At 45.1% G+C, this 139,147-nt stretch overlaps 9 protein-coding genes across 21 annotated transcripts in view; 4 read left to right on the plus strand and 5 right to left on the minus strand.

Annotated features, from left to right (window-relative positions):
- The first annotated feature begins 11,110 nt into the window (after nt 1–11,110).
- NCF4 (neutrophil cytosolic factor 4) lies at nt 11,111–21,733 on the plus strand. Its single transcript, XM_062602628.1, has 10 exons — nt 11,111–11,345; nt 13,234–13,318; nt 14,518–14,671; nt 14,999–15,069; nt 15,921–16,048; nt 17,021–17,078; nt 18,760–18,858; nt 19,617–19,747; nt 19,841–19,906; nt 20,706–21,733. Exons 1-10 carry the CDS (start codon nt 11,314–11,316, stop codon nt 20,932–20,934), a joined length of 1,053 nt encoding a protein of 350 aa, XP_062458612.1. The 5' UTR covers nt 11,111–11,313; the 3' UTR covers nt 20,935–21,733.
- A 2,122-nt stretch (nt 21,734–23,855) lies between these two features.
- CSF2RB (colony stimulating factor 2 receptor subunit beta) lies at nt 23,856–36,192 on the plus strand. 2 transcript variants are annotated; one of them, XM_062602662.1, is made up of 14 exons: nt 23,856–24,103; nt 24,907–25,069; nt 25,973–26,099; nt 28,051–28,235; nt 28,542–28,690; nt 29,490–29,661; nt 29,758–29,890; nt 29,992–30,152; nt 30,763–30,908; nt 31,012–31,186; nt 31,750–31,840; nt 32,101–32,170; nt 33,469–33,572; nt 33,856–36,192. In XM_062602662.1, the coding sequence occupies exons 2-14, from the start codon at nt 25,000–25,002 to the stop codon at nt 35,048–35,050; spliced, it is 2,778 nt and encodes a 925-aa protein (XP_062458646.1). In that variant the 5' UTR covers nt 23,856–24,103; nt 24,907–24,999; the 3' UTR covers nt 35,051–36,192. The 2 variants fall into 2 exon arrangements, with proteins under 2 accessions (XP_062458646.1, XP_062458647.1); XM_062602663.1 differs by having other exon boundaries at nt 23,941–24,103; nt 24,974–25,069.
- A 21,493-nt stretch (nt 36,193–57,685) lies between these two features.
- Nucleotides 57,686–63,509, minus strand: CIMIP4 (ciliary microtubule inner protein 4). The gene is made up of 6 exons (XM_062602714.1): nt 63,331–63,509; nt 61,129–61,204; nt 59,916–60,490; nt 59,263–59,410; nt 58,056–58,166; nt 57,686–57,846 (listed from the first exon to the last, which is right to left on the minus strand). Exons 1-6 carry the CDS (start codon nt 63,337–63,339, stop codon nt 57,773–57,775), a joined length of 993 nt encoding a protein of 330 aa, XP_062458698.1. The 5' UTR covers nt 63,340–63,509; the 3' UTR covers nt 57,686–57,772.
- A 478-nt stretch (nt 63,510–63,987) lies between these two features.
- On the minus strand, nt 63,988–72,617 carry TST (thiosulfate sulfurtransferase). Its single transcript, XM_062602718.1, has 2 exons — nt 71,954–72,617; nt 63,988–64,474 (listed from the first exon to the last, which is right to left on the minus strand). Exons 1-2 carry the CDS (start codon nt 72,537–72,539, stop codon nt 64,176–64,178), a joined length of 885 nt encoding a protein of 294 aa, XP_062458702.1. The 5' UTR covers nt 72,540–72,617; the 3' UTR covers nt 63,988–64,175.
- LOC134155473 (3-mercaptopyruvate sulfurtransferase-like) lies at nt 71,241–76,236 on the plus strand. 3 transcript variants are annotated; one of them, XM_062602715.1, is made up of 4 exons: nt 71,241–71,327; nt 71,672–71,809; nt 73,417–74,069; nt 74,660–76,236. In XM_062602715.1, exons 2-4 carry the CDS (start codon nt 71,796–71,798, stop codon nt 74,956–74,958), a joined length of 966 nt encoding a protein of 321 aa, XP_062458699.1. In that variant the 5' UTR covers nt 71,241–71,327; nt 71,672–71,795; the 3' UTR covers nt 74,959–76,236. The 3 variants fall into 3 exon arrangements, with proteins under 3 accessions (XP_062458699.1, XP_062458700.1, XP_062458701.1); XM_062602716.1 differs by lacking the exons at nt 71,241–71,327; nt 71,672–71,809 and adding an exon at nt 72,634–72,755; XM_062602717.1 differs by lacking the exons at nt 71,241–71,327; nt 71,672–71,809 and adding an exon at nt 72,787–72,912.
- Nucleotides 76,237–83,348: 7,112 nt separating this feature from the next.
- Nucleotides 83,349–90,052, plus strand: KCTD17 (potassium channel tetramerization domain containing 17). Of its 3 annotated transcripts, none has more exons than XR_009961562.1 (8): nt 83,349–83,578; nt 84,213–84,321; nt 85,542–85,633; nt 86,573–86,668; nt 87,011–87,136; nt 87,842–87,985; nt 88,367–88,439; nt 89,343–90,052. XR_009961562.1 is itself a non-coding variant. In XM_062602673.1 (8 exons), the coding sequence occupies exons 1-8, from the start codon at nt 83,366–83,368 to the stop codon at nt 89,362–89,364; spliced, it is 810 nt and encodes a 269-aa protein (XP_062458657.1). In that variant the 5' UTR covers nt 83,349–83,365; the 3' UTR covers nt 89,365–90,052. The 3 variants fall into 3 exon arrangements, 2 of the variants coding, with proteins under 2 accessions (XP_062458657.1, XP_062458658.1); XM_062602673.1 differs by having other exon boundaries at nt 87,842–87,920; XM_062602674.1 differs by lacking the exon at nt 88,367–88,439.
- Nucleotides 90,053–90,446: 394 nt separating this feature from the next.
- TMPRSS6 (transmembrane serine protease 6) lies at nt 90,447–109,516 on the minus strand. Of its 6 annotated transcripts, none has more exons than XM_062602664.1 (18): nt 108,840–109,516; nt 107,076–107,232; nt 106,758–106,900; nt 106,496–106,563; nt 105,137–105,321; nt 102,366–102,407; nt 101,195–101,399; nt 100,715–100,851; nt 100,055–100,167; nt 99,589–99,698; nt 98,442–98,587; nt 97,488–97,586; nt 95,391–95,504; nt 95,015–95,131; nt 94,115–94,283; nt 92,737–93,008; nt 91,994–92,130; nt 90,447–91,495 (listed from the first exon to the last, which is right to left on the minus strand). In XM_062602664.1, the coding sequence occupies exons 2-18, from the start codon at nt 107,230–107,232 to the stop codon at nt 91,337–91,339; spliced, it is 2,373 nt and encodes a 790-aa protein (XP_062458648.1). In that variant the 5' UTR covers nt 108,840–109,516; the 3' UTR covers nt 90,447–91,336. The 6 variants fall into 6 exon arrangements, with proteins under 6 accessions (XP_062458648.1, XP_062458649.1, XP_062458653.1 ...); XM_062602665.1 differs by lacking the exon at nt 108,840–109,516 and adding an exon at nt 108,739–108,819; XM_062602667.1 differs by lacking the exon at nt 91,994–92,130 and having other exon boundaries at nt 91,363–91,495.
- A 1,586-nt stretch (nt 109,517–111,102) lies between these two features.
- Nucleotides 111,103–125,345, minus strand: IL2RB (interleukin 2 receptor subunit beta). Of its 2 annotated transcripts, none has more exons than XM_062602672.1 (10): nt 125,306–125,345; nt 123,858–123,955; nt 123,153–123,279; nt 122,029–122,134; nt 121,017–121,125; nt 119,954–120,102; nt 119,387–119,558; nt 117,117–117,213; nt 115,398–115,482; nt 111,103–114,074 (listed from the first exon to the last, which is right to left on the minus strand). In XM_062602672.1, the coding sequence occupies exons 2-10, from the start codon at nt 123,937–123,939 to the stop codon at nt 113,247–113,249; spliced, it is 1,755 nt and encodes a 584-aa protein (XP_062458656.1). In that variant the 5' UTR covers nt 123,940–123,955; nt 125,306–125,345; the 3' UTR covers nt 111,103–113,246. The 2 variants fall into 2 exon arrangements, with proteins under 2 accessions (XP_062458656.1, XP_062458655.1); XM_062602671.1 differs by lacking the exon at nt 125,306–125,345 and adding an exon at nt 125,024–125,298.
- An 11,002-nt stretch (nt 125,346–136,347) lies between these two features.
- The window catches only part of C1QTNF6 (C1q and TNF related 6), a 9,188-nt gene continuing 6,388 nt past the window's right edge, over nt 136,348–139,147 (minus strand). For both annotated transcript variants that reach the window (XM_062602624.1, XM_062602625.1), the window contains one exon: nt 136,348–139,147. This exon is cut by the window's right edge and continues 727 nt beyond it. The gene's annotated coding sequence lies outside the window, so the exon portion shown is untranslated.

Consider the following 139,147-nt stretch of genomic DNA (forward strand, 5'->3'; position numbering starts at 1 on the left):
ATGACTGGTGGGCTGGTAAGCATTATGTCAGTGACTTTTCTGTAACTGAGAGAAAAATTACACTGAATTTCCAAATTATATCTCTGAAATACCTATTGGACTTATGCAGTTCTGTGGTGAAAGTGATATCTTCTGTGATTCTTGTCCTCTGAACCAGGTATTTGTAAAACTCTGCAGCCTTTCTGCTTGCTCACTAGTTAACAGTCTTAAGAGTCCCATTTCAAGTTGTGTGAATTTTCCTTTTTTTCACTGTGTCAGCCAAGCTAAGCTAAGCTTATTACCATTTTATTTCTTACATTAAGACTCTTGGTGTCTTATGGCCGCAACACTAATACGAATAAAGAGACTGAGGATTATGGAACCAAGCTATTAAGGCAAAAGAAAACCTGCAGAACTATATTTATGGCAAATAAAATTAGTGCAGGTATAGTGCTTTGTGCAGTGCGTAAGTTTAGTTTCTTCAGTCATTTTCATGGTAGCCATATTCTCCTCTTCCCCCCACTTCAAGCACTGAATACTTGATGTGTCAGGCAACATCTGAGGAAGGCTGCTCTTAAGGTACTTCAGGCATCAAACTCACTTGTTTATTTTACAAGAGTCATTAATGCAAACCAGGCTTTCCCAGGGATTACCAGGCCAGTTCATGGGTTTGTCATTCCAAAGCTTCCACACATACTTAACAGACCATTTGACAGAGAGAGCTGAAAAAGCAGGAGCAGGCCCAAAGCCAAGTTATTTGCTGCTCTGCCTTGAAGAATTCTTTTCCAACTCAGAGTCAGAGATTTAGAACTAGAAGAATAAAGGGTGAGATAGGATCAAAAAACACACATGGAGAAGAAAGCGGTTTGAAATGGAAGATGGGTTTGGAGAGGGGTGTATGTGAAAATGGTGAGGGAAAATCTGTTGTTCAAAAGAAAAGAATTTGCAGATGTATGAGGTGGGTAATATAAGCAAGGCACAGAGGTGTGTTGATGGCTTCTTACTTGCGATCCAGTCCAAGAATATATCAATATATTTTGAGTTATTAAAGGTATTGTTTTTAGAAGTCTTGTTTTTAGGAGAACTTGTGTTTCCTCCCATTCCTTTTTTTTTTCCTTTTTATACAGGAAATGTAATTTTGTAGCACTATACTGTAGACTGTCTGAAATTTTCACAGTTGCCAAATGCATGTGAGGTTTTAATTTAGGTCAGATTGTCTTGGGTAAGGTGACCAGTAACTGATGGAGACTTTGATTGGCTGAAGATAGCATCTGGTATCTGAACATAGAATAAATAAGGTTACAAGTGGTCACTGGATGTCATCTATGCAATGCTTTGCTCAAAGCTGGGCTGATATAAAAGGGAGATCAAGCTTATATAGTCAAAGTTTGTAACTCTCCCTCAATGGAGATCCCATAGCCTTTCTGGGCCCTTGTTCCAGTGCCACGTTGAATTATTTTTCTTACGTCCAATGACATTTTTCCCTTTTTGCAACTTGTGATTGTCATTTCACTGTCCACCTAGGAGAAGAGTCTAGCTATGTCTCCTCTTTAATTCCACATTTTTTATCCCACGCCATAGATACTAGGGTACGTAAAAGGAGAAATAAAGGAGATAGATAAACAGTGACAGAAGAGGAAGAAGCAAGGCTGGCCAGCAGTATTGCAAGTATCATGGATCTACAAATATAGTTGTGCTTGGCAGCCATGCTGTCTGGCAGTGGAAAAAAAGGCTCTGCTCTATTAGCTTATATAAAAGAGAGGTCTTTATTCTTACCAGTCTTTTGCTTGTTCTCTCAACATAGGCACATATTTCGTGATGAGTGGAGCTGCAAAGAAAGTTCTCTGGATGCCAAAACTCATGATGTTCTGTTGCACCTGAACAGCAGTAGAAGGCCCAGTTCTCCTCAAATTCTCAAGAGAGGTTTTATTTAGTCCCAGTTAGGTCTGTGGGCTATAATAGCACTTGCTGTACAACAAGGCCTGACATATACATATCCGTTGTGGGTTCTTTTTAAGACCAAGTCTGTATTTAACACTGCTGGTCAACATAATTCTAAGAGAAGAAGCATTGGTGAGGATGATGCTGTACCATCCAAAGAAGTCTTTAGGCAGTGCGGTTTATTTTGTTCTGGCATAAACTGTTTGCAGTAGGAGGAGTTATTGGTATAATTCTATTATCAAAGCTTCTTTTTTACTTTTTACTTTTTAACCTGCAGTTCCCTCACTATTGGTTGATACAGTCAAGAGAAAGAAAAATTGGAGCTGGGAGAAGACAGTGGTATGAGGTTCTCCTTCTGGCATTGTAAATATCAGGGTAGAAGTAAGTAGTATCAAAAATGGGTCTAATTCAGTACTTTCTCCCTTGTGGAAAGTGATGATTCCACTAAAAGGCTTTAGCAAGAATTGGTCCAGTTAACTGGAAACAAAGAGGGGTGTCCCACCACAAAGGCTTTCTAGTCGTTTAATGGGGATACCTCCAGTTGAATACCCTTTTGATTAAATCAGATCAGGTTTTGAAGGTTACTTGTCCATCCTCATGTTAGTGGAATATATTATATATAATATATATGCTGGCAAATCCACTTGATCTCTCTGTTGACAAACAGGATGGAGAGCTGGAGGTAGATCCCTGGTAGATCTGAGAGGCAAGATTCAGCCAAACATCTTGGATGGGTTTGGAAGCTTGTTTCTTGTTTCTTGTTTGGCTCATTTCCTCCTCCCTTCCCCCATTTCTCTGCAGCAGAAGCAGTGTTGAAGGGTGTGTTCTCTGTCTGGCAGGCTGTTGGAGGAGTCTCTGGCCTCAAATTACACAGCATGAGAACTCTGTGCATAAAATTAGCATCAGAGTTCTGTGTATTAGACGCCAGGGAAAAATGTCACATTCAGCAGAACTCATAGGCGAGAGGTGGAACAGAAAGAACTGGAACGGGACATCCATCCCCCTCTACCTTTTACTGTTTTTCAGCAGACATATCATAACCCTCTGTTTTGAAGCAAAGATTTTTTAGGTAGTAAAGAGATGTTATCATATATCTTAGTAATGGGGATCTTCCTTCTCTTTCCCCCTCCCTTCACCTGCTCTTTTTCCTTTATTCTGGAGATTTCTTATGTTTTGCCTTTTCACAAGGAAATCAGTTTTCACTCATGAAGAATTGCTATTGACATAGAGTTTTCTGCCCTTTCCACCTCCCAGTGGTCTGATTCCTGGTGAGAAACCCATTGTAATGGCACTCCATTTAGATCGTGCATCAGCTTATACATGTTGTTTATAGTGAAATCTGGAAAACTAAATAAAGTCCTGGCAAGCAGGGCAAAGGCAGTAAAGCAGAGAGAAGCATCTATTCAAGGACCGGATTCTTCAGGTACTCTCTCACTAGCAGCTCGCTCATTCAGAAAAACTATTTCAGAAAAGGACATGGTGTGAGGGTGTGTTTCAGCTCCTTGCATCATAAAAGCAGTAAAATCCTTGCCACAATGGTTTTAGAATGCCCTGGAGCATATGCGTCAGAGAGGTTGCATTAGCATCTGTATGTGGAGGTGGATTGCCAAGAGACATTAATGTACACTTGCCTGAATTGTTTGGGGATGTACATGTACACACATACTTCACTGTGTTGTCAGTGCTTTCATGAGTCAGAGTTATCAGGCAATGCTCTTTTTATGTATTCCTCTCCATATATTCTCCATATTGATGTCTGTCCTGTGAGCTGGGCTGGGAAATCAATCCGTGGCTTAAAAAATAAAAAGGTATTTACAGCTGTATTAGTTAGCTGATGTATTTTGCAGCACAGCCTCAGATGTGGCATCCTGTGGGGTAGGAAAGAACAAGAGCATGTGAGGACAGGGAACTTCCTAAACTGATGCTATCATAATTTCTTGAAATCACAACTTCAAAGGGCCCCATTACCTTTGTTTGGCTCAGATTATTAAAGCAATCCTCAAGCAGGATAATGTATTCCCAGGTGGGACAGCGCCCTAGGGCAGAAAGCTATTCCTCATTTTGTTTCCTTCTTCTAGTAGGGCAGGCCCATTTGCTACTGGTGTTAATGTAAGTGATGGTTTAGCAACTGCTTTCTTTTCTAAGGGTTTGGGAATAAGTTCTGCTCTGGGCATCAGAGCACTGCTGGCACATTTTTGAAGAGCTACATTTCTGTGTTGTTTTCACCTTGCGCAGTAGGTGATTTTGAGTGCAAGTGGGTTGTTAAGGATAATGGTTGTTGGAGTTTCTCACTTTTCACCTGACCTTCATGAAGAATAATATCTCTATGAATCATTTCCCTCCTCACTCTCCCCCCATGAGAAAAGTGTTACTGTCAGCACCATTTTATGGGAGGCAAAGCTGAGACATAAGGAATCACATAGGAAGCCAGCGGCTGAACTGAATGCAGATAATAGTGAGGTCTCTTATTTAGACCAGGCTTCACGTAACAAGGCAGCCTTCTGCCTGCTGAGGTATGGGAGACACAAAACTCCACACTTCCACACTTGGAATGGAGGGACTGGCAGCTGGCTTGGGATCAGGTTGCTCTTTGGTATGGTAATTGGGGGGCTCATTCCACAAGTTCATCTTTCAAGGAATAAAGGCTGAAGTAATGAATGGCCTCTATGTGAGGCAGCAGGTGAGACAAGCTGTAAGTATAAGCTGTGAGGAATACTTTGAAAATTACAGGATCTTGATAGTTATTGTATTTGTCAGTTGCCTGCCTATCCTAATCTCTAGGCCTCTTGCCCCCCAGTCTTATTAGGGAATATTGTCCCAGTTTATAAACCATGAGCAAATGAGCCGTAAACTCTGTATAAGGAACAGGCTGGGTATGTCTGACCAGAAAATTGCATTGCTTTGGCTATATCAGTGTAGCTTAAGTAGTACAACTCCCCTAGGGTAAAGACAATTAGACCAGTGTAAAAGTGCATATCCAAATATAGCTGAGTCCCAAATGGGAAGGTACCTTTGTACCAGTAATAACTAGGTCCACACTAAGGCACAGATTTATTTCCTTAACTTTAGGAACCTTAAGTGACAAAATTGCGAATATAGTTACTTTATAATTTATGGATATTCCAAGGAGACAGATAAAACCTTCAGAGCTGGAGTTGGCCCACTTGAGGTGTGTTTTACTGGCCAGTGGTGCCTTTCTTTCTTCATTGTCTGTTCAGAGAACTTCCACTTAACTAAAGGCATTTATCTAAAGTTTCTAAATTAAGTAAAAGGAATTTGGTCCCAGGGTTTCATCAAATAGATGGGGAAATCAAACTATTAGGAACAGTGTAGGATGGTTTGAATATATCTATGCAGATTCTAGCAAATTCCAACCCTATTCTGAGATTTAGGAAAGTTCTGCAATTTTTTTTTTTTTTTTTGAGTAATTTTTACAGGTCTTTCAAACTTGTGAAACAGATGAAGTGGGATTTTGTCTTGTATAGCAGTAACTCCGACAGATTTTTGTCTCTCAAGATGGTTAGAAGACTAAAGCACAAAGAGTCTCCTGCTACAAAGGGTGACTGCTGCTATGCACTTAAAACTATGTTTTAAGCTTCTGGAGGCATGGTTGTACACATAGGTCTCCCAGGAGTTCTTAGATGGAGCTATCCTACTTCTTTATCTGCAATGGCCTGTTACCAGATTTTGACATACAGGTCCACCTCCAGCCCACATCTGTCATACATAGTAGCAGTGGCAAGTTCTGCCTTATTTCTTCCCTGTTTGCCTCTTTTATTCTGGAACTTATATGCTATCTGGATGAAGAAATGTTCTGTTGCTGTTTCTGAGCTTCCATTTTTCTCACTTAGTCTTGGGCATCAATATCCATCCGAGCTCTGCAAGAACAAAAAGTCCCATTGCACATCAAGGAGAAGTTACTGTTCTGGTAAGACTTCCTCTAACTCTTCCAATCTGAAGTGATCTTTCTATATCAGAGAGAAATCCTGTCTCTTTTTAAAAGATTTTTAAAGGAAGCAGGTTTATTGTAAAGGAAGAATTGTTTTCCACAGAGAAGATCATAATACTGCTTGTGATACTGCTCTGCAGAAGAAAAGCTAGTGAGATCTGGCTATGGCATCACGAACTAACAAAACACAGAGTGATACTGTTGAATGTCATTTAAAAAAGTTGCTGTTCCTATAACATTTAGTTCTGTAAAGATGTTTCATTTTGAGTAGCAACTTAGTCTGGAAATGACACCATCAGTTTCACTGTCAGGAACGGTGTTAGATGCTGACCTTTAAATTTCTTTAGTTCACGACAGATTGTTTAGTTGTGTTTACATCAGCAGAGCATGATCATAGTCCTCTTCTGCAAATGCCTACTAGTTAATTTTCACCCTAAACACCCACTCACAAAAACCGTGTCCAGGTTGAAATCCAAGGAAAAGTCCCATGTTGTATTTGTCTATACTCTGTGCTTTTTTCCCTCCCAGCACAATGTGTGACAAGGAGAGTATCCATGCATTCAGCCAATATGGATTGAGCCATTATCCTGAGCCTTTCTTTGGGAGAAAAGGGATAGGTCTGTTTTCAGCTGTACAGAAAGCATATACTGAAGAAAGAGGATCTCTTTGCCTACCACTGGACCAACTGTCTTCTAAGGATTTTGTAGCACTAAGGATTTTGTAGCACTACCTGCAAAAGCGCACCAGAGATTACCGGGCAGACATGAGTAGCTTATTTTAGGTAACTTTTGTCAAAAAAATTCACAGAACTGTAATTTATTATTCATGTGCTATTCTAATAATGATAATGAGTTTAAACATGGCTGTATTTGAACATAAATATTGTAAAAGTGTCTTAAAGCATTTTGGAAAGTTGATGGTAACCATAGAAGCAAAATCTGTACAAGTATATAATATGAATGGAAAACGGAATATAGCCCCATATCACTTTTCCAAAATCAGTATTATCAGTTGCAGCTCAGTCTCAAGAAATCACAAAAGGCACTCAACTGCTAATGATGTATGTGCTACAGAAACCAGTATTCCATATATCCTTTGAAAAAAACAGGTTGAATGAAAGTATCTTGCAAGTGAACTCTGCTGTGTTTCTATTTGACGTTCAGTTTCCTTGTAGTCATTGTTAAAATGATTTTCCTTTACACATTAACTTGTGATGAGACCAGAAGCCTTTTAAGAATATTATTCTTGTTCACTTTTTCCTGTCACTAAACAAATCTGTTCTATGGCTGGTAATTGAACATAACTATGCAGCACTTTTCTAACATCAGGTGCATTAGAGAGAAGCCATTATTCTAGAGCCTGCACAGCCAAAACAATACAGCAGCTGCTGCCCTAGTAAACATGGTATGTAGTTCTGTCATCAGAATTGATTCAGCTGAGAATTTTTGCTGTGTTCCTTTGATTTAACTTCTATTAGTGGTTCATTTTCCCTTTGTGATTTGGGACTACATTCCCATTTTCTCATTAAAATTCCATGGTTGCTCTGGCTGTTTGGTTATAGCTGATTTCCAAGGTGCTATGCAGAAAATACTTGCACAAGTATTTTCTAACAGCATGCGCATTAGACAGAAGGCCACAATTTCACAGCTCACAGGCATACATGGCCAAAACAATATAGCATGCGGTGAACTGCAAAAAGGTACGTAATGGTGTCAACATATGGTCATGATTCAATCATCTGATGATTTTCTAAGTAGTCTCCTTTAATTAATTTCTTAGTATTTCTTGCACCTGGATGCACTGCTTTCTCTTGCTCATTGAAAAGAATTGGTGCATAGTGCCATAATGACCATGCCGCCCATGGTGTACGGATGGGTTTTCTCATAACTGAGGACTGACCTTGTCAGCTGATGAAATGGGATACTTTCCTAATGCAGTCATATCTCTTGACATGGGTACTGTCATTATCATATCAATTCTGTAATGGACATTTATTTCATCTGTCTATAATAAAGTAGTTATTTGAGCAGAGAGAGAATATGGGTTTGACTAGGCTCAGGCCATTTTCTCAGCCCAAATAGAAGAACATGGCAAAGCAGTGTTTTAAATCTTAGTCTCTTGCAGCCTTGGTGAGCCCTCTCACCCGTCAGTTATCCACTATTCTGAGGTACGAATCTGTGGTTTTGTCAGGAAGGAAGGTCTTGGTTTTGATTTAGTTCAGAGCAAGAAAATATTGCAGAATCAGAAACTTCCTTAGAATCATAGAATCACAGGTTGGAAGGGACCCCAAGGGTCATCTGTCCCGACCTTTTGAGGCAAAGCATGACTTAAACGAAATGCCCCAGCACCCTGTCTAGCCAAAATTTAAATTTTCTAGAACTGCCTAAGCCTTAGCAGGGTTAGCATTATTCTGGCACATTAGTATTATTACTGGCAATAATCTCTAGTACAGAGTAGTGGAATTGAGGAGTTGCTTTCAGTTTGTTTAACTTGGTTTACAGCAAAACAGTCGCATAGACAATTTGTCTGTGAGGTTGTTTGTCAACTTGTTCTTGAAAAGGCATATTTCCAGATAAACAATGAGCAAATGTTTTTGCATCGTGTCATATCCTCTCTCTCTTAAAAGATGTACCTGCACGGTATCTAGGTTATCCTCCAGGAGATTTGAAAAGATTACAATATCCTTTTTATGATTTTCTTGTCAAAACTATGATATGCATCAAATATAAACAGTTACCTTAAAAGCACCCCTCTGGCCTTTCTCTTTTACTTCTATTAAAGTTTGCCCAGTTCTTGTGCTCTCCACAATCGTATTTGTGTGTGTCAGGAGGGCCCCTCTGAATTTTCATGAGTTCATATATATTGATCTTGTGATTAAGAGTTCTGGTCAAGGTGATCTGCTCCTTTACTTTCTGAATGTTAGAAGAAAGTGAGAGGATTGCAATTGGAAAACTTGTTTATTGTCTCTCAATGCAAAGGAAAGAATAATGAGCCTGTTTTTAGGTTACATGAGGACTGCACATTTAGTAGGCCTAATCAAGAATGTGGAATGCACAGCAGTGTGTGAAGGTCTGGGGAAATACTTACATCCAACACCGCCACTTACAACTACTCTGTCAAATCTGTGTGGGCAGCATAGAGTAGCAGATCACTCAGAAAATAAAGTTCAGAATTTTGTAGCTTCTCCTTTTCCCTTCTGATCAAAAGACACTATATCCCCTCTCAAATTCTATGATGGTGCCTTCTGTTATCCACAGGAAAGAGATGGGCGAAGAGTTTACTTCATTAAAATGCAGTGAAATGCAGCCTACCCTTGAGACTGATGATTACAGTGGTAAATAGAGTTTTATTTTGAAGGATGCTGGTTGACTTTTGCTCCATTCAGATGGGAATTTTTGTGCTAAACAGCAGAAGGTGGTGAAAGAACCAAATATGTATTGAACAGGAAAATGAAAGAGAACTGAAGACTGAAATGGAGAAGCAAATATACTACACATGACAGCTTTTGACTAAGGCAGATAGGCTGTGCTGCAGCCTATCTGCAGTGTAAGGAAATCACAGAATCACAAAAATCACAGAATCCCTGCAAGAGCAGGTAACCTAGAGTACACCACACAGGAACTTGTCTAGGCGGGCCTTGAATATCTCCAACGTAGGGGACTCCACAACCCCCCTGGGCAACCTGTTCCAGTGCTCTGTCACTCTTACAGTAAAGAAATTTTTCCTGACGTTCACATGGAACCTCCTATGCTCCAGTTTACACCCATTGCCCCTTGTCCTATCACTGGACATCACTGAAAAAAACCTAGCTCCATCATCCTGACACTCACCCTTTACATATTTGTAAACATTGATGAGGTCACCCCTCAGTCTCCTCTTCTCCAAGCTAAAGAGTCCCAGCTCCCTCAGCCTCTCCTCATAAGAGAGATGTTCCATTCCCTTAATCATCTTTGTGGCTCTGCGCTGGACTCTTTCAAGCAATTCCCTGTCCTTCTTGAACTGTGGGACCCAGAACTAGACACAATATTCCAGATGTGGTCTCACCAAGGCAGAGTAGAGGGGGAGGAGAGCCTCTCTTGACCTACTAACTACACCCTTTCTAATGCACCCTAGGATGCCATCGGCCTTCTTGGCCACAAGGGCACATTGCTGGCTCATGGTCATCCTCCTATCCACCAGGACCCCCAGGTCCCTTTCCCCTTCACTGCTGTCCAGCAGGTCAGCCCCCAACCTGTACTGGTACATGGGGTTGTTCTTCCCCAGATGCAAGACTCTACACTTGCCCTTGTTGAACTTCATCAAGTTTCTCCCCACCCAACTCTCCAGCCTGTCCAGGTCTCGCTGAATGGCAACACAGCCCTCTGGTGTGTCAGCCACTCCTCCCAGTTTAGTATCATCAGCAAACTTGCTGAGGGTGCATTCAGTTCCCTCATCCAGGTCGTTGATGAAAATATTAAACAGCACTGGTCCCAGCACCCACCCCTGATGGGTTCATTGTCACTTTCTTCCTTTTATTTTCTTCTTGAAAGACTGTGAGCTGATGTTATACAAATACTGTATCACTACCCTTTGTGTACAAGGCAGGGCAGTCAGGATTGTCTTTGGGAGAGCCATTATGCTCTTTTTGTAGCTGGCAAATGTGGATTGTTTCGAGCACATGAAGCTGAAAAGGTGACTCTCTTTCAAGGACTCATGTCTTACTTGCATTGGTCCATCCTTCAAAGCTCATTTCCTAGTCTCCTGTGCCTGATACTCCGGTACCTATGAGTTTGACAAGGCTGCATTTCCTGACCATGCTTTCTGTTCCCACTTTAAAATTTATTCTTTAGTTCCACCTCCTGGCTCTTGGTCCATGGAAAAGAGGATTCTCAGGAATCACATAGCCTTAAGAAAGGATCATAGAACTGTAGACTCAACTAGGTTGGAAGAGACCTTTAAGATCATCAAGTCCAACCTTTATCCCAGGACTGCCAAGTCCATCACTAAACCAGAAGTATTCATCCCAGTTTAGAAGCATTAATGTAGAGGTGAATATGGGTACATTTTAGCTGGGGCAAAACAGAATTGGTTGAGCCCACTCATTGGCTTTCCACAGAGGAAAACGTGTTGGTGAAGAAGTGGACAATGGAATATGTGGCTCATAGTTTCTGCTTTTTGTTGGGCTTTTGGTTTCTCAACCGTGGCAGTTTTGATACATGACAGACATCACAGAACAGTCTTTCTTTATAACTGTTTTTTCTCTTCTACTTCCTCAATCTCGTAGGGGTGGGGAAGTACGTAAGAAATCGTCTGACACTGAAACTTTAATAAAATATCTCTGAGGACTTGCAGTGGCCTGATTCACACAGGGAGAATTTCTTTGACTATTCATCCTATTCAGCCAAGAACTGCCGAGGAAGTGGAGGAACAGGGCTTAGCCATCTGGATTTAAGAAGCTGAAAACCATGTCTCTTCCCCGACAGCTGCGAGAAAAGAGGTAGTATGTCTCTCCTTCCTTCCACCTCCCCACAAACCTCCGTGTAACTGCTACGATCTGTTCATTTAATTTGGATGCAAGCTTCTTCGACAATTCTGAAAGACTTCTTGATATCATAGCTTCCATGCTACTACACTGCTCAGTGTAGAGTAGACATTTCCTTAAGGTGGAATCAACTTTGTTTCTATGGGGAATATTCATCATGTAGGATAGTAGAGTAGTGGGTCATTGTCCTCTTTACAGCTGTAAACAGTTTCCCTTTTACTGGGGTTTGTGATATGAGTGTTTGTGATATGACTAATTATATCTCTTGATCTCCATAACCACATCCGTCTTCACAGTAAGTAGTAGTATTTATGGTGCTGTGGGTGGTGCCAATTCATGTCATTTTCCTTGTACAGCAAACTACTGCAAGACTTTGCGTCATTACTTCAGCCTTCCAGACGGGCTACATAGTGTGGAATCCCCTGCTTGGGATAGTCTCCTAGCAGAATAAACTGAGCCAACCATTGTGTTTTTTGTATTATCAGAATATTTAACATGTCAGCTTGGCATTTTTTAGATGATCCTTTTAAAAGTTTCTCTTTCTCTCTACTGCATTTATTATCCTTCTGTCCTTGTTCTTAATCCTTTTTACTTATGTGTTAATACAAATACCACTCTAAAAACATTGAATAGTAAGATTGAAACAGAAGTGAATTTGTCTTCTATTTGTTAAAAGTATTGTACCATGGGGAAGGTCCCAGAAGAAAAAGCATCTGCCAAGCCATGCTGTTTTATTGTGTGGACAGCATGGACAAGAAACATGAAAGTGTGGTCATATGGCTGCTCTTTAGGTATTCTTGCAGGGATATGTTTCAAATCCTGCTTCAAATCCAGTACTTTCTAGAATTTGCAAAGCTTATTCTAACCTATCATGTGTTCTTTCAAGCATTTTTGATATTTTCAAACAAGTATCTTTGTGCTTGTTTCATGTTATCTGCTGTGACTGGGAATTCTCCATGTAAATATTTGCTAGGCTACCCATTCTTTTTTTCAAAGCCTCTTTAAGAGTCTGCTTTACTGTGATGTTTGCAGGAAAACTTGACATTTTGATAGCTGGTGCAGGCAACACTGGTTATGATATAGAACAATACTATGTCTTTGTTTCTTTGCTTTTTTTCTGTTTGTGCTTATCCTTCCTTTGTTTCTTACGTGTATAAGGCAAACTGTATGCATCCTTCACACCAAGTGTAAGGTTTTTAGGATTTAGCTTTGTGCTGTCAGTTTCTACAGCACCTAGTGCAACAAGCTCTTTTCTCAGAACTGTTTTATATTTGCTGCAGGAATAATAACAGCATAAATCATGGACATAATGATCTCCATAGAATAAGAGATACTGCTGCAGAGTTATTATTCCAAGTCTACTAGATGCTGAAGGAATGATTAAGAATGCATCTACGGTTGATCACATTTCTCAGGAAAATCTTACCAGCTCTAATGTTTCTTTTGTAGTCCTGCTACTCCAGCAAGCCTAGGAACAATAGGGATGCTTTTCAGGCTAGGTGAATCTTCACAGCAACCACTGGCCAGGTTGGATGGGGCTTGGAGCAACCTGGTCTAGTGGAAATTGTCCCTGCCCATGACAGGGGATTGGAATTGGATGATCTTTAAGGTCCATTCCAACCCAAACCATTCTGTGATTCTGTGACTTATGCTGAAAGTATAGAAACTTGACATCTCAAGATCAGACCTCCAGAGGAAGAGAATGACACTACAGGTTTCTATCTTTTGGGTTTGACACTAGACAATGTGATGATGCTTAGCTATCTTTGCTCTGTATGGCATAGAGACCTCCAGAGGCTAATGTCAGAATGAGTAACCTAAATATTTTGCTCTTGCTTCACAGTGATTTTGACCAGCTTCCAGATGATGTGCCTGTTTCAGCTAACATTGCAGATATTGAAGAGAAGAAAGGTTTTTCTAATTATTATGTAAGAAGGAAGATTTATTCTGTCTCTGTATGTCCTCATCTGTGTCTGGTTTGGCTGTGGGAAGCAAAATGTAATTAATCTGGTGTAGTTGCTTTTTGGCCTGAATAGTTATGTGTGGAGAACTTCTTAGTGCTTCTTTTCTCTGGTATGGAGGTTAGTCTATTACAGATTTAGTCTAAAAATTTATCATCTGGGTGAAATGAGACTGGGGTATCCTCTAACTTGCTTGTTTTCGACATTCTTCCCTAATTTATGATTCATTTCCTGTTAGAGTTCTGTATCTTTTGTGAAGATAGAGGGAAAGGAATCTAAAGACTGTAGAAGGGAAAAGGTTTGTTTTCATTATCCTATGGTACTGGTAAGTTAGGACGCTTCCATCTCTGCAGAAAGTGGCATATTAGTAAGTAATGAAAAAGCACACAGGGGGAGAATCGTAGGGAAAAGCACTCAGAGATTTTCTGAAGAGGGGTTTTTGAGAAGACCAGGTCAGTCTGACCTCTGCAGGGTATGCTGCTTTTGCTGGAGATATTTCTCATAAAACCTTCCCACTGCAGTATGCATGTTTTATTCTGGAATGTAGTGGTGCTTGGTTTCTCTGTCTTTATGTTTTCTGAAGGATCTGTCTGCAATGTGACTCAGAGGTCAGTATATGGAAATCATGGGCTTCTTTAGAGCAAAGCAATTTTGGCAAGAGATAAGAAGATAGTGGTTGGAGGAGGTCAGGCCGTATTTTCTGAAATTGTGTGCTTTGAAGTCAAGATGAAGTATGAATGCCTTCTTCCCTGAAAATCAATTCACTTACATGTCTGTCTATTGAGTTAGGTGCCCAAAGCTTCCTGATGTAAAATATCTGTATTTAACTCCCTAATGTGTTTTGTTTGTCACTGTGGGAAGGTGTGTAAGCATAAAGCATCATCTTGTCATTTCAGGTTTCCTTTTAAGATTATGTAACAGAAAGCAGTCACAGGGACGTGATGCATGGGAATGCTCACATACACCACACTGGTGCTAACTTGTTATTTTCTAATACTTAAGTCTGCAGATACTCAACTAATCGCTTGCTTTGAACTCTGTCCCTGAGACAATATTTCCACTACTGGAGCACTGATCTTCTGTTCCTATTGTATGCCTCACTTTAATTTGCTAAATATTTGTAAGTAAGTACGAACATTAGCCTGAATCCCCCTTCTCTGTTTCAGCTGTTTGTCATTGAAGTAAAGGTTAAAGGTGGTGGCAGATACCTGATTTTCCGACGCTATCGTCAGTTCTATGCTCTTCACACCAAACTAGAGGAGAAGTATGGAGCAGAAAGCAAAAATAGCCCTTTTACCTGCACACTCCCCATACTGCCAGGTAAGCTGTCAGCACCAAATCTGTGCATGATTAGCAGCTTTATCAGCCCAGGCTGTTCTAAAGAGGAGCATGTTGTAGAGAAGTAGTTGTGACAAGGAACAAGTTCCCAGCTGTGGATGCTGGAGAAGTCAAGCTCTATTTGCAGTCCCTCTAATTGCAGTAAAATTCATTTAGAAACCTAAAATCCTCTAGAAAATACACATTTTCCTGGAGATCGTACTTTCTCCTGGTTGCTTCATCTCTCTGACAGCCTCAGACAACTGGTTTTGGTTTGCTTGTTTTTTTTTTTTTTTATTCAATAACTGTCACAGGTTTTATATTTTCCAGGAAAAATTTATGTTGGGGCCAAAAAGGAAATTGCTGAGAATAGGATTCCTATCCTAAATGCCTACATGAAGGTAAGACTTCATCTTAAGGCAGAGATTATACTGCGTGCTGCAGACACTTATCCCCTGAAATCAGATAAGGGACAGTTTTGTATCTTAGGTATCTGCTAGGTATCTGCTTCTCTCTGTATTGCTTTTCCTGAAGACACAGCATCCATACAGAAGGAAAACTTGCAGTCCTATTCCCCAGATTGTTCAGATTGCAGGATCTGCTGGAGTATGCAGTTTAAAGGTTCACTCCTTGCCTTCATATATAGGTACACATCCCTGTAACACTCCCCTCTGCCCAAACAAAAGACAAGACTCACCCAAACCAAAAAAAACAAACCAAAACCCAAGGATGTATGAGGAAATGGCAAATCCCCATGTACTGTATGAATGTGCAGTTGTTATGTGCACCTAAGGGACTTGGAGAGTGGCTTGGGCTGCTGGGTGTACCTGCTCTACAGTGAAGACACAGCCAGTAACATTATGGAGAGAAATTCTTTGTGTTCAGGTTGACTGAAGACCTGACTTTAAATCAGTAAAAGTCTTCAGCACTGGCCAAGACTTTCAGTACTTGCCTTCTTTCCACAGTCATTCATGTTCTGAAGGAAACATAAGAGCAATTTACTCCTTCTGCAGTAAATCAGGCACAAAGAGAGTGAAGCAATAGATTGGCCAACTCCAGGAGTAAACAGGAGAAACTGTCAGCAGTTCAGCCACATCCTGCTGCGTGAGAAGGGAGAGGAGGGAGATTTCTGGCAGTAATTAATATCCTTCATGATCCTGTAGGTCAGAAAAGCATATTTGTCACATGTAAGTGAATAGAGAATTGGTCTCCCCCACTGTTGCATTCTGCTTCCTACTTGCTCTTGGCACAGAACCTACTCTGCCTACCAGTTTGGGTGTTGATGGATGAAGAGGTACGGCTGTTCTTCTACCACTCAACCTTTGATAGTGAACAGGTGCCTCACAGACTGAGGAGGCTTCGCCCACGGACACGCCGAGTGTAAGTGATTGACATGTTTTTTCAGCATTGCTTGACGTAAGAGATGCTGCCCAGTTTTGAGGGGGGACGAGAGAGATGAGGGTCACCACTGTGTTTCCCATGAAGTTCTAATATGGGGATCTTTGTGCTGGAATGAACACAGGGTATTTCTTGTTTTCAGTAGCCTGAAATGTTTAAAGTGGATGAGGTACTTTGCAGGAAAGGAAAATTCCAAAATGAGCAAATAGCTTGTTTGTAAAAAAAATGCTGCTCAGCTCTATCTGTTGCTAATTCTTTAGTGGTAATACCTATTATAATGTACAGAATATACAGGCCAAGCTTACGGACATAGGCTTGCACCACTGAAGTCGATGTGAATTTTGACACTGAGTTCAGCGAGATCTGGTTTAGACACTAAATGAAACTGAATGTTTAATTTTTCCTGTCCTTTGTCTAAACAGGGGCCTGTCCTACATAGCAGCATTGACACCCCTTTGGAGAACTGCTAAGTAGACATCATTACCCTTCAGTCAAATTAATTTTCCTTTCAACATAGCAAAATTGACCAGCTTCCTTTACACTGCAAAACCTGCATGACTGTATGCATTCCTGGATGTCTGCATGATCATAGAGATTGAACTGAATGCCATAAATGCTAAAAACAGGGATGCCTATAAGGCAGAATAGGGGGGCTGAGCAGTGCTGTAGAAGAGAGGTACAGGATACTGACTGTATTGGAAATTCCATCTGTTCTCAGCAGCAGACATCATTAGATTGCTGCTGCTCTGCACTAAAACTGAGAGAACTAGGGCAGTGTTGTTGCATCCATATTTACTTCAGCGCTGTACACAGATTCTCGTGCAGTTTCTCCAGTGATCTAAGGCTTGCCTGCCTCTTAAATAATGAAAATGCAGACACTGCACTACTGACCATGGAGTATTTTTGATGACTAGAAAGACATATTTACCTCCCTGTTGTCTCCTTTCTTTGCAGTAAAAGCATTTCACCTCAAGCGCCTATTTTTGATCGCATGGCAGCTCCACGGGCTGAGGTGAGTGCTCTGCACAATCATCTGCCATTGGATAGGAGATTAAACTCTGTTTTACTTTGGTATCTTATCGATCAAGTTCCCTTTTCTAATTAAAGCCTGGGGAAAGAATGGAAAGTGAAAGCGACACAGGAAAGCGATTGATTTTAACAACAGGGGATGAAACAAAGCATGGAAAGAAGTGTTCTGTTCCTTCTTACCTGAGTAATAAGAAGGCCCATAGTGAAGTTAGAATGACAAGAGGTTCAAAATTGAGAGATATATATACACCTTACTGCCAAGTGGTTCACATGGAAATACTGATACCTATAAATTAAATGTAAAACAAGCATAAGCTTCAGTCTCATTGACTTCAGATTGTGTTTAAAAGCTTTGCAGGTGAAGCATCTTAGTATTTTCTGTAACAGAAGTGTTCTACTGAAAAGTGCCTACACCCTTGTCTTTGGCTGCATATTATCTTGGTATTAAGCATGTGGAACTGCTTTGTAACCAGTACTTGTCTGAGCATATTCTTGCTTCTTGGAACCTGTGCCTTTGCCAAATAAGATTAAAAAAAACTCCATGCAAGTGGTCTGAGAGTTGTTGGGTTTGGTCTTTTTTGTCATACACTGAGTATGGCAGGTCTCGGATCAGTCATATCTCTTAGGTTTTATCTGTTAATTTGTTAATATTGAATACGCCTACCAAAACTCTTCAATAGATGGAAAAAGGCTTTTGAAAGCGCTATTAAGTTGACATATGAACTCCTGGCACAACAGTAGCCATTGTCTTTTTTTATTAGAATCTTTGCATTAACAAGCCCAAAAGAACCATCTCAACACAAACAAAAGAACACCTTGTCATTTTTGCTCCTTTAAGAGCATTTAAATGGCTACTGTGTTCTCTAAGGACAATGGGGGAGATACGCATTGTTCATGACTTGGCATTATTCAAGAACAGCTTCTTAGGCTGGTAGCACATGTTTACCTCCTTTTTCTAATTTTTTCCCTAAAGGTGGCATCTAAGTGCTATGTTGAGTACAAGGCAGTTTCCCAGCCTCCCCTGAATGTCTCAGTTCAGCATACAGACCTGAAAGCTGGATGTAAAACCGACTCTTAGTTACTCTTAAATTAGGACACAACACCACAACACTTCTGCATTTTTGTTTGTGATATTTGGCAGCAAATCTGAAAGCTGTAAAACTGCAACCAGAAATAATATATATGTTTCTAATTCTCAGGATTTCAAGTTTTCAAGTTCTCAGTTGTCTTCAGCACTGTTGACTTGCTCTTTTGTCAGTTGTCTTCACCTATGTTGACTTGTTCCTTTGTCAGTTGTCTTCAGCTATGTTGATTTAAGTGCTCTTAAGTGTTTTCAACTTCTTTATATTTATTTCTCTGGTGCTCAGTGTCCTGCCACTTTAAGAATAGGAGCCTGTAGCTCTCTCAGAGCCATGTTTATCCTAGTGCTTTCATTACTTCTTCAAAGCATTTTTGTGTGTGCTGAGTAGAAGAAATTGTGAGAACTCCAGGCTACAGTCATATTACAGTCATATATATATGACATTGCCTCAGAAATTCACCTGTGATGACAAAGTGCATACTATCATGCTGCTTTATGGTCTCACCTCAAGAACAGAACAGAAAGAATGATTCATTTTTGTAATTCTGTGAATTAATAATTCTAGCATTATTACTTTCCATAGGCACTGTTTGATTTTTCTGGAACCAGTAGACTGGAGCTCAGCTTCAAGAAGGGAGACTTGATCTACCTGCTCAGCAGAGTAAACAAAGACTGGTTGGAGGTAAGACTGGAGTAGCAGCACTGAATTATCAGCATACCTCAAAATATATGAGTAGAAAGGGCTTGGCTAGTCCTTGGGTCCTGCCTCCTCCTTTCAAGGAAAAACTGTACTATAATCAGGTCTTACTGTTAAGAATGAATCCTTGACTTCAAATTTGAAATTGTTTCCTTCCTTGGTTGTATTTAGCTTACAAATTTTCTGCCCTTTAGGCTTCAGTTTTTATTTGCATTTGCTTCTGCTGGAATGTTTTTAAATTCTTTGGAAGTGATTAGAACACAAAAAGGCCACAGAAAGGAGATGGAAACTCCGTTTCAGTGATTAATTGGTTTCTTGCCTGAGGGTGAGTTGCAGTATACTTCGTGCTTCATACCACAGTGCACATCAGTCTGATTATAGAGAACTTGGGCAATGCAACAGTCTTCTGAAAAAGGATGATGATAACATACTGTGTGTTTGCTGATATGATATCTCTGCTTGCTTGAATACCACAGCCTTCCTTGGTAACCATCTGACTTCAATTTTTTACACACTGTTTCACTCCCCCGCCTTCTATTTGACTAAACAATTGTAGAATCTTTCTGTAGGGATGCCATCAGGTCACTTCCATAGCCTTTTTTTGTTTGTTTGTTTTTTTTCTTGATTATAGTAGGAAAAACATCTTCCTGTTGGTTCCATGGAAATTAATTGGATTCCAGAATTTATTGTATGTGGCCAAAATGGCATGGTTTTCTTTGTTCTAACACTACCTCTCATTCCAGGGAACAGCTGGTGATGCCACTGGGATTTTCCCCCGTGCTTTTGTGAAGATCATAAAAGATTTACCACAGCAGGAAGACACAGTTAATAAAGTTCGCTGCTATTACCATGATGAGACTATGAGCACTATCAGGTAATAAGAAGATAGTTTTCCAGTTTACTGCTGAAGAAATTACATCAATTCTCTTTTCATGATATGTAATGAGTAGATTTGGTCTTGTTACAGGGATATCTCAGTGGAAGAAGATCTGAGCAGTATTCCATCATTCAGAGATCTCATGGAGTTGGTGAGGTACAATGCAAGAAATTAGTTGTATATTTAATACCATTTAAACATTTGTCAAGTTCCTTCCAGTCCTACATTTCCCACATGCTGCTGACTCATCACCGTGTTTTGGTTGGGAAATACTTTTTAAGTGTCCTAAAGAAGTTGTACTTCGACCTGGCCCAAGGCTATCTGTGCAGACACTAGTCTGCCTTGGGGTTGTAAGTATTCACGGAACGCCACACACTTCTAACTCAATTATGCTGGGTAGAAGTTTCCATTTCTCGTTCTAATATCAGAGCCATACCCCCATACAAGAAACCTTCATCTAATATACTTCTTCAGGATGTAGGAAACCACCTCCAACACCTGATGAACTAGTGTTAAACTAGGTCAATCTAGTGTTGAACATCAAAACATTAGAACATCAAATACTAGTAATGGAATACCCGCACTAAATTCTTCCATTCCATAACCTGGTCTCCCCTCAAAAAAAAACCCAACCATAAGCAGGCAAAAGTGGTTAGCAACTGTAGTCAACTCTTATGTATAGGAATTTTATCAAACTTGCAGATTAACTGCACCATGCATCTGGTGTTACTGGAAATGACTCTCGGTTCTGTCAGATTTCTTAGTTTAAACACTGCACAGCATGAATGAGGCTGTATGAATGATTTCTAGTACTAGCTGTACCAAGAATGCCAAGACACCCAAGGCTTTGTGTGGCTTTCAGCAGAATGAATTAGGTTGCAAGTATATTGTCTATTATGTAGATTTCTCAGGCATTCCTTGATTTCTGGGGATCAATCCATTCCTTTTCTACCAGGCAGGAGTTTGACCAAGATGACATTGTTTTGAATTACCGGGACCTTGATGGTGATCTGATTCGGTTGCTCTCCGATCAGGATATTGAACTCATGGTGTCTCAGAGTAGGAGCAGGCCATCTGAGAAGCATTTCTTCCCTTGGAAGTTGCACATCACTCACAAAGATGACTTGGGTGTTTACAACACTAGTCCAGAAATAGGTGCTACTCAAATAGTAAGAGAAACGTAAGTGCTGTATAGAGATGTTCCAGCAGGTAGCTGTACAGACCTTCTGTAATCCCTCTCTGCAGACAGTTTCCTTTAACAAGCCTTTGAAGTGATCTTGAAAAGAGCAATTTTTAGTACTATATTATCTTTCAATGTAAAATCTATACTTAGTTAGCTTCTTCAGCTTTTTACGACTCTTCTGTAACAGAGACATCTACATAAAGACCAGAGAAAGTGAGGAACAGAAACATGAAATCACTGGCCATATTCAAAAGGCACGTGAGTGTTAGGCTGCAATAGAGGTTTAGTGTCCTGAGCCCCAAGATCTGCTCTAATCTCTATTCTCGCTCATAGAGCTAATGAATTGTCCAGAATGTCTTCATAACCTTTTTTCTAGCCTGCCATAACTTTCACTTCACTTGCTGGTATGAAGGTTTGTGTGCCAGTGCTTGGGAATGGGTAATTATTCCCGTCACGTGGAAGCCTGACGGGGCATTCAGGGTTAGTTCTGGATGCATCAAGAAAACTTCTTAATATTTCAGTGAAGAAATTGCAGCCCACCTTTGCTTTCTTCTTTCCATTGACCAGTATTCTGAATTCTGTGAAGCAAACCTAGCACACCTGTGGTGTTCCTCTTAGATCGTTTGGTAATTGTACAGACTACTTATTTCTGCATTCTGAGGAAATCTGTGTGATGCCTGTTCAAATAACAAGTTATTCTCTCCTATCTTCTACTTTCTGACACCTCATTGCCAAATAGAACCAACAAGAAATTACTCTATTAGATTCTTCAACAAATAAAGTTACCTATGAGATTATTTTAGCAGTTGCTATTAAAAAGGTTTTTTTTTTTTTTTTGGGGGGGGGATGAAATAATTTACTACTTTTTCCTTGAAAATGAGATAATTCTGAAGAAGAGTTTGAAAGTTGCTAATTCATCTTTCTTTAAGGAGGAGTTCATTATTGAAACTATATATATACATATGTTTCTTTAATAGTCATGCAATCAAAATATTTTGTTCTTGAACAAATTTACTACTGCTTGTAAGAATTCCAAGTTATGCATGCTTTACATAAATTGTTTGATATACAAAACACTGTATTTTAAAACCAACGTGCAGTAGTGGTGTTGAAAAGATGCCACCTAATATAAATGTAATCAGTAAAAGATTAGTTAAAAGAGTTTTTGAACACCATGCTTTGGATTTGACTGTTAGTTTATGTGGCATTAAACTACAATTCCTCATTAAAAAAAATCTTTGTCCTCCACCTGCTGCTCAAATTTGTACAGACGGAAGCAAAGATTAACAAGTATCTGAGGGTACTGAGAAACAGGTAACTAATGATGCATGGGTACTGCATGCATCAACCTGCCCCTCCCAGAACTGGCAAAATAATGTTTTCTCTTCTTAGATGTTACCTGTAATGCTACCAGGCAACATCTTCAACAACAACAAAAGTATTTAAGGTGACTTACACATTAAACTTGTCTTTTCTTCCTGATGTATACACATAAACTTATTTATAGATATAAGCTTCAATAGTCTATTATTTGTAGCCCTGCATTTATGCATGTAAGTGTATTGGAAATAAAGGAAAGAGTTTATATTTAAAGATAAGCGTATAATTTGTTATACTGGGTACCATAAATCATTTCTTACTTGACACTTCATTAAGTGCATAGTTCTAGCAGCATAACAGTCCTGTACTGGCTTCTGTAAGAAAATGCACTCTCCAAAGAGCTGTAAGATGCACTATAGGCCACATCTGCTTTCCAGGTAGAAAAGTTCTACCTGAAGAATCCATGCATGTTATATTTCAGAGTCAGACAACACATGTTCAGAAGAGACACAGGTTAATGTCTTCTTTCCAATGATGGAAAGTTTTATTTGATGTTGATGTTGCCACTTGAAAGGCATTGTAGCAGTGCTGTTTTGAAGGAGATGAAGCCATATGCAATGATAATGTTAGTCCTGTTACATCTTGTGATACAGAAGAGACTGACGCGTTGTGAGTTTGTAACCTAATTGGCATGCATGGCCTGCAAAGCTGCTGGTGTGCAGGATTACCAGGATTCAACAGAGCCAGTAACATCTGAAGTCTTCCACTGACAGCTAGATCCTGTGATGTAACCTGCAACTCAGCAAGTCTGTTTGAAGATGGAGGAGCTGTTTGAGCAAGGAAGGAAAGGAAGGGAAAATGTCTGGTGGGAAGCAAAGAAACCTTTTTTCTAAGGGTGAGGGGAGATCATACATAGACTTACTGGCTTGTGAAAATCAGAGCAGAAGAATTCCTTTCTGCCTTTATACTGCAATGCAAAATAAATTCTGCCTATATCTTGTGAAGTCGCATATTCTCCTCCTTGTCTGCAGTTTTTATATGCATACCTCCTGATAGTCCCAATGACATGGAATTTCCTCAGCTACTCTCATAAAGCTGGATTTGAAACTGTGTGGCTGCCTTGGACGTTGGACAACTTCAGATCAACTCTTCTCACCAGTTTTCTTTTTCTTCGTCTATATACTATAATACTTATCATTTATTATTAATTGCTGTTAAAATAAGTAAAACAGACTTTAAAAATATTATTCAAATTAAAGGTTTACAGAGGAAAAGGTAGGTCTCCCCACACACACTGTATATGTACAGGTAAACACAAAGTTCAGAATTATCCCTGCCTTGAAGATTGTCTGTAGAGTAAAGCAAGAGCAGCACCAGAGCAAAAAGCAGAGAAATTTTTCTTAATCTTTCTCACTTCTGCTTCAGTCAATCCTCTTTTTTATCTGAAACTACATAGTCCCATGATGTGGTAGCTGTTAACATGCAGATGGGCAATGACAAGCTTCCTTCCCCTCCCTTCCCAGTTAAACAGCTCCATCTAAGTGAGTGCTTTGGGGACTATAAAATAGGAAGTGCGACTTCCTATTTCACGGGCAATTACACAGGCTTTCCTTGAAAGGGTGTGGTCTGCTTCTTTAAAAGTGACATTTGAGGTGCACAGAAGAGGTAACAGCTATTTTGGAGACCTCCTTGCCAAGAAAAGCCTGTGGTTGGTGTATACCTTCTGCCTCCAGTTGTGGTTTTCCTGGTCTCTGCATCAGAGGATTCTGATGCTGTAAGGAGAGGCTGGACAGGGAGAGTCACTCACCAGGTTGAGGAATCACCTTCCTCACAGAGAGCTCTGGATCCAGGTAAGGGAACTGCTTCGTCCCTGGGGAAAGCAAAATGACAGAGTCTGTTGTCATACAACGGCTTTTGAGTCATTACAGGGTTTCTTAGCTGTAATGAGTATTCAAGGCTCAGCCAGCTGTTCTGGTGTAAGGAAGAGGCATTCAGGAGTCTGAAGGTCAATAGGAATTTAAAAGGAGATTTTCTGATGTTCCCCTAAAGTTAAAAGAGTTTTGGCTCTGTAGCATACTTGAGTAGGGTGGTCTGTTTTAAGAGAGCAGTGAGAGATGACCAAAAGGACTTGAAGTTCCAATATCAAACAGTGTAGTCCATGGTCTTTGAACCACTCAGTCTACCCTGGTGCTATTTCTCCAAACTGCAACTTGTTTGGGGAGCAACTGAAAAATAAGCATGTTGAAGAGAAATCTGAAAGTGAATGAATATGGAAACTCAACCCTTATACTTCCCAAGAGCTATGTGGCTGGGAATCAGACTATTAAGGAAAGGTAAAAAAACAGAACACCATTTCTGTTCACTGGGAAGGCTTTAGGCATGAAGAGCAGGAGGATGAGTCAATTTCAAGGCTGAGTTCTCTTCAGGATTGTTTCTAGTTGCTACTCAGCTAAAAGAATCCCTGTATTTCCTTGAAAATGTGCATGTACTTCTTCATTCTTTGCTCATATTGCAAGCTCACGCCATAAGAAAAGATGGATTTTGTCCTACAATAAATACTTGGTAGCAGTTACTTCTAAATGTCACTCCAACATGAAGCCTAAAAAAGTTCCCTAATTTAGTTTTACTTCTGTTTATGTGAAATGAAAACAAGAAGCTCCACAGTAAGCAGAGCAAGAGAGTAACCAGCGGGCAATGAAAACAATTATGTTCTGAATTAGGATCAAGCTTGTACGCAAAGGACAGTATGAACATGAAAGAGATTTTCATCCTTCTCCTGAATCTGTATTTGGCCTTCAGTGTCCAAGACACTAGAGGTGAGTTTAAAATTTATCTTTTCTTTTATCCACACATTATTGCCTTTCTTTTTGTATTTGTCTCCTTCTTTCAGCTTATGCGTTCCCTCATTTTCTGCTTGCTTTTCTGCTTCCTTCTACCACCATCTTCTATGCTGTAGATCTTGATCAAAACCAGGGGGTAGCAGGTGCATGTGCAGACAAGTCACCACAACGTGTATTGGTGGTATGGATATGTGGAATACTGGACAAATAGATGAGATGAACAAGCTGACTGGTAATGAGTAAATAGGAAGGAAGAATAGACCCTGTTAGAGAAAACATAGGAAAATGAAGGGCTGTATGATTCAGATGCCGGTGTACAGGAGTGGAGACAAGTGGACAGACACAAGACAAGGGCTGGGATGCAGGTGGGTACCAACAGCAGCACCCAGATGACTTTATTTTCTTCTTGTGGAATTTCTGACAGAGACCATATGCATACTCATTGCTTGTGTTTCTACGTTTAATGTTGTTCCTCTTCTGACACAATGAGAGATACTTCTCCTTTTCTCTTCTTCTCTTTCTCCTTTTCTCTTTTTTCGTTCTTTCATTATTTCGTTTTCTTTTGCTCTTTTTCTTTCGTTCTTTTTCTTTCTCTCGTTTTTTTTTCTTGTTCTTCTTTCTCCCTCCCCTCCTCTTCCCTCCCCTCCCTTCTCATTCCTTTCCCTTACTTCCCTTTTTTGCCTGTAAAAAGCCCCTCAACCAAGCTGATAGTAGTTCTCAAGAAAAATTATTTGCGAGATCAGACTAATGTGTGCATGTTGACATCTCTGTCATCCAGAGGTCATACCCCAATAGCGCAGCACAGATACCAAATTCAGAGAAAATGTCACTATTTACATTTGAAATCACTGTATCTTTTTTTCCTGAATCCTTTCTCAGAGACCATCCCTATGAAGAGCCTAAGCTGCTACAATGACTACAACTCACAGGTGACCTGTACCTGGATGGAGCATTCAGAGGCTCATGCCCTTGTTGGTATGATGCTTTACCAAAGGGATATTATAATGTAAGTACCTGGAAAGTACTGTGCTGGATAAAAGTCCAAAGGGAAATTGGCTACAACTTGGAATCCTGGGGACCAGCAGTCAGGTTTTCAGAAAGTATGGCCACCTCTCTCTCACTGGATTAAAGTAACAGTTATGCCTTCTTATGAGTCCTCTTCTAGGAAGGGAGGAATGAATAGGGTGTGCTAGTGAAGTTATTCTAATAACCTTTACTGTTACTTTCCCATAATTTTGTTGAGGGATCATATATATGAAGTAAGGTGGGGCAGATAGGTTATTATTAGTGGAGTGGAGAAGATGGTGTCAGAACAAGTATAAGCCTGAGTGTTGTTTATAAACCTAAAAGGGAGGAGACATTCCCCCTGTTGTTTTTCCCATTTAGGAACATCACTGAGAGTATGGTTTTGATCACTTCTGAGAAACATGTATAGGCTCTGTGTCTGTGAGATAGACAAGACTGGTAAGATCATCTGTGGTATCGCTTTTCCTCCCAGAGATACTGGTACGTTTATGACAGTATCTCTCTGTCACATCTGTTTCCTTATAAAAAGGGAAATGCATCACCAGACTATCAGTTGTGAGGATAAGAAAGGACAGAGAGGGAGGAATAGTCATGGCAGAAAGGAAGACAAAGAAGGAAAGCTGAGAGGAAAATGTGTTAGAGTCTGGGGATACAGGAAGGAAAGGAAAGAGAAAGAACTCTTGATTTTATTGTAAAGAAGAGAGAATTAATAGAGCTGAAAGCATCTGAGATCTTTGGAACAGGGCCTTGAAGCTCACACTTCTATGAAAAGATGATATAAAATTACTTGGACTCTTGGAAGATTTTCTGGAATATCATTACATGATGGGAGTGTGTGGCTCATGCAGGAAACATGACTGAAGTGAATTAATCAGACAAGCAGGTATTAAGAGTGGACAGTCACACAGCTGAAATCAAAATGGCCAATGGTTAAACAAGGACAGCTCACAGATGAAGAATAGTTGACTAAATTCCAAACCATAAGGTGCTGCTGATGAATAGATAGAAATACATTCAGGACTTCACGACCCATGGGCTGACTCTTATTTAAGGGTATGCACTTGTAGGGTCAGTCCCACCCATACTTCAGGAATATATCCCTGGTTTCCTTGCTAATACCCAAGTTTTAAAAATAGCAATAGCACTGAATAACGTTTGCTGACATATAGCTGGCTAGGAGACTCTATCCTATCCTGGAAGACAATATTTGGCTTTAGATATGCACAACTTAATGTTTCTCATCTGAACTGGAACAATCTAATACGCTGGGCATGAAGCCACCAGCACAAACAAGATTCCAGAGGGCACAAAAGAAGCCACACATCTCTCCAGCAGCTCTGGAGCAAGCACACAAAGCTTATCCTCTCCTGTCTATTTTAAAATATTGCTTCTAATTTTCATGATACTCCTTGGCCTGGAGAAAGGCTATCTAAAAGAATGATTAACATTCTGGCTGGGATCCTTAATGAATAAGTAAGGTCCCTTGGCAGAGCAGAACTGCTGAGGATAGAGAAGCACATTCTGGCTGGAGAAAGTTTTCTAAGTGCCTTTCTGGGACTGCAAAATGAACATCTTCAAGAAGATAAGGATCATCAGAGACTTCACTGTGTTTCACTCCCGATAAAAGGTGCATTTCCATGACATTATTTTTCATTTCCTCGCACAAAACCTATGAGATTATGTGGAGTTAGGCTAAACAAATAACAAAAATAGACTGGTACCAGAAGATAACATTCTGCTGCACAACCTTGAAATGGGATGGCATTTGACAAAAATGCTGGTGTTAAGCAAAACAGGACTAATAGATACAGTGAAAAGAGGATATGAGTAAATTATAACAGAATGGAATGGAATTGGTTTCTAGCACTTAATTTAGCATTAACTATAGGTCTCTGAATCAGATCTTTATAGATCACTTTTTCTATACACAGGAACAACAAGGAAATGTTCTGCAAACACCAGAGAGAAAATGACTTAAATGAAGTGCCAGACTCCTATGTGCACTGGGTTTGTTGTAATGCTACAGATGATTTTGGAATAGGAGTGAATTATACTTACAGCTTCAAACCTAGAAAGATGCTTCAAGCAGAACTTACTCTTGATCTTTTCCAAAATGGTAAGCATTAAAGACCAGATTCTCATTTTTCCAATGAACATCAGGGATCATTGCGTTTCAGTCAGAAAGTGAATTCCACTTCCATTGTGAAAACTGCCAAAGAGTTCCACGTTGAGAGGATGGGGTGGGGAAGGGAGAGGGCAAGATTAGGGGAAAATCTGGAGCTGGAGGGGAGACTCAAGCAGGAAGTACTTGGTGTGGCAGGGATAAAACATTCTGGAAATAGAGAAGCTTACCTAGGTGTTTTCTTCTCCTCTTCATGTCCTTGTCCTCACTATCTCCTCTCATGGGTTGTACCTTCACCAGTTCAGACCCTCCCACCTCAAAACCTCTCGGTCAACTTGATGACATCAGGAGACTTCTTGCTGACCTGGAAAGCCGCTGATGGAAGCCAAGGGCTGGGCAACACACTGGAGTATGAAGTCACCTACAAGAGGGACTGGGAGCCCTGGGAGGTAAGAGCAGAGGAGCCGGGCTGTCCTGCTTTGGGCAGTAAGGAAGCTATGGTAGAAGCTGTGCAAATGAACAGCCTTTCCATTCTCAGGCTCTATGAGGAGATGCCACAAAGGTAGTTTCAGGTCAGGCAGAAGGGGCTGTCTTTCTGTTTGCAAGAGACTTACCCAGTGAAACACCATTTGTCCTGAGCTGAGTGCAAAGATCTGTTCTTCACTGACAAAAATGCACTGCACTTGGGGTTTGATTTGAAATTGATTTTGCCCTGAATCCCTCCCAAATGGAATTAAATCACAGTCTAATAGAAGCTTGTGGGTTCATGTGAGAAAATGGCAAAATGCATTTGAAGCTGCTTCCCTTTTCAGAAGGATATGTTTTGGGCTTCAGTTTTTAAGAGTCCTTATTCTTTGCCCTATTGTTTCCCCTCATGTGCTTATGTTTCTGTTCTGTACCTGTCAGTGTGACCTTTTGTTTTTAAGTGAAGTATCTTGGTCAGATTGCCATAGAATTCTGCACAGATCAGTTGTCAGTTATGAACTTGTGTAGCTAGTGCAGAATATGGTTTGGACTCTGCATGATCAGGGTACTGCCTGTGCCATGCTGACAGCATGCACGCTGAAGCCTCTCTAGTATGAGAGCAGGGAGCACTGCATGGCAGCATGTGCATGGACCATCATCTGAGGCACTACTTGGAGGTGCAGCGTGGCAGTTTCTCTCTTTCCCTGTCTTCCCTCCACTCTTCCATTCCCCAACTCTCCAATATCCTCCCTCTCCACTCTCCAACCTTTCCCCCTACAACAGAAAGCTGCCTCGCTCTTGCTCTCCAACACCACACGGTGCCATCTCAGCCACAAGGACCTTGTCCCAGGGAGCAGCTACGCTGCCCGTGTGCGAGCCAGACCAGGGCGAGACAGTGGCTTCTCTGGGAAGTACAGCGAGTGGAGCATGAAGGTGTCATGGGAGACCCCTGAAGGTAACATGGGATGGAGTGGGGCTATGCAGGGGTGGAAGCATTGGTTGAGAAGCCAGACCTTCCCTGTCCCTTACCTTGCTCTCATCTTCTCTGAAGGTGACCTTCAGCCCAGGAACCTTCGCTGCCTCTTCAATGGTGCAGATACTCTGACCTGCAGCTGGGAAGTGAAGAAAGTGATCACTACCTCTGTCCTCTTTGGCTTGTTCTTTAGGGCCACTCCGACATCAGAGTATGTGCTTGGCCCATGGCAGCATGTCTGTGCCTCTCCCATGAACTTTCTGCTCTATCCCATTCCCCCAGTCTCAGCACAACCTCTTTTTCTCCCCTCAGAGAAGAGGAATGCTCTCCTGTGCATGAGAAGGCTTTGCCTCATGTTCCATATGTGGTCCAAAGCTGTGAGATCCCTGTTAGCAACTACAGCAGTCAGAGCCAGTACCATGTGTCTGTCCAGGTCAAGACGGAGGAGAAAGTGTTTGAAGCCTACAAGAGCAGTGAGTTGCTGTATTGTTTCTTACATTTGCTGGCTGTTTCTTGGAGACGTGCCTGTCTGAGTGAGTGTGGCTGAGAACACTGGTCATGGGGAGAAGCAGGTGGGAAGAGGAAAAGACTGGGACTGATGAAAGGAACTGGACTCTGGAGGCACTGGATGGGGTAGGACTCCTCTGCTGAATAAGGTTTGTTAGGTGGATCATCTCTGCCTGGGTGTATCTGGAGGTACTTGGTGCTCTTTTCATAGACTTAAAGCTGGGGATGCTCCTGCAGTGGGAGAAAATATCAGGCAGTAGCTCTCAGAGAGCTGGAAATCTCTGTAAATGTGGTGGACCAGCACAGATGTTTCAAATATTGCTTTGCTGCTTTTCTGTACACAGGGAGTGCTGTCAGCATTAATGGATATGGATTTTCTGCTATTTAGTGGCCTATTGGTTTATGTATTTGACTAGAAAATGAAGATGCAGGGAATTAAGAAGTGTTAAAAGGCTGAGACCTCCTACACTGCATGAAACAAAATTGTTTTCAGTCTCTGGAAATTGCTCACAGTGGTGAAAGGAAGTGCTGGACCGATACGTTGGTAAATACCCTGATACATTCTGTGTGTTCCAGTTAAGGTGCTGCCACCTGCAAATGTATCAGTTACAGCGACAGAGAACAAAGAGTATGAACTGAGCTGGATAAAACACACTTTGAGATACAACTTCATAAAACAGAGATACCAAGTTGAGTACTGGGAAAACAACCAACATAAAAAGGTAAGTCTTAGAAAGTGCAGGAGGCCTGGATTTCTCCTTACTGGACAAATGGGAAAGACGGTTTCTCTCACCTTCACCATTTGTGCTTCTTTTTTCTTCCCAGACTCTCCAGAAGTTAAATATCAACAATGATGAACCTCCCTTCATCTTCACCCTGCAGATGTTGTCATCTTCTACAGAATATAGGGGGAGAATGCGTGCAAGGGTGAATACACCTCTGGATTACGAGGGGCCTTGGAGTGAATGGAGTGAGGAGTTCACCTGGAAGACTGAGAATGGTACTTTTCATGCAGGCTGCTTCAATAAGGTTTTGTGGGCTGTAAATGGCTGAAATATCTCTATAGAAAACTACATTATCTCAGCGGTGGTTAAAGTTAGGTCCAGACATGAGCTATCTGGGGCTGCTTAACAAAGTGGCTGTTCTGTCTGCATCCTTGCAGTACAGCAGCAGTGTAAATGAAGGAGCTGAGTAGGAATGACCTTTTAAGCTTCTTTGCTACTTCTCTCATACAAGGTGAGTACAGTTTTCCAAACAGAGAATCAAGCAAAGATCCTGACCAAAAGATCATCCTTGTTTTCTGATTCGAGCAGCCCATTCTGCTATCAGTGACTGAAGAGCCCAAGACTGCAAGAAGACGGAATATAAGCCATCAAGTCTTTTATACAGTAGAGTGACTATAAGATTGCATAAAGCACACAGTAGAGCCTACTGGAGATGAAATCTTTACTTATTTTTGCTGTTTGTGGACTTGGAGGCAGAATGCCCACACCAGAGTGAAAACCTGTAATGGTAAGCCGCCACTTTGAAGGTGGATACTTATTTCTCTTTTCTCTGTTTCAGTTTTGCCACCAGTGGTTCTCCCAGTGATGCTCCCAGCTCTCATCATCACTTTGCTAACAGCTGCTTATTGCAGCTATAAGTGTTTCCTCAGGTAAGCTTGTGTTGTGAGGTTTAGCAGTGTGCTGCCCATGTGGGTGGCATAAAGGCTGAGGTACTTCTTGTCCCCCATGAGAGAGAGGTCTATTTGGAGATGTGCCTTGGTGTGCAATGGGCAGCCTTGTGCATGTCTGTGCAAGGGTGAGAGCTGGGTGCTGGCAGTGTCTTGCTGTGCAGAGCAGCTTGGTGTTTGGGGTGCAATCTATTATGGTTGAATGTTGAGAAGCAAATCCGGAAAACTTTGTTTTGTTGCAGGAAGAAGAAAATGTGGGAGGAGAAGATTCCAAACCCCAGCAAGAGTCTCCTGATCCAGAGCTACCTGGGGGTAAGAAGGACCTGTACCTTGAAGGGTTCATTATTTCTGTATTTCAGGAGTTCAGATATTCTTAGGAACTCTTACTGTGTCCACAATGAACAGGTATTTTCTTTAGTCTATGCCTTATTATTAGAGAAGTTCTGGTCATATTCAACATAAGTCAAGCACAACACAAAGTCTACTGCTAGACGAAGAAGTCTAGCTTCAAGGCAGCAGGAACCATCAGACTCATAAAGACCTTCGGTAGATGATCAAGAGGGGTCCTGCCGTAACATCCACTAGGTCCTTCAGAACTCTAGGATGAATCCCATCAAACCCATGGACTTATGAACATTCAGCTGATACAGTCAGTCCCTTAGAGTTTCAGTGTCCACAAGCAGAAAGTCACTGCTCCCACACTCATGGTCCTCTGACTCAGAGAACTAGACAGCCAAAGGTCTATCAGTATTATTAAAGACTGAGGCAAAATAATCCATTGAATGCCTCTGCTTTTTCATCATCCCTATTAGTCAGGTAACCATCATCAACAGGTATTGGTCTAATGTTTTCTTTAGATCTCCTTTTGCTAGTAACGTACTTAAAAAAGCCCTTCTTGTGTCTGATACAACACTGGCCAGCTTCAGCTCTTGGAGCTTTGGCCTTCCATGCTTTCTTCCTGCACATATGAACAACAGCTCTGTAATTTTCCTGTGAAGTTTGACCTTGCTTCCACAGATCATACAATTTCTTTTTCCTCTTGGTCTCCAGAAGGAATTCCCTGTTCAGACAAGGTGGTTGTCTGGCCCACTTGCTTGACTTATGAGGCACTACCACTGTGCTTTTAAAAGGTGGATTCTAAAACTGGCTCTCACTTGTGGACTCACAAGCCCTCAAAAGTAGATTCCTAGGGAAGACTTTAAAGTAGCTCCCCAAATAGCTTACATTTTGCTGTCTTGAAATCCGGGTAGCAACTGTGCTGTCCTTTTTCTTATTACTCTGAAGATTTTAAACTCGATCATTCATGATCACTGTGGCCAAGAGAGCCACCTACCATCACACCTCCTACTAGTCCTTCTCTGTTCACACATAACAAGACTGGGAGGGCATCTTTCCTTTTTGACTCACTGAGGACTTGTAGTTTTGTCACTGGTAAGGCAATATAGGTTTGAAGTAAGCGTCTTCTGGAAAACAGAACAGACCTTCTAGTGGAGCTGTATCCTTGTTGCCAGATGCTATAGGCTCTCCTTTTTGTTTTCCTTGTCCATGGTTCTTGATTCTACTGCCAGTGAGACACTGCTCTTTTGCCATGTCTGCTTTTTCATTTTCAGAAAGTGCATTTAGGACACAGGCCAACAAGCAGCCAGCTGGACTTCAACAAATGCAGTCTTTCAGAGAAGATGGAGCAGGCTAGCTTCCTTCAAGTTGTGGACAGGTAAGTGAACAGCACATTGCAGTGACACTGTGGCTGAGAGTCTCGAAGAGCTCCCTAAGTCATGGCAGGATATAATCAAATGTTCTGTCACTAGAAACTCTATTCAAGTTGATTTTGGGCAGGGGATACAATTTTTTGCTATGTGGATTAGTCTGCTTCTCCAAGAAAGATTTTTTCCTAACCCTATGTGTAACTGTGTGTCTTTTCAACTAAACTTGTTTTATATTTGATGTTTGCCACAATAATATCTCTCATGAGCAACTTTGAACTTTCCCACATTTAGGCAGATGAAGACTTCGACAGAGTGTCCTGAAGAGCAGGCTAAAAAGACAGATATTTCCCCTGTGGCACTGGACCTACAAAACTCATACCATGCTTTAAATGAGACAGAGCATGCCCTAGTTGTCTGCTCAAGTCAGGCTGTTCATCATTCCTTTCCTGTTTCAAGGAGGAGTAGTGCTGATGCAGGTATTGCTTCCCAGGCAGCAATCCGTTGCTTGGCTTTCAATGGTCCGTACTTGTACTGCCCTGTGGCATCCTCCCAGCCTGATATGCATCAGACCTTGGAAAAGGACCCAGTGGGACTTCGTGAGAAATCAGTTTCCCTTCAGTATGTGACCCTACCAAAGGAAGACTATCCACAGTCTCCACAGAGGCAAAACCAGCCAGGAAAAGGTCCTCCACAGCCCTTCCTGCTCCCAGCTGAGAAGGAAATGATGCAACACCCCGATGATGAGGAAGAAGTCTCACCAGCCCCACCAGCCTGTGGGGAAGGCACAAAAGTGAGAAAAGAACAGAAATCTCCAGAGGCTCTTGGCTGTATCACATCTCCTCAGCTGTGCCCCTTGGAGTACATCACCACAGAGAGCCTGTCACTGCCATCAGCCAGCGGCTCCACTCATCCACCGCTTGTCACTGCTGGGGAGCTGCCCTTTGACTCAAAGGAGTCCCAGAGCCCCAGTGACTGCTCTGGCCATGAGTCTTCTCCTGGGAAAACCGGTGTCATGGCCCCATTTTCAGGTCAGTCACCAACCTCTTCTCCTGAATTGCACCCGGATACATTTGGAGACTATCTTGCTGTCCCTGTAGATGTCCATGGACATTCAGATCCCTCAAAGACTTGTTTGCCTGTCCTACAGAAGGGAAATGATCTTCCCAAAAAGCAGCTTTTATCAGGGGGTAACTTGGTGGTGTTAAACCCTGACAGCACTGAGCCAGTTTTCCTCTGTCAGGTTGGTGACTATTGCTTCCACAGCTTAAAACCCAGTGGGAAGATGGATGTCAGTCAGGAAGACCACCAAGTCAAGAAACTTTCTGAAGTCAAGACACCACCTGAGAAGTCTGTATCTGATGATGAATCCATTACTGGCAAGGAAAAGGCTGTATCAAAAATGCAGGCTATTCAGCTTTTCAAAAACCTGAAATCAGATGATTACTTTTCCTGGCAGCAATCTTTGGGGATCACAGAAACCCATTAAATGGGCAAATGTTAATGAATACCAAAGATACAGGTAACTGAAAGAAGTTCCAATTACCTGATGGAAATGAACCCCCAAACCTAGGAATAAATAAATACCAGTTCCCTCTTTGAGCTTCCAGTGCAATGTGTTGAAAGGCCTGAAGTAGCTCAATATCCTTCTCAATGACCTTCACAGATTTGGCATGGAAGACAATCCAAATATTGCCCTTTGGTATTTTTGCAAACTTTCTGTCTTATCCACAAAGAGCATTTTATCCTCCTCATGATCCTGTGACAGATCACAGTCATCTTGCAATGGTACCAGATTGCCTGAGGCAAAACTTGGAGGCAGGAAATGCAGACTTAGCAGCATAAAATGTTATCAGAAGAAGACAGGCTTGGAAACCTTGGAAGGAAACTTATATTCTTGAGAGCAATTTTGTTGAACTTCTGTGTGTGTATAAAATAGATCTTAGAGTCACCAAGGAGCTTCCATATCTCTACCTTTCCACTACCGGCATGACATGGGTATTGTCTAAGGTGAAAGAAAGCCAGACAGTAATAGAAGGGTAAATAAAAAATGAGAAAAAATTGTTGAAGTCCAGGACACCTTTCTCAATGTTGAAGTTGAGTATGGAATATTCTAAGGGTAAGAAGAGAACATTACTGGGATACATAAAGTAGGCTGTAGAGAACCATGAGGGGAACAATACATTACTGAAAGAAAATCCAAGGGCTCACAGGGCGCAGTGAGTGGAAGAGAAGGGGGCAGGTAACAGAAAATGACAGGTAAGAAATGTTGTGAAGGTACACAAGTCTCTATCTGCTGGGGTTTCTCTATTTCTAAGTGTTAAAGTACTGTATTTTCCTTTAAGTTCATTGGCTGTTTATGCATGATATAATTACTCTATTTATATTCTTCTTTTCATTTTTTCTTCTTCTGAGAAAAAAGCTGTGTTGAGAAAGAGGAGCCATTTCCCCCCCCCGTTCTGCTGTAAAGAAAGTGGTGCAAAGTAAGAGCATTTGTTCTGAGCTGCCACTGTGTGATAAGTAAAAGGCTTTGGTTTCATAGCTGAAGGGGGGCTTGCATTCCAAAAAATCGTGTTTCTTTTTTCAATTATAATGTGTGTACTAATAAAAAATATTATTTCTTCCTATAAATGTTCCCTTCCATATGTTAAGGGCATTGTGGTTTCGATATCATTACTATTAGCTCAACTGATCTGGCCTCAAAAAGTTCTGTAGCTTCGGCTATGTCACCTGTGAGGTAGGATGTTTCGTCCTGATTTTGCCGTATTATTTCACAGAGATAATGGGAAGGAGCTTTGTGTTTGTGCCAGCTGATTCCTCCTGCTGGGGTAATGGGACAGGGCTGATTCAGAATTGCAGTAAAATGCATTGTATTTTTTTTCAGAATTTAAATCTTTCTAAGTACCATTCCAAATCTGAAAGGTGAGCAAATTCAGCTTGGTGTTCTTCATAGCAAAAGGCAAGCAGTTGCAGTCTCTGATAGAGAACACCAACGAACACTTTAAGGGATTTTCAATTTAGTCTTTTCCTAATCAGTGGATTTTTTTGCTAGTCTCTTCTTTGGCCTTTTCTGAGTGGCACAAACAATTTCTTCCAGGCTGTATGACTGCGCTCTATCTAGGCAGGTACTAAAAGGAGATATTCAAATTCATATGCAAATTTGGTATCTGGATTCATATTTTTGATATGCATCATTTTGCTAGACCCTGAATTGCTGTGGTTTTATTAATCAGGAATAATAGCTTGTGGAAGAACTTTTATTTAGCTCAGTGGCTTTCGGATGAAGCTCGTTTGCATTGTGATCAGTACTCACATACTCAGTGAACAGCTATCCATTCCTCCTGTCTTCTACACTTCACTGGGCATTTGCAGAAGCTGCTTTTTGGAGACAGGATTTACACATACAAGAATACTTGTATCATATCATGATATCATATCATATCGTGACCCCACAGAGCAGATATTATGATCTGAAGACCATCTCAGGAGCCTGGAACTTCCAGAGTAACATGCAATTGACAGGATAGGGGAGCTAAACAGTGGTTTTCTTTTGCAACTATAATAATAGTTTTAGGCAGAACGAGTTTCTGCTCTAGGGACTCATTGTTCAATATCCACCGAAGCATCATTTAATAAAATATGTACTGAACATTGGAAGCAGAGGTCATATCTCAGAGCTCTGCAGTACCAAAGGAATCCACTTCTTACTGGGTTATAGAATCAAAGCTGCTACAAATCTACAGTTCTCTTCTGCATGAGGTCCAGCTGCAGTGGGGGTGGTAAAAAGCATTGTACAATCCTGTAGCCTGGTGATTCAAGACTTAGGAGCTGTTGTGAGTGCCAGGTCTTCAACTTCCTGATCACTACCTTGAGCCACAGATTTACTGTGCAAAAGGAGTTTGCTGCTACCTTCTCCAGCGCTAAGTTCTGATATGCAGGAGAGAAATCATCATTCTGATGATTCAGGAGTCAATTATGACATGCTCCTCTCTGCAGGGCTTCCTTCCCACTAAGTAGTTCCAGCTCTGATATACAGTTCTCGCCTGTATATCAGAGTGATGATTCGCCAGTGTCTGCTGTAGAGCGAAGAAAGGAGAGGTAAGCATCTCAATACTGTAAATCACATTTTACAACTCTGTTTACATTCAAAACACAGTTATGAAATCATTGCAACCCTTTCATTATGGTATGCTCAAACACCAAAGACATTACTTATGTTTTAACAGCAGGCATTTTTCAATTCATTGTTCTAAGTAATCAGTTTATTATTCCCTTATCATAATCTTCCTCAACCAGAAACGTGTTACCTGAATTTGCATGAGATTAGGGAAGCAAGTATATTGTGACCTAAATAGCTGTAATTAAGATCCTGGTTGAGCTGTTGCTCTGTTTCTGTTGGCTTGGGGGTTGTCTTTTATGTAAGAAAGGAAAACTGATCTGAATGGTTTGCTGAGAAAGGAAGCCTGCAGTGAAAAGCCCTCAAAAACCTCAGGGAACAATAGCTGGAGAATTTCTGAGAACCCTGCATCTCTGCATGGTAATGAAAAACAAACCCAACCTATCCTGCCAGTCGCTGTGTAGTTTCTTGTTCATTCAGTCAAACACATTTGTACAATCTTACTTCCATACAGCTCCAATGAATGATCTCTGCCTCTTCTCCTCATTCCCTGCATGTTCCCTCTGCTCTCACTGCAGAGCTGAAATTTCCATGAAAAGAAACCCTGCATGCCACGTTCTGTACATGGGGAATATGTAGTACATGTAGCTTCATGCCTTTTTTGGCCCCTTTTAAGTCCTTCCAAGCGGCTGCCAGGATTCCATATGCTCCAGCCTTGATCCTAACAACTCCTCGTATTACACGATGGGTGTTTCACCATGGTGTTAGGTGGGTGGACCCAGACTTCTCTGCAAACTTTCTCAACATGAGCCACCTCTGGGGCAAAATCTTTGTATGTTCATTGTGTTCTTTCCAGTTTGCTGGTAGAGAAGCAGATGGTAGTCCTTGCTCTTGGAGGCTAATTTGTTTGCCTAAAAAATGATGTAAAGCTATCTGAAACAATTATATGGCTTTTTCTATTCCCTTCTAAAAAAATACTGCAGCTCCCTGTTCACAGCATGCAGATACATTGCAAACTTTCGAGATGAGCACTTCTGCATCTACTGTAGCCTATCCTGTTTGTCCTGCTACATTCAGGATGCATGTTTTGAGTTTATTTCATTCACTGCAGATTCATAATGGATTCACAATGCTGTTTCACCACCTAAAGACACCCTTTTCTCCCCTTTTACCTGCAGCAGACTGTAATATAGGAACAGAAGACTAACACATTGGGTCTAAATAGTCATTTTATCTTGCCCAGTATTCTGTGTTTGCTGATATTTGCTGTGGATGCATAAAGCCAGGGTGTAGTAAACATAGAAAAGTATACAGTAAATAACTAAATCCCAACTGATATATTTACCTGGTACCTGGCCCAGAGCCTTCCTGATGTGGAGGTTGTATCTAAGCTGTTGTAGATAATATGTACTTAATGGCTCTGGCCTTTAGAAATTTAACAAATCCTTTTCTAAACCACTTAATTTTTGGCTTCATAATGTTTAATAGTAAAGCATTAATCAAATTGTTTATAAATAAAAACATTAAAAAAAAAAAAAAGCCCACATTTTCCTGGATTCATTTTGTGCCAGTTACATGATAAGCTGTTCCTTTGTTTTTGTTGTAGGAGAATTAATAATTCATCATTCCTTATTCATCATCTCCTGTCTGAGATACTATAAACTTCTGTCAAATGATCTCTTCATCGTTTCTTTTTCCAGACAGAATTCCATAGTAATTATTCTCTCTTCCTGTAGATCATATTTTTCTGATAACACTTCTATACTTTTTCTATTTCTACACAGTACTCTACAGTATTCCTTCAGAGATGAGATGGCAAGAACTCAATATGATATTCAAGAAACATATTATTTAACTAGTCTATGATAATTGGACTCACCCATTACTATTACTTTTCTTCTCTCACAGCTTCTTTGATCTTATTTAATAGTTAGAATTCTTTATTTCTACATGTTTATGAACACCGAATTGATCAATTGATTGAGCCCTGTGGAGAAGGACTTGACAATAATGGTGGATGAAAACTTAGATATGAGCCAGGATTGTGAACTTGCACCACAGAAAGTTAGTTGTATCCTGAACTGTATAAAAACAAGTGTGGCCAGCATATGGAGGGAGGTGGTTCTGCCTCTCTATTCTACCCTTGTGAGAGGAGGACTGTGTCCAGCTCTGGGCACAGAACTGATCAGAGAGCTGGACCACCCTTCCTATGAAGAAAGTCTGAGAGAGCTGCAGTTGTTCAGCCTGGAGAAGAGAAGGCTCTGGGGAGACCTTAGAGCAGCTTCCAGTGCCTAAAGGGGGCTTATAAGAAACACAGAGAAAGACTTTTTACTAAGACCTGTAGTAACAGGACAAGGGATATTAGCTTTAAAGTGAAAGAGGATAGATTTAGATTGGGTATAAGAAAGAGGTTTTTTACGAGAAGGCTGGTGAGACACAGGAACGAGTTGCCCAGAGAAGCTGTGGATGCCCCACCACTGGAAGTGTTCAAAGTTAGGCTGGAGAGGGCTTTGAGCAATCTGGTCTAGTGGCAGGTGTCCCTGCCCATGGCAGGGGGTTTGAACCCTTCTAACCCAACCCATTATGAATCTATGGTACTATGGTTGTAATTTAACCCCCCATTTATACATAATAACACAGCGGTTTCTCCATCATCATTAGGTTGCAGTACCCCAAATAAAATTTTGTCTTTCTCAGCCACCCAGATCTCTCAGGTGAGAGATGATGAGATCTCTCATCATTCAGTCTCCCAGTTCATTTAAAGTTATGTTGAAGATTATAAATTCCTGGGAGAACTCAGTTAATGCTTTTCTCCAGTATGGAAACTAACAATTAATTTATCTCATTTGTTTTCTGACTTTAACTAACTCTAACCTACATGAGAACCTTCCTTTTATCTCTTAGTTTCTTGGAACTGCACTGCTGAGGAACTTCATCAAGCTTTGTAGACACCTAGGTATAGTGCTCTAATTGGATAACTCTGTATCTGTTTGCTTCTGGAGTTCTTCCAAGAACTCTACTAGTTTTATGAGGCTTGATTACTCTCTACAAAGGCTGTTAACCCCTCCCTAGGACATTTCTCTCTACTATTTCTGTTTTTCATTATAGTTTGTACCACCTATCGTGTACAAAAGCCAGCTTTTGTCCAGGTCAGTAGTTCCCTGGATTCTTCTCTGAGTACTTCGCAAAATCTTGCATTTCATAGTTCTTTCTCTCTGATGTTGAGGCCTGTTAACGTGTTTCATTATTTACTGCAATTACTTGATTTGTCAAGAGTCCACAGATTTTATTACAAGAAAGTAATTGAGTAAGAATGTAGGTTATGCAAGACTTGTAAAGAAAGTAATTATATTTTATTAAACTGAAAGATTTACTTGGAAAATATCATTATAAGCTATCGTTTTTCTCTATAGGTCTTGCCTCATTTACTTTTTCAGAACATTAAGGCTACAATAACCCTACCTTTATAGCATGGCAAGACTTACAAAAGGCCTAAGTTCACTTCTGAATTTTTAAATTATCTTTAAACAGCCCCTTTGGCACTGCAAACATCTGACCTTTTAACAGCTTCTTGGGCTTATTTTTGCCAGTCTGGTTATTTTTTTTTATGTATGCCTTTAAGACATTATTCTAGTAAATTGTGTCTTTTTGTTGTTTCAATTTAGGTCTTGTATATTATTCAGGACTAAATCAGTTTATTTTTTTCTAGTGAGTGCTTTCACAAATAGTTCAAGAAGCAATCACTTATAGTGGCTAAAAAAGTAGAAGCTGTGTCTAGATCTGTACTTGCATATAAAATAGACCAAGGTCCATTTCTGGCTGTAAAAGCTGTTGACCTGGAACAGTCATGGATGATCTGAGTATCCAAGCTCTTTCTGCAACAATAGAAGGTGGCCTCTCCCACACTGCATATTGGAAAGTGTCCCTGGCTTGCTCATTGATATAGACAAAAGCCAAGGCAAAGCGTTCACTAACAGTTGAGTGGAGTCTATGATCTCATTCCAGAGGTCAACCTTTGCCTTGTCCTGGTTTAGTCTACCAGTGCAAACACAGCCTCATCACGGTTCTCTGTGGTGTTTACCTAGTCTAGAATGATTGGACTCTCTCATTGCTACAGCCATTAAGGGTCTCTGGTCATCTGTAGCATTTTGTTCACCTCCTTTTGTTCACATGATTGATAGCATAACACAAACAGCATCCTGTTCTTTTTAGTGTGGCACGAAATCCTGCAGCCATTGAAATTCTGTAGCAAAACACAGTGGTTGACACATACTCTGTTTACAGTGTAATTTCTTTAGCATTATTGTGTAAATGCAAACTACAGCTCTTGTACAAAATGTATATTTATGTACTAGTGTTCACCGAGTATCTTCTGTCATCAAACTTTCACAATGCCTACTACATTTTGGTTTTGGTTTTGTTTTTTGGTTGTTATTTTTTTCCCAGAAAAGACATTCGCCAATAGTTCTGCCATTTAAACTATATTTTAAAAGGGAAGTATTTGTGTAGGCATATTTGGGCATTTGTCTTGATTTAGTTGCATGGTTTTATATGCTCTGCTTACCTGGGTTATTGCTTTTCTTTGTTTTATTTTCTTACCTTCTATTCTATCCATTATTCTCAGTCATAGGCTTTCTGTGATTTCAGACCACACAGACAGATCAATCTGAATGATTTACTTTCCACATCTGGCACGATTTCCTTGGTTTTCCTTTTAAAATTGTCTCATAGTGGTTTTAATCTTAAATGTCAGCAGCACTGATTCTGTTTTGATTAGGTGGACCCCGTCTTATATTAACATAATGTGCTTCAAAAATTTACCAGGTACTAATAAATATAATCCCCTTTTTCCTAACACAGTTTAATCAATCATGCACTGAGCCTCTGTTATCTGACACAGCATATAAAACCAGGACCATTGAAGAATGCTACTGTGTAGGACTGCATTTTTAGCCTTCTGGTTTAAACTTTGCTTTCAGGAGCTTGTAGCCTGCTGTTTCTTTGTTGGTGGTGTGCATGTGGGCCAGAATCACTGGGTCTTTCTTAGCACTTACTAACAGAATGTTTAGATTCTTCATGACATGTGCCATCTTTTCAATTGAATGCATCTTTTCTAGTAAAATGTTTGTCCATGTTTTTATTTGCTTGGTCATGAACTTATTTGGTTTATACAGATATGACAAGACTCACAGTGTCTAAAGGATGGTTTAGTTTCATCCTCGTATCTTGGAGCTGAAAGGTTTGACTTGTGCATCCATTCAGTCAAGTTATATCTCACTCTGGTATGAAAGATTTTTAACTAACAAATGGCCTTTTGCTGTCTTGTCAATTCACAATTGTCTGTTTTCTGAAAGGATTAATTAAAGTCTTTCTGGTCAGAGTCCATCCCAGAGTTTACCACTGAATTCATCTGGTCACTGCTTTTTATATATACCCATGAAAGCTGCTTTCACTGTGGCTCAGCAAACAAACCAGGAGAAATCCAGGGATTTAGACTCAGCATTCCCTGCTGGTCTTTGTGTCAGAAGAGTTTTCTTGAACCTCTACCCTAAGCTGCTGCTGAAGTTTGTTACTGGATTTCACCTTAGGCAGAGACCTAACATAGTAGTTAACTCCCTTTCTGATGCCTTTAGAAAGAAAGGCATCACTTCACAGCCTGATTATATAGAGGAAGTTGCCTTTCCACTTCCTAAAGGCAAAACTGTTCCAGGCCCTTGCAGCATAGGTATGTCTTGGCACAGTGATTTCTGTGCAGACTAACAAGGTAATTGATGGTGGTGAATTTGCTACCACTGATCCAGTCATGGGCTGTGCAACTGCAAGTTACTGTAGCAGCTTTGCTGAAGAGGCATGCCTCAGTTCCATCCAAAGGAACTTTAATCTCATGCTCAGCAAGCATTGCTCTATTGCAGAAGCACTCCATTTGACAGGTAGATTCTTTGTGTCTAAGGATGACAAAACCTAATTGGATTAAATTAAGTGAGAGGAGTAACAAGACTACTGATGGAATCACACACAGTGTGAGTGGGCTTAACAATCATGAAAAGAAGAAAGGGTAATTACTTATGAATGACTGAAGTTTCAAGAGGCATAGTGCATGAGTATTCACTACCAATTCTCAATTTTTCTCCACTGAGGTCTCTGCATGTAAGTGGGATAATTCTTCTGCCTGTTAAGAAGAAACTAAAGGAATAAGCTTACACCTCTTTTTTAGCTGTGAAAGAAACATGAGGAAAGGTCCCTTGGGGACTACAAATTAAAAAGGTCTCCATTCTTGAGCTTATGTGGGCAACGTTCATTTTAACAGCATATCTTGAAAATTACGGCAAAGTAGCTTTCCCTTCTTTTCCCTCTCTCCTACTTAACTTTGCTTTTAGCTTCTCGAAACTGTTTCTGACACACTTCCAGTTGCCATTGATTCATAAGGAATTGTGTATGCTCTGGAGGATGTAACCCAAAGTTGCTTGAACTCTGGTACTTTCGATTGATAAAGGTCCTGCTCAAAACTGTAGTAGTCTCTTCACAGAGACTGCAGTCTAGGTTAGAGAAAACAGTAAGAAACTTCAGTGCCTCTCACTTCTTTAGATGACACCACTCCCCTGCCTTTTTTCTTTTTCAAGATTAAAAAGAAGATCTAAATATACATTAAATTACACTGTCTCCGTTTGAGTGTATTTTCCACACTCCTACTGATGCAAAGTGATTTTATCACTTAAATTAAAATATGCAATCAGAGCGTGGCTTGAATTTTAATCCCTTACACTGTGAGTTTGGTTTAAGCAGAATCCACGCTTCGAGTGTTACTATTTGATTGGAAACAGTTTTCTACAGGTCAGACTTAGCAACAGCAATGTGTCTTTAAGGCAGCATTCACAGTGTAAACTAATGTTTTATTTAATGACCATTTAACTTTATGTCAATGAATTTTCCTCTCAGAAAACATTGCACATGAGGAGAAGGATGATATAAGGAACACATTTTGAGTGCAGCTCACAAGAAAAGAGAACAGCAGCAAAGCTCAGCTTCTGTTAAGAGGCCATTACACTTTCTATAAAGAAAATGCTGCATTTCTTGGAAATTGTTTAAGCAAAACGTAACAGTGAAAAGTATTTCCTTCACTCTTCCTCTTATTTGCATGACGTCTGATCAGGAACCTAATTTCTGGACCTATGCTATAAACAGGAAGGTCAGAGAGAACAAATCAAACAGGCTATGGTGCTGAAGACTCTAATAGGACAACTGAAAGGGAAATAAGAGCACAGGCTCATTTGAAGGGGTAGGGCTGCATGTGTCCCACTGGCAGTTGCGTTTGCACTGACTTCATGTGAAGTGATAAATGAGGAAGTCAAGTAACCACCTGCTGTGAAGCACCTGCCTTGAAGACCACTCAGCATTCAGGTAAGGCAAATGTGCTCTTAACTGTGGGGAAGGAATTGGCAAGGAGCCTTCTCTCCTCAAGCAAACAAGGACTTAAAAATCCTGTCAATCAGGTCTTAAAGTGAGGAAACAGGAGGACTGAATCTTTATTCACTAGAAATACATTTTTGTGAGTAGAAGTGGCAAGAGAGGCACGGAAGTGTTTCTTTTTGGACAGGTTTGTGATTCAATGGAACAGCAGGGTGTACTTTGTATGGATCAGATGGGTGAATCAACATGGATAATTAATTCCTTCTCATAACTTAGGGGTTATTTCTTACTCTCAAGGTGAAGGAAGGGGGTGGGAAGTCCTATCATTAGTTCCAAACAGTAAATTTTGTCCTTGTCCTCTGTGAAGAGGCAGAAAGTTTTAGCATTAATAAGTTATCTTCCTATGAAGCCACTCTTAGAGACCCTATCAGTGCTGAGTGCTGATGGGAGAGGTGCTTTGTGGCCAACAGAAGGCCCAAACTCTCCTAGTTAACAACCCAAGTTTTGCTTTGTGAGGTGACAAGAAGGAAGAACAGTGGCTGTAGGGTTTGCATTTGAGGAAGAACAGCCAGTGATGCAGGCAGTTGTTAAGTGAAATAAGATCATGCTTGTGTGCAACAGTGTAAAGATGAGAATCTTATCAGTCTTCTTCTGGCTCCATGCTTGGTTTTGGGAGTTGGAGCTATGTGAGGTGAATTTTAGGCACTTTGCCTCTATTTTTTCCTCGTTTGTGTTCTATTATTGTTCCTTTTCTCTTAGCCTGATATTTCTCCATTTTCTCTTTATTTCCTACTTTCATCTTGGTGACAGAAAGAGAAGGAGACTCTGTGAGTGTAAACATATGTAGTTACCAGGACTACACCAAACACTCCAGCTGTACGTCAATGGGATACTTGTGAATGGTAAAGGCAAGACCGCAAAATTCATGGGCTAGGCAATGTTCAAAGCCTGCTGGTATATCCATTTAAATTGACTAGTCTTGAAGTTTCAGATCTGAGTAGGCCTGCCTATTGCTAGTATGAGCTGTGACTTTGCCTGTCCCAGTGTTAGGTATCTTTTGGAGTTCATACCAAAAAAAAACATTTTTTCCAACCTGCCTTTTTTTCCCTCAACAATAGGTGTCTCTTCATCATTTCTGTTAACTTGTCCTGCCTCTGAGGGATACTCTCCATTTCTTTAGAACTACAGTGAGGGCTGGTTACTTCCGAAGGGACAGGGAACATAGGGCTGTTGATCATACAGCTGACAGGGCAGAGGTACAGCACCTGTGTAAGTGAGGAACTTAGTCGTTGCTCATAAGTGTTGGAGCCTCTGAGGTATTGAATGACAGGTATTGAAATAAAAGGTATTGAAAAATGTACCCATTTGTCATGGTATAACCCCAGGCGGCAACAGAACACCACACATCTGCTTGCTCACTCCCCCCTGGAGGGATGGGGAAGAGAACTGAAAAGGCAAAAGTGAGAAAACATGAGGGTTGAAGTAAAACCTGGTTAATAAGCAAAGCAAAAGCTGCACACACAAGCAAAGCAAAGCAAGGAATTCATTCACCTCCTTCCATCGGCAGGCAGGTGTTCAGCCATCTCCAGGAAAGCAGAGCTCCATCATCCATAACGGTTACTGGGGAAGACAAACAACATCACTCTGAATACCCCCCCTTTCTTCTTCTTCCCCCAGCTTTAAATGCTGAGCATGAAGCCAAATGGTATGGAATACCCCTTGGGTCAGTTAGTGTCAGCTGTGTCCCCTCACAACTTCTTGTGCACCCCTAGCCTACTCGCTGGTGGGATATGAAGCAGAAAAGGCCTTGACTCTGTGTGAGCACTGCTCAGTAGTAACTAAAACATCTCTGTGTCATCAACCCTGTTTTCAGCACAAATCTCAAATACAGGCCCATACTAGCTACTATGAAGAAAATTAACTCTATCCCAGCCAAAACCAGCACAACATTGCACAACTATCTTTCTAGAGATTGACACATATCTCTGATGCTTGGGAGGATTACATTCCCATGCCTAGCACATGATCTGCAGTACCACACACCATGGACTCTCTGATTTCTCAAGCAGTAACCCTATGATGAATGAAACAACCTCTGTCTTCAGTTCTGGACCAGAAGATACCTTGGCTTGGGCACAGGTGCTTCTTGAAAGATTAGGAATCCTCTTCCCTAGGGCCGCTAGGAATGGCCAAATCAGTCCTTGCCATCTCTTGGCTGCTGTTTCTGAAAAACAGTGCTCTCATCCAAGCTGACCATGGGTCATAGTTTCCATCACAGCAGAAACAACTCCAGCACTAGTTCTTGGAGTCTGAATTCTCAGGGAAGGGAACATTCATTCTCCCAGGTTAACAGTGACTTTTCTTCAAAACAGACACAGCTCCTCCATGCACAGGCCTTTTTTACAAAAGGAAAAGGAGGTTCTCTGCAAATCCACCTATGAGGTCTCTTTGTTTACTGGTAGAGGGAAACAAATTTTTCAGCCAGTAGACTTTTCAAATATGTTTTGCTTGTCAGGAAGCTGTCCCCTTTCTGTGACTTAAATGTCATTGTAGCTAACCAGAGAGGGTGTCTCTTGCTTTTGCATATGACTTCCTAGAGCCATAACTCTCGCTAAGGCAAGCGGGCTTATTCAGTAGGCATGTGAATGTATTCACCACCACAACAACAACCCACAAAGGCAAAGCTGAATGTCCTGCTTAATGAAGTGTCTGGTTTTATGTCTGAAACAGTAAAGCACTCACTCATACCTCATACTTAGCGCCTTTCCACTGAGACAACTCTTGACTGCTAGAAGAGCAGTAAATTGGTGAGAGCACTTATGTGGCTTTTTTAAAATCTATAATTATGTTTTTAGAAGTTGTTTCTCTAAATGTCTCCCAGACTCTTTCTGTCATTATAGGGTACAAAAGTCAACACTACTCTGACTAGGGTTTTGAGGTCCTCCCATTCAGCTTGGACCCATGTTTATTGCAAAACTATGCAGAGATTTACCAGGACTCACTCTCAATCATGCTGATCCTAGGACACTGATGCTGAGTGCTCAGCTGAATAAATCCACATTCAGCATTGCCCAGTTGATCCTGGTACTCTCATTTCCTCCTACTGAGAATATCAAAAGATCATTCATAGGAAACAACTGGCTTCTCACTGGAGAGAGCTGCTCTTTCAGGCTTTCTGCGTTATACTCAGGTTTAGCTTGACCAGCCTTCTGTCTGTGTTGAAGTTTAATGGAGCATCAGGCCTTTGCAATACAGGAAGAGAGACAGAGGTACAATCAATCAGAAGTCTTAGGTCATAGTTCACTGTATTAGAATGGCTGTGAATCCTGTCTGGGGGAGAGGAACAGAAAAGGGAATATGTGTTTGTTTTAGCTAATGTAATAAGGCCCTTTTGCTTCAAAGGCATGAAGTCCAATGAGGCTTAAAAACATCAAGCTTAACCCTCTTGATTTATCTTTTGGATTTGAATATTTCTTGAAAATTAATTTTACCTCATAAAACCAATTCCAGCTTTTCTTCACAGGTTGTAGACCAGTATCTTATTTTCTTCACACAACCATTTTGATTTACAAGCAGAGTCAAAAAGTTGAGGCTTTCTCAGTCGTAACACTCGTGATAAAATTCTGATGAATGGTGACATACTGACAGTCCAACCTTCTCTGAAAGCAGCAGCTGCTGTTGGAGACCTCTTGCCTTCAGGCTTTCCCATGAAGTGCCGAATTCTATTTGTGAAAGCCATGCACTATAAGATTAATAACATTGGGGATATTCCCAGCAGATCTCATCACCCAGCTCCTCATTTCTCTGTCTGTGCTTTCTCTACTACAGTAGCAGAGCTTGTGCTTATTTTACCATTTCCCACTACCTCCTTTAGTCCCATCCATCTTCTGACTATATTCTCTTTCAGAGATAGATTGCAGACACCAGTGTTATGTCCAGGCTAGAGAGAAACTGGATCTGTACAGGATGAGGAAGAACAAGAAGCAGAACATGCTAATTAAGTTGTTGTCATTATCTTTTCTATCACTCTCCCCTGCTTTTGATGTGAGAGCACACACACAGAATACGGCGGGACATGTTAATTATTGCATCCAAGTGGAGAAGAATGTGTTACACTAGATGCTGTGGTGATAATAACTAAGCAGAATGGCAAAAAAGGCTTATGCCAATAGGAGCATAGCTATGTTGAAATAATTTCTGCAAAGCAAACTGTGAGAAAAACAGAAGTTGTACGTGTTGGACTCATTCGGTTTCCTCTCAGAGACATTAGGCTATGTCTTGCACTATCTTTTTGCTACTTCTGCTTCCTTTCAAGGAGAAAACAGAACAGTCAAAATGGATAGTACGAGGGAGAGGAGGGACAGAAAAGGAAGAGATGGGGAAGGAGAAAAAGAATAATAGTAAAAGCAGGAGATGGAGGGGTAAACAGCAAAGAGATTGGAGGATGGGAAGAAAACCAGAAAAGGAATAGGAAGAAGTTATTTTGGTTTCATTCTTGAGGAAGAATCTGTAGGATTAATTAATGAGTTTACCTGACAGCTCTTCAAGTCTTGAAGGTGGCGCTACAGTCTCTGGAGTATTGAATCATATTCCATATGTTAGCAATTTGCTGTGGATTGGTCTAGAATCCTCAGAAGTGTTCCTGTGGCATAAAGGACTCCACAGTCTGAATGGAGGACTGCAGTCCCATAGTTCTCCCAGAACTTCTGTCCCATTTTCTTCTCCTCTTCATGTCCTTGTCCTCACTATCTCCTCTCATGGGTTGTACCTTCACCAGTTCAGACCCTCCCACCTCAAAACCTCTCGGTCAGCTTGATGACATCAGGAGACTTCTTGCTGACCTGGAAAGCCGCTGATGGAAGCCAAGGGCTGGGCAACACACTGGAGTATGAAGTCACCTACAAGAGGGACTGGGAGCCCTGGGAGGTAAGAGCGGAGGAGCCGGGCTGTCCTGCTTTGGGCAGTAAGGAACCTATGGTAGAAGTTGTGCAAATGAACGGCCTTTCCATTCTCAGGCACTATGAGGGGATGCCACAAAGGTAGTTTCAGGTCAAGCAGAAGGGGCTGTCTTTCTGTTTGCAAGAGACTTACCCAGTGAAACACCATTTGTCCTGAGCTGAGTGCAAAGATCTGTTCTTCATTGATCTTCCTTGAGCTGGAATTGATTTTGTCCTGAATCCCTCCCAAATGAGATTAAATCATGGTCCAACAGGAGCTTTGGGAAAATGGCAAAATACACTTGAAGCTGCTTCTCTGTCCGGGAGTATGCACTTTTTTTGTTTGTTTTTTTTTTTTTTTCATTTTAATTCAAGTGCACATATCCCAGCTCCCCAGTTTCCTACCTCTCTCCTTCCTTTCCCCCAAAACCAGAAAGCTGCCTCACTCTTGCTTTCCAACACCATATGCTGCCATCTTCGCCAGAAGGACCTTGTCCCCAGGGAGCAGCTACTGTGCCCATATGTGAGCCAGACCAGGGTGAGACAGTGGCTTCTCATCGGTACAGCGAGTGGAGGATCATGGAAGACCCCTGAAGGTAGCGTGGGATGGAGTGGCGCTATCCAAAGTGGTGAAAGGGAGTGCTGGACCAGTATGATGATAAGTACCCTGAGACATTACGTGCGTTCCAGTTAAAGTGCTGCTGCCTGCATAAGTGCCGCCTGGAAGACTGAGGATGGTACTTTTGATGTAGGTTGCTTCCTTAGGTTTTATTGAACCTTTAATGGTGAAAATGCCTCTATAGAAAACACATTCTCTAAGCTGGGGTTAAAGTTTGGTCCAGCAGTGAGCTAGCTGGGATTTCTTAGCAAAGTAGCTGTCCAGTCTGCATCCTTGCAGTACAGCAGCAATGCTAATGAAGATCAAAGAGAAACAGCTCTCAGCTTGTTCTGGCTGGAGAATGAAGGTTGAAATGTGCCGAGGATCTGCAGATTGGAGCAAGGACAAAGGAGGAAAAAGCTCATTGAAGATGTTAGAACAAATCAAAGGTGTACGAAGGTGCCAGGAATACTTTCAGATTGGCAGTTTTTTAACCTGCATCACTCTATTAAAGATTGCCTGTGGCAATGTTTCTACTGTGTTTAGGTGGGGAAACAGCATGGACTTAAAAATGAGAACAGCAAGGTTGTTGGGACAAAAGCTATTTAGAAAAGATTGCTTGTAAACCACAGGTTGATAAACTGGTGAAACTAATTACACAGCGTGACTGCGTGGAAGCTGGTTCCTAGTCCTGAGTGTCTATCACAAATATGCTACTATCGTCCTTGTGCCCATGGCTCTTGGTTCTTCCTGGCTTTAATGTAGTCTCTCTTTTCTTGGAAGGACTGCACTCTTTATTGTCTCTCTTTCAGCCACATGGGTTTCAGTGTGCAGAACACTTCTGAGAAGGTGGAGCAGATTAACAGCCTTCAAGTACCACACGGGTAAGAAGCCCACTCCCTACTCCTTTCTTGAAAGGTTCCTTACTTAACCATGGGCTAAGAGCAGGCTGTGCATGAATATCACCCATTGCAATGAGGAGGACGAAGTATATTCACCCGTGTATCTCCTTACTCTAGGTACACCTTCCAGAACATCTATGGAAATCGGAATGAATTGCTTCAGCTTTAATTCATTCAAGACCTTGACTTCCTTGGCTGGAAGTCTGAGGATAGAAACCTACTTCCTTTCTTCCTCTACATTTCCTTTGGAAATAGGTTTGAATGAAAGACACTGACCTAATAGGGTGGAAACTTTGGCTGAATTCCTCGCAGCCTGCCTGAACACAGCTTCCCTGTTATGGAAATACACATATTCCCTTACCTCTTCATCCTCTAGAAATGACATGCTTTCTGCTCCTTGAAGCAAAGTCTGACTTTGAAAGTGGAATGTGAATGAAGAAGAAAAGCTCCAGTGGGCCAGCCAGTGCGGCTGATCAGAAATAGCTTCAAATTGTCCATACAGTGTCAAATTTGTGTCAGGTCTTCAAAGATGGAGTGGGGAGGTGACTATAGTGCTCTGTTCAGGAAATTGTCCCAGGTTACAGAGCAGTCAGGGAGGCTGACACAAAGTAAATTGACTCTCGGATTTTATGATAATTATTTGTCTCTTAGGAGAGAAGGTCAGCTCTTTTTACTATATACTTTTGTAAGTCATGAGGAGGAATGATGAATTACGCTTGTTACTTCTTTGAAATCTTTGCTTCTCCCTTTGTCTAGCTTCACATCCAGTGCTTGTAAGAGACAGGGGCTCTTTACTTTGATGAACTAATTGCAAAGCATCACTTAAAGCTAGAGAGCTGCATAAATGCTGATGCTAGCAGTCACACTGCCTGAGTCTATACTGCTAAATAAATCAGGGCCAAGATGTAGTATCGAGTGCTGCTTTGTAACTGCTTGCACTACTTTGATGTCAGCACTCTACTCGCTGCAGTTTGGCCTGTGCCATTTAGTGGTTTCCAGGATAACATCCTGACACGGTTTGGGAGATAGCACAGGGTAGCAACCATTGCCAGTGGACAACATGGACACAACTGTACCAGGTTAGGCTGTGTCCAGTGTCCTTCAACAGTATTCTAGCAGGCTTTGCACCAAGGCTGTGCAACACACATCTTGTTTCATAGGATGTGACTCTGTGGGAAGCCCTTGCTGGAGCAGGTTTGTGGCAGGACCTGTGGATGCATGGAGAGAGGAGCCCATGCTGGAGCAGGTTTGCTGGCAGGAGCTGTGAACCTGTGGGGGATCCATGCTGGATCAGCCTGTTCCTGAAGGGCTGCACCCCAGGAAATGAACCCACACAGGAGCAGTTCATGAAGAACTTCAGCCTGTGGTTTCCCATGGACTCACATTTGAGAAATTCATGCAGGGCTGTCTCCTGTGGGAAGGAGCCCAGGCTGGAGCAGGGACAGAGCGTGAGGAGGAAGGAGTGGCAGAGACAATGTGTGATGAACTGAGCGCAACCCTCATTCCCCATCCCCCTGTGCTGCTCAGGAGGAGGAGGTAAAGAAATTGGGAATTAAGTTGAGCCTGGGAAGAAGGGAAGGGTGAGGGGAAGGTGTTTTAAGGCTTATTTTTTATGTCTCATTTTCCTACTCTGATTTGATTGGCAATAAATGAAATCAATTTCACTAAGTCGAGATTTTTTGCTTGTAATAGTAAGATAGTAGGGAAGTAGCCAGCACTGAGATTCAGAAAAGCCTGCTGGAGTCATAGGGGAGTCTTAGATAACCAAGACAAACCATTATAGTATCATTTTCTTTTCACAAACTCTTCCTCTCCTCTCCAGCTTCTAGTCCAACATGGCAAAAGATCTCAAGCAACCCTACCCCTTTCTTAGTTATATGAATGCATTTGGTAAAGGGGACAGGCCGTATTTCTTTCCCATGTACCTGCATTTAGATAGGCTTGCTCTGCATTCTCCTGATAGGTGTGATTGGCAGGGGAAGAAGCTAGATTTAGCTAGGGCTCCTTTCTAAAAATAGGTAATCAATTTCAGTTCAAGCCTCTCAGGTTATAGGGAAAGAAAATGATTCTGCCTGGGACCATAATGAGCTTGGATAATCAGTTTTCCTGTTCAAGAGCAATGAATCTAAGGGTTTAAAAGGAGTGTTACTAAAAGGAATAAAATGGCAACTCACTGGTAGGCCTGTTTACTAAATTCAGCAGTAGAATCTGAAAGCTTCTTAGTAATGTAGCCCACTCCCCTTTTCTGCCCAGAGCTGAGAGAGTCCACTGTCGATTTGCAAGGAGATGTTGCTCTTAAACCTCTCTCACTGTTTCCAATTGCAGTGATCCCATCCATCTCTGATGCTAGGTGGTTGCCCTTGGCAGCTTCAGTCCATTAAGCCTTGGTTCTGTCAGAAAGGAGTCCATAGGAGAGGAGTCCCCAAGAGAAAGAGAACCTTGAGGAACAGACCTTTTCTTCTTTCTTTTTATTTTCATGCTCCACGGTTCGTTTGCTTTATCACTATCAAGGGGAATACAACAGGTAATTCCTAACCCTCAAAACCACCATTCTCTATTGATCAGTAAGTGTTTTAAATGCCTTTAAACTTAAGACACAATTGTATTTCAACCCCAGTCCCTCAGAGTGAAATCCCTGAAGTCAATTCAACCCTTTTGTTGTGATCTCTAGCCACTTCAGGCACTGCTGGATTTCTCTTTTATCCCATTATAGGCAGGATCAGCAGTAAGTACTCCATTCTTTTAGGAATACCAGGATACTTACCTCAGGATAGATATAGCTCTGAATTTAAGTTTTATTTCAGCGCAAGCTCTGCAGCATAAGGATCGAATTTAATAGCAGGCTGAAGACTCTGATAAGAGTTCATGCAGTGAATATCTCCTGTCCTTACAGTGTTACTATTTCTTTAACGAGCCATTAAAGTCATTCACAGTGGAGATACCAATGGCTGGATTTGTTCAGGATAGCATGAGATAGGCAGAAGTCAGAGGGTTAAATGAAAAGAAAGAAAGAAAATAAAGATCGGATGGAGAATAGGAAATCTTTACTAAAACTGATATCCTACAAAATGATCTGTGCCTCTACTGCAGGATGAATAAGCCTAAACTGGGAAATACCCATTACTGTAAGAGAAACTAGAAGGTATGAGGAGAGTGCTGCAGAAGCTTGGATGCAATTGGTCTCTTCTATTTCAAACTGCTTTAGTATGATTATATTTCAAGTGCATTGACTGTTTATAGTTGACTGAAACAGTTCTTAGATAGCTATTTTGGTGAATGGTTTAGGTAAACCAAAGAACCCTTTCGTTTTTATCAAGCTCTGCCTGTCAGATAAAAATACTGGCTCAGAGCTGCCACCCGATGACCAGACCTTGTAAAATCACTTAAATACAGGCTACCAATGTTGCGAAGCACCGAGTTCAGCGAGAATACAGCAGAGACCAACTAATTTCCTACTGTATAGAAAAGGCAGTGAAAGGCCATTTCCCTCCCACTCCCTTTCCATTCCTCTTCCCCCAAATCTGCATTCCCCATCACTCATTGCCATGCCTGAAACATGGTCCTTTGCTTAGAAAATTTAATTTATTAAAACCTTAACTTTGTTTTTTCTTCTGTATTGATTTTCTGCTGGTTTATCAAGTTGAACCAGTTCAGAATGTGGGCAGGGAAGTGTCAGCACCAGCACAAAATAAGAAGGAACGAACTGCTAAGAACAGAAGAATGGGCAGAAGGGAGATTTCAGCTGCAGTGAGCACTTATTTCAGCCCTGTCCTTGCCTTAACTGCATCTGACATGCTACTTGGAGATTCCAAAGCTGGCTTTAAATACCTGTTTGGGTACCCAAAGCACTCTGATCAGCACAGAGGAGTGCCACACAGGGTAATAACGGTCCTTGCCAAGGTTCTGACTAAATTAGTCTGTTCACCACTCAGAAGCTTCAGGTATTGATTGCTCCCTGTAGCTGTGCTGTCTCACTGAAAGCTATCATCTCAGTTATCTCTGCAGCTTTCAGTGTGTCACCTATCAGAAAGTGTTTTCCCTGGCATGGCAGTAATATTTGGCAAAGCAAAGAGGATTACGGGGGATTGCCACATGTATGTCCATTTGGCAACAAATAGCTGTCGCCCATTTCAGTGCATTATGAAATCTGTACTATTGATGTGCTTATAAAAACAGTTTTAGTTTGTAAAAAATTACTTTAATTCACTGCGGGAGGCAAGCAACACAGTTTGTGGCAGCGTGTAGGGGTGCACCAACAAGACCTTCCAGGCTGTTTCCCTTCTGATCTAGTCTTTTCATGAGCCTTTCATCAGTAGCAAAAGGCCTTCGCTCCAAGCTGTATTATAATCCTTCAGTCTGCCTGCCCTTATGTCTGTTTCTAATGTCTGTTAGAAATAGGTCTGTAAATCTGTCTGCTGATTCAGCCTGCGTATTATGTGTATTAGCTAACTGTGCCCTGAACTGCCTGCTTCCAGTACACCAAACAATGTCAGTGGATTTCTGCTCAGCTCCATCTTTTTTGGATCAGGACCTGCTGTGCTCTCAGAAGACAGCATTTATTATGTACCTGCAATTATGTTGGCCATCATTGCTGGATACAACACAGAGGACAGGGTGTTCCTACAAAGCTGTGTTGCTCAGCTGGAGTGGTGTGTGCTCAGAGAGGAGCCACTTCGTGCTAATGTACAAGGAAAACCCATAGGGAGGTTTCTACAAGCTGCCATTTGGCCAGTCTACTTCATTTGAAAAACTTGGACATGTGCCTGGAAACATTGGAATTCTAAATGGTTAATTATTGGTGGTGGAAAATGATTACCAGTTGATTATCATTAGTTAAATTTTAACCTCCTTCACTAATTTTATGAAGTCAGCATATTGCTATCTAATCACTAGCTGATGAAGGATGAAGTAACAATCCTAATTCTGCTCCAAAACAGTTCATATTAGGGAGCAAAGCATCAATCTTTTAAAATGGTGAAAGCTTGGGACCATATGGGAAAGATCAGGGGATCACTATTCTCAGACATTCACTTTGTGATTGCTACACCAAACTGCTCCGCTTTGGAGCTGGAAGGCATGATCCTGCAATATCAAGGCCATCAAACACTGGGAGAAAAACACATCAGAAAGCCCGGAAGACTCTGCATGTCCTGCATCATTCAAGCCCTTGGGTGGTCCTTGCTTACTATCTAGATACACCCTCTGAACTTCAGATTGTGCAGACTGATGCATATGCTTCTCTGAGAGATGCCTGAGTTAGAGAAGGGGCTGACAGAGGCAAGTAGGGCTTATGAGAGCTTCAGTAAGGGTCCATTCACTTTGCAGGGTGATTTGTAAATTGGAGGCTTCTTGCAGCTTTCCTTTTCCCTTTAGGCAGAATAAGCTGGGGCGTTTTGCATTGGCTAGTCCTGCAAATAGTGTGGGCTTTAGTGAATACCCTGATGCCTCCTCTTCTGCTGCTCCCTGCCAGGGTAAGAGCTTTCACTGAAATCCTCCATGTGCAACAACAAAACCAGAGTGGTGGGCAGAGAGGAGAGCCTTCTTCTCCTACTCCACTTAGGAATCTGATGCCAACCATATGGAGTTGTGCTCAGGTTATTGAGTGGACACTGTTTGGTGCCTTTCTGGCAAGAGAGCTTGAATTTACCTTGAAAGCACCAACAGAGAGTTGGTTCTTTGCTTGGTGTATCCAGCTGTGTACATACAGCTCTGAAGCTTCCCTGCACAGGGTTTTTACAGCCTTCAGTGTGGGGAAGGGTAAACACCATTCAGGTTGTTGGACAACCCTGGTTTACTCCCAGTGCATCCTCCATACTTCTCTCAGAACTGCTGGGCAGCTGCCAAAGTATCAGGAATCTTCTGGCAAACATCAGTTTGCACATATGCATGTGCACCTCCCTGCCATCGCCCTCTTACACCACTCACAGGTCCTACTCCACCTGATGTGCTGAGCAGATGAATATGTCCCCCTCTCACCACCACATCCCTCTGCAAGGGCATGTGCCTCACACACTGATTAGGCCCATCTTACCAGTGACCAAGAGTGATATTTTTGGTATTTGTATTCAAATCTATTTTGCATTGCTTTCCCCAAAGCCACCCTAATTGAGAGGGAAAGAGCACCAGCAACATATCTAATGTTGACAAACTAGCAAGCAATAAGTTACTGCTTTAAATGGAGATTTATTAGCTGAGGAAAAAGATCCCTCGCTGAATGCACTCCAGAAACCTTCATCTTCTAACACTTGCTTTATTTCTTCCTGTATTTGTCCTGCAGTGCTTTCTGTAGGTTAAGATTTAGGGCATTTTTCTCACGCCATTTTCCTGTAAAGAAGGCAAATCATAGTTCAGTTACAGCCTCCCTTCCAATGCTATTATTCCTCATGGATTTTTAAAGCTGTGGAGCTCCTCTCTTGTGAAAATTACTATTTCTAGTCCCCCTACACCTTTGCCCAAATGCATCCATTGTCCTTGGCAGAAGCAGCAGCTATCTCAGGAATTCAGCAATGTATTTTTCCTGGCAGAAGCCATACCTAGCTCATCAGTCCTCCTTCCGTACCAGTTTTTGGGATCCCTGATTACTCTCTGGGTTATGTCAGGGGTGTAGGAATCTTTCATCAAGCTTCGGCTTTCCAGTGGGCCACCTGCAAGGAACAGCAAATAAGGAACTGTACATAGAAATCATCCTACTGCAGTCCTGGAATTGAGCAAGGGAGTAACATCAGCAGTTTCAAGGGCTCATCACCCAGGAGGGAGCTTGTGTTTTGACAATTTTATTTGCTTTTCCTCCTCATGTATGAGACACACACAGAGGGTGCTGCAAGGTATCATCTTTATTTGCATCCCAGTGCCCTTTCTTTATTCAAGTGCCCACTTATTTCCTGTTGAATCCTCTCAATTCATGTGAGTAACTTCCTATTCAGCAGCACAGCTCCACAAAAAGCACCATCTTACCACTTCAGGTACCTACTTGAGCTCCTTGTCTGCCACAATACTTAACAAACAGATCCCAGCTGTGACTTCTCTTTTTTATCCCCTCTTGACTTTAAGCCATTTGAGGGGCTTTATTTTAATTTCTCATCCTTTCCTCTTCTTCCTTTTTATTGTACCATTTCCTTGATAATAATGATTTTGTGCTCCCTAGGGTAAGATGTCTTTCCTTTCTGCATGACTACACATAACCAGGACAATATTGTCTTCAATACCCAGCAAGGCTACAGTGTAAGGAAAATGACTCTGTCTCATGCTGGTACATGAGAAATTGGAATCAAAGACAATTATTTCAGAGTTTCTTGGGTATGATGGTAACAAGAAGGGGTGAATGCTTAATTCCCAATCTGGGGACCTTGGAAACAGAGGTTTCAGGAAGACCTTTCAGAGCCCCACATCTCTAAAGGTTTTGGAGAGAAGTAATTTCAATATTGGAACTGGAGATAACAGGCAACATTGAATTTCAAATGGTGTCCATTTGGTCAGCTCTAAACATGGAGGACACGGGTCATGATATACCTTCATTTTTCACTCCTTGGAAAGAAAGGGATAGGATACATAGAAAAGGAGGCTCTTGCTTTCATTTCCTCAAGCACCACAGTGTGGAAGTGACTGGATGGAAAGAATAAGAGGGGGAAGTGAGGGTCACCTACAGTCAGATCTCTACTCAAAGCAGTGTGGCTGCCCTGAGCCCTGGCAAAGTGTAGATGGAACCAGCTTTGAAGGTCGAGCATAGGTGTGTATCCTCACCTTGGAAGATATTTGATCTCAGGTTAAACCCCAGATGATTGTAATCAGTAAGAGATGCAGAGTTTGAGGAGGTTTTTTGCATTCCAGTGCGGTCGCTGAGTCTTTTCTGTCCCATGATTAATGCTGCTTTGCACAGAGCTCGCCTATCCTGATAACACAAACAAGACGGAATCAGTCAGTTCACGTTCCCAAAATGCAGCAAACTCCTGGCATTTCCACCCCTGTATAGGTCTTTGGGCTACGACTAATCCCTGGGACCTGGGTCTGTCTCCCAGTCTCCCTCACTGGCTTCTGTAGGCACTGTAATTGCATGGGATGAGGAGGACTGGTAAAAAGCATGAGGGGGAGGGATTAGAAAGGGATGATGGTGCTGAGCTCTGCACTGGGTCCTGATACCACATTGTTTTGCCTTGCTGAGTTAGGGCTTTGCTTGGCTACAGGAACCTTATAAATGAAAAGGGGATGGAAAAACAAAGTTAAAGAAGACATGGGAAAGGCTGTCTATGGAATGTGTCACTGCCCTGTAGTGTGAAACCCAAATCCATTCCCCCACATCTTCTAGAAACTGCTAGTATACAGCTAATATCCCACCCAATCAGGCACCTGCTATACCATACAAACAGCCTTCAACCTTGCCACAAAGGATACAATACCTCTTCTTCACTGGTAACTACATCTGCAGTGGCAAATTTATATTTCCTGTTAGCACAGATCAAATTGTTTTTCTTTGCCAGAAGGGGGTTCCATTCTCCTTTCATATCTGTCCCTAATGATGTTAAGGATCCTTTGGCACTTAATGTGCTGTCCATCTCCTTGGCTTTTTCATAGCTGTCTTTGACGGTCTTGTGAGAAGATCCAAGCCTTTGAGTACTCAGTGTTTGCTGCTTGCGCGCTACTAATTTTTCTGCCTCCCCCTGTGTAGGTATTTCAGACAGGCAGGAAGTGCTCTTCTCCCCTCTTGGCTCAAGCCCCACTACTGGGTCTTTGGTGGCAGAAGTGTCTTTTTTCTTTTCAAGTCCTCTTGAATGAAGACTCTCTGCAGGGGGAGTTTTGGCCTGGAGATTCTGTTTGCTCTGTTTTTTAGTCTGAACACACTTTGTAGAAAGAGATGTCTGGGATTTAGCAGGTGCACGATTCTTTGCTGTTCCCTGAGCTCTGCTGGAACTCCTTTGGGGTGTTCTGTGTCTGCTTTCTGGAAAATGCTCCTTTTTCTCTTTTTCAGGTTCCACTTAAAGACAAAAATAATAGATCAACAAATTTGATACCGTTGTGATGACTGTAAATGTTACTGGAAAGAACTGGGTATGTCATTGTGTCATTGTTAGATGACAAAAGAAACAGGAAAAGTCTCAAAAGAAGGAACAAAAAGACCCCAACAACCTAGCAGCATTACCCCAGTCTTTCTGCTGAACCAGGTGAAGGTTCCTGAAGAGTCTTAAGTGCTCTTAAGAGATGAACATGCACAGAAATGTGGAAGTAAAAATCTTGTGGTCAAACATGCACACAAAGGTCTGTGTTTTGTTACATGTAGGGGCCCTTCTAACCCATGATCACAATCACTCTTGTGAACATACACTTACAGTCTCTCTGGCTCATCGTATTTGCTGAAGAATTTACAGCATATCAGTGGCTTATTGTGCTTGTGCAATGAGGTAGTGAGATAAGTCCACCAGTGGAGGAAGACATACTTGGGTCTGGTGGATTTTAACCCATCAGCTATGGCACATGGGATCCCTGTCCAAGGAGTTTTCACCCACAAACGTACATGCAAATCTGGATGGCATGAAGGGAGGGAATGGCAGACAGCCTCACAACCTTGCAAGGCAGGCTCTGAAGGAGGGACAGCTTCTCTGCCATCTTGCTTACCTGAAGTATGGTTGGCCAGCTTAGAGCCATTCTCTGTCCCATCAGGTGTACAGGGATTTGGAACCTCTAGCACACCCTTGGAAGAGCAACAAAACTGTGTTAGCCCCAGAGACAGAAAGGAAGGGGACAGCAGTCCTGCTTATCTTTAAATGATACAGATTATTCTCAGAGGTATTATATGCCTTCTAAACCAAGCTAGAGCTGTCCCTACCTGCCTGCGTGGTTGGTCCTACAACATACGATTCAGATTAAAACAAGCAGCAAAGTCCTGCAGGATTTCACATTAACAGCTCACATGGGATAGCCTGCCTAGGACATGGCCAACTAGTGCCTCTGGGGAATGAAAGAGCAGACACAAGCCAAAATGGAAAAAAACCTCAGTGAAAATGTAAGGGATTTTTATTCTAAAGCACCTAGGCTTGTCAGATTGGTCACGTGCTGTACAATTACAACAATTCCTTCTTTTGGTGCCTTAAAGTAAGGCCAGAAAAAATGGGAAAGGAGGTGATAAACATAAAATGCCTGTGCAATGCTAGCTATGCAAAGGAAAAGAGACAGTCTGGAGACAGGACTTCTGCCTTGATTCTGGCACAGACTATCCCTTGTTTTGCTTTGCTAGTCCTGCTGATGTAACTGATCCAACACCCAGCCTTTGCAAACAGCCTCCTGCACTAAGAGGAAGCTCATGTCTTTTCTGCAGAGGGAATGTCTGTTTAACCCTCAGTCATGTCTTCCCAATGTCTGTGTTCCTCAATCCAGCAGGATCCTACAGGCTTAGCCCATGTGAAACCTGTGACAAGTGACAATTGAAGCCAAGGCCCTCAGTGGTCAATATGGAAATGGTGAGCCTGCAAGCACTAGCAGCAGTGCAAATCACATCTGGCTCAGACAGGGATATATGTTTGCATTTGTCAAATGACATATATCCTTACTTTCTGCTCCTGAGGCTAGTTGTTAGAATGAAAACACCAGCCAACGGAGTAGGAAACCTACCACTTCAAAGTTAACTCACCAGGGCTGACTTGAACTGACAGCTTGTGTGTTATACTGTGCCAGTACTTTCCAGCAGCATGTGTGGTACACTACTAGGATCCTAAAGCTGAAGTTAACTCTATCAGTTAGACTTCAGGAGTCAGTGCTGTGTGCTCTGCAAATGCATTAAAAGACAACATCTCTCCCACAGAAAGAACAGGTTCACAAGAGATAAAGAGAGGAAGGCAGTCTTGGCTCAAAGGGCACGATCTGCTGCTTTTCTGTATCGCTTTTTATTCTTTTTAAAGAAGAGCCAAACATTTACGCATGATCAAAGTGCAGGGATCTGTGTTGCTAAATAAACTCCTGTTATCTCCCACCTTTTACTTAAAACAAAAACATGTTCAGTGGAAAGAACTTCCCAGTCCACTGTTGCAGAAATTTCTCCTTTCCCACTTCTTCCAATGAAGCAGAATTTCTGCGTAATGAGGCAATGTGCTCATTTCCCAAATCCCATTCACTGGTAGCTTCCATTTCCCCAGTTCCTCCTGCACAAAATGATACTGAAGCCTGCAACTGTTCCTACTTTCTAGTTTGTAACTGTATATGATGCTATTGTTATTGCCTATTGTTCATTTTTACTTCTGAGCCTGAAGGTTCAAAGCCAAAGCACCACTCTGAGACTCCTACCATCTTGATGCCAAGAAGGACTTTAAGGACATTTTACCACCCTCCTGGATAACAGAAGCTACAGAACTATGTCTACTTATTCCTTTGCTAAGCCGATTCTATAAGGGACAACTGGCTACACACCAGAAAAGACATATAGTGATTAAAGAGCTAAAATTTATTTAACTTGATCTTTCTTTCTAAACAAAGCCCACAAGCAAACAAAAAAATGCATGTTTAGCATAGCCTAACACTTGACTTCCCTGATGTGCAGCCATGGAGAAAAGAGGGAGCTGTCTTCTGCAGACAGAAAATTAACCTCCTCAGACAGGTGTGGAAATCATACGCCATTCTCTTCAGCTGTGGTCAAGAATGGTCTCATATGCCTTCCACATCTGGCTGGGCCTCCAAAATATGAGATTTCAATGACTTTCCAGACCTGAGAGGCCCCATGGGTATCAAAATTACATTGGATCTTTTACCCCTTTCTTGTTTTTTAAAAAAGGAAAAGATCCAGGATTTAATAAGAGGCAAAGCCTCTTCTGTAACTACCTCTCTCACCTGGTCCATGATGTGGTGTCACAGCAGGCAGGTAGGTACTGCTGAAGTCCAGGTATAGAGGTGGGATAGGGGCTGAAGAGATGGTTGCTGGGGAACAGCCCTCCCTCTGTCTATGAGCTGTCATCTCTATGGGAACCAGAAGAAACATGGCAGAGATCAGGGTTCTCCTTGCTGACTGAAAAAAACAAACAAGGAGTAGAGTAAAAGGCTCATGTCTCATTAAAAACCTGTGCTCAGAAGCTCTTATCACATACACAGGATTTCTTGAAGCCTCTTTCAACACAGTCATGATAACCAACTAGACTGTATTTCAGCAGAACTGGATCTTCTAGCATCTCCAAATGCTTCACATGAGCTCACTGACATCCATCAGAAAGGAAGAAGAAGATGCCCATCTTTCACATTAGAAAAAGGGAGGTGGCTAAAGCCAATGACAGAACCACAGCTTGGGCCTCCTGTGTCCAGCACCCAGTGCTGTATTTTAGCCCCAAAGTTTTCATTCATTCTGGTCCACCATGGACCTGAGCTCTCACCACTGGAGAACATCTTTAAGTCACCAAGGAAGAGTGCAACTTTCTGTCATGTTACAAAGCTGCTTTTCCCACCCAGTACAAGTAGATCACAGGCAACAGAGAATTAGAAATATTCACAGATGCATCATTTTAGAATTAGACTTTATTCATTGTGAGATACTGAAAGATCGATAGAAATCTACTGATCATTCTTAGAAAAACTAGCAGAGTACAAACCAGCACGTGTTTTCTTTACTTCTATCTCCTCCCTTGCCCTGTACCCTGGGCTGGAGGTAGCTGCTAGGCCTCACTGCCCAAGAAACAAGTGTCTCCCTAGGCCTTGTTGCGCTTCATCTCAGAGACCTTGTAGCGAGGTGGGGCACGGTGGAACCACTCCGACCAGGAACCATCGTAAATAGCCACATCACGCTTGCCACACAGGAAGGCTGCCAAGGCAATGTGACATGCAGTGACACCTTTGCGGCACGTGGCTGCCAGTGGCTTTGAGAGATCCACTTTCTTCTCACGGAATATTTCTTGGATCTCCTCTATACTCTTCTCATGGCCAGATTCTGTTAGAAATGATTGGAAAGGTATGTTCACCGCACCAGGGATATGACCAGATTCCAGCCCTACAAGAGTGAACAAGAAAAGGAAACATGAGCAAGGAGACATAAAGGTAAGTGATGAAAGACACCTACAAAATAGACATTAAAGAGACACCACTGCAGATACTCCCACTTTCTCGAAGATAACTAATTTGTTTTTGGTGATGATGAAGATGCAGAGCAGTATAGGGCTAAAAAGAGGAAGACAAAGATTACTCAACTTTACTTAAATCAAAGGTTCCAGATCAGTTTGCAAACTATTTCCCCCTTGACAGCAAGCAGAGGTAGGAATCAGAGCCCCAGATGGGACAAGAATCAAAGAACCACCACAGAAAAGATCCTAACAAAGCCATTAAGGGATCTGTGCAAAGAGCAATGCAGCAATGCATTTTGGACCTTTCCCAAGTAGAGTGTAGTGACACAGCTTTCAGAAGCAGGAAGTGTGGCTTGTATGTGGAATTCATGAAAGCAGTTACCTGTTCACAGTTTATTCCTTAAAATCATATTTGAGAAAAGCAAAACAACCTTTAAGTCAGCCACATTACTGCTGAGGCAGCTATCCCAGGGAAACGGGGTCAGAGAAGTGAGAATATAGATTTTGTATCACTTTTTATCCACTCCATGGATGAAATCAACATGGGTTCTGTTTTTCTGCTGCTGCACTTCAGGCAAGCTGGAAGTTGCATCTCAAGAACAAGGTCTTTAGAAAGAAGCAGATATAAAAACATGACGGATATGATTTTCATCACGTCCTTGAAATTCACACTCTGTCACTATAGGCTTAACCAAAGTCCGTTACACTCAGTAGAAGCTTTTCCACTGACTTTGAAAAGTTTTGGATCAAGCCTCATCAGAGCAGGAAATACACCAAAAATGTATTTCAGGGAATTTCCTTGCTAGGTTTGAACTTCTAATGAGACAGCCCTAGGAAAGTCACATAAATACTAATCTTTCACTGACAGTTTTCCACTTGCCTAAGTCATCAGGGTAACTGATCTCAAGAGATGAGAGAGATTGAGGCAGGGAACCTTGGTCACAGTCAAATGATTAAAGTACACCTAACTGGAGATTGACATCACACATCATAACGACACTGCAGTTTAGAGATATGTCATAAGGGGAAAACATGTTTTTGATGTGGTACTGAGGAGAGGATTTTTGCTCTGCTGGACAAAAACTGAGGGCCTAAAGACAATCAAAGTTGCCCTGAGTCAGCTTCACAACATCTCTCCCTGTTCCAGATGGACCCTGTTTGTCTCTTGATTCATCCTCCCGGAGTACCTTAGAAACCTGGCACTGTTGTCTACTAGCCACCTCACGCATCCTTCAGAAGTGTTTATCATTACAGGGAGAAGCTGGGAGAAAAAAACTGCTGACTTCTGGAGGGACTAACATAAAAAAAGAATCCCAAACAACCCACCAACAAAAAAAGGCAGTGTTTTGGACCGATGCTTTTATCACATCTTCTCCATTTCCAGAAAACAACAGTTCATCATTTCAGTACAGAGAACTGCAAAATCCATGCTCATTAATACAGTGTTTGTATGACAGAGGGGAAATAAAAATAATACAAATAACGAGTGGTAAAAAACCTTGTTTGCAGTTCTCAGGCTGCAGAACTTCCTATTGGAGAACTACATGCCTAGGTTAAGCTACCACCTTCCCGCAAGAATAAATGGTCCCAATGCTGTCATTTGGCAAGGGATTTCTGCAAGACTGCTGCAGTACTGGAGACCATCCCAATACAGACAAGTCTGTGAGGCACAGAACAATGCTCTCACACCATTCTGGGGCACTGGGAAGTGTATCAAGATCAAGAAGTCCTTAGGGCTGAACTAGAAGGGCTGGTTCAAAGAAGCTTGCTGTGATACCGATTTAATTTTTAAGTGTCCCAAGCCCCATGGTCATGATTGCTTTTCTAGACTGTTCACACATCTTAGGTAGTCTTACTGGAGACTGTCGTGACACACCATCCTTAAACAACTCTTAGTTAGGAGCTGAGCAGATCTGAAAAGATCTGTCTCATTTTACAGAGTTTATGTCTTTGATCTATAGAAAGATTTCCACGCTTCAGAGATTCAAAAGTCTGTTGGAGTCACAGACCAGTGCTTGCACTCTGAGTGAAAGATAAGGAATTCTGTAGAAGATGTATTTACTCATGTATGTGGGTGTTCAGCTGAAAGAAAGAGCTGACATTGCACAACCACAAACCCTTGGACTGCCTAAAAAGTGCTCTTGAGTGGTTGAGGAAGTTTCATCAGCTTGTTCGTTTCTAGGACAAGAGCAGAGAAACACAGGACTGGAAGGTAAGGATGGATGCATCTGGGATCTGAACAGGCAAGAGGATGCACCTGCTCCTGCCTCACGTCCACAGAGTACACTCCACACCAGATTTATGTAGTCATCCTCAGAAACTCCAGGAAGGAACCCTAGGATTACAGAGCCTGGCTCCCAGCTACTACAGTGATCACCTTATAGGCTTTCTCTCATAAAAGCACCCTTCCCAGAACCAGTCTGGATTCTTGCCATGAAACTTCCCACTGAGGCACCTCCTTGTCCACGTGAGGAAGAACATTAATTTCCAACATTAAGTTCATCACAGTCAGTCCATACACCATTTGACCTTGAGTTAACATTGCCCTATGACTGAAATAGTTTTTCTCCCTTTCTACTACCACTACAACATGCTGATAGTGAGCACTTAGGACTCCCAACAGCCTTAGTCTAAACCCAGTAAGAAATCACAGCCAGGCTTTTCTCTGCCTCAGCCACCCCAGAAATAGTTCTAGGTGACCATCAGGCTTTTGGGTAAGGAAGTGACATTTCCTAGCATCTCAACTGGTAGACAAGAGGTTAAAAATTGCCATTTTAAAGGCAAAATTGTATTTGAGTTCATTGCAGCCAACTAATCCATCCAAGTCTTACCCTATTCTATTGCTTCCAAATGTAGGGTCTTCAGCTTGTAAGAGAAACACATGCAATTAAGTATTTCAGGGTACTAAGCATCCAACCTTGCTCTCTGGAGCATTGAACCTCCTGTCAATTCTATGACTGCAGATGGTACCTCACATAATACTCCCCATGTGATCATTTAAACCTCCCCAAAGCTGTGCCAGCAGCACATTTCAGTAGCAACTCCCTATTTCCAGTGCCTTGATGATTCAGAAAATATGAAATAAAACACAGAAGCATAATGATGGGGACTGCTGGCAACTTCTAGCCCCACAGATCAGCTTTCAGCACAAACTATTCTTATCTCTCTTATCTCCCATTCAATCAGGTTTTTTTTTTAAACTAACAGTACTTGTGCTATTTGCCTTTTTCTCACATTGAATTAATAATTATCCCTCGAATATTATGCCCAACATATTAATGAAGTCCAAACGGAACAACTCTACCTCAAAGGTGCTTCCAATGGCTGGAAGAAAAGATCAGACATAACTTCCAGGCATGCATGTTCCCATTTCTCTTACCTGGCAAATCAATTCTGTTGGCAAGGAAATAGAGCCCTTAGCTGCAGTGTATTGGGATACCAATAAAATACTAAGGTATTTTATTCAATTTTGCCTTAATTTAAAATAATTTTCCTTGATTTTTTTTTTTAAAAAAAAAACACCTTCCAATTTATCCATGTTAGGATAACAGATCAACAGCTGCCTAGGTCATGCTGTACCTCTTATCCTAAATACAAACACAAACTTTGCCAGTTTCTGGCCTACAGAACCATCCTCTGATTAAATTTATTAAATTCTTGCCTCATGGAGTTGCAATGTCAAGTGACTGATTTTTGACACAGATTTGGGATGGAGATCATCTGCATCACAGATTTGAGCACATGGATATATTTTGGTTATACTTCCTCTTTAGAAATTATAATCTCCACTTCTTTCCCCTTCTTGCCACCTCTCTCTTTACTCTGAAGACTTATCCTCAGGAGGAAAAAACTAAACAAAAAAGGTAGCACAGACTCTGTAATTCTGAGGCTGTATACAAATAATCTTTCAGCTGGAACCCCTGCTAACTGCATAGCAACCCTATTTACTCTTTCTCTCCTTGTCCTCTTTTTATTCGCTTTGCTCCAGCAGGTTCTGTTATTTGTTTTAATTCCTTTTGCCAAGCCTCGCTCAGCTTGGCTTCTGGCAATCCTCCCTCGTAATTTGTAACCTGTAGTATGTTATCTTCTTCACTGTTTAATCCTCTTTTCCACATCTGTTAAGATTCTCTGCTTAAACGTTTGTTGGATTTTTTGTTGGCTATTTATCTAGGTATGACTACAGCTCCTTCTCTCTAGCCTTTCTCTCTACAATGAAAGCTCCAGATGGAATTTCTTAATGTCAAAAAGATAAAAGATGTGCCTTGTCCACATTTAATTCCCTGTGGTTTTGGAGTTGGCTAGCTGCAGCTAGCAGTTCCTTTCCAAATGCCTCCTCTGTCGCCTCCTTTTTTTTCTCTCTCCCTTCCATTCAAATTGCATGCCTTGGAAGGAACCATCAGTGATCTCAACTAACCTACCATAATCTCATCAGAAGGAGCACTTTAAACTTGGTCCTGGCCAGCTCTCTGAGAGTCCTCGCAATCAGATCACGTTGCCACCACCGCCAAAATACTGCGTGCATACACAGCCAGAAGACTCAACTCTAAGAACCAGTAGGGCCATAGTGCTAATTCTAGCAGCTGATGCTTGTCCACCTCGTCACATGAATGGACAGCTTTGGATTGTAGGTTCCTGTGGGTTGAAACAGACTTTGGTAAAGTTTCTCACTCTCCATGTTGTGCTTTGAGTCATGGTCAAAGTAGAGCCAGTCCACTCCCAGCTGCAGACCCCACTTGGAGAAGAGAGGGAAGAAGCAGCAACATTTCTTTCTCACTCCCACAGAACGTTCAAGCTGCGCAAAAGCCTTATGTTTGGGGCAGGGAGGAATGAGAGCTGGGAAAACAGGCAAAACCTAAAGAGTTGTGTATGTGCAAGGGAGACAAAGACTACCTGAGGGCTGAGAACGAGAAGAAAAACAGTGGGAAGCTCATGGAATGACTTTGACTTTGCTTTCTTTTCTACAGGATGGATTTCTTGCTTGGCTACTTTCCCCTCTTCTCTCAGGTGTCTGAAAAGGAATTAAAAAATTCACAACTTTTTGGTATGTATTTGTTCACCTATAATTCTTGTTCCTTTGTTTGCAGTGCCCAGCACTCAGAGAGAGTCAGCACTGGTAACCATCATGTAATTACTTTTAGCATTTGCCACCTGGATTGCCTGGGATTGCTTCACTTCAGGCTGGTCACACAGACATGTACCCTACAGTGCCTGAGTAACCTGGTTGGACCATTGCTGAATCACAGCTAATGAGCGGGCTCGAGTTGCTAGTTCCTCCAGAAACACAGAACACCGTGCAGGGACACCTTTAACCACTCAGTGCAAAGGTCAGGGCTGCACATCTGATTGGCTTATTGTGCACACCATGCATGAACATCCAAGCTTTTTAATTCAAAGCAATACCTGCATTTTTCTGCACCCTATCAACCTGGGTAAAGCTCTCCCAGCAACTAAAAAATGACCATGTATTATGGCTTATTTTAAACTCTAGGTCTAAATCCCAGCAAGGTATCCGCTACATAAAAATAAAACAGAGACAACTGATTCTTACCACAAGGAACTGAAAAACTAAAGAGGCAAAAGAGTCAGCTGAAATTAGCCTCTTAGCCTCTTCTAGAGATGGAGTTCATGGAACTGGAGAGATTAATTGACTTAATTAGGAAGTCAAGAGCTGAGGCAATAATTAAACTGAAATCACCTGAGAACACAGCAAGTTCCTTAACCTCAAGACCATTCTTCTCTGAATTGCAGGCAAGGTTTCTCCTCCAACTGGATGACCCCTGTAATTAATCAGCATTGATTTCAAATTGCTCTTTTAGGTGTAAGCACTCCCTTCTACCCACTGCTGGCTGCAGCATAGCTACTGCCTAGGCTGGTTCAGAATGCTGTCAAGCTCCTCTGGAACAAGCAGCTGCAGCTGGAATGCTTATCCTGTTGGATCTGCTGTGGGAAGCAAAACTGGACCACCACAAATAAAACTGTTCCATGCTGACTCATTTCAAAAGAAAAATCTGTTTTCAAGAAGTTGTCAGGGGCTGCAGTGTTTGTCACCTGGTGAGAGCTCCTGCTCTGGGAAAGAGAATGCAAAATCCACCAGCTCCTAGGGAGGAGTGTTTTATTTGTGACTTGAGGTTAAAATTCAACCTTCACTTTGATGGGCTGCAGTAGACAAAGAAACAGAATGAGTGATAAGCCTAACTCCCCCTCTCTCAATGCAACAGTCTCCTCTGTCACTCCCATTACCTCTCTTACCTTCTGCATTGTCTTGCACAGGTTGAGTGTGTTTGGGGGGAGGGGGGCTCACTGTAGACACTTATGCAAACCACGTGTACAGAGCCATTTACAGCCAAATGCTCCTGAGGTTTGGATGTGGGAATTATTTCAGGCCATGGAGTCATGCTCAATGGCTATACAGCTGCACGCATGTAAGACAACAGCCAGAACTGAATGACAACCAACCTGCAGGCCAGCGCAGCACTGCCTAAGGACTGCAGAAGCCTGCCACACACCTGCTCCTGCAGCATAGAGCTTGACTCAGACCCAACAACTCTCATTGAGCTTTTCTGTGCTTTGTTTTGGAAACTCGGGGTTTTTTTTTAAGCTATTTCTGTGACTTCCTTTCAGAGGGGAGGCTATTCCGGGATATACCAAGGCTTAAATTACACAGTAACGACCTCCTTTAACAACCAACTTGAATTTCATTCCAGGCACACTGCTGTACCAGCTGTCCCCACTGCAGAGGACTTCTCCCACCCCTGCTGCTTCCATGTCCAGTGTTTGACCCAGGTAACAGAATCAATTTTTGTTCTGGCTTCTGGAGGCAGCCAAAACAGAGACCTTGACAGCCCATACATTTGGTAAAGATCTGGGGCTTTTCTTACTGAAGCAAAAGGACAAAGAGCAGCTCAAGGAAGTTTTCTGTTTGCTGGGAATCAGAGCAAGAAGGACAAAGTCCTTTGGGCTACTGTACTGCCAAAGCCTGGACTTTTGCTGGCGCATTCATTGCGGTGAGAGGTGCCTATATGAATAGTGATCATTTATGCATGTGTGCTAGTGTAAGACAGGCCACGGAACAAACCCCTGGGAGCTCTCTCCTCCTGTGTTTACATTCTGTCTGATTACTTCTGCAGGGTGTGGACTGGGGGATCCTGGAGCCAACTGACTGCAGACCTTTGCTACTATTTCCTCCTCCAGCTTTAAAACCAACCACAAGGAAAGCGTTCTGTGGGGGCACTGGGATCTGAATGCCCAACTATGGATCCCTTAAGGTAAATCAACAAAGTTAGGCTAAGGCATGACTGTGTGTTAGCAAAATCCATTTGCTGGCTGGTAGTCGTTATGCCCAGGCTCATATTAACACTCATCCATCCCACTTTGGTGCGCGGGGTGGGTGCTGTTCCCACCTCCATTACCTTGGTCCAGCTCGGTCCCCCGGAACCGGCCCTCAGGGCGGGAATCCACCACCTGGAACTGCAGGGACCCCACATTCTGTATCATCTCCTCAAAGGTCTTCAGCAGGCCCGTGTTCAGCTTGGCCTTAAAGACAGCCGGGGGGGGCTGGCTGACCTCCGCTGTGACGGGATGGCCCTCCTTCACCCAGTTCTTGAAACCACCATTCAGCACCGAGACCTCCTTGTGCCCAAACACCCGGAACATCCACCAGGCACGGGGGGCATACACGGTGCCCAGCTCGTCCCCGTCATACACCACCACATGGGTGCTGTTACTGACCCCCAGGCGCCCCACGTAGTCGGCGAAGTGGGATGCGCTAGGCAGCATGAAGTCGTAAGGGGAGGACTGGTCCCGGCACACCTCGATGTCAAAGAAGGACGCCCCGGGGATATGCCTCTCCTTGAACTCCTGCCGGGCGTTTCGCTCCTGCGGCGGGTACCAGGAGGCGTCCAGCACCCGCAGGCTCGGCCCGAGCCGGCCGGCACGCACGGCCTCCGAGAGCCATTTGGCGGTGACCAGCGGCCGGCTGAGCACCTGCGCCGCCATCTCGGACCGCCGAGGCCAGGAGGGGGCGCCGCTAGCGGGGACTCACGCACAAAATGGCGGCGGCGGCAGGGGGACGCGGATCGAGGGGCGGTGCGGGGCCGGGTGGCACCGCCCGGAGCCGGCCTGCTGGGAGGGTACCGACTCCCGCCTCCCGGTGGCGGCCATGGCTGGGGGGGATTGAGGTTTGGCGCTGTTCGGCTGAGGCCTAGCACGGAGGTACGGGGCGGTGTGGTGGGCCGGTCGCGCTCCCCTGAGGGGAGGGAACCGCTGCCCCGCCGCCGCTGGCGTTGGGGGTGTCCGGAGCGGGAGGAGTCGCGGCAGAGGTCCTGCCTGCGTGAGGGGCGGCAGGGCCGCGGTCGGAGCTCGGCTGGAGGTGTGCTCTGGGAAGGGCGATATGGTCTAGTGTGAGGTGTACCTGTCTATGGCAGGGGGCTGGAACTAGATGATCTTAAGGTCCTTTCCAACCCAAAGCATTCTGTGAGTCTATGATTCTATGGTGACAACGGTGGGGCAGAGTCCCCTCGTTGTGAGGCTGTTTCTCGGACCGGGGCATTTGGTCCCCTCCGATAAGGGTCCCTGGTACTGCCCCAGGCACTGGCCCACTTCCCTCTTGCTGCTGTCAGTGCTGCCTGATGGTTGCTGGAGGGCTACGGAGGGATGTGTGGAGGGCAGCGCTGTGCCATGGCTGTCATGCTCGGGGCAGGGTTTGGGCTGAGCTCTGTGCAACTTCTTTTCAGGGCTGGAGCATTTCAAACCACTCTCTGTAGGCTTAGCCAGCACCTCAGTGCAGACACAGGTTTTTGTTCCCAAAATGCATCTTCATCTAGTTCCTTTTTGTAAGGCTGGTTTCTCATTTGTGCTTTTCCTCATTTTGCAGTGTGGTCAATTCAAGCAGACCCCAGAAATCAGGTAATCTTGGCCAGGACTCAGGAGCAATGTCGCAACAACTCCTCTACCGTGCTCTGGTGTCTGCAAAATGGCTTGCAGAAGCCATCAAGTCCCAACAAGCTGGTCTGGCCTTGAGAATCTTGGATGCATCCTGGTATTTGCCAAAGATGAAGCGTGACCCGAAGCGGGAATTCGAGGAACGCCATATCCCTGGGGCAGTTTTCTTTGACATTGACCAGTGCAGCGACCGTACTTCACCTTATGACCACATGCTGCCCAAAGCTGATGACTTTGCCGAGTATGTGGGGAAGCTGGGTGTAGGGAATGATTCCCATGTTGTGGTGTATGATGGCAGCGACCAAGGCCTCTTCTCAGCGCCCCGGGTGTGGTGGATGTTCCGGGCCTTTGGACATGAAGCCGTCTCCCTTCTGGATGGTGGCCTGAAGAACTGGCAGCGAGAGGGGAATGCGCTGAGCTCTGGGAAAAGCCAGGTAGCTCCCTCTGAGTTCCATGCCTCCTTGGACAAGTCCCTGGTGAAAACGTATGAGGACGTCTTGGATAATTTGGATTCCCACCGCTTCCAACTAGTGGATGCACGCGCTGCGGGACGATTTCGGGGAGTAGAGCCAGAGCCCCGAGATGGTAATGTGCCTTCTGAGATATTGGCATAATAAAAAGGGGCTTCATATAAGGAGTTTGACTCCTGTAGAAGTAATGAAGAGAAATATGGTTGTCTTTTATGGGGTGGGGCTGGAGGCAGTGTATTCTCCTGCCCTCTTCTCCTTCTGATAGCAAGTGCTACTCTGAAAATTCAGGAGTGGAGAAGAAGTTTGTTTTTTTCTCATGAGGGGCTGGGGTGAGGAACATGTCTTTCATGCACTTCAAAAATATTCATTGGTCTCTTCATGTACTGGTGCTACTCTTCCCCTCAGAAGGGCTTTTAGTCAGTGTCATATTAGGGTGAGTTGCTCTGATGCCCTGAAGATGTGGAGGAAGAACAGAACTTGACAGGTTTGTGTCTATGTGGTGACCGAAGGGTAGAGCCATCCTTCCTGAGTAATCGGTAATCTAGTAAAGCAAAGGGTTGTTTTTTTTTAAAAAAAAAAAGTATTTGTTTTAACAGAATACACTAAACAATAAATATTCCTCCCAGTAAAAGAGAGAATGGGTTTTGCAATAGATTTGTCCTAGGCAGTAGAGGTTAATTCCTATCTGTATTGCTTCTCCTCCAGGAATTGAGCCTGGTCATGTCCCTGGGTCGACGAGCATCCCCTTCACTGATTTCCTGACAGAGTCTGGCTTAGAGAAGACCCCTGAGCAGATCCGCAGTCTGTTCCAGGAGAAGAAGGTGGACCTCTTGAAGCCACTGGTAGCCACGTGTGGCTCTGGTGTCACTGCCTGCCATGTGGCTCTAGGGGCATACCTCTGTGGCAAACCAGATGTTGCTGTGTATGATGGGGCCTGGGTGGAATGGTACATGCGGGCACAGCCTGAAAACATTATTTCTGAGGGAAAAGGGAAGACAGTGTAATAAGCTGCTTCATCTCCCAGCTCTGCAGATAAATTTGCCTTGAAACAGGATGTGGAGAAGATGGGTTTAGCATTCCTGGTTAAGTAACTTGAGGTGAAGGTTTTGGGTACAATTATGGACACACGGTGTTTGGAACTTTCTCCTTACTCTACTGCTGATGATAAAAATGACCTGGGCAGCCAGTTTCTGGTGGGTTAAGCCCAGCCGGTAACTCAGAACCATGCAACCTTTGCCTCCTTCTCCCTCTGCCCCACTCTGGTTGGCATGGGGAGGAGAATCGGAAGAATGTAAACCCTACGAGTTGAGAACAGTCCAATAACTAAACTATAATGTAAAACTACTACTAATAATGATAAGGGAAATAACAAGGGGAGAGAATACAAAACTAAAATGAGAAAGGGAAAAAACCCACAAACAATAAACACCAGTGATGCACAACACAAGTGCTCATCACCCGCAGACCAATACCCAGCCCAACCTGAGCAGCGATCAGTCACTTCCAGGTGACTCCCCCTAGTTTATATACTGGGCATGATGTGCTGTGGTATGGAATACCCCTTTGGCTGGTTTGAGTCAGGTGTCCTGTCTCTGCTTCCTCCTGGCTTATTGTACCCTTCCTCACTGGCAGAGCATGAGACTGAAAACTCCTTGAATGGAGTAGACATTACTTAGCAACAACTAAAACATTTGTGTGTTACCAGTGTTGTTCTCAGACTAAAGCCAAAACACAGCACTGCACCAGCTACTGGGAAGGGAAAAGTAACTATTACAGCTGAAACGCGGACACAGCTCTAGGTGACCCTGCTAGAGCAAGCAGGGTGAATCAGATGTCCTCCCTTCCAACCTCAGCCATTCTGTGGCACTCAGACCTTTTTACCATATCACATAGAAGGGAGAGAGTGCTGGTGATAGCATGGGGAAGTAACTGAGTCAAGCCAAGCTCATGACTCAGGGCATTGCACCATGTTCACTCACAGAATGATCATACTTTTATAACTGTGCCTCATGATCCTGCTCTCTGCCGTTGTCCTAGAAGCCATCCATGCACTTTATGGCCACTTTGAATGCAAAACTTTGGGGAAGGACAGCTGTTAAAGGAGCAAATACGGCTTTCAGGTTGGCACTTAGGTAAGAGACTTGGTTTGGATGCCTTCTTGCACTTGGACTTGTAACTGCAGTGTGTACTTAGCTAGTTTTGTACCCTCATGGTCCAAAATTCCCCTTGAGAAAAAACATTCTGGGGTTTAAAAAGGGTAAATAAACATGTGTTTCAAGGTCTCTCTGCTGAATGGAACTTTCGTAAGTGTTGCTTGGGTGATTCCTTTTCTGGAATTCTGTTTTTATGGGATCACTTTGTCGTGATGATTTAAATGAGATGTTGCTTTGTCTTCATGAGTAGAACTGTGTCTCTTGCCCTGAGCAAGCTCTTTGGCCCAGAAAGGACAATGGCATGTGTCTCTCTTGTGTCTTCTCCTCCTTTCAGTCCTTGTTCATTGGCTTTTTGGCCTAAAACTCTGTGTTAGTCACTCACAGCTCAGTTTTTGAGACTGGTTGCCAGCTCACATGGTGAAAATTGGACTGCATGGGTGTTTCTGCTTTTTCCATGACACTTACCATGTAACCTTAAAATCTTGGGGAAACCAGGACCTACAGAGGAATAGCCCACAATGGCATGTACCTTTTCCCCAGAATCCTTGTCTTACATTTGAGAGTTGAAATTCCCCCTGGGTATCCCTGGCAATGTTCAAGAATCTGTTCTATTTAGGATTTTCTCATCTTAAAAAAAAAGGGAGGGGGAGAGAAAAGAAATTCTGCGCCTATTGCAACAGGTACCTGTGGACAACTGAGGATGATGGGGTCATCCTTTCTAGGTGATGCTGTGAATGCTTACAGTCACAGACTTGCAGCGTCCCCTCCTATCCACTGGATCCTTCCCTATTGGAGAGTGTTTATTTGCATTTCCTTTGACCTGTGTTGGCCAGAGTCCTGACTTACTGGGCTTGCCTTGCATGCAAATTCTGTTGTTGCTCACCTCCCGTGGAGCTAGAGTTTCACTGTCCATGTGATTTCTTCTTCTGTTCTCCCCATTCACGAGTCGAGCTTGGTCCTTCTTTCTACTCACTTCAGTGACTTGAAAGCATTCAATTTCCCTGCTTACATCCAGGCTAACAACCTAACTCTTCAGGGACTTGGGGCTGGCATTATAGCAAGTGTTCAGTATAAGTGTGCAGGGGTCTGAAATGAAATTTAGTACACAGTGCCAGACACAGATCTGAATAAAATAATAAACATTTATATTTGCCAGCTTCCATTTAGTTCAGGCTTAGATTTCCCAAAAGGGCTTCCTTTGCAGGTTGCAGCATGCCCTGCAAATTGTTAAGACTTTCTGATTTATGATTTAATTAATTTTCTTCTCCTTCCTGGTAAGGAAAGGTTTTCGCTTCCATGCTTTATGAATTTCTCCACCCAGGCAATCACTGTGTTCTTAAAGGCTGGTAGCAACACTTTGAGTTATCCCAAGTGGGGTAATTCTCCAGCAACTCTTTCCTGCAGGGGAAAGAGAAGAACTAGTCAGCATGTCATGTAGGACATCTGATTGCAGTCTGTAACTGCAATCTTAAGTAACACTTGAAACTTTTAAAGCTGAAGTGTGGTGTTGACATGAAAACAAAAGAATGAGCACTGGCTGGAAACAGCAAGCGGTGCTAAACTGTGGAGGGGCCTCCCAGTCTGGGCAATGCAGGTGCTGCTTTTTAAGATGCTTTAACACTTAGACAGTGTTGTCTAGTATGGGATCTTACAGCAGGATCTGGCTTGTGACATCTTTTCAATTCAGGCTTTCTGGTTTCTTCCACCACCAGCCACATCAACACTAACTAAGAGTCTTTCACATAGTTGGGTATTAAGGTTTAACACTCTGTGTGTTGTTTGGAAGGTAAGGCTAAATTTTGTGAATATGCGTCCAGGCTCCTATATACAAACAGACAAGGAGTAGTGCCCATTTTCCAGGAAAATTTCATTATTAGAGAAAACCCACGTATTCTGTCAGACTTTGCTATCTTTTCCAGTGCATGCAGGGGGCTGGCTTTTGCTCTTGTCCTTCAAAACATTTGGTAATGCAGTTTAAACCCTGTGTTTCTTTTTTTCCCACTGACCCCAGCAGTCCCTGGGGTAAGTGGGAATCTCTCTGCTTCCAGCTGCTTTTCTCTGTCCTGTGTCAGGGAGGTATCTAATGTAGCCCAGCTATCCACCCAGAGAACTCACTTCCCTCTCCCCTTGCTCTACATTCTGATTGTGTGGTTTGTTGACATCCAGCAGGGCCCTTCCTCCTTTCTGGAATGTGTGCCAAGGTTGGCAATGCACAACTGCCTTTCTGGATGGATTTTGAACCACAAAATCCCAGTGGTTCTTCAGTTTCTCAGCTTTTGGCAAATGTTTTACCAGATGCTTAGCTGTGCCTTGAGTCTTCCACAGAGGAGGAATTGAGAACTTCCTCCACACAAGATACTTTGTCTTTCTAGGGTATACCCTGTTACATCACATCGCAAAAGTCTGTCCAAGTGTATCTTCACATATTCTCCCTTCTTTTAGTTGAGATCTGTTGTCATGCTGCAGGCAAAACACTGGGAACGTTGTGGAGACTGAGACAATGTTTTCAAAGCCTGGAGACTGCAAAACCTATTTTGAGCCATAACAGATGCTACTGGACATATGGAACAGCTGAGGGGACTTGCACCAGGACTGTAAATGTTCTGCAGATCTTTATGTCCCTGACTCAGTGGGTTTCCTGTAAGAACTGGAAACTGGAAAGGGGAGAAGTGGATATAAATGCAAGTCACTAACGTACATGACTCTCTAGTGGAAAATTTGCCACATGGAAAGGGGAGTAACATACATTTGGTGTGATAAGGCTCATAGTGGCCAAAAAGTAGCCTAAACCCCAGCCCTAATGTAGGAAGAGTGTCACATTGACCTGTGGCTAACTTGAGAATGGAGATCTTACAGCTCTTCATATGAATTTGAGAATCCCAGGCCAGCACATAAACTCTTCAATGGTTTGTTGGTATATGTGACCATCTGCAGTACTCTTGTCGTGAAGCAGTTTTGGACTTCATAAGAACAGTCTGGTAAGTAGCTCTCCAAAAGTAATCCCCACAGCCCTTTATTCCTCACAAGTCTTCTTTGTCCCATGCTTTCCTCTTCCTTCCCTACTGCTGCCTAGCAGTCAGGTTGCACTATTTCATACTCCACTTCCCAGTGAACCTTTTGTTCCCCTACAAACTTTCCCAAATTCTAAAGCAGCCCTTTTTCTGCCAGCACACTATCACTTTGTACTAATGACAACTGCATGAGCAATGGTAATTGCTACTACCTGCAGGGGCTTTTCTTGTTCCTCTCATCTCTCCTGATCCTAGCTTACAACCAGGTGCTATGTTCTGTTCTCTCTCCTCCTCCTAGCACTCTTCCAGCAGACGTGCTGAGTGATGCACATATACACACAGACTTTGCTCACAGACCACACAAAGCACAAGGGACTAGAGACAGATTAGCTTGCCTGTTTGCCTTGGGGCCTTTCTCTTCCTGCTCCAGTGTGCCTGGCTCAGCTGGCAGTCAAGCTGGGCTCCGTTGGTTACAAGTGAACTGACTTCCTCCCACCCCCCAGTGTAAGGAATTTTCTTTGCCCAGTTCACTGTTGGCTTAATGGCAAAATGTCAGAGCGTTACTTGTTCTCCCTTCTGCACTTTCTATAGAGAAGAGAGAGGAGATGGTTTCTTCTCCAGTGCCTCATGCCACTAAGTAAATGATTGCACAGGTTTAATCCCAGATGTGTGTTCCCAGCCTGCCAGAGTGGTGACACTGTCTGGGCAGAGGGTGATCCCTGCTCCTACTGCCACTGCACAATGCAACAGTTCCCTAAGAATGATAGAATGGTTTGGATTCTTTAAAGCTCATCCAGCTCCAACCCCCTGGCATGGTCGGGGACACCTTCCACTTGACCAGGTTGCTCCAAGCCGTGTCCAACCTGGCCTTGAACACTGCCAGAGTTGGCGCATCCACAGCTTTTCTGGGTGACCTGTGCTAGTGTCTCACCACCCTCATAGTGAAGAATTTTTTCCTAATGTCTAATCTAAATTACCCTCTTTCATCCCTCTGGATGGCATCCCTTCCCTCTAGCATGTTGACCATACCACAGAGCTTGGTGTCATCAGCAAACGTGCAGAAGGGTGCACTCAATCCCACTGTCCGTGCCACCAACAAAGATGTTGAACAGGATCGATCCCAACACTGACCCCTGAGGAACACTACTCATCACTGGTTTCCACTTGTGCATCAAGCACAATGTCAGTGATACACCATGCATGCCATGTATGCAGCTGACTTGTCAGGCTGTGATGTATGTATGGAGTTCTGCAGCGTGTATCTCTGCAGGTTTGTACTGCAGACCTGTTGGCTGCTGAACCAAGAAACTCCGTTTACCCCCTGTTTGGTTTTCCTCCACTCTTTCTTGTTCAGCTCCATCACCTGTCTACACAGTGGCTGTCCAGTCTTTCCATGCCCCCAGTCTGCCTGTGCAATGTCCCTGCCATTTAACTGGATACTCAGCAGGGCCATACAGCATTATTACACAATCTCACTGCCTCATATAAGCTCTGGCCTGCTCTTGTCCTGTTTTTGTGCATGCACTTTGTATGTATCATCAAAGCTGGAAAAACAGCCATTAGATTACTTACATTTATTTATTCTCTATTTTATTGCTTGATTTTAATGGACCTTAACGACGGCATGCTAGCTGCGTCTCAGAGCTATATCTGGTGATGGTGTGCAAGTCAGGCCTGTATTTAGGCCATTCCATCAACTCATCATAGCATTTCATTTGGTAACTCATCACAGACTAACTCACTCCTTAAGAGGATTTTAATGTACCATGGTGAGCGTCCTTGCCTACGGGGTTTCCAATAAATTTTGTGCTACATGTTGCAGAAAAGAAGGCTCTGTGAATGGGAGTGGTGTACCTTGACCTCTTTCCTTACTTTAGATTTACCAACTAACCTTTCACACCATGGCCCTGGGGTGAGCGAGACTTAAGCTGGCCACAGATGGGGGCTGATGCTGACGGAAGAAAATGTGCTCTGCATACAGGTCATCCTTGACCTGTGAGCAGCATTGACATGGGAGAGGTTGGGGAAGAAGGTGTTGAGAACAAGAAATGGACCTAAAGGGGAGCACAAGGCTGAGGGGCTGTGAGAGACAGGGTGAACCCTTGGTAGAAGAAGGAAGAAAACTAAGGGAGGGCAGATTTCTTGGAAGGGGAAATAAGGGGCTATAGGCTGCCACCCCAACTACTGCATTCATATCAGAGAGCCACAGTCCTCACCCTAATTCTCTGCTGGAGCTGCAGCCAGCACAGACAAGGTCCTGCAACTCTTGCACACCAGAGTGCATGGAGAGCCCTCAGATTTGCCATGGTTTGCCTCCAACCCAGTAGTAGGAGGGCAACGATCCCAGAGTTGTGTTGCTGTGTGTTGTGTTGTTGCTCTGTGATGCTTCAGTTCAGGTCAGTGTTAGTCTGAGCATCTTTGACACACACTGCTGCTCAGTGGAAACTGATCCAAGATTTGGACACTAATCTGGGACAAAGTCTGCTCCATATAAGTAGGCAAAAATAATTTTTCATCCTCTCCATGTTTTCGGTCACTCCAGTGCTGGCCTGCTCCTGATATAAATTGAAGGAGATCCAGAGTTATTTGAATTTACACCCTGCAGCAGCTAAATTGTTCCTGTGCTTAAATTAGCTGAAGGTCAGTGATCTTGAAACCTTTTCCGTGTTACCCTCTCTTCCCCTCCTCCCCTTTGCACTCCTCCACAGCAGGAGCAAAGTACACACACAGACTGTCTTTGTGTAGGAAGTCCTGGGTGATTTTGGGGGAAGGGGAGCGCCGCCTTCAGGTGCTGTAACGATAAAGGAGAGAGATTTGTAAGTAGAAGAAGGGGGAAGGACAAGAAGAAAAGAATATGAGAGTAAAACATAATGTTTCTTTACCCACCCTCTTCCATCAATAAGACCCCAACTCAAAAGACACAAAGATCTAGGTGAAGATAAGGTGTCTGCAAGGCACCATGGTGTCTCTTGCAGTGCTGCATTGCCCTGGCAAGGAAAAGCCAAAAACTTGCTTAGGAGAAGAAAGGTTTTGGGCGACATTCATGTGAAACATCAGCCTTTCCCATCCACTCCTAATATGCTTGAGCTGCTGGCAAGCACGGGTGCACTTAGGTGGGAGTGGGGAAAACAGAGCTGCTGGAGAGAGAGCTCATTCAGATTGTGTTGTGCCAAGGAGAGAACAGAGTCCCATGGGTCATGAGTTGCTGAGCTCTAGGCAGGAGTAAATGGCAGAGCGAGGGCTCGGTTTAGTAAAGCAGTATTGGCACATCAGCCTCAGTGGGTGATATGTGCCTGGGGTAGAGGTAAACCACACAGAGCTCAGTTAAAATCGGAGCTCTCTGTTGCCCAGACACAAACAGGGATGTCAGGAGCACAGGCGAAGGATGCAAGGGGTCTCTGGCAATGTTTGTGCCAAGGGGAGGAGTTTGCTGAGTCAGCGACTCTTCTGAGCTGGAAGACAAATTATCTCTGCCCCCTGCCAGCACTTCATGCAGATCCAGGATATAGTTCCCAGAAACGTCCATACATACGTTAGCAAGAAGGCAACTGTCTGCACATTTTGCAGCAAGAACAGCATGGCAATTGATGCAGTACTGAGCTGGGAGCCTGATATAATACATCTACTGAAGGGAAAGCTGTGCAGTACAGCGCCGATGGGCTTAATCTGCTGACTGCCAGGGAGCAGGTTGCTCTGCCTGACTCCAAGGAAGCTTGCAGGCAAGACCCAGGACTGGAAGCAGGCAGACTGCTCGGCGCAGGGGTGGGGTCAGGTAGTACAGTGCAGCCCCCTTCCTTACAACGTCCTAATTGCAGGGATGGAAGGATAGGAAAACTACAGTTCCCAGAACCCTTTTGTGCATGTCCATGCAAACTACAGTTCCCAGAACCTTTTAAGGAGCCAGAGAGAATGCCTGTGGAAATAGATGCCGACGATTTTTGCATAACACCGTGCAGCGCCGAAGTGCTGGCAGCCCTTGGTTAGTGATAATGTGAACAGGAGAAAAGCTAGGGAGAGTCAGCGCTGTGGAGCTGTGGTTTTGCTACCCATTATAGTCGCAGTGATATCCTCCAGCACAGAGCATCCTTTCTGCCGTCGGGACTCCCTTGGCAGTCACAGGGAGGACTCTGGCCCCCAAGGAAACACGGCTACTGAGGAGGGAGAGGTGGATAAACTACAGATCCCGGCATTCCTCGGCAAAGAGCACCTGAGGCAGTCCCTGCATGCTGGGGGGGGGGGGGGTGAGGATGAGGATGAGGATGGAAGGCGGGGAGGACATGCAGGATGCCGTGGGGCTAAGCTGCACCTGGGGCATCCCACCACCCTCTGGCACTCATGCCAAGTGGGTGAGGCTCAATGTGGGGGGCACAGTCTTCCTCACCACCAGGCAGACCCTGTGTCGGGAGCAGAAATCTTTCTTGTGTCGCTTGTGCCAGGGCGAGGAGCTGCAGTCGGACCGGGTAAGGCAGCTGGGTTGCCTCCCGCACTGTACCCCACTGAGCTTGGGGAGGGCTGGAGGGATGCAGGGATGGAGCCAGACTCTGAGAGCTGCAGGAGTAGCTGAGTGAAAAATGCCTGCTCTTTCTCCCCCCTCTTCCGGGAATGATTTCCCCTCCCCAGATTCCACTGTGTTGTAGTCTTTTATCTGTCTTTCTGGAGCTGGGGAAAAGAGAAGACATCTTCCCTCCACCCCTGCTCTCCTGCCTCTCCATAGCCCCATATTCCCTGCATCTAGCTCTCAGCTGTATCTGCCTGACTCGGCCTTGTCCCCTGTAAGGGGTCTCTCTGCTCCCTCACACCAAGCCTGCATGCACAGTTGCAGAAGGAGACTGAGGGCTGTTGTTTTGGCTTTCGCAGCTCGGTTGGTCCATGCTGAGGTGGGCACGCTAAACGTACAAATGCAGGAGTTACAATGCAAGCTGGGCTGACTTGGGTAGGGACTATCAGGGACCAGCTGATTTCTGAAGAATCTTAGAAATAGTGGACTTTTTTTTTTGCTTAGGTTTGTATTTTTTCTTATAGTTCAGAGTATTTGAGGATTGGTTGCAAGTTCCCCATGTTTTCTTTCTCCTTGTGGTCCATCTCTGTTGCTAGGATGAGACTGGTGCATACCTAATAGACCGGGACCCCACTTACTTTGGACCAATCCTGAATTTCCTCCGTCATGGGAAGCTGGTTCTGGATAAAGATATGGCTGAAGAGGGTGAGTCTTGGAGCTCAGAAGCTTCCCACCTAGCATCACTGCTGCAGGCAGGACACAATAGCACTTGTTGTCGCTCATTATCTTTCTGGAGGTTGATGTGAGGGGATTTGAGAGGGCTATCCCTGCAGCTCTTGGAATGCATGCCAATGTTTCCTTTTCTTAAAGGGGGCTGGAGTAGGTGAGGTAGGCATCCTAAAGGTGTTTTGACTTCATACCATTCATTCAGCAGAGATGCCACCAAGACAGAAGTAGGCAAGATCTCTCAGCCTCAATATGCCATTTTTTACTTGTTTCTGATCCACTTTTACCAAGGCTCTGTGACTGAGTTTTCTATTAATGCTTGAGCATTTCTAACAAGGAACGAACCCCCCAGAAGACCAAACAAAGCCAAGTCTCCCTCCTCTACTGACTGTAATAAAGACCGTTAATCAGTGATATGCAATGTATGCTACTAGTTCTGTGATGGGTCATGGGCTGCAGCAATTCCAGTGGAGCAAGCCAGACAAAAAGCATCTCTTGTTTTAGGTTTACAAGAGGTCTAATGGGTAACTCAGTAACATCATGGTGTTACCAGCCAGCAGTCCCTGATGCCTCGTTATGTTGTTGGATGCTATAGTCTAACAAGGAGCTGAATGCAAAGACAGGCTGTGCTGTTCAGCCCTTGCCAAGCACAGTTTCTGCATGTTGATTAGTTTTCTTGCCTCTCTCTCTTAGTATTTTTACCTAATGCAAGGAAGGTTTTCCTCAGAATCATTTTATGAGTTGTAAGTCCAAAAATATGTCTAGGAAATGTACAGAATTGTAATAAACACAGTTCTGAGGTTGTCTTTTAGTGACAACACCAGAACAAGTTGTAGTTCTCTGCCTTTAGGAGAGGGCCTGAACAAGGTGACAATTAGTGGTCATGGAGAGAGGCTGGAACCTACATTTTTTGGCCAGTTACGTGGGAAAAGTATTAGCAGTTCTCTGCACAAGCCTTCACTGGCAGTAGCTGTTTCTGTAGTAGCAGGCATCATAAGGAAATTGGGGTGAGCATTAGAGATGCAATGCAGAGAGACAGGCTTCTGTTCTTTGCAGTAAGAGTTTCAAGCAACAGAAACTTGTGGAAAAGCGAGGCTGCAGCATCATTTCTCCCTATGGATCTTGGAAAGCAAAACTGATCTTTTGCAAGCCAAAAGCCAAAGATGAGCTGTTGAGTTTTGTGGTCCTGTCTTTTTCAGGTGTGCTAGAAGAAGCTGAGTTCTATAACATTGGTCCTTTAATCCGAATAATCAAGGATCGACTGGAGGAGAAGGACTACACAGTAACTCAGGTATGGAGAGAAATGGCAAGGAAAGATAGTGTTGGGTGGGCAAAGAAGGGTGTGTGGAAAAGGAGAGTTGAGTCTAGAGGGAGAGCAGGCCTGGGAGAAGCAGCAAGGAATGTTAAGAAGCAACTAATTTGAGTTTGTGTGCAAATGTCTACATAACAAAATATCTTAGGGAACAAGCTATCACCATTTTAATTGCAATAAGCAAGTTACAGGCTTGTTTTGCGTCCCCAGAAGTAGTGCTGGATGTAGCTCTTGAAGCAAATCAGCTCCTTTAGCATTTGGAAGAAGGCAGTTGGTTGCTGTAGGATATAGAAGAATGAGAAGAGTGAAGGTGTCATGAGGAGGAAGGCTGTGGTGTTGGGAGCCTTAGGAGTGTAATCACAGTGAAAAGAATGGGGATACCTGTAGAGAAACCTGGATGGAAAAGGTGAAGACATGTCTGTGGAAAAGTTTAATGCAGACACTGAGGCACAAGGAATCGAACCTATGGCACAATCACACCTTGTCTTGCTCAATAACGTTTTAAAATCCGTCTTCTGGGAGTTTTGGCGGATACCTCGCTTTTCATTATGTCTGCCTCATGTTGCAAGCCTCCAGCAACGCAGTCATTTCGTGTTCTCAAAACCCCATCAGCAGTTGTGGCATTTGCATAAGTGGCTTTGTAACAACAAATGCAGACTCCCCATGGGAAGATCCCAGTATCTTCTGGGGACAATGCAGGAAGCACTCAGCTCAGTCCCTTCTCTCTAGAAATATTGTTATTCTTGCTCCCCGTGATAACATAGTAGAAAGTTGGGTTGTGGTTTCACTCCTTTTTAACCTGGGACATGGGGAAGAGGAAAGGTCTGTTGAGCAGGGGTATTACCATTTCATTCTGCAGGAGGGCAACAGCCTGTAGCATCTCACTGCTGTTAACATGTCGTGCAATTTTGCTCTCAGGTACCTCCTAAGCATGTCTACCGTGTGCTACAGTGCCAGGAAGAGGAGCTCACTCAGATGGTTTCCACTATGTCGGATGGATGGCGCTTTGAGCAGGTATGGAGAAGGTAGAGGAGGGTGGGAAGCAGTTGTCTTTTGGGGAAAAGATCATGGATACCATACAGTACACAGGCAAGGCACCTTTCTTCTCTCAGATTGTTGGGTCAGTCATTGATGGTGCTATCAACAGTGTCTCTATTTTGCCCCTTCTTTAGAGGTTTGGAGGATGCTGTATTGACGTTAAGCTGTTTTGCATCCTGACTGACTCCTCTCCTGGTCTTTCTATTGGGGGTGTGGACTGGACTCCATGCTACTTGGTGGGCTTTCTGCCTTGCTCCCCAGGTGGATTGGATGTTTGCAGTAACATGTGCTTGTGATTCTTGCTCTTGTCTTTTCTAGCTTGTGAACATTGGTTCATCCTATAACTATGGGAATGAGGATCAGACAGAGTTCCTGTGCGTGGTCTCCAAAGAGCTGTACAACTCCCACAGTGGCCTGAGCTCTGAGCCCAGCCACAAAGCCAAGGCGAGACCAACATTTCTATGGCCCTGCTCCCTTTGCCTATGAAACCCTTTGCTTGTTTGCTCCCTCTTTCTTTCTTCTCTCGACTGTGACTGTCGGGCACCTCAGTGGAGTGTCCTGGTGTTCAGTACTGTGGCATTATACCCATTGCCCAAAAAGAGTGTGAGTTGAGAGTGGTGGTGTCTGGCTGTGTGTGGCAAATGGCTTTAGCAAGTGACCCTAGCACTCTCATGCTACTCTAATATCCCCCTCATGCCTCCTCATGACCGTGTTATGTGTGTCACTCTGCCTGTGGAGTGTGATTTCCCTAAAGGTTTTGCAGCGTTCTCTTTCCTTTTGCTGAGTCCCAGCCTAAGAGGCAGGAAATCATCTGTTCCCCTTTTGAAGGAAGGACAGAAACATGTGGCAGTGCATGACATGCTATAGACATCTAGGGTACAGGAGGGACCACTAGTGACTAGTGGTGTTTTTTTTGGCAGTGGGATCACAGCACTTGTAAGTGGGTTAGATAGCCCTGATGCGATGCTCCAGAGGAAGACAAGTCTCTATGCTCCCTGACCCAGAACTGTCTTGGCCATGGGGAAAGGTCCCTTTTTATTTCAGTGTCATGACCATTGCTTTATTCCCTTGTGTGTCAGAAAGAACTACCATGGCTGATCTTGCAAGTATCCACTCTTTTTTCCCTTTGTCCTGCATGCTGGGCCACAGAGCACAGAGGAGGACCTGGAGGAGGAAGAGCAGGAGATGGAGGAGGAGGCAGAGGCAGAAGCAGAAGCAGAGGAGAAAGGTGCAGCAAATCCTTGAGGAAAATGATAAAAATAACCCCCAAGCATAGACCCGTCCACCTTTCTGGTGAGAGCTCACAGCCAGCAGCAGGGAAGGACTAGGGCAGGTGTGGGGCATGGGGAAGTCCTTTCAGGGAGCAGGAGTTCTTGGGAGACAAAGCTGACTGAGGAGAGCTGTCACTGTGGCTGCTGCTTTGTATTTGATACTGCTGGGTTTATTTATGGTTATACTTTTATTTGCAGACTGTACACCTATTCAGGATTGCTCTGAGCTCCTTCAGACCATCCTTCCTGCTCCCCTCCGTGTCCATCCCAGCACTGTCACCTCCCTCCTACCCTGCCCCACTCTCCAGCATCCTTCCCTCAGCATCCTTTGCCTGCCAGGACTCAAAGCGTTCCCTGCTCTGGACCCTGTTTCTCTTTGCTCCTCACTTTTCCTCCTCTGCAGGTATGTTACCTGTCTGCACTCTCAGCTCCCGCCAGCCTGAGCTCTGCATGAGTGACTCACTTCCCTCCTGTGGGTATGGCCCTGGTTTGTAGAGCTTGGGGAGGGGAAGGAGGGAGGGGAGGCTGACTCATCTCTAAGGAAGCTTTTCCAGTTCTCATCCTATGTGTGTCTTTACCTGCCAAGCAGGCCCTACGGCTCTGGACCAGAGGCTCTGACAGCAGAAAGGAGAGCAGAGCTGGTGGGAATGAATGCAAACTGGGGCGGGAGGGGGGGGAAGTCTGCCACGTGTCTGCCTGACACGCATGCCAGATCACTTCTCCAAGCTGCCGCCCGCAGCTCCTTTGCCTGCCAGCCCAAAAGCAGTTTTCAGGAGGCAGCCTGTTATTTTTCCTTCCCTGCTCTCACTTCCCTGGGCTTTTCAAAACCCCATGGCCTTTGGCAGGGTAAGAGTGCAGCGGGAGAGGGTGGTGAAGGCAGAGCAGAAGCGGATGGTCCCCTCTTCAGATGCTCTTACAGCTGCGTGCAAAATAAGCCTCTGCTCTGCCTCCTGCTCAAGGAGGCTGTCTAACTGGTATGCATGGGGCTGGGTACGGAAAGCTTTAAAAGGAGGACTGCTCTCTCATACTGGAAAACCACAGCACTCTTGTTAATCCGGAGGTGCTCAGTGCCACTTTCCATCCGGGTGAAGGGCACTTGTTAGCTGGTTGACATTTCTCTCTCCTGTTCAATAACCTCCTTGTCCATGGCTGTGGGACCTGAGTGTTACTCTCTTAAAAGTCAATGTATGTTAATCACATATACTTGTCCTTCCTTTTCTCTGTTCTCCCACCCTCACTCCTCATCTCTTTTATTTTGATTCTGTTATTATTTCCACTGTCATTTCCCTTTTCCTGTTTCTCACTCTTCTCTCTATGCTCAATCACTTTTCTTTTCCTGCCACTGATTTTGTTTCTCTCTTTCTCTCTCCATTCTCTAGCTGTTACAAGCCAGAGGTCTGAGGATGTGATCCCGACACTGCACTCCAGCCTTTTCATTTCTTATTTATATCTTTATTTTTGTACTGCGGCATACGGCGACCCTTTGCCCCATGGTGACACCCCCCCACCCCCCCAGTCTCCTTCACTCTGTTTTACAAACTGACCTCAGAGACCTCAGCCTCCATCCCTGGAGGAAGGCAGATGCTGCATGAAGCCCCATGGCTGCTGGAGCGGCTTGGAGCCCAGGCCCCCCCGTCACCGCCCCGATGCTTAGCAGGCTGGCTATCCTTAATGTCACAGTGGCCCCTGCTGGGGACATCAGTGATAAGCCACTGCAGCTTGCGGTCCCTTCCTCAACACCCTGAGTGCAACCGAGGCCCCGAGGTGGTGGCAGCATCAGAAGTACCCCTTGTTCTTTTGCTGTTGCAGGTCAGGGCTTGTGGCCAGAGGGCAAGTGCAGAGACACTACTCTTTTCTGTGCCACCTGCACTGCTCGTGGGGTGTCCCTGTGCTGGGCATTGCATCCTTGGTGCCTCCCTGACTGTCTCCCAGAGCAGCCCTGTGTTGGCAGGGTAAGGAGATGGATGTGTACCCAGAACATGCTGGCACCTGATGTGGTAATCCCTGTCTTGGGGAGCGGGGTGTTGGCCTCACTGCTGTGCCTGAGGACACCAGGTTGTAACTCCCAAATAAAATTCACACTCTATTCCTTGCCGCCTCTCATTTCAAGTGGCAGAAACGTAGTGCTGCAGAAGGGGGCTGTGGGAGCTGGAGGAGTTTGAATTCATCACCTTGAGCCACCAGAAGCTGCTTTTGCTGCACCTGCCTTCCGGGGGCTGGAGATACTTCCCACTGCATTGCTGCTGCATCTCCACTGCAGTCAACTGGGTATTATTGGTATCTGCAGCCCTAAATCATAATAATAAGTGAGGATCCCCCATCTCTCTAGCTAGATCCCACTGTGCCTGGGGGACAGCTGAGAAGGGAGCATAAGGGTGTGGAAATTTTTGCCAGTTCTCAGTGCCGGGATTGGAGTTTGGTCAAAAAGATACTAACCCCAAGATGATTTTTAATACAGTAATGCAAACTAGAGCAAAAAAAACCCCTCGAATTATTTTTATTTCTAATTTCAGAGAGTGGCCCATTGTAAATATACACACACATATATATATCTTTGGTAAAAAAAATCAAACCCATAGCAGTTACTGTTTCAGCACTGAAGCCTTCTCCTTCACTTCCTGGATTCTCTTGAGTTAGGAGATGGAAGCAGTTGAGGCGCCCTCACATTAAATGTATTTAGAAGGACAGAGGGAAGGGGATGGGAGGCTGCTCTGATGGGCATTTCCCTGGGGAAAGCGCAGCAGCAGAGGCTGGGTGCTGCTCCAGCAGGGAGGCAGGACACGTGCCTGGGGGTGTGATGCTGGACTCATGCCTGGGAGTCAGCGAGATGTGAAGAGCTGCCTGGTTGAGCTGAGCAGCACACTGAGCAGCACGCGCAGGCTAAGAAAAGAAGCAATTAGGGAGATGGAAGAGGAGGAGTGATGGGAGGGTAAGGGGGAAGAAGGATGAGCAGCAGGAAGGAAGAGGGAGACAGATTGATTTCACAGTTACTGGAATCTCTAACTACATCAGTCACATTTTTCTTTCAGCAAATGTTCCAGCATAAGATTGCAGCTGGATCACATGGTTCATGGAAAGTTCAACTCCCCTTATTCCATCAACTTGGACTGCTGCTGTGTGTTGTGTCACATGCACAGCCCCCCCCCCCCCCCCTTTTGGATGGATGGCCTAAAAACACCTTGGGATGCTCCCTGGGAAGCACTAAGAGGGAAGAAGGTTTGCCTGGTTTTCTCCACAACTCCCATGGCACCGTCCTGGGTCTGACAACATCCTACATAGAAACTCTCCTTCTCTGAGAGGCAAGTGAGCAAGATCAGGAATGAGTGCAATGTGGGTGTAGGTCTCATGGCGAGAAGGCAGAGATGCACTTTTCTCAACTCATGGTTTGGTTCAACCAGGCCAGCACTTGGGTGATCCTGGTGTAGACTCCATAGTGATTTGGACGTGCGCATCCCATTCCCCAGCTGACCAAACCAGCCAGAAACCACCTGCCACTGGGTTCCTTGCAGGCCAGGGGACCTCCAGAATCACCCTAGAGAAATGGAAAAGAAAATGGGGTAATGGTGATCCATTGTTTCTTGCTGCTCTGTGTGGCATTTCCAAACATATGGAGAGGAAGGAAGCTGGTGGAATTTAACGGGATACCTGGAGGAATGGGAGACAGAGGAATTCCTTGCAATTGATAATAATGAAGGAACACACAGGCTAATGTGCGTGACAAGAGCTACAGAGGCTGAGGGGTAAAAGACTGATGTAAACACATGACCTGGAAGTGTGAGGTAAAGAGTGGAGAATGGGCTGAAATAAGAAAAGGAGAAGTTTAAGTGCAATTGGATCCTGCCTAAGGCAAAGATGGTGGGAAGAAGTGTCCCAAGAACTATTGCTGGACACTTAGATCAGAGGAAATGTTGGGATAGTCACGCATTTTACAGTCTTTTCACCCTTATTTCAGGCTATGGTGTGCATCTGGGAGACTTGGAACACACCCCACCTCCGGTAGTCAACCCTGATCCCACAATTCCTCTGTCACCTGGCAGGCATCTTTGTTGCCCTTGTGGTACCCAGCACACAGCATCCTGGGTGAAATCATGTAGTGATAGGCCTCGCTGCAGATGTCCTGCTGGATGAGCTGCACGTCCACCTTCTGCAGAACATTACTGATGTGCCCTGAGTGGTACAGCACCAAAAATAGTGCAGGTGAGCAGTGGTGGAGCTTACCACCATTTACTGTGATCCTCAGCCCATGCCCATCCCACTGTATGCTGAAAGCTGCCATTTCTATTCTGCTTTTCACTGTCATCACAGTCTAACTTACAGCAGGGCACTGCACTGCTCCCACTGAATTTAATAGTACAGGTGTGGCCGAGGGGATGCAGGTTCGAGGGTCTTTGACATGAGGAAAAGGTTGCTGTAAGCAAATGTCTATATAAACATGGGGTTGGGCTTAAGAGGCTGGGGCTGCTCCCTGCTGTGATCATGGCTGAATAGGCACTACACAGACCCCTAATTCCTGAAGGACCATTCTAGTCTTTGAATTAAAGAACGCATGCTGTCCCCATATAGATTACCACACTGTCATGCTGTCCTCTCTGAATGAGATTTCAAGGTACTCAGTAGGTAGCTTTATCCAACCTGTGACCCAAAATCAAGGGGGGTGAAGGAGGCATAATGCTTTGGGGTAAACAGAAGTCTATCCTGCCTACCTCGCATCTGAACCTATGTTTCTGCCTTGGCTCTGCTACAGCAGGCCACCAGCAAAGACCTTGCACCTACCGCCTTCCTTGAGGGCTCCCCAGCCAGTGATCCAGCAGTGAAGGCCAGGCTCAAAGAAGTGAGAAGGAGCAGGCAAGCAGATGGGCTGGATTAAGGGTGAAATGATAACAGGATGGTCCAGCTGGAGCAGGGCCACATCGTAATCATGGCTGTCCTCCTCGTAGTAAGGGTGGAGGAAGAGGCGGATCACCTTGAAGGACACCTCGGTGTGGCTGGTGGCATTTTGCAAGTATTTCCCCAGGTAAACTGTCCAGATGGAGGCAGAGGCCAGCCTGTGGGATGCAGCAGAGAAGATAACTTGTCACAGGGACAGAGAAGGATGGGCAGAGCCTGGCTATTTCTGTTGCAGTCTTTCGAGGAGTATCTGATATGGATGAACTTGTTCTTCAGAGGGGCCTCTTTTTTATTTGGCTACTGATATGAAGAAACTAGGTGGGACATTTTTTGATGCCTTGGCATGCCTGTACGGTGGGACCAGCTTTGGGCAGGTGCTCATTCACATGGAAAACTTGACATTTGCTTATTTTATTTTCCTTCACAAAGCAGGCTAAAATGTGTATATAGGTTAGGCAAGCAAGTGGGGCTGGTCGTGTGCAAGTCATTGTGATAGGGAAGAGAGGAAGGGCTGAGTGGGTGAAGCAAAGCTGCAAGGAGAAGGAGAGATGGAGAAGGAGAGCAAGCTCTCAGAGGTTTCTAAGAGGGAGTAAAGTGAGAGAAGCAGCTCAGGAGTGAGGGTATTAAAAGGCATGACAGCCCTTTACAGGAACAGGGGTGAAAGCCAGGAACAGCCTAACAAGGTGATACACAGAGAACAGTACAGCTATCTAACAGGGCTGTGCTAGCTCCCCCCCATCTAGCATTGGGACACTCCAAAATGGTCAATTCAGCCTGCATGGGCCACTTGAAAGCCCTGCTCCCAGTGCTGGTGGGCTTCCTTGAAGGGTTGTAGGACACAGGTAGGAGCATGGCAGGAGGAGGGTGAGGTGAGAAGTGCAACTGCAGCACAGCCCCAGGCCTACCAAGGCTGGTGTCACCATACTGAAGGTGACAGCATGGGACCCAAACAGCATCCTCCACAGGTAATGCTATCCTGGACCCATCCTAGCACATGCTGAAGCCTCCATGGTTGTCATAGCATGGGGACAAGCCGGAGCCAAACCAAAGGTAGAACTGTGAAGTGTCTTCCACTACCATTGCCCTCCCAAAGCTGCTCTGTGAATCCAGCACTGCTCCTTTTTCCCTGATGCACACCCAAACACTAGTGTGTGTACCCATACCCCTTTCTCCAGCTGCAAGCCATGATAATCCTCCCATCACATATGGCATGGAAAGCAGTGCAGGCCCTTCTCCCTCCCAGCACCCTCCCCTCTCCGTTTACCTCTCATCCTGGAAGCAGTGCGCGGCTGAAACCACCCAGCGATCAGCAACAAGTGTTCCCCCGCAGATGTGGCGCCCCCGAACTTGCAGGCTGGCCTGCCATGGCCATTCCCCTTCCACGGAATTCTTACCCCCCACGATCCTGCTGAGAGGGGCTTGGAGCCCACAGTCTGAGGAAGAGCAGATGCAGCAGGTACTTCAGGGGAGGAAGGGAACGTGATGTACTGTGCCTGCCCTTCCTTTCTGACTTAAATCCTGCTTATTTGACATTTAATGCCTTGCCTTGCCCAGCAAGCAGATGCTTTATGTACTGTGCAGGACAGGTCTAAGGAGCACTCTGCCCTGCATGTGCCCCCATTGATGCCTGCACAGCCTTAGCCTGGGGATGTCTTTGGGGGCAGCACCATGTCTGTGCTACCTGCTGTGCTGCTGGGGAACCCTCACAGTCATTCCCCTTCACCTCCCACCAAGGCTCTGCATAAAACAAGCAGGGAAATGAAAACAGAAACTCTCTTCCTGCCAGTGACCGTGCAGTCTCAGGTGATTTCCCTGGCTGGAGCCTTGTAGGATGGCATTACTTCACATAAGCCAGCATCGTGGTCCAACAGGCAGCCTGTGGGTAGGACCTGGCATGTGAGGCACGTCTATCTGGCCTGCTGCCTCTGCCTGAAGGAGATGGGGAGCAGCAGTCCAAAGAGGAAAACGCCTGCTCACAGCTCGGCACAGAGATGGCTCCTTGCTGCTTCCACTGCAGGATGGAGAACCGGCACTGTTGCCATGGGGCAGGGGTAGGGAGAAGGTAGTGGAAAAAGGGAGGGTGGGTGCTGATGGTGGTGAGGAAAAGGAGGCTCTGTGGCACCCCAAACCTGCCTGGCACAGGTATGACTGAGCATTTCCTCACCACAGCTCTTCTCATCGGACAGGTCCTTGCAATCTGCAGTGGAGTCACACACAGGGTTGGGTTTCTTCACACAGGTCCCATCCTCACAGCGGTAGGTGAAGGGACTGCAGGGGACCTCTGCAAAGAGAGAGGGCTGCAGGTTGTAGGCGCAGCCTAAAGTCCTTTGGGGGGGGGGAAGGCAACAGAGAGCTTTGGGGAACTCTGTAAATGATGACAGCGGATGTCCTGAGCAAGCTTGGTCAGCTACAGTCAGAGCAAACATAGTGATCAGGTTGGGCACGTTAACCCGCTGCTGGTGCCTTTACCTCACAAGAGGGAAGTACAATACTGACAGTCCTGGGCTGAGCACAGTGGAAGGTATTTGTCCCCTGCCTACCTTCACTGCACTGCTCCTCATCACTCCCGTTGGCACAGTCCACCTGCAGGTTGCAGACCTTGCTGAACTCGATGCAAGAGCTGTCTTCACGGCACTGGAACTTTGCAGGGCACACTGCAAGGGAAGGGAGGGAAGCACCTGGGAATTAGCCATGCAAGAGAAGGTTAGGGTCCTACATCCACCAGTAGGCTCTGCAACCTCTTTCCCCGCCTCATACATAAGGTGTGATTAAGACCAGCTTTGGTATAGTGCAGTTGTGTGGTCTTTGCCTGATCTATGTTGTAGGTATGTCTGCGCCCTGTCTTATATTTTGCTGGTGCTGACTTAACTCTCCTTGAGTTCTTGGCTTGTCCTCAGACCTGCCTCATCACTATGGACTTGCCTTGAAGTCATTAGACTCTTGGTTGACCCCAGGTGGCCCCCACCAGACCTGGTCCACTCGCCTTGCTCAGTTTCTGTATGACTGCATCCTGTATGGTGAGCTCACTGCTCCTCCTGCCTTGCTGTCACCCTCAGCTCATGGGTCACCTTCCCCTGCAGACCGGCTGCTCCCCTCAGTCTCTGGTAGGTGAGTCCTGAACAACAGTTCTCAATGCTCACAAGCTCCAACAGCACGGATGCAGATGGTCTTCAGGTGCCCACTCATCACAGAGTCTGACTTCTGGTTATAGATTTCTATATCAGGAACTTGCCAAGTGTTAGTGTGCATCTCTATTCAACACAAAACATGATGGGCCAGTATCTCCAGGGCATTTTCTTATTGCAATGACTATAATTTCTTCAATAATTAGCATGAGGCTTCCAATGATGAAAGGTGCATGAAGATCTGAGACAACGTAAAGACTGATTTTAAAGACAGGGACATTTCAACACAGACATAGAGTGAGTAAACAGATGCAACAGTGGCAGGAGTGTAAGAAAGGAAGGAAATCGTGATGTTTCTGTTTTCTTTTTCAAATATGAAAGCATGTTTGAAAACATTGAGAAACAAATACATTTTTCTTCAGTCTTGGTCTGAACTTGGAACTGAATGACACAAGAAATGCCTGGGGCCAAGATCCAAGAAAGGATTAGATATTCATAAGGGTGTATATGCATGAGGGAAGCAAGAAAGCCCTGACAGCTAGATGATGGGACAGTGTGTGCTGTCAGCAAGACCACAGACAGTATAAAATCCAACCTCAGTGATCCTGTGAGAGCGCTCAGATTTCCAGCGCTGAATGAAAACTTCAGTGAGAAAGATTTCGCCTTCCTTTCACTTTAGACATTTCTATACTTTCCTCTGAATCTTTCATAATTGACCACTGTCTCCAGTGGTTCGGGGATCTTCCTAGCTGAGAAAAACAGCTGTAGGGGACAGCTAATGAAAACTAAGTGGTGGCAGCAGTGTGATGCACCCCCCCACTTACAACAGGGATGAGAGAATAGATGAATTAGGTGCCATGCATGAGCCTGAATAGCTGTTCCTATGAGAATGGGGCTTTGTGAGATTCCTGGGATGCCGGGGATGGTGTCTGCATCACTACTAACTGCTGTTGGCGTGAAGAACTGATGGCTGATTGAGGACTTAGATGCTCTCAACCTGGGGTGCAATATATGGGTGAGGATCTGTATAGATCTAGTAGCTGAGGGGGGAAAGGGGAGAGAGCAGGGCAGTGAGTGGGCTGGGGGAGATGTGGGCAGGATGGGAGGGCTGGAAGCGGGATGCTGAGTTCTGTGACAGCAGAGGGGGCTGTCAGCCAGGGCTGAGGTTGATTGTCGGGGCTGGGGAAGAGGGGGTGAGAAGGACAAGGTGAGGGACAGCCTCCACTTCTCTCAGGCTGCTTGGAGCACTTAGTGCACGGACACTAGGGATTTCTCCCAGGACGACTGTGCTGTACACAAGAGCAAGAGGTGTTGCTGCTCCTTCCTGAGCAGGCTGAGGCCATACAGCAGTGGGCTGAGGCTTTTAAGGATGCAGAGGTTTAAGCTCCTGGAGGAGAGGTACAAGGGCATACTTAGATTAAATGAATCCTTCCCATCTCTGTCTGCCATTGCAGCAGCAAGGGGCTGTGTCCTGCTGAGAGCAAGGACCATCGGGGAGAAGAAATCACTCACCACAGTTTCTCTCATCCAGCCCATTGGGGCAGTCCTTGATCCCGTCACAGGCTGGGACACACAGACCATTCACAGAACACAGGAACTCCCCGGGACACGCTGTGAAACCGTCAGAGAGTAGTTAGTCCTCAGTGACTGGAAACTTCCTTGAAGCAGAGCGCTGTGGCTTGAAAATGGGGCTGCACATCCCCTGACCACAGGTGTGTCACATCATCTGCTCTGAACAAGGGCAAACAGAGCCATGCTATACATCAGGAGAGGGAGGGCCCCGTCCCTGCTTCCCGGTGTACCAATGGGCAAGAGCCAGGACAGCCACCCTCTTGGGGTGCTGTACCTCTGACTCCTGAATGCTGTGGGAAAGCTGAAACAGGTCCTTTGGGGTTGTTATTGAAACTTGGTTTGTGTCAGACATGTTGCAGGTGTGCATATCCAGGCACTGGTATGTGTTACAGGCACCCTTTAGGAGGGAGATGGAGAAACCTTGGAAAGACAGACTGTGGGCGTGCATTTGCATATATACGTATGTGTATTTGTGTGTGGTTTTATTTGTCTCTCACTTACACAGATTCCAAGGTGAGCGGGAAACAGCTCTCTCTAAGAGCTTTTGTAGCTGACATAAGAGCCACTTCAAGCTGGTCTTTCTCTGAATTCCCAAGGCCAGCCCATGATGTGGGCACTGGAGTGAGGCTGTAGTCAACTCTCTGACCTTGGGTTTTGGCACATGGATGCTCTGCAGCATGAGGCAGGGCCACAATGTGCAGAAACAGCTTTGCACATAAATGCCTCTTCTCTCTGGGAGATGAGTGTGTGCACATTTGTGAGCACGTGCATGAAGTGCTGATGGCATCTAGGTTTCATGGGATGTGCCTGGTGTTTATTGTAACACAAGCCAAGTACACAGGGGGAGCTGGTAGCCACCATCCCACTGAGGAGCAGGCAGGAGCCTGAACTTACGGTCAGATTGGTTGTAAAGGCTGTAAGCTGCCTGTACGCCGGGGCCAGTTAAGGAGATCTGTGAGGTGAAGGTGATGGTGATATCAGCAGAAGATGTGACTGAGATCCGCTCAGCGTAGGCTTGCAGGGTCCGCAGACCACACAACCTGGGGAGCAAACACAAGCAGGGTGCTTCGGGCAGAGAGGAAGAAGACAGCCAAATGGGCTCAGTGGGGCTGGGGTGGGAAGGGGGCCTCACAGGCTGGGTATGGGGAAAATGCCTTCAATTATGGCGTGAGATCCAGAGTCCAGAGCAACCCTGTCTTTGGACATTTCCCACTTTCTGAGCTGAATTCAGACCACAGAAAGCAATTAATTCCTTGCATTTATCTTCCTGAAAAAGCCATGTCGGTGTAACTGTGGTGCTGACAGTTTAAGAGAGGAAGGCAGGGAGAGAAAAAGTGGAAATCCTAAAGCAAGTGAACATTGCTTCTGGGAAAGACACCTGAGAGGAAAAGAAGTTACCCCCACAGGAGTGCAGAGGAAGTTAACGAGACAGGCTGGGGGAAGTTTTGGAGGGAAAAAGAGGCAATTTTGCAGTATGTAGGAGAAAAACAAAAGCCATGGGTCCATCCGTCTCCGAGCCTGCTTTGGGGAGATGGGAGTGCAGCAGCTCTCGGTGGTGGCAGAGCCCCCATCTATGTATGGGTGCTAATTTTGGGAAGTCCTGCAGTGGAAAGCAGCTGCAGTCAAAGCAGGAGGATATGGAGCTAGGCAGAAGGTCTGTACGGAGGTGGGTGGAAGGCAATGGCACACAGATAATATTGCAGAGGTGGTGACAGGCAGATTTGCAAACACAAGTTGATGTGGGAGGACACCAAGGTTACACATGGGAGAAAACTAGAAAGCCTGATGCAAACAGCAAGTCAGAGAAGACAGGCTGGTAACTTGAAGCAATTCTGCAAGAAATGTGCTCACTGGGGAGCCTGTGAATAAGAGAGGCTGAAAAAGAACTAGAAAAGCAAGAGGCACCAGCACGAACAGCGGCCACTGAGTGTGGCGATAGCCTGTCCTTCCTCAGACCTGGTGGCTGAAGTGAGCAGGGAACCTCCAGAGGTTTAATCCCGGTTTAATCCCAGGTGGATTAAACGAGGACCCCAAGACACACCTTCTGTTCTGAATTATCCACTGGCCTTGGGTACAGGGCAGGTCGTGCTTCTGTCTGCTGAGCGAGTAGGCATCAAACCACAAGGTGACCCCATAGTTGAGGGATGGGACCTGCAGGCAAGGGGTCCAGAGCAGGTTGTCGATGGCTCCTGTGAGTGCTGCAGCTCACTCCATAGGACAGAAACGAGCAGGGTAGATGTGAAGGGGAAAGCTGTCAATACGCACATTGCAGGCCAGAAGGGAGCACCCTCTAAACTGGGGCCGTGCCGCAGCCCAGGGTAGCTCTGCCAATATTAGACTCCTTTCCCTTCAGAAACACACATTATGTGGAGGCTAGGCAGCGTGCCACCCTCGGCTTGCTTCTCATGGAGATCTGACTGAGGGCACCAGCTGTACCCCTTATCCCCCTGAATGTGGGCATGGGTTTCAGGGATGGGGTGGATGCTCTTGTGGGAGCTGGCTCTTACCGTCATGTGCCAGGTACACTGCGTGTTGGGTGAGTAGTAACTGGGGTAGTGTGGGGTGCCGATCTTCCCCTGCAGCTCCAGGCTCTCCCGCAGGGTTATGTTCACTTCACAGGCTGTAAATACAGACATTCAAAGCCCTGCTACCTCAGCCTGGGGATGCCATATACTCATCCCACTGTAGGAGAAAAAGGGCTCTAAGGCTTAATGCTAGAGGTGGCTGGGATCTTCCACTTCAGTCCCCCTGCAAGGGGCCATTTCTACCTGGCAAGACTTTTAGCCTCCTTCTCCTGTCCAGAGAGGGTAATGGCGATGTAAATTGCTGCTTTAGATTCATATTGAATTGATATTTATCTGTAAGTGCATGTGGATGTGATGTCCAGGCCACATCTGGTTTGTCCATGCACGAGAACTTGGCCTTCTTGTAACACAATCACTTGGGCTCTGCTTGCCAGACCTTAGGCTGTAAAGACTTGAGCCAGCTGTGAATGTGTGAGTACAGGTGAGGGAATAACATCTAACCTTTTTACTGACCAGTTTTACCCTTGCAATATAGAGTGAGTTTTGACCCTAATGAGGATGGAGCACCTCTAGGAGCTGTGATGCAGGAATTAACCTGTGTCCTTTCTATGTCTATGGCCTCTCTCCTCCAGCCTTCCTCACCTTTGAGGGGCACTGCCTGCGCTGAGAGGATGAAAGGGTCATAGTAGCTGTACATGGCTTTCTTCCACACGATGGACATGACAGGGCCAGATGAAAGGACTTCCACAATGGGCTCCTGCCGGCTGCAGCCATAGATCCTCAGAGGAAAGAGGTAAAAGGTTAGGAGTGAAGCAAGCGACAAACAAGAAGAATGAGAAAGAGACAATAGATGTCTGTGTTATCTGCAGCACATGCCTGCTGTGAGGCACTTGAGTCAAACAACAGGCCAGCAGAGAGACAGCTGGTGCTGTTGTAGTCTCTCAGACTGCATGGCAGGCTCTGTGATATCCCACATCAGTGACTTTGGCTCATCAGCAAGACACAGGTTCTGCATCAAAGAGAATTTCCTCTAATGCAGTCTAACACCTTCCCCTGCTGTGGTGTGTCGCGCCATCCTGCCCGGCTTCCCCACTGTGCTTGCCCTGCTCAGGAGCTACCTACGAGGTGATGAGGTGTTTCTCCAGGGGCCCGGCTGCGTTGTACATAGCCAGGCGGTCCCTGCAGTCCGTCAGAGTCCACTCCAGGTGCAGCTTGATCATGTAGCCCTTGAGGCTATGGAGGTGCCAAAGACAACTGGAGGCCAGGTAGTCAGGGCCCTCCAGCCTTAGGACGTCATCCTCTTGGACATAGCTGTACCTGTAGCAACCTGAATCCAGAGGAAAGACAGAGGGATTGAAACTGCGAGGTGATGTAAGTGGAAGCAAAGCAGGGCTTAGTGGTGGTTGTAACGGAAATTAAGATATGGTATTGTCTCTTGGGAAATCAATGTAAGTGAGCCCTATTTCAGGGTAAGGCTGACTCATCCCAGTGATCTCAGTTTACTTTTACATATGTTGTGATGGCAATGGTCCCTTTTTACTGTTGCCCCAGTTTCTCTCTGTAAAAACTGACCCCTCTTCCTTGGTTAAGCTAGTACTACCGCAGGCTTTAAATATCAGCACAGAGCAGTTATCTTCTACTAGCTCTATTTTGTTCTTCCCCTCTTTCTCCTCTCACCCCCATATTCTCCACTGCTTTACAACCCTCTCACCTGGTTTCCAAGTTTCACCAGGCTTCCATATTAAGATTTTTGAATAGAAGTCAGCTTAAAAATGAGTTTCTAACAGTATATCTGATGCAAGCTCCCAGCCACAGCACTTACAACACTACCTGAAATTAATAAAAGCATCTTCAAACATTGCTAAGGCAACAGACCCCTAAATGACTGACAACACGTCCAGTGCAGAGCCATGCAGGAGAATCCCCACTCAGCAGAATTCCACGGGGCCTGGGATTAGCTCTGTCGTACCAGTACACCATGCAATCTGATGGGATTCATCAGAACTCATTCATTAGGGCAAGACTAAGGTGGCTGCGCTGCAGCTGGGAGCTGGTATCTTTGCACAGTCGTGTGCTACTGTGGCAGAGGTGTCAAGATGCTCAAAGCCACCCAGCATGTAGCTGCTTCACGTAGTTTGGATCTGACCAAGCAGCAGCATTGGTGCTCCCTTGCTACTGTTCTCATCTCCCTTTCCCAGGATTTACAACTCCAGAAGCAAAGAAGCTTTCTGTGCCCTATAAAAATCCCTCCCATAAAATCACAAACTCAAAAGGAAAGGAAAAGATAGCCTACCCAGAGTGGATTTCAGCACTACTATGTCTTTCACACTGGATTCTGTTAGAAAGAAAATATATAAAGGAAGATAAACAAAAAGATAAATCTGGTAGCATCTGAATACTAGCATGGCAGGTGATGACTCCCTTCCTTCCTGTGTAAATGGCTTGCTCACAACTTCAGTATGAGCCATCCTCCAGGTACTTCTCCATCTGCTCTCAGGAACTTGTTTCAGCCATGCCGTTTCAGTCATGCTGTCCCCGTCTCTCTTGAGAAATCTCTCTGGCCTCTGCCCCAAACCCAACAGCCCAAGTCCATACTTTCCAGTCTACCATGGGCTTCTCTACCATTTTTCCTTGCCCATTTTTCTGTGCTGTTCCAGGACCTCTTCCTCTGCCCAGAATCATGGGGAAGCATGGCCTGGGCATTGCTTCAGGGAGCCACCCTACTCCTCCGCCAACCACACCACAGGGAACAACCCCACTTCCCAGAGCCTTCACCATCTTCCCTCCCCTCCCCTCCCCTGCTCTCCTAGTTTAAATAACCCTCACTAAAAATTGTGTGAGTTACTGAGGGTGGGGAAGGAGGTCTCATTTGATGACCACCGGTTGATGAGCTACTTGACATCCTTGCAGAACACACCTCTGGAGAAGGGGGATGCAGAGAAAGCCACCAGCAAGGACTACAAACCAATATGAAACAAAGTCAGAGGGTGGACAACATTTTAAGGAGAGCTGGGCTTTGCTCCAGCCTTCCAGCTGAACTGGGAGCCGCCAGAGATCAGGTGCTACTGAGAATAATTGCCAAAATAAAAGGCACTGTGAGGTCAGTTGGGTGTGAGAATTGCTGTTGGGGTTTTGCCTAGGTCAGGGCTTTGGTCTTTTGTAGTTCCTAAGCAGAGCTTGCAATTCTGTGGGGAGAGCTAAGCAGATTTGTCATAGCAAAAACAGATGTGTTGGAAAAGACGATCCTGCCGGCATAAGGCAGGCTCCTAGAGAAACGCATGTGCTGTAGGGAAGGACATAGACTGAACTGATACTAAGTACTCTTCATCTGAAGGTAATAAGGAGCTCCTATAAGGAGAAGGTAGTCCTGAAACTCTTTGGGAGAAAGGGGAAGGCAGTGTCCTGGGGCGAGTGGAGGTGTTAGTAAAAATGAAACATTGGAAAGGTTCCTGTGCTAGTCAATGGTTTGCAGCTCTGTGTCTTAACATTAAGCAGGTCAGCAAATGAGTCTGTCAGAAAGCAATGAAGTGCTAATGACTTGCTATTAGCTAGCTATTTTTTCACTCCAGTTTTTCAGAGCAAATGAAACCAGAGGTTAAGTCACTGGCTTGAGGTCACCCTGGCCCAGCAGTATAAGAAGTTTCTGGGTTTTGCCTTAGTTGCTAGACTGTGCTTCTGAGAGAGTGGTGGAAAGGACTAGAGAAAGCAGAAGGAGCTGGAGAAGCTACAACTGGTGTGTAAATACCAAAACAGAAAGAAGCGTGGCCTGCTGGAATGAATAAAACAGTGAAACAGATGCAAATAAGATGGAAATGGGAACAGCTTAAAAAATGGCACCATCATTTTTCTTTGTTTATTAGTTACATTATGAAGTGTGTAGAAAGGCAAAATGCTAGATGGGCTGACTTGGAAGCATTTAACGTAATATGATACTTTTCTAAAGAAAGTTAATTTAAATCAGTTGAGCATAAGGTCTGGTATGTTAGAAACAAAAAATAAGTAGAAATAAGTGACTAATGGTAACTGTGACGGACATGCCCTCATGAGATGCTAATGTGTCTCCAGAATAAGATCTTGACATGATGCTCTGGATGAGGGAGTTAAAGTCATTTTGAGGAAATAAAATTTTCTTTGGGGACACCAAAAAAATTGTCCCCAATATAAAACAATTGAGATATGGAGGGAAAAGTTACAGAAAATGAGAGTGGGGTATTTAAAATAAGTTTCACCTTAGAAAAATATGAGATAAAATGTATAGGGAAAAAAAATTGGAAATGAAGAAGAAACTTGGAAATGAGAGTCCCAAGAGGAGAGAAGAAAACCAATGTATTTTAAAACCTGTGAGGTTTGGGGCTTTCTAAGAGAAATCCGATAAAGCTGAGAAGTTAAGTCTCATTAGAAAGACCAAATGCAAATTCCATTGGGTTTGGATGCCTTGAATATAGACACATCCCTAGTCCTTTATTTCACACTTATTTTAAAGAACTTCTGTAAGGGTAGCTTTTTAAAGAGGCTTTGATCTTCACTGTGGGCAAAAAGAAACAATCCTTAATATTATATGTCAAGAAATGAAGTGGCAACAATGCTGTGTCTCGGAGGAAAACAAGTGGTGACTCAGGTATGTTGCCTTTGTTCTTCTCTCAATCAATAGCCTGAAATAATCTCCCAAAGGGAAGCAGGAAACCTAATTGCTTGCTATTTTTGAGCTGAGCTGATCAAAGTCGTGATCTGTGTAAGATCTTACTCCAGAGAAGTCAAAGCTGAGGGGAGAAGAAAAAGTTGCCTAACTGGTCATGGTCAGCTGTATCTCTAATAATCTTTAATCCTTCAAAGGAAGAATGTTTTAGGGTTTTGAGGTTTTTTTAATCAAAGTTCATTTCTCTATCAGGAAGAAACATGTGTAATTCTATCTCCTGATCCTCACTTCTTCCCTATTCTGTTCACATTTCCCTTATCCCCTTCAATAGTGGCCTCTGGCCTGTTCTCCTAGCCTCCTTTTGGCACCTTATAAAATCTTGGAGCATTTCTGACTGCTCAGGCCACAGCTGAGCAGCTGGTACTTACCCAGCAGAACCAGTGAGTCAGGGTTGACCGTGTACTCTGTCTGGTAGGACAGGCTGCCCGAGCTGTTGAAGCTGGTGGAGAGCTCCTGGTGGAGCACTGTGTTTACCCTCTCGGCAGTCATCTCCTGCTGCTGACTCTCAGGGATTTGGAGGGCAAACCAGAAGAAGAAGGTCAGAGCCCCCTCCCTAACAGAGAAATAGCATGTTAAATATCCTTTGTCTTCCTCTTCAGAATCACTGGAGAGGAAAACCCCAGAGATTAAGCCCCTGCTGTTTTTCCACAAATCAGACCTATCAATGTTGACCTTCCAGATCACTGCTGCGATCCAGAGGAACCACTCTGTGGGATGGGAGACCTGCTGCGTCCATGGTGCTAGTTAATGCTCAGTTGTTTGGGGGAGGAAGCCATTTTATGCCATCTGGCTTTAGTGATGACCGTAGGTGGTCAAATTAATGTGATAATTAATCAAGACTCTTCTAATGACTGGTCTCATTTCAGGCAGAAATGACCTTTGGTTACTACTGACCAGGCACTGAAAAGAAGCACTCAAGACTCGATTGTGTCACGTCCCAGTGGTGACAAGTGGATGATTTATGACTCAGTACCTTACCACAAGCCATTAATGCTGGGCAGGCTCAAGCTGCAGGAGACTATGACTGGGAAAGCTCTGTTCAACCAGCTGGCAGAGAAAATTGAGCAAACCTTTGTTCAGTAAAAGGCTAGAGGAAGAATTGAGAGTGAAACTTTGTTTTCCTCAGTTGAAAATGGAGCTTTGCTAAAATTGCAATTTTCCTTAGCTGAAGGACGTTTTCAGGGAAGTAGTTTTCCATGGAAAAAATCAAAAGCAATATATATGTCAGTTCGGAAGTTATTCCTGCTTTCTTGATCTACAAAGCTGCAGTATCACATCTGTCCAATTCCACTGTTACCCTATTCCCACATGGACCGTGCTTCTTGGCTGGAATGCCTTTTCCATGGTGCATTCTGGCCTCTCCCTTCTGGTGCCTAGAATCAGGCCATAAAATGACTTTCTTGAATTAGAAAGTTAATTTCCATCTGGTTAGATTCTGAGAATGCCAAGCCCTTTTTTTTTTTTTTTTTCCCCTCTCTCTAACTTCTGCTTCTCTGAAAAATTCCTCAGTTTTGGCTTTTCATTATGACCTCGGATGAACATAAACATCAAAACATCCCCAGCTCTGTCATGCTGGAATCATTCTGGATCTGGGCTGCCCAGCCTAGCCTACAGCCCATGGTAGGGACTGCAGCAGTTTGTCACGGTCAGATTTTGATGAAACCGGAGTAGAATCGACTGGAAGCTTTCACACACGAACAAGCAAATATGCTGTGGGTGCTACTCACCCAAAGGCATACACTGTGCTCGAGTTGTAATATCGACCCAGCTCTGTGGCACGAATCAGTTCCTTCAGCTGTAATGAGAATGTCGTCTGATAACTATTGTGCAATGTTACAGTGGCAAAGGACCTATGGCCAACCCTATGTTCCATCCCTCTTGCTGTAGAGACCCACCAAGTTTGTCACTTGGATGAGGGTACCTGACCCCTTCCTCCTTCTACGCACTGAACTGCCTCAGGGCCAGTTCTGGTCATGAAATTGGCCTCACCATCTTCTGGAGCTTAGCTGACTCCAACCAGAAGGCTCTGGACTCCACCTGCCCAAGGTCTGGGGAGTACTGGCGATTGAGGACCTGGAGGCTGCCACAGTAATACTGCAGGATAGCCGGTTCCAGGTGCCATGGTCTGTAGTCTGTCAACAGAAGACACTACTGGATTACTCTGCTGATACGTGAGAGAGAGGGGTTTACCCATGTGTATAAGTCTGTAAAGATCACCCAGAGTCACTAACACATTTTGAGGTGGGCATTGCGTTGACTACAGCCCATCCACCTCGTGTGTGGGAACAAAACATGTTGGATTTTTACCTAGGAAATACCAGGTTGCTGCAGCAGCTCCAGCCAGCAGAAGAAAGGTTATCCCAATGGGCACGTAGCGGAGGCAGTCACGTGAGTTAGTCTCACACTTGTCCTTTGAGAAGGAGTTAGCATCTTCCTCTTGTTCCCCAGCCTCCATCAGGGGCATCTAGTGACACAGCATTCCATGGTCAGGATGAGTTTTCTGCTTCCCTTCACATCTGTCTCTAGAGGTGCTCTGCCATTTCTGTGCTCCTCTCTATAGCCCCAAGAGATCTGTGTGCCAGCCATCAAAGACATTGCTCAGCGCAAACGTGAGTAGAACTCCTAATTCCATGGGAGACAGGCTTCCAGGCCATTGTCCTGTCTATGCCTCCTGGTAATTTCTTAATTTTCAAAGGCATTCCCTGGGGTTTGCTTCTGCCAAAACCACAAATGAGTGCAATAATGAATTTCTCCAGAGACACAAGTGTTGTCCTCCCAGGCTGGGAATAGTTTTAAACTGGTATTTTATTGACCTAGAAATCACTACAATAGAAAATCTATGATCTCAGATGCCCGCAGAAGTTGCACAGAACAGCCACAGCCTGGGAGGCAGAAGTTGCACTTTGCCTGCTGTTCCATTTTGCTCTCTGTCTCTAAAAGTATGCAAGCCTTACCATTCCTACCAGACTGTGTTTCCCAGGGCTAAGGCCATGCTAGTTTAGCTAGCGAGGAGAGATAACCTGAGTAACTCAGCCCCCTACCACCCTCTGCTTGTGCCAGGGCACATCTGTCTTCCTTTGCCCCTTGTCTCCCCCAGGATGCTTTTTTGCTTCCTCTCCACCACTCCCCTTCTGACTGCATCAGACTAAATGCCATTGATGAAGGGAGCCACATTGATCTTGGTTGTCTGACCCAAATTCCTTCTCCATTCCTCTGCCATCACTGAGTGCATGGCTGCCCACAAACGCTTTCTGTGTTTCTGTGTCTGCAGAGCAAAGGGGTGTGAGGCATCCAGGTGGGAGGGCACAGAGATTTTGGGAAATGCCTGTGCCCTGTCTACATGTCTGAGAGTCCCCTTTGTGCCCAATGGTGTGTATGAGTGAATGGGATGGACTTGCTGCATATGTGGGAAGAGGTGGTTTGCCTCATGCACGTTTTAGCCTGCATGGGTGATACAAATCATTCCAAAGATAGGGGTGAGTGGGCTCCTGAGTCTCCTTGCTTTTCCCAGTTACAGAGTCCCAAGCCCTCCAGGCTGCCTTGCAACATGAAAACACACTTGCAGAAAGCAAGCATCAGGTAGCTCACTTCAAAACATTAAACCCAGCTTGGTGAACATCAGCACTTGGACAATCAGCCACATATCTACTGCTCTAATACACCCTTCTAGAGAGGCACATGGTACAAACAGGTCCAGCAGAGATTGCCCTCCCTTGCTTCTCATGGGTCAACCCTCTATGCAACCCCTGGGGAGCATCTCTTTGCCAGTGAACAAAGTTGGGCGGTCCAGCAGAGCAAAGGCACTTCTCTGCTATCACAGCATCCCTTCAGAAACAGCAGGCACAAGCAAAGAACCGCAGACAGAGGGGCAGGGGCAGGGGCAGGAAGGCAGGAAGCAGCAGCAGCAGAGTCTCTTTCTTAGAAGGTTTGATGGTAGGCACTGGGGTTTCCCCTGGAGCTGCAGACCTACCTTTGAAGCCTGTTGCCATCTGTGAGGCTTGGCCCACACCCCCTATGCAAGCCAGCTCACACATGCATGGAGAGGGGGGAGAGAGGAGGACATTTATTTACCCAAGCTCAAGGTTGTCTCAGCGATCAATAATGTGGTGCCATATCCCTTCAGCTCGACCTTTGTCCTGTGCTGTCCTGCTGCGATGTGTCAGTGCACCCCGTACAATGGGGTTTTTCTTCTCTGAAATGGAGGTTTCGGAGGCTTGTGCAGGGATAAGATCTGCAGGCTGAGCCTGGAATAAGTCAGGGTAGAAGCACCTCCAGCCGTGCAGAGAACAACCAGGAGGCTGGTGCAGATAGCTTACGTTGTCTTCCTTGGGGGAGAAGGAGCTGCTGAGCAACAGCTGTATTTCTTAGCTACCCTCCTTGGTCCCATTGGAGGGAGAGACAAAGCACAGGGTGTGTGCTCCCCAGCACAGGGATGGAGCAGATGCTGGCTGGCAGGTGTAGATTGCTTGAAGGAGGGAAGATGACAGTAGACAGTGGGTCTGGTTACCACAGTGGTCATGCAGATGAAAGCAAAGCACGGTGTCTCTCAGTCCCAACCTGCCTACGTCTTGTCTTCTTGCTCTTCTTGATGGCCACTCTCCAGACACTGGGTTCCCTGCACTCCGTTGCACAGCCACTCAATCCTCCCTGCAGCAGCTGCTTTCCTCTAGCCCCAGGTCCTTCTCACCTACCTTACATGCACCACCTACTTACAGCCCTGCAGCTCTGTACATGCCCCTTTGTTTTCCAAAAAAAAGGAATACAATCCAGCTAGAGCAGAGTAAATAGAGTTATTCTGTCAATAAATGGGTGGAAGGAATGCACACATGGGCGACTCTCAATCTGGGACTGAGCTCCTTCCAGTGACATTGACCTGTGGCTGAGCTCTTTTGTGCCAGAGCTCATTTAGGCTTATTTGGCAGCTGGGCAGGGATAGCTGCTTTCAGCTCTGCCACTATTTCAGGTTTAGTCCAGGACTGCAAGAAGATCAAAAAGCCATTGCTCTCATTGCCTCACAGTGGGTTCTAGTAAATAAATGTTAAATGTGGATGAAAATCTGCAGGGTTTTTTGAGGAATATGTCAATGTCGTTAGCCCGACTGACTCATTGCTGTACACATGGGAAAATGAGACACGCAACGGCACTACAAGCTGCTTTCAGAACTGCCCAAGAGATTTAAGAGACCAGGTTTCTCTTTAGAAGTTACTTTGATCCGAGATTTCCCCAGATAACTGGGGACTAGCTATGTCTGTAGACATATATATATATATTTGTATATAACTCTCCCAAGTTCAGACTATGAGGGTTTGTCACAGTGGGTCAGAACTCAGCTGAGGATATTTTCCAGTGCCAGAGATCTTACTTTTTTGTGTTCAACATTCCTGGAAAGGAGCATCCTCCTTCTCTGTTGTTTTCAGCAGAACAAAAAATGTAGAATCTCAATCTGATCTATCTAAGCAAACTTACCACATCCATCACCGCAGGCTTTTAATCAACCAAGGACCCAAAACCTTGATCAGATCTGACTTCAGACGAATTCTTTTACTGCAAGTACCCTTTACTTTCTGCTTCTTGATAGTAAAAAGAAAGTAGGGATGTGGGAGAGGACTGAGAGTTAATGTCTATGTATGAACAAGGTATCTTGGGAAGAGGCTGATGGGAGATGTGACTGCTATCGTTGCTGTCCCTAGCCTTAAGATAAGGAGAGGACTCATGTTTGTGGCTGTTAGCTCAATATTTTCCACACAATACTTGTGTTCCCCTTCAGTTTCCCTCGGTACTGGTGGATGCTATCGTAGCATCTCTGTGGTTCTGTGAACCATATGTTATGCCTTCACATTGGCTTTGGAGGGAACCGCTCCCCGTGTGACATTTCCGAGGAGCTCTCGGGGAGTCAGCAGAGAAAGGGCGCCGTATCACTGAGAGTGTTATGCTTCTAGTATTCTAGACCTGGGTTACTCACATACAGGACCACATGATCTTGTCTTCCTGGAAGAAAGGTCCAGTTATTGTCAGATCTGATGTTGAGCACTTCCTGCTGCAGTGTGTCACGCATTCACACCCAGCATGGCTGCGAATGCAGTATTAACAGCTTGCCAGCTCGAAACCTGTCAGCATTTTCACAAGGAGGGGAGAAAGTACTGAGCCAGCAGGATGGTCCTCAGGGCCTTGTGGCAGGATCACCTCCAACTCTGTTTTCTGTTTTAGGTGGCTGATTCCCTGAGGGGAGCAAGTAGGAAGGCAGGCTAAAGGTATACTGAGCAAAGCTTTGTGTAGTCATCTGTTTGGAAAAGCTGTTAACTCTTTCCCCCCACACCAAAGGACAGAAATCCACTGTAGATTACTAAATATTTATTTTATTTGCAAAGAGGGAAAGTTTTTCTTTTGTACTCAGAAGCGAGAATAATTAAAAAGCTTATGAAGATCTACATTGGGACAGGATAACCATCAGTACAACTAGGATACTTGGCCCATGTAAAACAGCAAATTGCCTGTCAGGGGCATGGGATTCAGCACGTCTTTTTGAAGTCCATCTGGGAAGATTCTGAATGTATAACAAGCAGCTGGGCAAGCCTTGTGCTTCCTTATCCAGGAAGCTGTAGGGTGTTCTTCAGCCGTTGTCTCCTGCAGACAACGGAGCAGTCCACGTCTTGATGCAGGTGGTGAAGAAGCTGATGAGAGGAGAGGTTTAGCTCCTCCATCCCTCTCAGTTATGTTCAGGTTCAGCTCCTCTGAGCAGCACTTTTGTGGTGAAATCCAAGCCAGTGGGTACCCCATACCTGGGATTCATAATGGTATTCCGTCTGCATAATGCAAGGTCAGGTAACAGTGTGGAACTGTGACAACGGGGAAGCTCAATGCTTGTACAAACAGGGGTAAGGAATAATTAGTTCTGAGTGATACTCACAGGGGTGACAGAATTAATGAGTTTGATATCCTTGACCTTTTTGATATAAAAAATCTTAGAAGAAGGATCTTTAGCACAGGGCTGATATTTTCCCACTGCTGAGTAGTCCAGAAATATGCAAGAAAGCAGATAGACAGTACAGATGTTAAATGCAGGGATGTGTGTAACCAGAACAGCTTGTCTTCCTTTGCCTTGCCACTTTTCTTCCACGTTGAGCTGCTTTTTCTGAAATGAGATCAGCAAATGCAGAGGAAAAAGAAAAAAAACACAATGTGGCCTTTGCTATCCCCATTCTTTGTGAGTGGATTGGGGTTTTCTTTTCAGCAAAGGTGCTGATTTGTGGGTTAGTTTTCTGGGCTTATTCACCACATCTTTGCTGCTAATTAGGCAATGGTTTCCCTTGAGCAATGGAAGGAATGGGCAGCAGTGTTGTGATGTTTTCCACTAATACAGGATGTGGGATGAACTACTCTGCAATCAGCTTACCGTAGTCAAATAACTGTATTTTGCCAGCAGGGCAGAGAGGCTTTCGATTTCATGAAAAATATTGCAGCAAGAATGGGAAATTGTGTGCGTTCTCTTTACTGCCATCATCAGACCTGGGGGAAAGGGGGGAGGGGGATTTCCCCACTATTTTTAACCCAATAATGGGGATTTGTTTTTACACTACATTGCCTTAGACAGCTGACACAGCTGGGGCTCTGAGCCTACCTTAGAGACTCAAGTCCAAAGCTGGACTGAGTAGCTTAGAATGTAATATCTGATTAAAACCTGAAGTGGGGACATCACAGGAAAAGTTATACCCTTGGTCAGACGTCTTCGTTCATTTCATCACTGGCCACAGCACTGACCAGCGGTGCTACTGTCCCTTGTACAAAATCTCTTGTCTACCTTTTCAGGCATTTCTCCCTCCTGTTAGAGGTTTTTAGGCTGGGATGAGGCAAATGGACCATGTGGCTGCTCGGCATCAAATCTGAGTGCTATTTCACACCAAGATGCAGAGCATGGAAGTGCTGGCACAGCCTCCTACTAAGGAGCTGGGAAGTTAAAAACAAGCTGGTGCAATTTGGTATGGCACTTGAGCAGTTCAGGAAGGGGTTTCTATGCTGTCAGATCCAGTAATAGAAGAGAAACAGATTCAGCTACAAAGGTGAGTCCTTGTTTGCCTGTATGCCTACGAATAAGCCTAAGGCTTATATGTCTCCATTAGCTGTGTTGCCACTGAACAGCTTTAACGTGCCTTTATCATTTTCCATCTGTTGATTTACTGCCCACTAGCCTAGCTCTCCATACAAAATGTCCTCCCATTTCCAGTGGTCTGTTCCACTAACACTTTACCTTGGGAACTGGTATTTACTCATTTAGACATCCATGAATTTACACCTTGTCCATCCTATCCCTTTTCTGGTTTTGCAGCCCTCTAGAGTAACTGGGCTCTCCAGCCTCTTTAAAGAACAGTCCCAATGGGTCTGATGCTGAAGCCACATTCTTGCCCTGAATAGGAAAACTCACTCTCCAGCCTTTCCTGCAGAGAAGGCCTTTCCCACCTGTGGGTTTCCTCCAGGCAGATCCTAGACAGAGCAATAGCTGTATTGGCACTGGAGGTCCCTCAGGGAAAGGTAGGCACCAGTGTTTGGGGCCTGGCTGGAGCAGGCTGTTCTGCATGAATCCTCATTCTGGCTTTGCCTTAGAGGTGAAGGCTGAGAGGAAGAAGAGGTATCATGTACTGCTGGTGTACAGGGGTCAGTCGGGGGGTTTGCCTCTCCATTCCCCTCCGTTACATCAACAGTATTGCTGTCATCCAGGTCTGGTGGGTGAGAAGAGTCAGTGTCCAGCTGGCACGGGGCCCCAGGAGGCTGTAAAGCTGCTTTGTCCATCACCTTCTCATTCTGTTTCAGAACTGGTGTTAGTGAGGTGCCTTCACTTGACTGGAGAACCCCAGAAATAGCCATGGCCTGCTGGGATTCTCCTTCCATCTTTTCCATGAGGGAGCTGCTTTGTAAGCCCCGGGTCAGCTTGATACAGTGCAAGAAGTTGTGGGACAACACTGGCATGTCCTCTGCCAGTGTACAGAGGTCTGGGGAGGGTAGAGCATAGTAAGGCTTGCCATTCCCACTGCCAATGCCCTCCTGGGTGAAAGGCTCATAGGTGAAGTATACCTGGCAGGGCTCAATTTCAAAGGAGTTGGAAAGGGGGAAGAAGAAGTAGCCTTGGTCGGTGAAGCAGCTGGATACAGAGTGGCCACTGGTTTCTAAGGGTGGTTCAGGAGTTAGGGTGCCCTTGGAAAGTAGAAGCTGTGATTCCTGGTCATTCTTCTGCATCACCTCAAGCATGGAGATCTCTGGGGTTGTGCTGTTCACACAGTAGGAAGATGTGGAGAATGGGGAGGAGAGCCATTTCTGATGGGAAAGAAACACAAAGTTTAACACTCGGTGCTTCTCCTGAGCACCCATAGCCATCAAGTGACCTTTTCTCTGTCTAAGCAAGAGTTGCTGAAGGTGGGGAGGGAAATTCGCATTCATGATATCTTATCTGCAGGATTTACAGGGAAATTATGTCTTTCTGTCACTTTGAAATCAAAAGTGGATCTTGTAAGCCTATGTTTTGAGATTTCTGGAGGGTGAATAGAAGATGGAGGATAAAATTAAAGGAAGAAAAAAACGCTACAAGGCTGTAAGATGAAGGTGAAAACATGAAAAGCAGTACTGAGATGCTTGTCATGCAATCTGTTCCTAGGTGCTGAACCAGTTTCTGATACATCTGCATGGCACTATGCAGATTTCTTGTCTGAAGTGCTCTCCCAGGCCCCTTGTGCCTAGATTTCCACACTCATTATGAGTGCATCTATCCTTAAAAACTAACTGGTTTTGGTTACATCCAACTTCATTGCCTTTATGGCCAGTAAAGCCACTTTTTCTAGTCCTTTCTGCACTGAGAAAGTGTCTTCAGTGCCCACTGCACACCCCCAGTGCCCTACTCTGCACTCTTCCCCTGTAGTTCAAGCTTTCTAAGCCTTTTTGCATTTAGGCTTTTCCAAAGCTTTGCTGTCCTCTGGACCTTCTGCAGTTTTTTCCATCCTTCTTAAAGAGAGATGCCCCTTGGGATCCCCTCCCACGCCTTGCATCTGACACTCCCTTTAATGCTGCACAGAATGGTAATTGTCTACTTGCAGCTGCCTGCACTCACAATGAGACCAGGGGAAGGGAGAAAGTGGAGGTGGAGAAAGAAGGAAAAGAGACAACAAGAATTCAGAAAACAGTGAAGCACCACCCAGAGTGATGGCCGTTCACATTAGGGGCAGAGGAAAGGCTCGGAGCCAGGAGGAGGAGATCACAGCAGGAAATCTGGGGAGGATCTAGGCAGCCTAGAACAGTCAGGGGGGGCCTGAAGCGGGGTTGAAGGGGACCTGAGAGGCCAGGCTCCCTGCTGCAAGCCCCTTGTTTTCTCCCAGGCTGCCTGTTAGGGGAGCAGCGTGCTGAGGTTTGTGTGGTTTGCTATTTCTCAGTTCTGTAGTTAGAGATGCCTCAGCCGAGTGTCAGGTTTTGGAAGGGCAGAAGGTTTCTTTCAAGCAGAGGACTTGGCAGCTGGTGCTACAGGCACATGTGCCAGGTGTGCATATGTAGGTCTCAAAACTGCCTGCCTGCCCTTAGGCATGTTTAGCTGGACCCTCCTTTCCCTCATTGCTTACTCATATCCTCATGGCTCCATCCCCAGTCCCATACCTGAATGTCACCTCCGTGAACTGAAACAAGTGGGGGGAAGAACTTCTCGGGGTCTGGGATGTGAATCTTCAGGATCTTCTTAAACCTTGAGAAAAGAAAATGAGAAGAAGGATTGAAGCGGGCCCTGATCCTGACCAATCTGGCACTGTGATACAGATAGGAGAAAGTATTGCAGCTCATGGGTGTTACTCTGCTGTGGGGAACAGGTAAAATAAGAGCAAGGCTGAGGGCTGTCTTTGCTTTTGAGTGGACTAAAAAGCAGTAGCTGAGGGATGAGATGGATAGAGATGGGGTAGTTAAAATTGGTACTGCAAAATACATTGCCCTTAGCCTTTTCCCTGGGGAAGCACAACCAACAGTTCGCTGGTTTCTTCCCTGCCTTGGCTGGTCACCTTAACTTCTCCACCTGCTCCCTTAAGGCCGTATCCTGGTGACAAGCTGGACGGGTCTCCCTTGTTTCCAAGCTTCATCTGCTGTGAGCTGCCCCCTCTCTGCTTTGCTGACACCACAGTGACTCTGAGCACCATGTGGCCTGAGTGGGACCATCACTGGCAAAGCTGTGGCCACAACTCTCTGTCCTGTTAGCGGGATGCTACATGGTATTGCTAGGACACACTGGCCATGCATGCCATCTGAGTATACCTTGCAGCAGTCCAGAAGCCTCTACTGTACTGGAACCAGCCTGTTGTCACCCTGAGGCATCATGAAGTGATCTAATCTGTTTCTCAGCCCCTCAGAGAGGTTGGCTGATCTTGTCAGCTCTTTTCTGAAGCTTTGCTGTGGGATGCTTTGAGGAAAAACCCTCTTGACCTCTGGAGGCAATCAGTGTACTCTCTGAAGCATCAGAATTTGCTAGTTCTTGCATATAAACTACCTTACATCACTGCAGATGCTATTTTTATTCATGCATGTCTAATCCTTCCCTTGCATCTTACCTCAGCATTATCCTCCATCCAATTCCCCGCGGTTAATTATACTTTGTGAAGAACAGAGGTTTTTTCATCTCTCTCTGTGCCATATAGCTAACACTTCCTCACTTTCGTGTTATGACTTAAGGTAAAACACAGTGACTTTCTCAGTATCCATCTTCCTTCAGCATGCTTCTCCTCTTATCCTTACAGAGAAGTCATCCAGGCTCTGCTGCCTCATCCCTGAGAATATTTCTCCCTGCTCCCTGCCATGAACATCAGCACTCTGCTTCCTTGCCCCTGCCCTAAGATGAGAAAACCTATGGCCTTTTCCAACCTCGCCATCACTCTCTATGTTACTGCACGGGGTAACCTTGCGAGACACTTTCGGTTCTGAACAAAAGCAATGTCTGGGGAGAAACGCTGACAAAGAGATCTTTAAAGCATCAGGTAGATGTTTACCATCATGTGATGAGATACTTCAGGACTGCACAGACAAGGAAGAGGCAGAATTGTACTTCTCACTGTAATCCTTGTGCAACAGAAGTTCTAAGGCAGCTGTTTTTAATTCAGCAAGGGCATGGCACCAGGTCACAGGAGCGTGGCGCAGTGCAATGATGGTGGTAAAACCACATCATCTTGGGTGGTGATATATCTCCCCAGACAAATGCCAGCCTCAAAGGGCTGGGCTATAAACTGTATTTTTAAGTCACTCTCTATCCTGAATCACACCAGGTGAAAAATAGGCTGGGTTTTGAGAAGACACACAAAACACAGGAGAGGAACAGAGAGGAAAACAATTCTCATTTACCATTTCAGGGTCCGTAAGTTAATAAGGAAGGCAGTTCCAATGACCACGAAGATGCAAGTGCTCACTATAAGAAACGGCAGTACCGGCTGGGATGTTTCTGCAAGATGAGAGAGAGCAAGGGATTTGCTGTAAAAATTTAGCCAGGATGCTGGAGGTAGGAGCTGCAGCCCTTCCATGGCTATTCAAGGTGATCAAAGTGTGCCTTTATTATGATTTTATATAACAGTACAAAATTATGCATAATTATAAAATACAGGGCCTTTATAATAATTTGGTATAATAATATATACAATTATAACATACAGGTCAGATAAATTGAACTATTTTCTGCTGTGTTGTATAGAATGCCTATGAGCTGATATGGGTTTCAGAGTCTACTTAATAGGCAATTTGTGCTAAACAGCTTGAACTCTCTGTTTATAACAGCACCACAGCTGGGGGTTGCCACAGGTAAGATGCCACAGTCTACTAGTTGAAGTGCCCATCAACACATCTGTCTCTTTGCAAAGGAAAGCAATGAGTCCTAAAATCAGCTTAAGTGGGACTGGAGACTTGAAATGGTGTTATGAGTCAATGGGGGAGACAGAGTCATGGGTCTTTGAGAAGGCAGGAGGGCCAAGGATGGAGAAGGTTAGGGGTCAAAGGACTGCCTTCTTTCTTTGGAGAAGTGTAAGAAAGCTTTAGGTTACAGCTTTCCATCATACTTTAGCACTTGGATTAGGAGAAAGAGACTGAGTTCCCACATTGCCAGTGCTGCCAGCACTCCTCAGGCTTGTCTGGTGTCATCTCAAACTTTTCTTAATCTGTCTCTTTCACACACATCTTCCTAGTGCACCTTTTCTTGATCTTGCTCCTGTGGTTCCTGCCTCCTCTGCCTGCCCCTCATCTCCCTCCATTCCTCACAGCCCTTGGTCTGGGCCTGCAGAGCATCTCTGGAGTAGTTGTGAGGAAGCGGAGAAGAGTAAAAGAAGGAGGAGACATTTTTAGGACATTCTTTGCCTGTCCTTGAGACGCTACTCAGATCACTTTGTCTCCTCTGCCTCTGGTACCCTGGTTATCTTTGGTCTTGGTTGCTATGACAACTGTTTGCGGCTGTACCCTATTCACTGACATCACACACTGTCAAAATTTGATCACCACAGCAACACAGTGCCCTTTCTAAACATAACTCCTCTGTTTATACCAGCACCAGGCGGCACAACAAGGAGGGGCTGAGCAGGGGCAGAGTAGGGGTGACATGAGAAGGAATAACCTCCATCTGCTTATCTTTTGGAAAAGAAATGACAGAGACCACAGCCAATCACTCACTAAAGAGACTTGCTCAGGGCACTGTCTTTCAAGCTGGAGGTGTCCTCAATGATGCGGTTCACAGCAATGACTGATGTCTCAACAGACCTGCTCAGCCTGGAGAAGAGAAGGCTATGTGGAGACCTCATAGCAGCCTTCCAGTATCTGAAGGGAACTAACAAGGATGCCAGAGAGGGACCCTTTATCAGGGACTGTAATGATAGAACAAGGGGTAACAGTTTTAAACTTAAACAGGGGAAGTTCAGGTTAGATAAAAGGAAGAAGTTCTTTACTGTGAGGATGGTGAGGCACTGGAACGGGTTGCTCAAAGAAGTGATAAATGCTGCATCTCTGGCAGTGCTCAAGGCCAGGTTGGACAGCACCATGGGTGACATGGACTAGTGTGAGGTGTCCCTGCCCATGGCAGGGGGGCTGGAACTTAAAGTCCTTTCTAACCCTAACTATTCTATGATTCTATGTGTGTAAGTCTCTTCCACTCTCTGCTCAACTTTGCTTCCCAGTTCCAGTGTCCTTTGTTTCAGGAACTGAGCACTCTGTTTTACTTCATCTCACCAATCAATGGCTCCAAAGAACTGGACCATTTGAGAAAGGTGGATTTATGTTGCTATTTCACATTAGTACCTGGGAAATTACCAGTCCTGGCCACTGCTTCTGCAGGTCAGACATCTGGCCTTGCTGCTTCTGGGGAAGCAGTCCTTATTTTACATCTTGTGGATATTCCCTGGCTTCTGGAAGTCAGAGGGGCTCTGCTGGGGACAAGAAGTCTTTGTCCTTAAGCTCTGTTGAGCCAGCCTGACCTAACGGATTAGGAGAGACAGATGGTTTCCAACATTTCAAGCTGTCAACACCATCCTCCCTACCCATCTTCCTTCAGCTTCTCAGACTGCTTTGGTGCTTCTACCTCGTTTTCCCCGAGTCTCTGTTTTCCCATCCATATCAGACTGCCTGACTCTGATCCTTACGGTCAGCATGAGTCCTCCACAGTATCGTCTCGCTCCAGTCGCTCCACACGCCTTTGCAGATGCTTGAGGCACTTGGCCTTGCACGGACAGCTGCCTCGTATTTCGTGTTGGGTGAAAGGCTCTCAAACACCACCCACATCTGGTCCTGCATAATGGTGAAGTTCCTGGCCTCCTGGGAGCAGGGTAAAATTAGAGCGTCATCAACAACCCTGGCTTACAGCCTCATGTAACTATCCCTTCCAAGGCCCTCACAGAGGACCTATCTCAGATCCCTACACCTCATGCACTGCTTGTCCAACCTGGAGGAAAATTCTTCCTCACTTTGCTTTTTTCACCCCTTTCAGTCTGCCCTGGAGCTGTCTGGATTTCTTTGTGACAGCACTAAGTAAAATAGGATTCCCATCTGCCTCCATGTCATCAACAAACGCTAGCAGCAGGTGACACAGATAAAAGAATGGGGGGTGTCATCTGCTCTCCAGCTTCACCAAAACTGGTTTCATCCTGAGAGGTGTCACAGGAGCAGGTCCTTTGTATGGTGACAGGTCCAGTAACCCCCTCTGTACTCACCTGCCAGGACTCAGTTGTGTTTCGGTACCGCACTTGGTATTCCCGCTCCCCATCCAAATAGTGAGAGGAGATATTCAGGCTCCATGTTAAGTTGTATGTATTTTCAGTTTTGTGAACCAGCTGAAGATTGCTTGGGGGCCTCAGCTTTACTGGAAAGAAAAAGGAGCAGGGCTGATACCTCCACACTGTCTGTCCATAACAGGACTTCATTGCAGCAGGGCTGGTGTCTTGGTTGTGCTCAAAGGCTCCAGCCAGCCATGGCAGAGAGTTTGTGAGCTCTCTCCCTCTGTTTCCTCTTCTTCCCCACTGTCACTGACAGCAAAAGGCCTGTTGTCTCTGGGCTACGTTAAAGGCAGCTCCTCCTGTGAGCCTGTGAGAGTGGCCCCTGCAGTCAGTGCCATCGATCAGCCATGGTCATGCATCCTGTCCTGTGGGGGTGATCCACAAGGCAACTGTATGGACAGAGACTACAGCCACAGGGCATGGAGTTACACAGACTGTCCAGGGTGATCCTTTCCAACCCCTGACTCTAGCCATGCTTTCTTATGCCTCACCTTGCAGCTGCCCTATTGGATGTCTCCTTGAATGAGGTAAGCTCACGCATCCAACAAAAAAATGACCCAAGCAGATGTTTTTCTGCTGGATTAGTGAGTTGAACTCTTTCAGCAAAGACTGGTGCATGCCAAAGCTGGCTTAAAAGAGGGTGGAAGCACATATGTGGTAGGAGGGGTAGGGGAAGAGATGCAAGACTTTCTCTCCTTCCTGCACCATGTCTTTTTCAGGAGGTCAACTGAGCTAACATTGAAGCCAGAAGTCCTAGCACAAAGCATTCTTATTTAACAGTGTCCCAGATACAGGACAGGAAGTGGCTGGCATGATGCTGCATGTTAGAGGTGCAAGTGGCAGGAATAAACTTGCTTCATTTGTGTTAGTTGTAGAAGTGGACGAGGAAAAGACACTGGTCTAAAATCAGCTATGGTGTTGCATAGGGGTGGATGGGAAGAGAAATTAGCTCTCATTTCATATGGAAACTTCAGAGACTGCAAGACAGATGAGTACTCACTGTTTGCAAGTGGACTGAAATCTTCTATTTGCACGGGTATAGACCTATTCTCTCCAACCTGGCAATGGACTGACATGGTAAGACTGTCTGCAGTGGTGAAGCATTGAGCCTGCAAAGAAAATTTACCATTAGTGACAGTGATGGCTTATCAATAAGCACCCATATTTCTAAGCATTGCCTATACATCAGAGGTTTAGGAACATTTGACAATAAATATGGATGATATCTGTGGCTGAAAGGTGAGTGAGAAATCAAAGATGCGTATTTCATGTGGTTGGATTTTGTTGTTCATTGGCTAGAAGGGCACAAAATATTGCAACATGCCAGTTTGCTAGGATTGCTGTATGTGCTGACTAAGGAGGAAAGGAGTTACATTCCATGAGTGACATTTATTGAGAAAAAATATTCTTACTAAAACATTTTGTCTTCATTGGTAAGACTGAGATGACTTTACCTATTACTCTTGAAATGCAATGATACTAAAGGCCCACATACATCGTATAGTATTAAATAAGCAATAGGAAATCAGCTTGATTAGAAAGAAAAGATTTTGGAGCTGTTTACCAACCATGCAATTTGTCTTTGCACTTGATGTGCAAATGTAAGAAAGCTTGTCTGTCATTAGACCTGGTTGTGAGTTTATCACAATTAATTATCAGGGAAATGTTGTTAACCTCTTCAAGGAAATGAGGTCAAGAGGTGACTTCAGAGCTGGTGGCGATGTCCATCCCTCCTCAGAAGAAGGGATTAGGGACAAAACCAAGTAGTTGAGACATGGGACACTGAATGTGGTCTGTCCAGCATGGCCCAGCTCACAGTGAAGCCAATCCCTTCTGCAGGGGAACACGCAGGGGCAAGGTATATTAGCATACAACACCAAACCCAATTCTAGAACTGCAGTCAGGTTTGGGCTTTTTACACTGCTGCTGGGGGGTCACACTGTTTATATACCCAAAACCCATGTGAAAGTCCACCTTGTCATTAGCCAGGATATCCCAAATGAATTACTCACATTATTGTTTTTGCTGAAGGTCTTGATGCATCTCCTCAGTCTTGTTGTGTGTTCTGCCTTGGGTAATTCACAGTGCTTCTTGATTTTTTCAGAGAAGAGAGAGAACCTGGGACTTTAAGCAGAACTCCAGTGAGCTGGGAAGCTGTTTCGCATGGCACAGGGAATGACAGGTTGGGAAAGTATCCGTGGAGTTATAGCTGAGGGGGTATCAGACTGAGCTGCCTGCTCCAGCTGTAAGGCCAGATCAAGCCTGGACTTGCTGATGGTGGTGAGAGGTGGTGTTCTAGAGCCCTGCTGGTCAAGCAATAGCACGGTTCCACATTTGGTCCAAATTCCAGCCCCAGTCTCTGTGATTCGCACACATGGAGCAACATAAATGTTGTGGATTTCTAGGTGCATGCACCAGGCCCCAGAATACATTTGCCCATCTCACCCCATTGAAGGTGTCTCTATGACAGTCATGAGCAACCCACACACTGCCAGAATCACATTGAGCCTTTCCTTATGACAGACACCCAGGGAAGCCCTGGGGTAAGCTGGTGAGTCTCTTGGCTGGAGATGTCATACTTGGAGAGCACAGAGACTTAGCCAGCTCCCACTGTAGTACTGGTCACACACCTACCCCTCTACTGGGAGACATGTGGGAGAGAAAGACATCATGAACTAAGAGAGATGAAGGGGCCAGGGCAGATAAGGGGAAAATTATTTTACCTCATTTATTGTTACTCAAGGTGCAACATCCCAGCTCATCCTGGCAATGGGACTTTGTATAACTTTAATTCCACCCACCCCATCCTCCTTTGCCACGGAAAATTCCTTTCAGTCCAGAGAGTGGCTACCAAGGAAAAGGGATTTTTTGGGAAATGAAGCACAGGCACAGCTATGGAGCTGGAAGATGGGCTGTGCTAGACAGTGTGGGACTGTTAGATAGCAAACACTGAGCAGTGGCCCACATCTCAGACCACATGAGGTTAGCGATGGAGTTCAAGACAAAGCCACTTCGCTCTGTGACTCCACTAAGCCTGGCCTGGGGAGGGAGAGCCTACACTGTTGATAAGTGCTAAACTTCCCAGGACACTTCCTATTCAAAGCATTGGCTTTCCTCATCCTCTCCAGTCACCCACCTGTCACAGAAGGGTAACTTGGATAAAATCTCCAGCTGGCATGGTGCTTCAGCCAGGTCCTTGCCTGGGGTCCAGTCGCAGAAGAGAGCTGCCCGTGAGTCATACCAACAAGTGAGGCTGGAGGCACCTGCCGGCAGAGAAGATATGGACAGTAACATGGCTGAATTAGCATTAACCATCATATCAGACAATCCTGCCCCATCCCAAACTACAGACTGACTCCTTTGCTGGATAACTGTCTCCAAGTAAGAAAGGCAGAGCCACTCCTCTGTGTCACAGAATCATAGAATAGTTAGGGCTGGAAAGGACCTTAAGGTTATCTGGTGCCAATCCCCCTGCCATGGGCAAGGACACCTCACACTAGACCATGTCACCCAAGGCTCTGTCCAACCTGGCCTTGAACACTGCCAGGGATGGAGCATTTACCACTTCTTTGGGCAACCCATCCCAGTGCCTCAGCACCCTCACAGTAAAGAACTTCTTCCTAATATCAAGCCTGAGCTTCCCCTGTTTAAGTTTGAACCCTTTACCTCTTGTCCTTGGAGGCTGATGTGCTTATAAGAGACCTGTAGCTGTTACAGCCTCCTCTGGCTGTATGTTACAACATGAACTTGGCACAACAACTGACCGTGACACAAACACTCCTCTGTCTGACTCCCCACCCTGCTTGTGCAGCTGGCATAGGTGAAGAGAATCACTTCTTACCTTGTGCTGAGTCTGATGCCCAGGAGAGAGGTGTGAGGCTGAACAGCCAGAGATGACATAGAAGCAGCAAAGAGGGCTTCATCTGTACTGGTGACACACTGAAAGAGAGAAGATGCCATCCAACAAGTCTCAGCAATGCAAATTAGGAAGATGTCATCCCGCAGGAGGTATTCACTGTCCTCAGGTAGGGCTCAAAGCCAGTGGCAATATTCCAGGCTCAGGAACTAACACCTCTTCCACTCCAGAGTTCGTGCTCTCCCCTCACCACCTCATTGTTTTCCTGCCTTGGGTGCTTTGCTCAGCACTGAAACAATTTTCAGTGCAGCACAGATAGGCTGTTTGCTGGAGTAATGCCTCCTGAAAATGCATGTGTGAGTGCACAGCAGTCTGCATGTGCTGTTTCAGGCTGCTTGCTGACTCAGGTAGAGAGTGCTGCCTTGCTCGCACATGGCTTGTGCTTTGAAGAGGATCTCTTTTTGGTAAGCCCCAGGGCTGAAATAAGTAGGTGCTTGCTGAGTAAGTGGGGACTCTGGCTGCAACTGACAAAAGTTAGTTACACAGCTCATGGCTTAGGAGGTAGGTTTTGAATAGCTTGTTTCAGACAGGGTGGGAAATCTGGGAGAAGGAGGAGTTTACCAGGTTCTGGGAAGTCAAGGCTTCAGTATACCACAAAACATTACATAGTCATGTACAAACCAAGCACCATCCTCGCATCCTCATCCTGCACTGCCTCGGAAGGAGCTGTGCTTTCCTGCCGTGCTCACCTTTCATCAAGCTTGGAGCCCAGGCAGAGCTGAGCTAAATAAGAAATAGTCCAGCTGGATCCTACTGGGACTACCAGGGGGTGGGAAGAGAGGGTTTATAAAGGGCTGGCATGAGGCATAATATTGATTCCGTTCATGATAAAAGATTAGGTTCAGAGGAAGAAAAACATGACGACAATGCATTAACAGACAAAGGGGAGAGAAAGAGAGTGAAAGAAAGCAGGAGGTGTAGTTGTGAAGATGCAGAGTATGATTTGAGAGGACTGTGGAGAGACAGAGAGATAAATAAGTGCTCAGCCCTCCCGAACTGTGACATTCAGTTTGTCAGACTGAAACTCCTTCCAAGATGCTTTTCAAATCAGCCACCCCCATATGGGAGAGAGCTGGCATCACCCCCTTTACCTTTCAGCTGTGGGCACCAAGAGGTCCTGATGAAGGGAGTCCCCGGGGTTCAGGTCGTAGAGTTGGGGTTGAATGCAGGTGCTGGACATCAAACAGTGAGGGGAACGGGGAGAGGAGAACAGAGAGGGATGGAGGTGGATATCCTAGCTCAGTGCATGTCCAGGTGTCAGCCAGTGCTGCTGGCACAAGAGTTGTTTCCAGCCTGGCAGCTCTGCACATGCATGGTCTTGTACATGCACGGTCTTGTACATGCACGGTCTCTATTTGTCTTCTCCCTCTCACCTTTGCACAGGAAGCTGCAGCTCACTTGCCTTGTCAGAATGAGACGAGGCCCCAGAGTATCGAAAAGGCTAGTGAGGCCGAGAATAAAAAGCCCCAAACCACGTCCTACTTCCTGCTGGTAAAGCAATAGGTGCAGAAACAAGGGTGGAGGGATCAGGTGTCAGTTTGCAGCGCTCATATGTACTGGGACCAGTTTGTAACTATAGCTGAGGAGCCAGAGAGAGAGAGGAGGACCTATTCTCTTGAGACACGGGCAAGAGACCCACAGCTTTCTTTTCCATACACCCAAGCAGATTGCTCAAATCACTCTCAGGGTCTGCAGAGGTGCACAGATCACTTTGAAATGGAGGACAGCAGTCTGTCTGTCATAGAAATACCATGGACCACTTTGCGAAGAATAACTCAAGACGCTGACCTAATCAACACTAGAATGAAACCAGCCTCCACATCAGTGCCCCAGTTTCAGACGATCCATCCTGGGTCTGAGCGGGAGTGGAACGAGGGCAGTGCTGAGTGTGAACAAGCTTGAGGCACAGACTTCACACTTGCAGATGGTGTGACACCACAGGGACACCCATCCTGTGGCCTCCCTACACAGTGGTACACCCCACTCGCTCCACGGAAGGAAGAGTCACTGCCTCCGATGTGAGCCTTGCAACTAGTCCAGGCAGGCAGCACCACCCCGCAGTACCTTCAGTGCCTGTTTGGCATAGCTTGTCCACTCAACAGGCCAGACAGAGATGCCCAAAATATGCTCATCTTATTCCAGAGCTTCATGCACCCTCACCTTCACAGATATATAACCTCTAATGGTCCCCGCAAGTTAGTTTTAGATGTCTTTCACCACAGGCAGACATCTTACCCTGGGTAAAGACTTTGCCGTCATATCCAAAGCCAAGACAGAGGCACAAATGCAAATCCACAGCCTGACGGTTGCCCATTTCACAGGCATGTGTATGCATATGTGTTCCTGCACACCTCTCTTTTTCCACGCACAAATACAATTCTCCGAAGTGCAGCACATTGTGTTTCCTGTCTGGTCTGGGCTGCACGAAGATGGCCGCTGGTGTGGGGCCAGATGACAAGAATCTCTGTTTATATACACAGTGGTAACCACGCTCCTCACCTTTCTCTCCTAGAGCAGCTCAAGGCCTTAGCTGAGGTCCAGCAAGCAGGTTTTGCTGACCAAAAGCTGTAGGAGGCTAATCGCAGGTCTGCAGGCAGTTCCTTTTTAAAGACTCTATAAACATGGAGGATGGGATCTCCTTTAACAACAAAAGGATTTTGGTTTCAGGTAGAGGAAAAAGGGTGTGGGAGGTGGATGAGTCTTTAGTCACAGGCAACCAGCCCAGAGAGTGGATCTCAGAAGATATTAGACCTCAAACAGAAACAGTGTTGGAGCAAAACAGTGGTTTGAAGGCTGCAATAGCGGATCTTCATGGCCACTTCTGGGAGAGCACTGCAGTTAATCCAGCATCAAGCACTCACTTAGCCAGCAGTCAGGAGTACAACACCTCTTTCCTTACCATGCATGGCATGGACCAGGAGTCTGAGAGGTGCCACTTGTATGCTCTTGCTTATCATCTGAACACTCCTGATATGGCCATTGTGAGGGCAACCAGGGAATCTGATCAGCCAGCAGTTGTTGAAGAAGTGCAGGGGAGAGGATGGGCTGATGCTCTCCTGCAGTGGTAATTGCTGACTGTGGTGGTTGAAGCCTGGAGATTCCCATCAGGATGGAGCTGTAATGGCATGTATTATCAGGGCACAGACCACCTTTCCCAGGAACTCTTAAAATGAATGCAGCTTGCCCTGGTGCAGAAGTCCTCAGCTGAAGCAATGAAATCCTCTTGGTATCACCAGCTTTGTGGCTGCAATGGAATGAGTATTCATGTTAACCATCATTTTTCCCATTTGTCCTTCAGACTGAGAAATCAGCAGTTTCCTTCAAACTACAGATCACTTTGGGAAAACAAGAGCACAAAGAGCCCATTTTTTATTGATCATCTGAGAATCATAGAATCACAGAATGATTTGGATTGGAAAGACCTAAGATCATCTAGTTCCAACCCCCTGCCATGGGCAGGGACACCTCACACTAAACCATATCGCCCAAGGCTCTGTCAACCTTGAACACTGCCAGGGGTGGATCATTCAATACTTCTCTGGGCAGCCCATTCCAGTGCCTCACCACCCTCACAGTAAAGAACTTCTTCCTTATATCTAACCTGAACTTCCCCTGTTTAAGTTTTAACCCGTTACCCCTTGTCCTGTCACTACAGTCCCTAATGAAGAGTCCCTCCCCAGCATCCCTATAGCCCCCCTTCAGATACTGGAAGGCTGCTATGAGGTCTCCACACAGCCTTCTCTTCTCCGGGCTGAACAACCCCAAATTTCTCAGCCTGTCTTCATACGGGAGGTGCTCCAGTCCCCTGATCATCCTCGTGGTCTTCCTCTGGACTTGTTCTAACAGCTCCATGTCCTTCTTATGTTGAGGACACCAGAACTGCACACAATACTCCAGGTGGGGGTCTCACGAAAGCTAAAGGGCAGCCAGTTCCTTGGAGATTGTTTTTTCTAGATCTGGGTCTCTACACTAGATACGCATGCAGATTTTCTGATACCTAGTAAGAACTGATGTCACACTGAAGATTTTCCCACTGAGACTCCTAATCTAGAGCCAGCTCTCCTTCCACCTTTGCTTAACAGTAGTAATGTATCTACCTTTGCCAGGTGTGACTGGAATTGATTGACTTTTCTAAAACTGTGAAAGGAAGGGGAATGCTCTGTTGGATCAGCTAACAGACAGCTGAACACCAATGTGTGTAGACACAGACAGGCTCAGCATGTCTGGTTTCCATTGGAAACACCATTTAAAATGTACTAAAGCAACAACTGTACGGCATAATTAGGAAAGGGTTTCCTACCCAGGCACGATACCATGACTGTGTCCAGATTCCATCTGATGCAGATAAATACACTTGCTATAAGCACAGTTTTCAAACTTGATTGACCAGGAAGTTGTGCTGCTGAGAATATAGCACTTTTTTATCTCCTTTACACCAGAGATGGTGCCATTTGTAATGTAAGAAGCCAAACCCACATTGTCAAAAACACATGCAAGGTGTTCTTGTGATTACCTTCCTGTTCTCATAATGGTGACTGAGATGGGTGAACTCACTAGTCAGCGTTGTTGTTTGGTGTTAAAGCAAGCAGGTAAAAGTCTGCTGTTGGAGGTTTGGTTAAAGGTGTTGTTTGGGCCAGAATGGTGTTTCAGGGGCAGCGTAAGTTTTAAAGATCCTCAAGTCTGGGACAGGTGCTTATGCACAGGCTCATCTTTCCCCCTTCATTCTGCTTTCATTCAGCACTGTTGAAGCTTCTCAATCTCTAGTTGTGTGTCTACTGAGAGTCTCTGCAGAATGGCAAAGTTGAATGAGAGAATAAAGAGAGCAAAGCAGTGTGAACCATTGTGTGGTGTTGAGCTACACCATGTTTGCTCAACTCATCAGCTGCCATCAGGCTAGGCACATCCCTTCCCTTTGCTGGCTTTCAGCTGGGACTGGAGTCCCAGGCTAATTGGGATGCCTTGCCTGTGCTTTACAAACCACCCAGCTCACCAGGGGCGAGTTCAGTGTAGTGGGAGGCTCAATAGATCCATCTCAGTGCCCTGATCCCATGGTGCTCTGGAGTGGAGCAGTGGGAAGGGTGCAGAGCGAGCAGGAGGTGAGGGGATGAGGGCAGAGATGCCCTAATGGCCACCAAAGTTTGCTTCCTGACAGGATACGCTGTGAAGGCCTCTAGACGCTCTGTAGGTCTGGTACTTTCCAAATAATGTTGTTTTAACTATAACCTTTACATTTAATTTCCTGCCGTTCATATATGTGAGCTTCTGAAAACTACATCACTCTACATCTGCCCTTATTTTACCCTTAAATTGTGGTTCTACTCCGAAAAATGTCTATAAAAATGGCCCTGTGGGGAACCACTGGTTGGTGTATCAGTGAGCTCTTCACTGAATCTGTTCACAATGCAAGACTAAAATAGGCTTTGTCTCGTATCAAAATGGCAACCTTGGGCTGACATTAAAGAGGGCTTTTTTCCTCCTGCTCAATCATCCCTAGGGATATTGTTGCTTCAGGCTCAATGCTGCCATTGGCTGAATCTCCATCACCATGTTAAAGTGAAGAAGCATTTAAGCAATGGAGTTTAAATTCTTGTATCAGGTACCACAATGGAATAACCATGCTGGGCAGCAAGTGTTAAGCCCACCTACACACCGGATGATATTCCTGTTCCTTCCCTTCCAACTTGTGTCCCAAAGAAAGTGTCCTGATAGATCTGCCTGATAAAAGCAGGAGACATCAAATACATGCTTGAATACACAAAATGTTCAGAAGTAGGGATTTCCTAGCCTTGCAGGCTGCAGAAGAGCATGGATAGAAGGGGTAGGAAGCTGAGGCATTCGCAGGCACCATCACCCACAGCAAGTCTGGGGCTACAGGTGGGAGGGGATGGAGGAGGTGCTCACTTTCACTCTCTGACAGTGATGGTCACAGGACCAGAGAAGTGGGGAAACAAGGGTGGGAGGGAAAGCATGCTGCTTTCGAGCAGTTTCACTCCTAGCCTGTCTGGCTGTGAACACACAGCTATGAAATCATGAGCACGAGCATGGGACAATCACGAGATGCCCCCACTCAGAACCTGAGCCCTGGCTCCTCAATGTGTTTAGGTTGAACTAGACAGTGCCAGGACTTTGGTCTGAAGGACTGCAGCAGATTAAAGGTTTAAGAAAGCTACTCAGTGGGGATGCCTGCCCCCCTAATGGGTGCTTGTGGTGCCAGAAGGGCTGCTCAGACCTGGAGCCCCTGCATACACACACTCATGGAAGACCTGGGCTGTCACAGAAGGGTCATTGAGGACCCTGGGCCTGGCACTCTCTGTTCCTCAGTGCCCTTGGGCTCAGCAACATGAAAGAAGGCCAGTACCTATGCCCTTTTCTGATCCCGTGGACACAGTATGGGACAAACAGCAGGCATTTGAGCCACAGCAGTGTGGCAAGTGATCTCTGCCAGCTGAATCTAACGCAGCATCTATGAATGCAGATTTTCTTAGCATGGTTCATCTGCGATGGAAAACTCACCATCCTTCCTGAACTGGAAGGAAGGTAGTGTACCCATGGGACTGTCAACATGTTTGTACAGGTCTCACATCCTCTCTGTGTCTCAATTTCCACACAGAGAAAGGGGTGTAAAGGACATCTTCCCATCTTTTTCAAGAACTGAGATCCACAGACCAGGCACCAGATCCTTCATCACATACAGGTGTCCACTGCCCAAGTCTGTGGGGATATTGACTTCCAGTATTAATCCATGCCTGTGCAAGTCCCTGAGGGTTCCCTGGGGCTGAATGCTGAAGATGCATGGCCAGAGCATCTACAGGTCATGGACCTGTATTGAAGATGGAGTGCCTGTGCGAAATATATGATCTACAGGAGGGCAGCATTGATTCAGAGACCAGCCTTACGCCAAATCTGTGCCTGAGAAAGATAATGAGCTGAATGCTGGCCAATTTGCTGCTCAGCACCAGTGACTGCTCTTGTCCTTGAGGGAAATCATTACCTTGTTACCTGGGCGGTCTTGGAAAGATACAGCCCTACTGTCTTGCAGCCTGCCAATGTGTCATCTCTCTCTCTATTTAAAGTTAGAGGGGCTTGTGTGCTTGACAAGCCTAATATGAAGCAATGATGGCTTCAGATCTAATAAATTGAGAAGAATTCAGAGATTTATTGTACATTGAAAACTGCTTGAAGGCAAGACATGATACTGCAAGGAGATTCTTGAGAATAAACCCTCTGGTGCTTTGATTAGTGAGGCTTGCCCCCAATTTAATCACATTTCCCTTCCTTCTCTACAGGAAAAAATCATTTCAACAACCACCACCATTCTGCTCAGAGCTCTCCTTCCTCCTTCTCCGTTTTCTTCACCTCTGTGCCTGAGCACTGCCTAGAAAGGGAGTTAATTAGGTGGTTGATTTTGGTCTAAAATGATGTCATGCTTATCCAAAGGCCAGCCCCCTGCTCCTCCTTAAGCTGTTCTGGAGTCACTGGTTGGTGACTATGGCAGTTATTACCTTTCATGTCATTAAAATGCCTGAACAGAAATTACTTGTTTAGAGGTAGCTGCCTGTCTCCCCACAGCTTGGTGCTCAGGCTCAGTCAGGAAAGCCATTCTTTCCCTTCCTCTGTGGTTTCCCGGATCCAGGCTTTCCATCTGCCCCTCTAATATTGTTCCATAGGATCCCTTGATTCTCTCTTCACCACCTTGGGAGGCAGAAGATATGATAAGGAACAGCCATAACCAGTGTGCCTGTATGGAAGGAATGGAAGAGAATGGTGAAGTCCAAGTCCACAACCTGACCAAAAGACTTGAGGACACTTCACTCCCCCAAGCATTGTACTGCCTTGTGAAACAGGTCAGCCCAAAGGGCTACTCATCCCTCAGGGTTTCATCTGTGGGCTTGTTCCTCTGGGCACTTTTCCTTTCTCTGAGGTGAACTGCCCATAGCACAGTGGCTCTACAGCCTGATGAGGCTTTTGGGTATGGCTGCGTGGAACTGAAAGCCCGTTTTCTGGCTGCGGGGCTGGAATAGGAACGACTGTTTGTTAGTGGCAATCCAGCTCCTGGTGAACGCTGCAAGACCACCACTGGGAGAAAAAACAAGCAGTGTGGAAATTACGATTTTCCACACTTCTGGTCTCTGAGTACCCTAAAGGTGCTCCTTGAGAGATGTGACACAAAGGCCTTTACATGTAATACATTCCAGTTTTGTTGCTGTAACACAAAGCCCAAGCCACATCTCACCACATCTCATCACCCATTGACTTTGCCTGTATTTGGGACATGGGATGAGGAGATCTTAGGGGAAATAGGATTTGATTCCTTGAGAGAAAGACAAAACCAGTGTGTCACATTCCTCCTCTTCTGTTCCTCTCAGTGGCACGCATGGACAAGAGGGGAATGCCCTTTAGAATATCACCATTTCCTGTTACTCCAGTACCTCCCACATGAGAAGCAGGAAAAGGCACAGAGCATTGAAGCAGTTCATCATTTCATCCTCCCTCTCCTTGCAGCTCAAAAGCACAATTGCATCTGTCGCAGCCAGCGTGGGGCTAGGAGGGCTATCTTGGGCAAGGTGTTGTGCCCTATGGTCTGGAGCAGGCTGCGGTGGAAGGGGCATGGCCTCTGCCTGCACCTGTGCACACATCCGTGAGCACAAACACAAACATGCACGTACACAGTGGGGTAACACAGAGGGGGTCAAGCACTTGGCTCCATTCAAATGCTTACCCTGGAGCCAGCCCAAGGACAACACACGTCCGCAGGTACCAGGGTCCCTTCCCTCAGCCATGGTCTCCCCAGGTGGGACCTTAACTCTAAGGGGAAACTTGTGCTATTGCTTTCATGTTTTAAGGATGAGGGTGTCAGTACATTTCCCCAGAAAGGATCCCCCCTTTCTTCCTGCTCTTCACACCCATTTCACAGGCAGCAGGTTCCTTCATCAGAGATGCTCAGTGTCCAGCGGCTGCTGAAAAGGATTGCTTGGGGTTCTTTTTTCCCCTTTGGTCTTGGAAGGGATGCTGGCAGCCTGGTGCAGGATCTCTCCCCCCTCCCGTACCTCAGCCCCTGTGCGGGGGGAGGAAGAGCGTGGGTAGTGGAAGGAGTTGTGGTCCCAGATGTGCGAGTGGTTGCAGGGTAGAAACAGCACACCCCGGACAAACAGCAGTGCGGCTCAGCTGAGAGCCAGCGCTTCGGGCTTGCGTCACTGACCTTTTCCTCTCGCCCTCCTCAGTCCTCATCTGACCCTCCCACCACTTCCCCTGCACTTTGCACTGAGAGGTCTCCCTCTCCGTGCATTGCAGTGGAGGGCTGGCACAGGAATGTAAAAGGGAGGAGTGGAAAAACAAGCCCAGAACAGCCCTGCAGCAAAGAGAAGGCAACACATTAATCCTCTATCCGTTTCCCCAGAGCTCAGGTTGCCACCTTGAAGAACAAGATGGTCAGGGGCTGAGCCAAGGCACCGCTGCCTGGTCTAGCCATCGCGATGGCAGCATAGCTGTTCTGCCTCCACAGTTGGCGGGGCTGGGGTAAAGGGTGAGAAGCAAGCTTGTCCCAGGGTCAGGGGTGTGCTTCAGACTCTGGCATATTTTGAACAAATGAAATTTAGAAACACAAAGAACATTTCAAAGCCTTGTGGGACCAAGGCTGAAACATGGTGCAACTGTAAAAGCCTGTGTAAGTCTTCTGAAGACTTTGTATGGGGACAAAAATAAAACCATCTCTGTAATGGAGAATACCGTGAGCCCAGAAAAGTATGTGTGGGGCAAACAAGAGAATTCAGTGAGCCTCAGGCACCCCATGGAAGATGCTTTGCCCACATCTTGCTCTAGGACATGTTGTGCCAAACACCTGGAGGTAGTCAGGAGCAGGGACCAGAACAGTGAAGATGAAGCCTGCAGGATGTGTGTCAGACAGGAGACCTGCTCTTCTTCCTCACCGTGGTCATTCACTTCCTCTGGCTACTTCAGAGCATTGCAACTGTCCTCAGTAGCATCCAGTGAGGCTTGGTCACACTTCCCGCCTCAGAGGTGCTCTCCAGCTTGCATTGTCTGGGCTCCCTGGCAGACAAGGCACCTCAGGAGCTTTCAGGTGAATGCAGGTCAGCATCTCGAAGGCATGGATGCGAGTAGGTTAAATGAATCAAGAAACAGCCCAGTCTCACAGCTCCCACTCACCCACAGCTGGATTCCCAGCCTTCCCAGGTGGATGGGGACCCCCCTGCTCCCTAGCTTACCCAACCCAAGAGTTCTTGGGAAAAGTGTGAGATTTTGCAATAATGCCCTGGTTATTTGTGAGTTAAGTGACATGAACTCAAGCGACAGGATGGTCTGTGGGTTGATAAACTGTCAGAAGCCTTTGACTTAAACCTTCTGCCCTAGCAGTCACTGTGATACAACTCCATGGAGAGAGATCACAGAGGGCTTGTGGGACAAGGGGGAGGCACGTCAGGAGGTGACGGAGCAGCGCGTGTACCAAAGAATCCTGGAGCATCAGCCCCCCTCTACCCACCTCCTGATAGCATCTTCAGAGCGAGCCAGGCTTGCAAAGGGCAACAGTTTCCATTGGCAGGAAGGTGAGAGATGTCCATATGGGGCTCGTATGTGCATGGGTACACGTGTGGGTGTCACAGCAGGGCGCACACTGAGCTGCCCTCTGAAGCCCACCATGGCTAAGCAAGAGCTCATTTCACCACTGGTCAGAGGTGGGCCATGCCATGTGAGGCAGTAGAACGACTGACCTCAGCAATGCAGCTCTGCCCCATCACCCACGCAGCCACAGGCACGGTTCACATCCAGCCCTTTGGGCCCAGCAGCAGCTCCCAGCCAGCAATGGGAAAGGGAAGGTGAGAAAAACAGGAGATCTGGGGCAGGACCAACCCACTGCTGGCATCTGGCTGCGATGCACTGCATGGAGGGAGGCAGGGGCTCTGCTTGCAGCACTGGACGATGCTGGCTTGGACGTTGTATCACCCCTTTCTCCCTCCACAGACTCTGTGAGATAAACAAGGCTGAAGTGTGAGTGAAGCAGGTTGTCCGGGTGGTCTGGGAGGGGAGAAGCGACAGCAGGCTGGAGCAGAGAGGAAACGTGATGTGTTTCAGTCTGGTGGCCACCTGAATGATGCACAAATGCCTGATGTGGGGCAGACTCTGCACCATCATGATGCTCAAGGTGCTGCCAGAGACTTTTCCCATGGCTTCCCCACTTGTGACAGAGAGTCAAGGGAGATACAGAGCTAGGTCCAGCTGTGCTGAGCCCCTGCCCTCCCTGGTCCTTTGGGTGCAGTGCTTATCTAAGTGCCCCCAGCAAAGTCAAAGGTCTCCTCTTCTTGCCCTGCTTCTCTCTTCCCATTTTCCACAGCTATTACATGGCAAGGAGCTATTGCAGGGCCTTCAGCTTCTCCTGAGCTGGACTTGACATGTGCTTTCTTCCCCAGAGATAGCACCATATCCTGCCCTTTACCTCCTCTCTCCAACTCTCCCCCCTCCTTTCATACCTGCAAGACCACAAACCGGCAGGAAACCAGTTTAAAGGGCCATCCCTTTGGCAGATACCTTCAACAAGCCTGAGACATGGCCACAGAGTCCTTTGCAGCAGAGCTTCACCCTGGCAGGGTAAAAGAGAGGAATGGCCCCAGGAGCAGAGCTGTATCTGCCCATGCCAGGTCATGCTTCCTGCTCTCAGCCCATGAGAGAGGTCCTGACTGTCACCAGCCCCAGGCTCACATACCACAGGGCAGCACCATTGCATGGAAAACAGACCGGACCTGGGTGAATGGAGATCTCATGGCTTTCAGGGCATGGCTGCACCCACTGGCAGGGCAGCAGGGCAGGTCTGACCCCTTGCTCCTTCTACACCATTGCAGAGTCCACCTTGCCTTACCTGAGCCTGACCTACAGCAATTCCCTGGTAGGCATTCATAGTGTGATTGGTGGCCCTGGTTACAGACCCCACCTGTTACTGCGCATCTTAGCCCCAAAGGATTTGGCTGAAGAAGCTTTTCAGGTGGTGCTTTTTTCTCAAAGTGGGTAGCTTGAAAGAGTGAATCATAGAAGTCTTTTCTAGAAGGTCTGGCTACATGTTGCCTCTCCTCCCTCCTTCCTCACCTTTTGTAAGTATGATAAAGTCACATCCAATCTACCAGCATCTCACCTCAAGGGGCCAGGGACGTGCACAAGCACAACCCCTGCACTTCCTGAAGACACATTTCTACCTGTTTTCTCAGAAGTAAACAAAAACTGTGAAGAAGGCTGAGCTCTGACCTGACGAGTATTGCATTTACTTGATATATATAGCCCTAGCTCTGGACTAATTATGTTTTCCACCCCTTGCCAAACAAAGCATCTGGTACATGTCAAACCACAGGAGAAGCTATGTGAAGATGATTTAAACTCAAAACAGAAGGTCCTATATGGGCTTCTCCGCTTGTTTTCTTGTCCACTTCTCCACTTCAGCGGGAGTCTCCTCAGTTCAAACCCCAAATAAAAGAGAAACACCACAGGGAAAACAGAAAGCACTCACACATACAAAGTTCTTGATAGAAGGATGTGGTGAAAATGTCACAAGAGTCCGATACCCCTTAAGGGAACCCCAGCATTAGCCAAGTCTTCCTCAGTATAATTAATTTTTTGAACCCTAATCCTATAAACCATTGTATTGTCCTGTTTTTTTTTTGGTAATTTCCAAAGAATCCTTCCTTGAATTTGTTTAAAGTTTTCCCAGCAAAGAGGAAATTACCCTAAATATCTTTAGGGTAATGGTTCTCCACAAAGTAAACAGAATATTGCCAAGGATTGCCATGGGAAGTTTCAGAACTGAGTTAGACTTTGTACGTATCTCTTTCAGGTCACTGTCTTTTCCATCACACTGTTTGGTGATAACCAGAGATAGAAGGAATAGGCTGGGAGGAAAAAACAGATGTAAGTGCAAAACAAACAGCAAAAAAAGTTTAATATCACTGAAAAAAAAATATATACAAAAGTTCTTGGAGTTTGTTTGGTTTTGTAACATAAAGCACCATTAATTCCACAGTACATTACAACTCAGCCTACTACACCTTCCAGAAAGCACCCAATACTCCTGAAATCTGATTTAGCACCAAGGGTTTGCCATCTTGTTTAGCACCAAGAAGCCTGTTAAACACACCCTTTGGTCCCCCTGCCCTCCTCTCTCATGTGCAGCAGGCACTATCTGGCTGCTTATGAGACCTGTCACTGGCATTCAAACACCAAAGAGAAAAGGAGGAAGAAGGAAGCTTGTTTCTGGAGATATTGTGTCTTAGAGAGGCTTTTTTCTCTCCAGGGAGACACAGGGGCACTATACTCTGTAAATAGACAATACCTGGGTTTGCAGCCAGTTGAGGAAGAGAAAAAGGGATTTGGACCTGAGCATCTCCTCCAGCATGCTGCTTTCAGGCATGCTATGGCCTGAAATCCTGCCTCTGAGCAATTCCACGTGCTTGACCTACTAAGGGAGGGGAAGAAACTCACAGCCTCCTTTCATTCCCATGATCCCATCATCACATGTTTTCCTGGGAAAAACCCAGCTTTGCCTCAGTGAAACCTTGCTGTTATACCTACTGCCTCAAGTGACAGTGGTGGGGAGGATCCAGGGCAGAAAGTGCCTGAAATTCATTCCAGTCTATACAGCTTCCTTAGCAAAGCAGGGAGGGTAAGAGAGAAAACGTCCGGAAATTTTCTCAAGTTCATTTTTAACATTTAGCCTGGGTACTTCTGCCTTTGCCAGCCTGGGCTGAGTGTACTGGACCTGGTCCTGTAAAACAATGCGTATCTCCTATGGGAGAGCTCTGGAAGTCCCAGGCACAGATTACAGCTAATCATGAGACTGCAGAAGCTAGATGAGTCAAAAGACTTCATTAGCAGTGGTGGGCAGTGGAGAAATAGTTTCTCCTGCTTGTCCTGTATTGAGACTCAAAAAAGAGACAACCCTCGGCATTGATGTTTACGGAGCACCACAAAGCGTGGATATAGGTTTCCCAAAGTGCTGAGTCAGCCTCACCTGCTCCTCCCAGGATAACAGCAATCCCAGAGGGATGTGAGACCAGTAAAAATGGTACTAGAAAAACCTACCGCTGACATTCCTTTCCTACTGTGATATTTACAACCTGATGAAAAGAGGGAAAGTTTGTTTTAGCCACATGCTTTTCTCAGTTGCTCTGATGAGGTTGCCAGTAAAGGGCACAGACCAAATGGCAGGGAAGCTTTTTCACCCTGGGGGTGAGGTGCTGTAGTCTCACCTCTATCTCTTTTCCATCACAGAGGCAAAGAAGTGCCAACCTGACCAGCTGTGGAACTGATTTAACAGTGATTACCCCTACAGCCTCCAGCTCAAGCTCTGAAACAACGGTCCCTCAATACCAGTGTGGGAGAACCACCTTCAGGAGGACACTGTAATAGCATGCAGGAGGCACCGGCAAACCTCGGGGTGACTGGTGATACCAGTAGAAGGCCATGGGGGCACATCTGCCAAAGACAAGATTCAAGTTCATTGTCTGGACTAGCTTCCCACAGCTGGGGAATTGAGAGCGAATAGCACCCCACGGGAGGTTTAGAAGGGAAGTATGGTAGGGTTGTCTCTTTTGTTCTGTACTTATGATCCCTAGTGGAAATAGAGTGGTGGACTATACTGACTCAATGCAGATGCCTCTGAAGCATCTGGCTGAGTGTCTGACCCTTCATCTCTCCAAAGAGCCAGAGCTGTCACAGAGGAGTACAATCCCACCAGGCCCAGATTTTACAGCCAGCCTGGACACTGTGACCCAGCAGGGTGTCTAAGGAAAGCCAATGCCATACTTCAGAAGGCCATCAGTCCCCTTTTTAGAAAGACAGTACCATCTCTCACCAGTCCCACATCTTCCTTGTGCTACAGGAGGTCAGCAGAACCCAGTCCATGCTCCAGTCTATAGGTGTGAGAGGTGACATTAAAGCTGTGTTGCAGGCTGCAAAACTGGCCTGTCTAGTTAGGATGGAGAGAAGCCAGGATGAACCCGGCAGTGGGGACTTTCTAGCCCTTTCTACAGCAGCCTTTTGTGTATAAAGCTCCAAGGAGGGATGCATCCCCAAGAGCAGCACCATAGCTTTCCTCCTGCTCTAGGACCCAGAATGCCAGACACAGCTCACTGGCAGATTTAGAAGAAGCCAATAACCAAAGCTGGGGTCATGAGGGAGGGGGCAAGAGATGGTAGTGTCACACTGTAAGTGGACAGATA

The sequence above is a fragment of the Pezoporus occidentalis genome, unplaced genomic scaffold (genome assembly GCF_034315485.1).
Source record: "Pezoporus occidentalis ecotype Australia unplaced genomic scaffold, CSIRO_AGI_Poc_V1 ctg78, whole genome shotgun sequence".
Lineage (NCBI taxonomy): Eukaryota > Metazoa > Chordata > Aves > Psittaciformes > Psittacidae > Pezoporus > Pezoporus occidentalis.

Excerpts from the sequence above, each read along its gene's own strand:
- NCF4 (XM_062602628.1), top strand. The coding sequence starts at position 11,314 with ATGTCTCTTCCCCGACAGCTGCGAGAAAAGAG. Across the intron at positions 11,346-13,233 it reads CGACAGCTGCGAGAAAAGAG|TGATTTTGACCAGCTTCCAG; the intron begins GTAGTATGTCTC and ends CTTGCTTCACAG. Across the intron at positions 19,748-19,840 it reads GAGACTATGAGCACTATCAG|GGATATCTCAGTGGAAGAAG; the intron begins GTAATAAGAAGA and ends GTCTTGTTACAG.
- CSF2RB (XM_062602662.1), top strand. The coding sequence starts at position 25,000 with ATGAACATGAAAGAGATTTTCATCCTTCTCCTGAATCTGTATTTGGCC. Across the intron at positions 26,100-28,050 it reads TACCAAAGGGATATTATAAT|GAACAACAAGGAAATGTTCT; the intron begins GTAAGTACCTGG and ends TTCTATACACAG. Across the intron at positions 33,573-33,855 it reads TTCCTTCAAGTTGTGGACAG|GCAGATGAAGACTTCGACAG; the intron begins GTAAGTGAACAG and ends TCCCACATTTAG.
- CIMIP4 (XM_062602714.1), bottom strand. Across the intron at positions 60,491-61,128 it reads GCTGGCCAACCATACTTCAG|TGGAACCTGAAAAAGAGAAA; the intron begins GTAAGCAAGATG and ends TTTGTCTTTAAG. Across the intron at positions 57,847-58,055 it reads AAGGAGGACTGATGAGCTAG|GAAAATGGCGTGAGAAAAAT; the intron begins GTATGGCTTCTG and ends CCTTCTTTACAG.
- LOC134155473 (XM_062602715.1), top strand. Across the intron at positions 74,070-74,659 it reads AGAGCCAGAGCCCCGAGATG|GAATTGAGCCTGGTCATGTC; the intron begins GTAATGTGCCTT and ends CTTCTCCTCCAG.
- TST (XM_062602718.1), bottom strand. The coding sequence starts at position 72,539 with ATGGCGGCGCAGGTGCTCAGCCGGCCGCTGGTCACCGCCAAATGGCTC. Across the intron at positions 64,475-71,953 it reads GGGGACCGAGCTGGACCAAG|GGCTGGAATCTGGTCATATC; the intron begins GTAATGGAGGTG and ends TCACTCTTGTAG.
- KCTD17 (XM_062602673.1), top strand. The coding sequence starts at position 83,366 with ATGAGGATGAGGATGGAAGGCGGGGAGGACATGCAGGATGCCGTGGGG. Across the intron at positions 84,322-85,541 it reads TAAAGATATGGCTGAAGAGG|GTGTGCTAGAAGAAGCTGAG; the intron begins GTGAGTCTTGGA and ends TGTCTTTTTCAG. Across the intron at positions 87,137-87,841 it reads AGCCCAGCCACAAAGCCAAG|AGCACAGAGGAGGACCTGGA; the intron begins GCGAGACCAACA and ends GCTGGGCCACAG.
- TMPRSS6 (XM_062602664.1), bottom strand. The coding sequence starts at position 107,232 with ATGCCCCTGATGGAGGCTGGGGAACAAGAGGAAGATGCTAACTCCTTC. Across the intron at positions 98,588-99,588 it reads TGGATAATTCAGAACAGAAG|GTTGTGTGGTCTGCGGACCC; the intron begins GTGTGTCTTGGG and ends TTTGCTCCCCAG. Across the intron at positions 92,131-92,736 it reads GGGAGCCCTCAAGGAAGGCG|GGCACATCAGTAATGTTCTG; the intron begins GTAGGTGCAAGG and ends TGTACCACTCAG.
- IL2RB (XM_062602671.1), bottom strand. The coding sequence starts at position 125,112 with ATGTCCAGCACCTGCATTCAACCCCAACTCTACGACCTGAACCCCGGG. Across the intron at positions 123,280-123,857 it reads GGCATCAGACTCAGCACAAG|GTGCCTCCAGCCTCACTTGT; the intron begins GTAAGAAGTGAT and ends CTCTGCCGGCAG. Across the intron at positions 119,559-119,953 it reads ACACAACTGAGTCCTGGCAG|GAGGCCAGGAACTTCACCAT; the intron begins GTGAGTACAGAG and ends CCCTGCTCCCAG.